Source organism: Ranitomeya imitator, chromosome 2 (assembly GCF_032444005.1).
Source record: "Ranitomeya imitator isolate aRanImi1 chromosome 2, aRanImi1.pri, whole genome shotgun sequence".
In the NCBI taxonomy this organism is placed as follows: Eukaryota; Metazoa; Chordata; class Amphibia; order Anura; family Dendrobatidae; genus Ranitomeya; species Ranitomeya imitator.
The window spans coordinates 29,546,271-29,690,449 of NC_091283.1; the positions used below are offsets into that span (position 1 = coordinate 29,546,271).

General features: G+C 46.6%; 3 protein-coding genes and 1 long non-coding RNA gene across 5 annotated transcripts; 1 reads left to right on the top strand and 3 right to left on the bottom strand.

Moving 5' to 3' along the window:
* Positions 1 to 954: 954 nt before the first annotated feature.
* Positions 955 to 19,779, bottom strand: LOC138661549 (zinc finger protein 773-like). The gene is made up of 10 exons (XM_069746348.1): positions 19,668 to 19,779; positions 12,014 to 12,186; positions 9,755 to 9,846; positions 8,753 to 8,848; positions 8,203 to 8,292; positions 6,192 to 6,281; positions 4,820 to 4,909; positions 4,224 to 4,313; positions 3,155 to 3,250; positions 955 to 2,878 (listed from the first exon to the last, which is right to left on the bottom strand). Exons 3-10 carry the CDS (start codon positions 9,786 to 9,788, stop codon positions 1,899 to 1,901), a joined length of 1,566 nt encoding a protein of 521 aa, XP_069602449.1. The 5' UTR covers positions 9,789 to 9,846; positions 12,014 to 12,186; positions 19,668 to 19,779; the 3' UTR covers positions 955 to 1,898.
* A 7,540-nt stretch (positions 19,780 to 27,319) lies between these two features.
* LOC138661550 (zinc finger protein 665-like) lies at positions 27,320 to 43,534 on the bottom strand. Of its 2 annotated transcripts, none has more exons than XM_069746349.1 (11): positions 43,419 to 43,534; positions 41,946 to 41,982; positions 39,705 to 39,837; positions 38,218 to 38,316; positions 37,274 to 37,342; positions 36,203 to 36,295; positions 35,781 to 35,879; positions 34,830 to 34,928; positions 33,718 to 33,822; positions 29,621 to 29,701; positions 27,320 to 29,531 (listed from the first exon to the last, which is right to left on the bottom strand). In XM_069746349.1, exons 2-11 carry the CDS (start codon positions 41,946 to 41,948, stop codon positions 27,577 to 27,579), a joined length of 2,736 nt encoding a protein of 911 aa, XP_069602450.1. In that variant the 5' UTR covers positions 41,949 to 41,982; positions 43,419 to 43,534; the 3' UTR covers positions 27,320 to 27,576. The 2 variants fall into 2 exon arrangements, with proteins under 2 accessions (XP_069602450.1, XP_069602451.1); XM_069746350.1 differs by lacking the exon at positions 43,419 to 43,534 and adding an exon at positions 43,135 to 43,402 and having other exon boundaries at positions 27,472 to 29,531.
* Positions 43,535 to 57,511: 13,977 nt separating this feature from the next.
* Positions 57,512 to 58,206, bottom strand: LOC138667124 (uncharacterized). The gene is made up of 3 exons (XR_011318606.1): positions 58,093 to 58,206; positions 57,754 to 57,926; positions 57,512 to 57,607 (listed from the first exon to the last, which is right to left on the bottom strand). It is a non-coding gene; the product is annotated as an uncharacterized lncRNA (long non-coding RNA).
* A 7,078-nt stretch (positions 58,207 to 65,284) lies between these two features.
* LOC138661551 (major histocompatibility complex class I-related gene protein-like) lies at positions 65,285 to 94,693 on the top strand. Its single transcript, XM_069746351.1, has 5 exons — positions 65,285 to 65,381; positions 84,994 to 85,251; positions 86,082 to 86,357; positions 93,141 to 93,416; positions 94,145 to 94,693. Exons 1-5 carry the CDS (start codon positions 65,318 to 65,320, stop codon positions 94,288 to 94,290), a joined length of 1,020 nt encoding a protein of 339 aa, XP_069602452.1. The 5' UTR covers positions 65,285 to 65,317; the 3' UTR covers positions 94,291 to 94,693.
* Positions 94,694 to 144,179: the final 49,486 nt, after the last annotated feature.

Consider the following 144,179-nt stretch of genomic DNA (forward strand, 5'->3'; position numbering starts at 1 on the left):
TGCTGAATGTGGGTGGCATCAACTCACAAGTAATTTACCTCGGTAATGAACTTAAACAAATGCGCAGAAGAATGTACCTAAAACAATTGGCTAATGAACTGGTGAGTGGAGAGCTAAGCCTAAGAAGTACAAAGACGGTTGGAATGCCCCTTGCCCTGCAACACCGGTTGAAGAGATATCGTCCCAAGGACGTTCCAGAACAAACACCGACTCTACCACCTTCTAAAAGACGCAGTTGTACTACCTGCTCATTTGTATCTGGTTTCAGAAGGCTTTCTAAATATGACTGCAAAATATGTAAAGAATCAATCTGCCTTTCCCATGCAACTTTCGTCTGCCAGCCTTGCTTTTCTAAGTGTACCTGTGCTGCTTCTGCTGCAATTGAAACCACTGAAGATGAGTAGAAAATAATTAAGTAACATCTAAGTGCAATATCCTTTAAGTTTTTTTCCATAATTTTATATTTAAGCAATAGTTAAGTAAAGTTAACTGGAGCCTATTTGGCGGTACTACCGAAAAGTTGTACTTTTAGTTTTAATAAGTTTATGGTTAATAAATGGTTTTTTTTGCATCTGATTTGGTGTAATCTCTTTTAATACATTCCTATGAAGGTCACTGACTACTTCTATAGTCCTGAAATTGAAATATGTAGCTACTATAGGTGGTTTTCTGACCTGTGCTTGTCAGGCACATTGCGCCTGAACTGACGAGAATCTATATTGCGCCTGACGGAGGGTTAGTGACTATTCGATGAGTGACTTTCTCTTAGGTTTATCGGGCCGTGTAGAAGGCTGTAATGTGTCGTATACACACGCCGGTCTGGATCTCCTTATTCTTGGAGCCCTTGCCCCAAATTTACCTTCCCGTGGTCTAATCTACATTTTATTGCATATTCATAATCAGATCTGATTCATACACCTGAATAGTGGAAGATACAAGAACGACGATATGCGATTTTATGCACTTTGCTTTTCAAAATTATTTTACTTCTGACTTTCGGTAAACTGGAAATCTAACGGCAAAGTCCTGGCTACAAGACGATGCTGATAAAGATGAAAATAGCAATACTGGTAAATACACTATTACTTACAGCGACCTTTAGAGCCTTTTCTACAGATGCCACCTAGCTGCCCGGATTAGCCGCTGCTACTAACACGATGCAATCTCTTCATTCCTTATAATGACACCTTGTAGGCTACAAGCGCCCCGACTGCATCCACTTCCATGGGGCACATTTTGCCTCCTGGATCATTATATTTAGATATATCTTTTCATTTTTGCAGACATTAGCAGCTCTGACATGAGATAACTTGAGGTTCAAGTATTACAGCAGTCGTAATGATCTAGACGACAAAGTTACACTACATACAGCGCCAACAGAGGGGCTCGACTAGTCGCCCATAATCTCAGTGGGGCGTCCCCCCTAAAGCCATCAATATATCCACCCTACAGAATAAAAAGGAGAAGAAATAAACTCCTCATTTCAGTTCCATTTCTGTTTTGCTTAAAAAAAGAAAAATTTAAAACGGATTTAGGAGCAATGTCTGATGATTATATGACGAGAACTGCAGAAAAAGCGAATGCGGAGAGATCACCGACATGATGGCCACACAAAGGTGGCGCGTTTCCAGAGAGCGTCCCATGGGGCGGATCGGCACTTCTCTACCGCATGCACCCAACGATGGTTTAGACAAGGCAGAATTAAGAAATGCCGCCTTCCCCCAGCTCCGCTCTGTCACCTTCCGGTCGCTTCCTCTTATACGGGAAGTGTCACCAGATCTGGTGGTTTTCTTACTAATCAGTAAGACATCGCGTCTCTACATATGTTAAAAGTCTACTATACAATTTGTTAAAATCCACTCATTAACACGCCGCCGACGTCAAGGTGCGCCCGCGTCTTATAGAACAATGTAAGTGGGTAAGGAGCTCTCGTTGCTTGGCGCACACTGTGCGAAGTACTGCTCTCGTCTGTGGGTCTCCCTGTGCCGGTTCATATCGGACTGATGGGTGAAACATTTGCCGCACTCCGAGCAGTCGTACGGCTTCTCACCAGAATGAGTCTTTACGTGACGATTGAGAGCCGAAGTCTGACGGAAGCATCTGCCGCACTCGGGGCACGGAAACGGCCGCTCCCCGGTGTGGACCCTGAGGTGCCTGATGAGGCAGCCGTTGTAGAGAAAGCCTTTCCCGCACTGCATACAGACGTGCGGCCGCTCCATCTTGTGCGCTCGTATGTGTCGGTCACAAGAGGCCTTGGAGTTAAACAGCTTTTCGCACTCGGTGCAGGGGAACAGCACTTCCCCGGCGTGGAGCCGCAGATGCATCTCAAAATTCAATTGCTTGGCGAAACATTTGCCGCAGTCGTGACACTTCAGGGGTTTCTCCCTTATGTGCGTTATATGGTGTCTATCCAGACTCGATTTGGTGTAATACGATTTCCCACAATCGGAGCAGATCCAGGTGCTTCCCTCCTTGTGTCCCTTCATGTGCGACTCCAGATCGGACAGTGAGGTGAAGCACATCGAGCACTCGGAGCAAACCTGGATCTTCTCTTCCATCTCATCCATCAAGCTGTCCACCATGGGCATGCCACCAGGATGAGCCCCAATCTTAGAAGCCTGCCCGTTGTGCAGCGCCTGATTTTCCAGAAAGCCGGCGGTATTGTGTGAAGACTGATGCGGAGCGGACGAGTTCAGCACGTTTACCCCAGGTTTCTTCTCCATACTTTTGTGCTCATTCTTTACGGGGTTCCCCCCAGCTTGGTTCTGGTTTTCGTTGCTAACCTTCATGCTCTTCACAAACCAGACATTGACGGGTTCCTTCTGATTCTGGGCATTTTTAGTCTGCATTGGGGTGATGACATCCTGAATGATCCAGTCTGCAAAAGAGTAACGTACGTATAGTTTATACAGGTAGAAAACAACAGTAATCACTTAAAGGAGTATTCCGACTGTACATTTCTGTATTGGAGGCGAGCAGAGCCGGTGACACTACAGATACCTGCGGGGTACACGACCGAAAGGAGGTCTGGGAACACTCCCGTCAGTAAACAGGCACGTGCCCCAGTGGTAGGACCTGTGCCTATCAGACATTTATGGCGGGACACCTCTAACAATTCAAGAAAGGTTTTATCAGTACGAGGTGTGTTCAGTACCTGCGGGATTTTTCTCTGGTTTCGGCGTCTGTTGCACATTTTCATAACAGGCTTCATCTTCATCATCATCGATATTGATTATAATAGATGCAGAGTCTGCAAAATAACACATCTATAAGACGTCCTTGAAACCCAAAACGGAGCTCAAAAAGTCCCATTACTATTGTATTCCTATACAAAATCATCTTACTCTCTGCGCTGTATTCTGCAGGGTCTGAGAATTCAAGGACACGAATACATGATGTTCTCTGCCTGTGGCCGCACTTCTATACAGGTAGACTTATAGTTCCTGTCTTTACAGGAAGAGTTTACAGGAGTTTCTTTACCATCAGAGGCAGGATTAGCATGACTGATATCTACTGTATATGCAGGTGTCAACGCAGGATCCACCATTCATAATAAGTGATATCACAGCTCACCTCCTCCTCCTGTACAATGACTGATAACACCTCTATATACAGTAGATAACACAGGGTCCACCATTCACAATAGGTGATGTCACAGCTCACCTCCTCCTCCTTCTGTACTATGACTGATAACACCTCTATATACAGTAGATAACACAGGATCCACCATTCACAATAGAGGATGTCACAGCTCACCTCCTCCTCCTGTACAATGACCTTTGCACACGCTCATTAGATGCATCAATACAAACTATAGGTGCGGGGTCTGTCTACTGATGATAATGTACAGGTGGATTTCCTGAAGGACCAGGGATTTAGGATCTAGAATAGCCCCAGTGACCATTGTGAAAAATGCAGGGTCTCTAATTTTCAAGAAATATTGTGATATGCAAACCCCCCCACAAAAAAACTGCCAAAATACGAATGAATATATATATATATATATATATATATATATATATATATATATATATATATATATATATATATATATATATATATATATATATATATATATATATATATATATATATATATATACAAAAAACTGATTTGAAACAAAAATATTTTCATTTTCTGATGACACATTCCCTGTAATGACATATTATACTTTATTACGTAGCACTGAGATGACGGATACCAAATGTTTACATGTAACAAACCTTCTGGCGGTGACTTGCTGACCGGTAAAGGGTTAATCTGAGATTCAGGTTCCTGCTTTATCGGTGAAGTATCAGGAATCACATAAACCTCTGCGGATCCAAAAGAGAAATGTAGTAATTACATCTGTGAGAAGCCATGGGGGAAAATTCACCCTTCCTGTGCTGGGCGTGGGTGACCATCGTATCTTATCAGTAGACCCACTAGAAGTTATTTCCTAGAGTTGTGTCATATATCATTTATAATCTGGTTTTATTCTTTTCCTGCACCCGTGGCTTTAAGAGAAGGGAGCGCCATCAGATGGCCACACCTCCTTACTCTTTATTGGCCAGCTGCAGAGCCCAGCCCACCAGTAGGAGTGGCTTCTGCTTTAAAAGGAAGATGCGGCCAATGCTGAGACGTCACTGCCGGTTCATTATGGACCCGATACCTTTCGGCTCTCTCTCAGCTCCTGATGGGTAGGAAACGCGTTGGGGTGGGAGCTCAGAAGAAGCTATAAGTGGGGTCAGGCCAAGGGTGGCTCTTTTCACAACGGCAGATCTGATATTTGCCAATGGCCGGGAAAGTAGCAGTGACCAGATGTAGCTCTACTACAAACCTTCAGGAGGCGACTTGCTAAGCGGTAAAGGGCGAATCTCAGATTCAGGTTCTTGCTTTATGGGTGAAGTATCGGGAATCACATAAATATCTGTGGAGGCAAAAGAAGAAGAAGTGAAGGAGATTGTAGAAATGTAATTACATCCTATAGCAACCGCTCCATCTGCCCAGATCTACATGTCCGGGTGACCAGTGGCGGCTCCTGACTACGGCTACTTCCTGAATGGGCAGGCACAGCTTGTCGAATCACCTGTATATACCCATCTCCAAGGGGAAAATTAACCCTTCCTATGCAGTGACTATCCAGGGTCTTTAATTATAGCCCCACTATAAGTCATAAATCACTAGAGACGTGTCATATACCTCATACTTTGCTTTTACTCTTCTTTTCCGGCGTAACTTTAACTTTCAGGTTCAGACTTTGTCTGTGGCTTTAAGGGAAGGGAGCGCCATCAGACGGCCACACCTCCTTCCTCCTTATTGGCCAGCTACAGAACTAAGCCCACCAGTAGGTGAAGGGAGCGCTATCAGACGGCCACACCTCCTTCCTCCTTATTGGCCAGCTACAAAACTAAGCCCACCAGTAGGTGAAGGGAGCGCTAGCAGGAGGCCACACCTCCTTCCTCCTTATTGGCCAGCTACAGAACTAAGCCCACCAGTAGGTGAAGGGAGCGCTAGCAGATGGCCACACCTCCTTCCTCCTTATTGGCCAGCTACAGAACTAAGCCCACCAGTAGGTGAAGGGAGCGCTAGCAGATGGCCACACCTCCTTCCTCCTTATTGGCCAGCTACAGAACTAAGCCCACCAGTAGGGGAAGGGAGCACCATCAGATGGCCACACCTCCTTCCTCCTTATTGGCCAGCTACAGAACTAAGCCCACCAGTAGGTGAAGGGAGCGCTATCAGATGGCCACACCTCCTTCCTCCTTATTGGCCAGCTACAGAACTAAGCCCACCAGTAGGTGAAGGGAGGGCTAGCAGATGGCCACACCTCCTTCCTCCTTATTGGCCAGCTACAGAACTAAGCCCACCAGTAGGTGAAGGGAGCGCTAGCAGATGGCCACACCTCCTTCCTCCTTATTGGTCATCTACAGAACCGAGCCCACCAGTAGGAGTAACTTTTGCTTTAAAAGGAAGATGCGGCCAATGGTGAGGCATCCCTGCTGCCTCGCTATGATCCCGACACTTCATAGCTCCACCATAGCTCCTAACAGGGCAGGAAACGCGTTGGAGCAGGAGCTCACGGTTTAATATTTGAGTCTGCACAAACTACAGTGAGATCGGGCCACGGGTCGCTCTTTTCACAGCGGTAGCCCTGATACTGGCCAATGGCTGGGAAAGTAGTAATGACCAGATATAGATCTACAACAAACCTTCAGACGGGGACTTGCTCTGCTGTAAAGGGTTAATCTCAGGCTTTGATTCTTGTTTTATTGTTGGAGTATCGGAAATCACATAAATACCTGCAGATACAAAATAAGGTAAAGTGATTAAGATAAAAGAGAGAAATGCAAGATATTCACATCCATACATGTGTACTTGAGGACGTATCCTATTTCTGGCCACTATGGGACTTGTATTCTCCATTTTACACCAGTTTCCCCCTCTATAAACTAAGTCTCTGCATTTACATGTTGCACTTGAGCTCAGACTTGCTGGTATTAAGTCTCCCATATCCAACACATGCAGACATAAGGGATTTCTGCTGTCCGGTCTCTGAAGCACATGTCCAAAAGCAGCAGCAGCATTGAGGACATTATACAGCTTTACTAGGCAATGCAGCTGCAAATCCAGTGCTGTGGTGAGAAATAACTTGCTAGAGAGCAGCATAGAGGACAATATACAGTCATACTGAGTAATGTGGCTGTGAATCCAGTGCTGGTGTGAGAAATAACTTGCTAGAAAGCAGCATAGAGGACAATATACAGAATTACTGAGCAATGCGGCTGTGAATCCAGTGCTGGTGTGAGAAATAACTTGATAGAGAGCAGCATACAAGATAATATGCAGTGCTACTGAGAAGTGTAGCTGTGAATGCAGCACTGCGGTGAGATAAATTACTTACTAGAAAGCAGCACTATCGGTGTTTCTCAACCTCTCATACACGAGTAAATGATGAGTTCGGCAGACTGGCGGTAGGGGAGGCAGTGGCTCGTAAGTAGAGAAAGAAGGAAGTTTCTCTTATAAGATTTATTACATAGCTTCTTATAGCCACTTGTGCTATTCATTTTCACAAAGATTGTAGAACCCACAGTGACCATTTAGCTTCTCTCACAAGGGTCGGTCTCTTTGTAGCTCAGGGTTAATTCGTTCAGACTTCAGCTTCCCTCGGGCACAGCCAGTGGCATCATTGCATTCTCGGAGGGGAATCTTCTTTTTTTTCCCCCCCTTTATTAAGCCACCCAATGTATAGTATAGACTGACTGATCAGGCCTTAAAGGGATCCTAACTTTGTGAGGTTTTCTAGTATTTACCTGGTGGTCCAAAACCTAAGATAAGAATTCTCTGTAAAGGAGTATTCCCGAGATGATGATGGTTGGACGAGATCTTGCTCCTTGTGACCTCACTAGGTGACATCTCCTTAGACCACAGAAATGTCTAAGGAGGAGACCTTACATGTCTTGGGTTCAAACACAACCTCCTGATGGGCACGACGTCTGCTTTATAAGGAAGATGTGAAGGCAGACCGTGCACACAGGACCCTCACACCACGGTGCTCCTCAAAAGCTTCCTAGAGGTGAAACGCGTTAGTGCAGGATTACATGTATTCAGTCTGTGGGGTCCACTAGTGAGATCAGGGCTGAGGTTCCAGTGTAGACCAGGTGGTCACTCTATTCAGATGGGTAGCCCTCACAATATAGGGGGATTACCAGCTCGGAGTCTAGGGGTCTTCTGACTCTATCCTCTTCTGTCTGATGTCCCCTAAAAAGGGTTCGCTTCTCCAGAAAGTTTAAAAATAATTTTACTAAAATATTTCTTCTACTTGTTGACTACTTTCACACATAGGCATCCTCAAAGCTTCAAGCTTTACCCATCAGTTTACCTCCCAGGTATTGTTAGCGCCGAGTTATGATCGCCCCGATTCTGTGCCCCCCAACACCCTGCAACTTTACTCACTTAGGGAAGATTCATTCATGCGCAAATCTCTGAAAAACGCGCCCCATAAACTGCACGACTATTCATACGGCTGTGCACTTGTACGGGCGACTCTGATCTATGACGCATATAAATTAGACGTTTTGGTGATTTTTTTTTTTATGATACTTAGTCCACAAAAAGACAGACATGGGCAGCCATTTATAATGGGTCTGTGTTCTATACGTGAGAAACATAGGTCTGAATGAGGCCTTAGTAGGAGCGAGGAGATGTCCGTATATAACAAACCTTGTGGCGGTGACTTGCTGCGCGGTAAAGGGTTAATCTCAGATCCAGGTTCTTGCTTTACGGCTGAAGGATCGGAAATCACATAAACGTCTGCGGATCCAAAAGGAAACGTGAAGGAGGGATGGTGGAAATGTACAGAAATACAGTATAATAGGAGCCATCAGAGGATCGGTGTGAGCAGGTCCCTATGTGTAAGGTGACCGAAGGCGGACCCCCAACTGCAGCTTCCCTCCAAAGATAATACGGGGCAGGTGAACTGAATAACTGAGGCAGGCGGGCACCCACGTCACTCCACTGAAACGCTTGGATACCCTACTGATCTGACAATGAAGGGGATGGGGAGCACGGATACCTTCACCGCTTATTCTGTGCACAGCTGCCTGAGACGGTGCTGCGTGGAGCCGTGTGAGTGAATGAGGAGGATGCCGCTTTCTGCACTGGTGCGAGCCCGAGATCAATGTCAGGAAGGGCCGCAGCACTACACAAGCATCATCTGCAGAGATCTCATATCTTATGCCTCCTTTATCTTCGGCACTATCTGGCTGCTCACCTGAGGACTTGCACTCGTCGTCCAGAGGAATCGTTATAATCACCGGCTTCCCTTCTTTTATCTTGGATTCGATGTCCGGCTTCACAATTACAGATTCTGGAAAAGGAGATCTTAATCAATAACATAAATTGTAATCATGAAATAAACATCCAGAAAGGTAAATCTGACTGATGTCACCCTGCGGGCGGCTGACGGGGGAGGTGCAAACAACCCTTCACATATAGAAAGGAAGGATCGGCCCCCTGTACAATGACGGCCGCATAAAGGGGGTCTCCGGCCTCCTTCTCTGCACGTACAGACATGGCTGACAATACTGGCACCCAAGAAACTGTTCCAGAAAATGAAGTATTTCTGCCAGAAGATCAATTAATCACAATTTTCTCTGGTCCAGTTTTGGGGGTTTTGTTTGAAATTTTGGCCAATTTGCAATTTTTTCTGTTTTTTTTTGTGTTGTTCCGATACATACAAAGGAAATAAACATTTGTATAACAAAACATTTTGCAATAATTCACTGGAACAATTTCAAGGGGGCCAAGACTGCACCTGTGCACCTCTAATGAATGGGCCAGATGCACGGTACCGGATCCTGTGTCCTTACTGGTGTGAGCACAAGGGACGTCTCCAGCATCACTGACCCCGGATATGGGAGAGACTGGTGCCAGACAATGCCGTCACAGGGGCAGTCTCCAGTCTGAAGGCCGACTCTCCGATCACCGGGCATCTAGTGATCCCAAGGACCGATGCTCAGTGTGGATGGAGCGGCATTACACATGGACGACATCTGCTCCATCCACACTTCAGAGCGCCGGTCCTCGGGATCGATGATGAGCAGAGGAGCTTCTGGTACTGACGGGATTCACCCCCCGCTCCTATGGTCGGCCATATACCTGCTGCTGCATCTTTTGCTTTTTCATCCCATCGCCAGGCACAGTCTCAGCTTCAGGATTGAACCAATCTAAAAAAAAAGCCATTACCCTCCTGTGGCTCCCTGCTGTCACTGACCTCCGTGAAGCTTCTCCTCCATTCTCTCTTCCATCTCCTCTCTTCACCTTGTTCGATTTTTGCAATGATGTCAGGACTTCTAATGATGCAACCTGGAAACAGTCAGAGAAATGTCAGGGTCACGATGGCCGACGTGTGAGCAAAAGAAAACACAATTCCAGAGTCCAGGAGGAGAAACGGAGGGACAATTACATCCATCTCCGTCACAGTTTGTGTGAGTACCATGTGTGATGGACGCGGCCATACTGCTGCACTCGGCTGGCTGGACGCTCAACTATCGGGTCATGTTTTCTCGCAGTGCAGCGAAGACAGCAAAAGTGGCAATAAATACGTGGAATTACTGTATAATGTCATTACTGACGCTGCACGGATCTGATAAGTTTATATATTTTACTTTAATGCTACTAATAAATGTCCCCAGAGGTGGAGACGAGTTCTGAAGATCCAGAAGCTCCACTGCAGCTCATACTGAGTCCTGGAGAGAGTCGGGACATGGCCGGCGCTGTGCATGGAGGGGGCTGGCTGACTGTCCCTTCTCTGTCCACACTGGGCCCAATTCCCAATTTAAAGGTACCTTCACACTGAACAACTTAACGATAACGATCCGTGACGTTGCAGCGTCCTGGATAGCGATATTGTTGTGTTCGACACGCAGCAGCGATCAGGATCCTGCTGTGACTTCGTTGGTCGGAGCAGAAAGGCCAGAACTTTATTTTGTCGCTGGATCTCCCGCTGACATCGCTGAATCGGCGTGTGTGACGCCGATTCAGCAAGGTCTTCACTGGTAACCAGGGTAAATATCGGGTTACTAAGCGCAGGGCCACGCTTAGTAACGCGATATTTATCCTGGTTACCAGCGTAAACGTAAAAAAAAACCAAACAGTACATACTTACATTCCGGTGTCTGTCCCCGGCGTTCTGCTTCCCTGCAGTCCTCCTGCATCCTGTGTCAGCGCCGGCCGACCGTAAAGCACAGCGGTGACGTCACCGCTCTGCTTTAAGGCCGGCGCTTACACAGAGCAGGGAAGCAGAACGCCGGGGGACGTGATAGACATCGGAATGTAAGTATGTAGTGTTTTTTTTTTTTTTTTTTTTTACATTTACACTGGTAACCAGGGTAAACATCAGGTTACTAAGCGCTGCCCTGCGGCATCGTTGGTCGCTGGAGAGCTGTCTGTGTGACAGCTCTCCAGCGACCCTGCAGCGATTGGCATCGTTGTCTAGATCGCAGCAGTGTCGCCAAATGTGACGGTACCTTTAGATTGGCGTCTCATACTCCAGTGTTGATGAACTCTGCGCTGCTGTAAGATACGAGTTGTGCACCTTTGTATTAGGCAGCACGGTGGCTCAGTGGTTAGCACAGCAGCCTTGCAGCGCTGGGGTCCTGGGTTCTAATCCCACCAAGGACAACATCTGCAAGTATGTTCTCCCCATGTTTGCGTGGGTTTCCTCCGGGTTCTCCGGTTTCCTCCCACACTCCAAAGACATACTGATAGGGAATCTAGATTGTGAGCCCCATCGGGGACAGTGATGATAATATGTGCAAACTGTAAAGCGCTGTGGAATATGTTAGTGCTATATAAAAATAAAGATTATTATTATTATTAATTTTTTTATTAACATGGCAGCTGAAGGACTGTATGCCACGGTTCACCAAATGTCTTATGTTGGGGCCGTTCATCAGACGTAAAAATCCTCCCAACATAAAGCTCCAGCAGATTATGAAAAGAAGAAGAGTTATAATGCATCAGATCGGCGAGCGCTGAACTGTGCTGACATGACCGGCTCCTCCACATGGTGCATGAGTTGTCGGATCGGACCACACTAGCACTGAGCCGTGCAGAAATGACTGGCTCCTCTGCCAGGTGCTCGGGTGCAGGGGCTGCCAGATCGGACCACACTAGCACTGAACCATGCAGACATGACTGGCTCCGCTGTCTCCTCCGCATGATGCTTGGGTGCAGGGGCTGCCAGATCGGACCACACTAGCACTGAGCCGTGAGGACATGACTGGCTCCTCCGCACGGTGCTCGGGGGCAGGGGCTGCCTGATCGGACCACGCTAGCACTGAGCTGTGCAGACATGACTGGCTCCGCTGGCTCCATTGCCGGTTTTTGGGTTCAGGCGCTGCCAGATTGGATCACACTACCGCACGCTGTGATTTTTCCCCACTCGGACTCTCGGTCACTGTGGGACGTAGGCCGTGTGCACTAACACATTGGATACTATTGGTCCTTTGTATTCACAAACCAAAATTACCCTTGTATGAAGTCGGCCTGCAGGACGTACACAAGTCCCCTCCCGGGTGCCGGTTGCTCACCCACGGAGCGCAGGGTCCGATACTTCTCTGCCGTCACTTCTCTATACAGACTCGTCTCTTCCTCTTTCCATAAACTCCATTCAGGATCAGAGAAAAAAAAGTCGCACAGGTCCTGAAAAAGAAGAGAGAAAGGATCCATTATCATCCCTGCAAGTCTCCGTCTATGATACAGAAAACCGATCCCTTCTCCATCCTACAGGCGGCTGCCATGTCTGATCAGACGACGCATCCACCACTGTGATCCTCTGGACTTCACAAGGAATCTGACCCGATCTGATGCATTTTATATGAGTGCCAGATCACGATCCGTTCGCACCAGCGGCAACTGGAGCAGAAAAAACAGCAGCAAAGCCCGACCCCCGATCCTACAGGACTGCAGCTGGTTTATCGCTGTTCTCTGCAGCTTTTGATTTGTGCCAGTCATTACCCTGGTTACCCATCCACTCAAGAATCCAGTACAAAACTACTACCCTCATCCACAAAGCACTCCATGGCTCAGCACCACCCTACATCTCCTCCCTGGTCTCAGTCTACCACCCTACCCGTGCCCTCCGCTCCGCTAATGACCTCAGGTTAGCATCCTCAATAATCAGAACCTCCCACTCCCGTCTCCAAGACTTTACACGTGCTGCGCCGACTCTTTGGAATGCACTACCCAGGTTAATACGATTAATCCCCACAGTTTTAAGCGTGCCCTAAAAACTAATTTGTTCAGATTGGCCTACCGCCTCAACCTAACGATCCCAGTGTGGCCTATCAAAAAAAAAAAAAACATAATCAGGTTCCTCGCATCATGTTCTCATACACTTTATGCAGTTAATAGCCCTCTGTGTCTGTACTGCTACATACTTAGGCAGTTAACTGGTTCATGCAGCTTTACATGAACACCCGAGCCTTACACTATGGCCGGTCCGAACAGCGAAAGCAATTGTTACCATCCACCTCTCGTGTCTCCCCTTTTCCTCATAGTTTGTAGCTTGCGAGCAGCAGGGCCCTCATTCCTCCTGGTATCTGTTTTGAACTGTATTCCTGTTATGCTGTAATGTCTATTGTCTGTACAAGTCCCCTCTATAATTTGTAAAGCGCTGCGGAATATGTTGCCGCTATATAAATAAAATTATTATTAAATGACACAATCTCCATCGATTTCTGGCAGATTTCATACAGAGAACTGTGACTGAGGAGGAGGAGGGAAGCAGAAACGTCTGCACCAAATCTGCCGTGTCTGAACGCTCCGTACAGATCTACATCCCGGAAAACTAACTATCTGCATAATAGAGTCATAACATGATCATCATTCATAGGTAAATCCACTGTCTCTCTGCTGCTGGGGATCGGCTCATTTAGTCTTTGGGGAAAATCTATCACCTGCTTTGCTCCAGGATTTCGGTATAAAAAAACGGCGCCTCTTATTAAATCTGTGCACTGTCCCCCGGCCATGATACCGTTATGGGGCTTCAGTGTAAATCCCAGAGGTGCAGGATCCAGGTGTGGATGTGTCGGGCCGGCTTATTGCTGCACGTCTGACCGGTCACAGCCAGGCTCCGGGTTGTATAGAGCAGTAATGCCGCCATGTTTGTAGATGCATTTCCTATAGAAATAAATTGCGCCATTCTCCATAGTGCGGTCTGTACAGGGCGCTGGATGTCGCCACTTATGGAAGTCCTGGACTTTCTGCAGATCACAAGGTGCTGGGACCTGATCGTTGCCTCAATAATGGGGAATTGGAGACCTCCAGCCTAGAGAGCAGCACGGCGTCCTAAACTGCGGCAACCATGACAGTGATAAGTATCACGGCGCCGGCTGTCATCGCTGCAGGGTTTAGTGTAAAGAACAAGTTTCCTTCTGTGCGGGCCGAGGACAGACCAGGAGAGGAGGACAGAAACAATAACTCCCGTCTTCAGATCAGGAGGGGGAAATGTATCATCCCAATGTAAAAGCCACTATGTACAGTCATGGCCAAAAGTACTGACACCCCTGCAATTCTGTCAGATAATACTCAGTTTCTTCCTGAAAATGATTGCAAACACAAATTCTTTGGTATTATTATCTTCATTTGTCTAAAATGAAAAACACAAAAGAGAATGAATTAAAAAATTGATCACTTCACACAAAACTCCAGAAATGGACCAGACAAAAGTATTGGCACCCTCAGCCCAATACTTGGTTGCACAACCTTTAGCCAAAATAACTGCGACCAACCGCTTCCGGTAACCATCAATGAGTTTCTTACAATGCTCTGCTGGAATTTTAGACCATTCTTCTTTGGCAAACTGCTCCAGGTCCCTGATATTTGAAGGGTGCCTTCACCAAACTGCCATTTTTAGATCTCTCCACAGGTGTCTATGGGATTCAGGTCTGGACTCATTGCTGGCCACCTTAGAAGTCTCCAGTGCTTTCTCTCAAACCATTTTCTAGTGCTTTTTGAAGTGTGTTTTGGGTCGTTGTCCTGCTGGAAGACCCATGACCTCTGAGGGAGACCCAGCTTTCTCACACTGGGCCCTACATTATGCTGCAAAATTTGTTGGTAGTCTTCAGACTTCATAATGCCATGCACACGGTCAAGCAGTCCATTGCCAGAGGCAGCAAAGCAACCCCAAAACATCAGGGAACCTCCGCCATGTTTGACTGTAGGGACCGTGTTCTTTTCTTTGAATGCCTCTTTTTTTCTTCTGTAAACTCTACGTTGATGCCTTTGCCCAAAAAGCTCTACTTTTGTCTCATCTGACCAGAGAACATTCTTCCAAAACGTTTTAGGCTTTCTCAGGTAAGTTTTGGCAAACTCCAGCCTGGCTTTTTTATGTCTCGGGGTAAGAAGTGGGGTCTTCCTGGGTCTCCCACCATATAGTCCCTTTTCATTCAGACGCCGACGGATAGTACGGGTTGACACTGTTGTACCCTCGGACCGCAGGGCTGCTTGAACTTGTTTGGATGTTAGTCGAGGTTCTTTATCCAACATCCGCACAATCTTGCGTTGAAATCTCTTGTCAATTTTTCTTTTCCGTCCACATCTAGGGAGGTTAGCCCCAGTGCCATGGGCTTTACACTTCTTGATGACACTGCACACGGTAGACACAGGAACATTCAGGTCTGTGGAGATGGACTTGTAGCCTTGAGATTGCTCATGCTTCCTCACAATTTGGTTTCTCAAGTCCTCAGACAGTTCTGTGGTCTTCTTTCTTTTCTCCATGCTCAATGTGGTACACACAAGGACACAGGACAGAGGTTGAGTCAACTTTAATCCATGTCAACTGGCTGCAAGTGTGATTTAGTTATTGCCAACACCTGTTAGGTGCCACAGGTAAGTTACAGGTGCTGTTAATTACACTAATTAGGGAAGCATCAAATGATTTTTCCAACAGTGGCAATACTTTTGTCGACCCCCTTTTTTATGTTTGGTGTGGAATTATATCCAATTTGGCTTTAGGACAATTCTTTTTGTGTTTTTTTCATTTAAGACAAATTAAATGAAGATAACAATACCAAATAATTTGTGATTGCAATCATTTTCAGGAAGAAACTGAGTATTATCTGACAGAACTGCAGGGGTGTCAATACTTTTGGCCATGACTATCATTGACGGGATGTTGGGATGTTTTTTGACCTTTAGTACCAGACCTCAAATTTAACAAATATGGTGGGCTCAAGAAGGGCTTCCAAAATGAGAAGGTAGCGGGGACGGAGCTCTCTGGCCGCCAGTGTGAAGTGCGTCCTCAGTGATCGGTACACCGTGATCAGACATTTGTGACGGTGGACCAGACTCTGATTCCGGCGGTGCGGACGCGGATCAGATCCTTCTCTGCACATGTGCGGCGTTCTCGGCCAGAGAATAAACCCTGCACCAGCTCTGAGCTGCCGCTCCGCTACATTTCTGGGAACGTATGACAGAACATTTCACCATTTAGGTTTTTTTTTTTTTTTTTTTAAAGCAAAGTGGCGGCCAATTTAAACAGTTACAACCTCTTTGCATGAGCGCGTCACCCACCAAATACTTCTGATTATTTTTTTAGATCACAGCAGCCGGAGAAGAGGAAAACTCCTGTTGCTGTAAGGAACAAGGTTAAACATCCAAACTGCTAATGAACGGGGCAGATCTGCGGGCGGCTCAGTGAGTAAATCACCGGCGGTCTGAGGACGTGTCCGCTGTCCTGGCTGCAGAATGTGTGACTGAACCTCTGCACCCCACAGATGGAGGAATACATAAGGCTACGTTCACACTAGCGTTATGCGGGTTTGCGTCGGGCGACGCAGCGGCGACGCATGCGTCATGCGCCCCTATATTTGACATGGGGGACGCATGCGTTTTTGTTTGTTGCGTTGTGCGGCGCATGCGTCTTTTTTGCCACAAGCGTCGGACCAAGAAAACGCAACAAGTTGCATTTTTCTTGCGTCCAAATTTCGGCAAAAAACGACGCATGCATCGCAAAACGCAGCGTTTTTGCGTGCGTTTTGGTGCATTTTTATTTGCGTTGTGCGTTGCGTCGCCGACGCAGCGGCGCACAACGCAAATGTGAACGTAGCCTAATACTGCCATCCTCCAGAGCTGCGCTCACCGCCATACAGCACACACTGAACCTCTGCGCCCCACAGATGGAGGAATACATAATACTGCCATCCTCCAGAGCAGAGCTCACAGCCATACAGCGCACAATGAACCTCTGCGCCCCACAGATGGAGGGATACATAATACTGCCATCCTCCAGAGCAGAGCTCACAGCCATACAGCGCACAATGAACCTCTGCGCCCCACAGATGGAAGGATACATAATACTGCCATCCTCCAGAGCTGCGCTCAACGCCATACAGCACACAATGAACCTCTGCGCCCCACAGATGGAGGGATACATAATACTGCCATCCTCCAGAGCTGCGCTCACCGCCATACAGCGCACAATGAACCTCTGCGCCCCACAGATGGAGGGATACATAATACTGCCATCCTCCAGAGCAGCGCTCACCGCCATACAGCGTACAATGAACCTCTGCGCCCCACAGATGGAGGAACACATAATACTGCCATCCTCCAGAGCTGCGCTCACCGCCATACAGCGCACAATGAACCTCTGCGCCCCACAGATGGAGGAACACATAATACTGCCATCCTCCAGAGCTGCGTTCACCGCCATACAGCGCACAATGAACCTCTGCGCCCCACAGATGGAGGGATACATAATACTGCCATCCTCCAGAGCAGCGCTCACCGCCATACAGCGTACAATGAACCTCTGCGCCCCACAGATGGAGGAACACATAATACTGCCATCCTCCAGAGCTGCGCTCACCGCCATACAGCGCACAATGAACCTCTGCGCCCCACAGATGGAGGAACACATAATACTGCCATCCTCCAGAGCTGCGCTCACAGCCATACAGCGCACAATGAACCTCTGCGCCCCACAGATGGAAGGATACATAATACTGCCATCCTCCAGAGCTGCGCTCAACGCCATACAGCACACAATGAACCTCTGCGCCCCACAGATGGAGGGATACATAATACTGCCATCCTCCAGAGCTGCGCTCACCGCCATACAGCGCACAATGAACCTCTGCGCCCCACAGATGGAGGGATACATAATACTGCCATCCTCCAGAGCAGCGCTCACCGCCATACAGCGTACAATGAACCTCTGCGCCCCACAGATGGAGGAACACATAATACTGCCATCCTCCAGAGCTGCGCTCACCGCCATACAGCGCACAATGAACCTCTGCGCCCCACAGATGGAGGAACACATAATACTGCCATCCTCCAGAGCTGCGTTCACCGCCATACAGCGCACAATGAACCTCTGCGCCCCACAGATGGAGGGATACATAATACTGCCATCCTCCAGAGCAGCGCTCACCGCCATACAGCGTACAATGAACCTCTGCGCCCCACAGATGGAGGAACACATAATACTGCCATCCTCCAGAGCTGCGCTCACCGCCATACAGCGCACAATGAACCTCTGCGCCCCACAGATGGAGGAACACATAATACTGCCATCCTCCAGAGCTGCGCTCACCGCCATACAGCGCACAATGAACCTCTGCACCCCACAGATGGAGGAACACATAATACTGCCATCCTCCAGAGCTGCGCTCACCGCCATACAGCGCACAATGCACCTCTGCGCCCCACAGATGGAGGAACACATAATACTGCCATCCTCCAGAGCTGCGCTCACCGCCATACAGCGCACAATGAACCTCTGCGCCCCACAGATGGAGGAACACATAACACTGCCATCCTCCAGAGCTGCGCTCACCGTCATACAGCGCACAATGCACCTCTGCGCCCCACAGATGGAGGGACACATAATACTGCCATCCTCCAGAGCTGCGCTCACCGCCATACAGCGCACAATGAACCTCTGCGCCCCACAGATGGAGGAACACATAATACTGCCATCCTCCAGAGCTGCGCTCACCGCCATACAGCGCACAATGAACCTCTGCGCCCCACAGATGGAGGAACACATAATACTGCCATCCTCCAGAGCTGCGCTCACCGCCATACAGCGCACAATGAACCTCTGCGCCCCACAGATGGAGGAACACATAATACTGCCATCCTCCAGAGCAGCGCTCACCGCCATACAGCGCACAATGAACCTCTGCGCCCCACAGATGGAGGGACACATAATACTGCCATCCTCCAGAGCTGCGCTCACCGCCATACAGCGCACAATGAACCTCTGCGCCCCACAGATGGAGGAACACATAATACTGCCATCCTCCAGAGCTGCGCTCACCGCCATACAGCGCACAATGAACCTCTGCGCCCCACAGATGGAGGAACACATAATACTGCCATCCTCCAGAGCTGCGCTCACCGCCATACAGCGCACAATGAACCTCTGCGCCCCACAGATGGAGGAACACATAATACTGCCATCCTCCAGAGCTGCGCTCACCGCCATACAGCGCACAATGAACCTCTGCGCCCCACAGATGGAGGAACACATAATACTGCCATCCTCCAGAGCTGCGCTCACCGCCATACAGCGCACAATGAACCTCTGCGCCCCACAGATGGAGGGACACATAATACTGCCATCCTCCAGAGCTGCGCTCACCGCCATACAGCGCACAATGAACCTCTGCGCCCCACAGATGGAGGAACACATAATACTGCCATCCTCCAGAGCTGCGCTCACCGCCATACAGCGCACAATGAACCTCTGCGCCCCACAGATGGAGGGACACATAATACTGCCATCCTCCAGAGCTGCGCTCACCGCCATACAGCGCACAACTACAGTCTGACACTTCAGTGTGCACGGTGCCGTACAGATGAGCACTGTGTCATGTGTTGCACTAATATTTTGCACTATTAGTAAATGCACCCGGCCGGCGGCCATAACAGACCCATGTGAGGGCATCTATCATGCACAGTCCTGATCTGTGGCCTCCTCTGACCACTGTCTGCAGGACTCAGCTGCATGCTACCCTGCACACCTAGACGGTCCCTTTAAATAAGCGCCACATAACCGCCCAGTATGGCGCACGATGACGCACAGCACCAGCACCGGGCGGCGCACACGCTGCACCCCGCGAATCTGAACACGCACGAGCCACAAAACAAGTAAAGAGGCGCTGCCATACCTGCCGCTGCCACAAATAAAGACGACGTGCAGGAAGAGCGCCCTCATTGGTCGGCTGCCGCCGCGACTTCCGGGGGTTGTAGTTCAGCGGAGTGATGAGCACGCGGAGGGAGCGCGCCTCAGGACTACAATTCCCGGAAGCACCCGCGGTGGTGTCCCTGTCATGTGACCTATAATGGCCAATGAGCGGGCGGAAGCTGGCGTCCTGCGCTCCCTGCTGTGCGCCGCAGAGTTCAGTGATGTGGAAAGTTGTGCAGAGCTTTGTTATCTGTGCTCCGGGCGCTGCAGGCTCTGCAGGGAGCGCGGGGTGTCAGGGGCTAACAGCGCCAGTGTCAGATGGACCAGCAGGCCTATACAATGTGCAGTTAATAAAACGGTCTGCGTCTTCTCCAGTGTGTACAGGGGGCAAAGGGACCACCAGGCGATGGTGCAGCCCAAGAGGGTCTGAGACCCCGGGGAAATACTGATGGGTCCACGATGTAAGCAGCGCTGTACGTGCAAGACCACATGCAGAACATAAAAATCGCACTGGCACCGCATGGCCGTGTTCACACTGCTCCATCTCATCCTTAAAGGGACTGTCCACAAACAATCACCTTTTTTTTTCTTTAATCCAGGATCACTGCTGTAAAGTGTGGCACCGATTCTGTGTCCGTCACACATTGTCTGTGGAGAGATGGCATCATGCGCTGGGCGCCGTACGAGGACCGGAGAGCATGACGCCACGACCACCTATATGACAATGGTTTCTGGGCATCATACATGTAACTCTGTCACTGGATTTCACAATACAAACTGGAAATTATTCAGTCAATCTAAACCTGATGAGGCTGGTGTACTTACATCATTAATCCAGGTTAGAATTGCTGCTTAATATAAAAGGGTTTGAGCTAAATTTTGAAATCACTGATCACTACCAGAAAGAACTTAGCGATAGCCGGGACCCCCAACCTTACCGAGAACAGGGCTGTGAGGACGTCACAATATATGAGCAGGGATTGAGCATGCCCCCCTCAGTGCCACGCGTGATCTATGGGATTGTCGGAGATACAGAAGCCCTGGATTTGGCTTTTTATGGTGGTCCCATAGAGAATGGATGAAGAGGAGGAACGTGTGCCCAAATTCTGCTCCACTCAGACAGGGCTGTTCATAGTAATAATGATGTATTCAGAGCCCCCGGGATTGGGACCCATGAAGACATCGGACCCCCACAACCCCCCTGGCACTGACAGCTCCTCAGCGTCCTCCCTGCTGCTGCGAGAATGAAACCGGTTTACACGTCCGACATACACGGTCCGAATACGGAGCGGATCCAGATCTCCTGCAGTAAACGCAACAGCCGGATATAAATACAGTGGCATGCAAAAGTCTGGGCACCCCTGGTCAAAATGACTTATTGTGAACAGTTAAGCAAAATGATCTCTAAATGGGATAAAGTTAAAGATGACACATTTCCTTTGCATTTTAGGCAAAAAAAATAATCTATAGTCACTTTTTAAATTTTAAAAATTGCAAAAAGTAAATTGGGCCGATGCTAAAGTTTGGGCACCCTGCATGGTTAGTACCGAGTAGCGCCCCCTTTTGCAAGTATCAGAGCTTGTAAACAGTTTTTGGAGCCAGACAAGTCTCCCACTTCTTGTTTGAGGAATTTCCATCGATTCTTCCTTGGAGAATTCCTCCAGTTCTGTGAGATTCCTGGGTCGTCCTCCATCCTCTGCTATTTTGAGGTCCAGATGCAGATTTTCAATTTTGTTCAGATCAGGGGACTGTGAGGGCCGTTGTAAAGCCTTCAGCTACATTTCTGCAGATTTTTGCTGTTTTTCGCCAAATTTGTCTTTTAATTGGCACCTTTTTTTACAGTCTATTTTATGTGTTTGTTTTTATCTTCACCATTGGGCACATGGTTTTTATTTTCCAGATGTTTGCAGTCAATTCATCAATTGCAACTCTTAATCATTTTTTTTTTGTGCAACTTGTATTCTAGTTCCCCCTGGAATAAGTTTTTTTGGAATTGTGGATTTTTTTTTGTCATTTAAGCGAAACATGCAACTTGTTGCTCTGAAAAGTCACAAAAAGGTTAAAGACAAAATTAAAGTGGATTTTTTATTTTATGCAAAATTCATGAACCCACGTGCATCAATATGAAGGATATTGCACAAAAAAAGTCAATGAATGTGAGAAAAAAGAAGAAAGGTGATTCAGAAAAATCCCACAAATATTAATGATTTTGCAGGGAAATTGCAGTCTCCATGCATCGCAGTGGGATCACAATCAGCCTGAAGTTTTGTGGGGGAAACAGTTCAATCAAGTGACTGCTCATAAGGCCTCTTTCACACTTCCGTCTTTACAGATCCATCGCAATGCGTTGTTTTGGGAAAAAAACGGATCCTGCAAATGTGCCTGCAGGATCCGTTTTTTTTCCATAGATTTGTATTAGCGACGGATGGCCACACGTCGCGTCCGTCGTCCAACGGATCCGTCGTGTTTTGGCGGACTGTCGTCACAAAAAAGGTCCAATCTAACTTTTTTTGTACGTCGCATCCACCATTTTCGACTGCGTGTGCGCGGCCGAAACTCTGCCCCCTCCTCCCCGGACTGCAGAATGGGCAGCGGATGCGTCTAAAAACTGCATCCGCTGCCCACATCGTGCAGTAAATTCACAACGTACGTCGGCCCGACGCACAGCGACGGACCCGTACTGACGGAAGTGTGAAAGAGGCCTAAACTACCACAACATTGCAGTTTGGCCTAACCCTTAGGCTGGCATTAGATGGGCGTATTTGAGGTGTTTATATAGGGACGAGGATGGGGTATATTTCTATTACGCCACGGTCACACGCTCAGTATTTGGTCAGTATTTTACCTCAGTATTTGCAGCCAAAACCAGGAGAGGAAAAATCAGAGGAAAAATAGAGACGTCACTACTTCTGTATTTATCACTCTCTCCTGGTTATGGCTACAAATACTGAGGTAAAATACTGACCAAATACTGAGCGTGTGAACATGGCGTAATAGAAATATACCACATCCTCGTCCCTATATAAAGCAGACATATCAGTGCAGTTGTGGGGGCCTTTATCAGGCGGCGGGGGGCCTTCTGTGCTGATTACACTGCTGGGTCTGATGAAAACCAAACAAGAGGAGCCCCCTGTCTTTGTTTATACCCAATAGGGGGCATGATTAGCATACATCGCAGCAGCCAAAGGGTTAATACAGCAGGGAGCTGTCAATCACCGCGGGTCATTACACAAGCACAGCTGCTGTGTGCCCATGTCATCGCCATGACAGATGTAATCACGGAGGGACAAGAATCATTGCCCCGCTGTTGACGTGTACACAAGCGAGACAGAAAAATGAGGAAAGCTTAGAAAGGTCCACGAATCCCAAAATGTAGGGAATATAGAATTTAAAGGAGCAACACAAAGAAAAAAAAATGCTGCAAAAATGTTGTGAAACAGAGCAGTTGCCCATAGCAACCAATTTAATTCAGGCTTTTATTTTCATTTTGAGGCCTACACTGAACGCGATTGGTTGCCGGGGGCAACGTCTCACACTGTCTATAGGGCCTGATTCTTAATACTGTCACAAGGGGCACGAAGAGGCAAAATTACACACGGAACAGTACAGATGATGAAGCAACCATACAGCATCCGGCCAGTAGGACATACATTTATAAGCCAGGCTACATGGCCTGCAGCTCTCCCGCATCGGTGTAGAGTAATCCTAATAATGCATATACATTAGATGGGAGAATAGTCGGGACCACAGAACAGGACAGCGGAGCAGCAGCACTCAATGTCAGGCAGCAGCTGCAAAAGCAAGCAAGATTTTAGGATGTATAAAAAGAGAGAAAATCCTGTGATCCCAACATATTATTACCCCTTTATAAATCACTGGTGAGGCCACATCTAGAATATGGGATCTAGTTTTGAAAATGTCCTCTCTCCTCCTGTACTAGTCGGTGATTTGTATTGTGTAAGATTATTGTACATGTTTTTTATGTATACTCCTCTATCATGTAAAGCGCCTTGGAATAAATGGCGCTATAATAATGTTAGAGTCAGCTCAAAGACAGCAACTACGGTAGATGGACGGAGGCCGCTCATATGGTGAAAGGTTGGAAAAGTTGGGCTTTTTTATCTTAGGAAAAAGACACCTCAGATCTCATTTACACGTATAACTATGTGTGGCCAGTACAGCGGACGGCACAGGACTTATTCCGACCAAAGACCATACTGAGGACCACGGGGGAAACAATGGCGATTCCGACAGCTAAACAGGAAAGGGTTCTTTACAGTTATTGCAGTCAGACTGTGGAATGCCGCCCGCGAGAGGTAGTAATGGCCGACACTATAGCAGCTTTTCTAAAATAGCGGGATGCTTTTCTCACAAATGGCATTGTGGTTATAGATAATCTGATAATAGAGAATGTAGAGCTGGTGGAGAAATTGGACCTTGATGGACCGGAGTCTTCTTTCAACCTATATAACTATATGTTGCTGCAATGCGTGGACCCAGTGTAAGGCCGAATTCATACATCCATATATCACAGTAAGGATCGGCCACCGGTCTCCTAATCTGTTCTTGACAGCCTCAGATATGCCTATGAGGGTGTCAAGTTTGATTTTGGCCTTAAGGCTGGGATCACACATGCGAGAAACACGTCTGAGTCTCGCATGTGAAATCCAAGCTCTGGCGCCGGCACTTGGGAGCGGAGCGTGCGGTTCCATGTATTGCTATGCGGCCGCCCGCTCCGCTCCGGAGTGCCGGTGCCAGAGCTTGGATTTCACATGCGAGACTCAGACGTGTTTCTCGCATGTGTGATCCCGGCCTTAGAGGTTTTCCGGTTTCTGAATACCCGTGTTCACCAGCTGTAGTGTGTTTTAAAAACAAACTGTGCTTCTCCTCCCCTCCCAGGGTCCAGCACTGAGTCTCCACCACTGCTCCCAGTGTCTGATATTGTGCTGACATCTCATGGACAACGCTGCAGCCAGTCAGGGACGTGACCTCAGTCGCAATGCCTGAGTTAATGATACGGGACGCTTAGAGATACTGATTGAACCAAAACAGAGGGGGGTCTTGCACTTCCTAATCCATGGCTATACTTCTTAGCAGCACAGTGTCAACATCTCAAAGGATGGGGGGAGGAGGCAGGGAGTGTGCAAATACCTAATAGCTTGAGGTTCTTACTACAGGCAGACGTTTTGAGTGACAGTTTGGAGGGAGGACAATTCAAAAAAATGGGTTCACATGGGTGCACTATCAAATTAATTCACAGAGTATGGGAAAAAGTCAAACTCATTAGGGAAGTGAGTGGGTTCACCAGATTCTCGCCTATTTGGGACAACATTTATCTACCGGAATTTAGGCAGAGGGAGGGTTTTCACTTTTGGTCTGCAGCAGGTATTAAATGGCTGGGGCAGCTGATAAGTCAGGGCAGACTTAAAACATTTGAGGAGTTGCAGGAAGAATTTCAGTTGCCACGGTCTGAATTGTTCCAGTATAATCGTATCTCTCATGCTTATCAGGCACAGAATAAAAGGGGAGCCATAGTGGTACAGATTGATCTCATGATCGACTATATCCTTAAGAATAGCTGCACGAAGGGGGCGATTTCAGAAATATATGGGTTTCTACTTTTTTCTTTCCTGGAAAAATATCCCATCCGAGCCAAAGGGAAATGGGAAGCTGAATTGGGAATAATTGACAATGATAGATGGGAGTCGGTCCTAGAATATGTGCCCAAGATATCAATGAGTGAACCAGGCAGGCTATCACAGTTATTCGTAATCCATAGGGCCTATAGAACCCCTGACAGGTTGTTCAAGGCTGGGCTTAGGCAGAACTCGGACTGCCCTCGGTGCTCACAATCCCAGGCGGGGATATTGCATATGATGTGGCAGTGCCCTAGACTGTCCTCCTTCTGGATAGTTGTTTTAAATCGTATTGAACTGGTGTATGGATGTTCTGTCCCTAGGGTTCCACTGACTTGCATATTGGGATATGTGGAGGAAATTGTTACGGACAACATGTTTAAAATAGCTATTGCACGATTGTTATTCATTGCTAGGAAATTGATCGCCAAATTTTGGATTAGAGAGGAACCTCCAACAAGAAGAGACTTTCTTAAGCAAGCGGAGCATATACTTACTTTGGAGAAAAGTATCTACACCAAAAGGAATAAGCTGGACATCTTCCACAAGCTGTGGCAACCGTGGATGGACTTGAATTAGGATGATAAATGAGAATATAGGGAACCTAGTATTCAATGGAAATATAACGGATGTTTATTCAAATGGTTGTATGATGATGGGAAGTGGGGTGGCTCTGGCTGAGGTCTCGGGTTGGGCAGGGTGGGGGGGCTCTGGGTCGGGGGGGAAAAAGTTATCTGTAAATGTTTAATGAAACATTGCCATGAGAAATATTCTGATTGTTTATTCTTTGCGGATAATAAAAATCTATCTGATAAAAAAAAGAGATACTGATTGAATGCAGCGCTGCAGACACTGACACAGGGAGGAGCAGGAGAGACTCACCGCTGGACCTGAGGAGGGTGAGGGAAGCTATTGTTTTTTTTTTTTTTTTTTAAACTGCAGGCGGGGTACCGGGGTTTTTCACCTTACTAGTACAACACAACAAACATGCACGTACTTACTTTCAAAAGGGATGGCGCTTTACCTTTTATTACAGATGTGTTGGGCAGATGATTTTCTTGCACTTACTAATATACAAGGATTACGGGTTCTCCTCCTCCTCCGCAGGTTGCAAATTTCTCCTGATCTCAGGATGGCCGCTGATGGAGGAGCGAATGACCCGACCTGGCTGTCCGCCTCCTCCATTTATAAGGCTGCTTCTCTATTGCCGGAGGCGGATGGACAGGTCCGGTCACGCGCTCCTCCGTCAGCTCTTACCATTATTCCTCCCCTTCTTCCAAGAGCCAGAACTACAGCTAGATACACTAGGGCTTGGGTTTTCATGGCTGTAAACGACGTATTTCATTTTAGCAAAGAATGTATTGAAAAACGGGGAAACAAATGAAAAACCAAGACAATTCGGCCATTGTTTTTTTACAGTGTACATTGCCTGGTAGAAATGATCTGAAAACTTGGATCAACTCAGTACGATTATCGGCGATATCAAAATTGGATCATTTCCTTTTTTTAGTGATTACAAAAGTTTAGAAATTCGTCAAAAGAAAAAAATATCTTTGTGTTTCGCCATTTTCTATGACCTGTCATTTTTTATTTTTTCATTACTGAAGCTGTGTTTGCTTTTCGTGTGGCAATGTGAAGTTTTTATTTCTACCTTTATGGGGTGCTTACGAGGGGCACTCAAAATGGCACACCCCCGGGAACAGCTGCTTTAAATTCATATAAGGGGTTAACAAGTGATTGCGGCTCCCATCGCTGATGTTACGGGTCAGGCATGCCCACCACGGGTATCTGCACCCCCACATGCACCGTATTTATAAGGGGGATATTTTGTATTTGGTTTTAAATCCAAATGAGAAGCCATGTAAAAAAGTTTGCTCCAATACTCCTAGAATTAGAGGATGAACAACTGTGCAGCAGGATGTCCTACCGTTCTGAGTTCACAGCAACCATGCAGAGATATGCATCACTATAGCAACAAAACTGTTTGTAGCCTGACCCTGCTCTCATATTCCCTTTTATTTATCCCATACTTTTTCCTAACTTGCATTTAGTACATTATCAAGATTAGATCACACGTTTTGTTGCCGATTACCATGGAGACACATAAATCTGCAAAATAGCTGTAGACTTAAAAAAATGCATAAAAAAACACAATCAAAACAACATTTTTTTTGTATTCATAAAAAAGTATAAAACTGCCATTGTGTTAAAATGTAAATATAATATATTCATAAAAGTCACAGCCCATCACAGTGTTTATGAGCACGACATCCTCTTCTGATGCTTTAGTAGGTAGGACCTCTGCAAAAACACTTTCCCACACCCGGTACATATAAACGACGAGGTTTTGTTGTGAATTACTTTATGTCGGGTGACTTGGGACTGACTGGTGAAGCTTTTTCCGCACTGGGGGCAGAGGTACGGCCGCTCTCCTGTGTGAGTCCTTATGTGACAGGTGAGGGTCGACGAGTGAGCAAAACACTTTCCGCACTCGTTGCAGGTGTACGGTTTCTCCCCCGTGTGAGTCCGGAGATGTGTCACCAAACATCCGTTATATGGAAAACCTTTCCCACACTCCGGGCAAGTGTGCGGTTTCTCCTCAGCTCCAGAGTTTATAGGGTTGGTGAAAAACGAGACATCTATCATGGTCTTCTCCGAGACAGTGTCGGGATCGTGGCCATATGAAGTCTGTAGGAAGGAGCCATCTCCAAAAGACTGATCACTAGAGGAAATATCTAAATATGGGTTCTCGATAAATGAGAGGTCTTCAAGAGGCCAGTCATTTAGAGGGACTTCTGTAAGAAGCTTCTTCTTAAACGGCACCTCTCCAATGGGTCTACCATTGAACAACACATCAATAAGTGGCCTACTGTTAAATGCAAAACTTTCAATTGTCCTTTCCGTAGACAGGACAACTCCATTAGGACCACCGTTGACTGGGACATCTCGGACATGAAATTCATTCAATGGGATATTTTCACATGGCTTATCTTTGAGCGAGTCATCTGTCAAAAGCCTTTTGTGAAATGGATCATCTCCAAGGGAGACGTCTACTTCAGGCCTATCTTGAAGTAGGACATCTCCATGTTGTCCGTTTTTCAGAGAGCCATCGATGAGAGGACACTCACCAGGCTTATCCATATCAGGATTTCCACTATTGTCCTTGACAGGGTCCTCGTTTTTTTGGCTGTTCACTACAAGGTTGGAGTCATTTCCGCTCTTCATTTTGGCGATTTCAGCCAGCAGCTTCTCCTTCGCGTGAATTTTAAAATGCAAATCGAATCTGACTTTCTTGGTGAAGCATTTCTTGCACTCCGGACAGACGTACGGTTTCTCATCCTCGTGAAGTTGCCGGTGAGAATTAAGGCTGGAACTTTGACCGAAACGTTTGCCACAATCCGGGCAGACGAAAGGTTTCTCTCCGGTGTGCACCCTCATGTGCTTAATCAGGCAGCCGTTATACAGAAAGCGTTTTCCGCACTCGGGGCAGCCATGGGGTCTCTCCTGGGTGTGAGCTCTTATGTGTCTATCGCAGGCCGATTTTGAGCTGAACAGTTTTTCACATTCGGTACAGGGATAAAACTCTTCTCCGGCATGGAGCCGCAGGTGCATCTCGAAGTTTGACTGCTTGATAAAACACTGTCCGCACTGAGGACATGGGACGGGCTTGTCTCTTATGTGTAATAGATGATGTCTCTCAAGTCCCGACTTTGAATACAGTAATTTACCGCAATCTAGGCACGGCCATTGCCGGTCCCATCGATGAGTCTTCAGATGGGTTTCCAGCATTGACCGGGTGGTAAAACATTGGCCGCACTCCTGACACACGTGGATCTTCTCTTCTATGTGAAGTAGTAGATGCCGCTCCAAGGCAAGGTTATCACTAAAGCGGGCGCCACATTCTTGGCACACCGGGGTCTTTGGTTCGTGGACTTTCTGATGCTCGAAGAACTTGGAAACACTGGTGAACATTTCATGACACACAGGGCACAAGAACTCCAAGTCAGTGATTTGATCATGCTCAGCATCTTTGGGACTGTCCACTTCTTTACGCTGCTCGATACGAGGAGTCCCCGGAACTATAACCTCTTGGTGTGAAGTCGGATCGGTTTCAATCCTTTTCACGTACCATACATTTAACAGTGTATTGCTTGGAGATTCCTCGATGGTGGTGTTTTTTATTGGGCCAACAGAATCTTCAATAATCCGATCTAGAAAAAAAAGGAAGAAGTAAAACGCATCAATGAAAAGCCGCACTCCATATCAGCTGTCCATATGATGGCCGCCTCTCCTTCCTTACCATGATTAGTTCCATTGAGCGTGTTGGAATCCCAGTGAGCGGACGCCAGGGAATTACTGTCCGGTATAACCTGATCTTCATCTGCAAAATGGAAGAAAAGGGCATTTGTGAAATGCAACCGTAAAGGCTTATTGAATGTGAGCACACCAAGCATATGACTGCTTATATTACATGGTCGCTGTCGTTTCAACTGAAATTTGCATGAATCAACAAGTACAAAGAAATATAAAAAACACGAATATATTTCAACTGCAAAAAACTGCTCCTTTCTCCACTTATGAGACACTACTTCAGAGCCCGATATATTATCCATTCTTAAAAATACATCTTGGTCAAAACAAGACAGACTACCAGCTCACTGAGAGATCAGATCACTGCCACGCTCCATGGGAAAACGTATGCAAATTAGCTTTCCTAAAGAAAAAGAAGAAAACGCTCTTATAAGTGTCTCATATAGCTGCACACAGGTGGCGCTAGGATCGTCTTAGTTCTAGAGATGATAATTTGCATTAAAATATCTATATATATATAATTGTCTAAGGGTTTTTCCGTCTGTCTGTCTGTCCTGGAAATCCTGGCTCTCTGATTGGTTGAGGCCGCCAGGCCTCGACCAATCAGAGACCGGCACAGCATCGACATAGAAATCCCGCGTCTCTGATTGGTCGAGGCCACTAGGCCTCGACCAATCAGCAACGAGCACAGTGACGATGATGTCATAATGGTTGCCATGGCGACAATGATGTCATAAAGGTTGCCTCGACCAATCAGCAACGGGCACAGCGACGATGATGTCATAATGGTTGCCATGGCGACGATGTCATAAAGGTTGCCTCGACCAATCAGCGACGGGCACAGTCTGCCGCGAATTCTGGAATCATCATTGTCCATATACTACGGGGACATGCATATTCTAGAATATCCGATGCGTTAGAATCGGGCCACAATCTAGTATATATATAATTGCCTAAGGGTTTTTCCGTCTGTCTGTCTGTCTGTCCTGGAAATCACACGTCTCTGATTGGTCGAGGCCGCCAGGGCCTCGACCAATCAGCAACGGGCACAGTGACGATGATGTCATAATGGCTGCCATGGCGACGATGTCATAAAGGTTGCCTCGACCAATCAGCAACGGGCACAGCGACGATGATGTCATAATGGTTGCCATGGCGACGATGATGTCATAAAGGTTGCCTTGACCAATCAGCAACGGGCACAGCGACGATGATGTCATAATGGTTGCCATGGCGACGATGATGTCATAAAGGTTGCCTCGACCAATCAGCAACGGGCACAGCGACGATGTCATAATGGTTGCCATGGCGACGATGATGTCATAAAGGTTGCCTTGACCAATCAGCGACGGGCACAGTCTGCCGCGAATTCTGGAATCGTCATTGTCCATATTCTACGGGGACATGCATATTCTAGAATACCCGATGCGTTAGAATCGGGCCACAATCTAGTTATTTATCATCATCAAGGGCCTTCAGCTCGATCTCAAGCCATGGCGACTAGATGGATGAACGATCTGTAGGGAGATCGATCTTGTGCAAGTCCAGATAGGGCCACCAGGGTCTTCTCTGCCGTTATCTGGATTGTACCAAGCCATTGAGTTACTGATCTGCCCTTTTGCCTTCTTCCTTCTATTCTTCCGACCATGATGTCCTTCGTCAGTGATTGTTCTCTTCGTATGATGTGTCCAAAGTAGGCAAGTCGTAGCTTGGTGATCCTTGCTTCCAGTGACATGTACGGCTTGATTTGTTCTGTAATTGATTTGTTTTTCTTGCCATTCATGGCATTGATAACATCCTTCATCAGCACCACAATTTGAAGATGTTAATTCTTCTATTGTCTTGTTCCTTTATCGTCCAGGTTTCGCATCTGTATATTGCCAATGAAAACGCCAAACAATATACGAGTCGTGTCTACAGTGAAATGTTCCTCGATCTGAAGACCTTGTCCAGTGACTTCATTGTTGATTTGCCCACAGCTAATGCATACCTTATATTTCAGGTGACTTTTTAGAATAGTTATGTGTGTACAGGAGAAATATCACTAATTCCGGCCAGTACATGACCTGTGTTCTACATTTTGACCAGTTTTCCCCTCTGCTGGTTCCAGCACCAATTTTCATCGGTCTTTTATCTCGTTAGTGGAGACTAGTTGCCATGATGTCTCTCATACACGGCACATACAAATGTGAGGTTCCTGCTCTCCTGTCTGTATGTAGCACTTGTCCATAAGCAGCATGGAGAATATTATGCACCAGTATTGAGCAGTGTAGCAGTGAATCCAACTCTGAAGTGAGATAAAACATTTGCTACAAACTACAAAGATCTTTTTGTATCCTTGTCTCTCTCAAAGCTGTGTGCTACTCATTCCTCCTCCCCCCTCCATAAAGTCTAATAGGCAGCTGTAATCTGATCCCTTAGGCTACTTTCACACTTCTGTCCTTTAGGGGCCGTCGCAATGCATCGTTCTGTGGAAAAAAAACGCATCCTGCAAAGTTGCCCGCAGAATGCGCTTTTTGCACATAGACTTGTATTACACACGTTCCATACGTCGTGCACTGGATGCGTCGGCACTTGGCGGGCCGTCATATCGAAAAAACGTTCAAGGGAACGGTTTTTCGTACGTTGTGTCCTGCATTTCCTACCGCGCATGCGCGGCCGGAACTACCCCCCTCTTGCCCGTGACTTTACAGTGGGCAGTGGATGCGTTGAAACACTGTCTGCTGCCCACGTTGTGCAGAATTTGCACAATGTCCGTCGGTACGTTGCGCCAACCCCGTACCGACGGAAGTGTGAAAGAAGCCTTAGTCAGCTGGCAATCTGTTTTGACCAAGATAGATAATAGATGGTAATTTCAGAAGGCAAGGAAGATGAGAGGATGTTTCTTACACTTGCTTGTACTATTAATGTGTGCAGTTTGTTTAAATTTAATGGGGACCTGTCAGCATCCCCCCCCCCCCCCCCGTGCCCTCCAACCATTCACTTATGTGTCAGTTAATTGCCTGTAGCCAGCCCTGTTTTTAGGTAAAAATTAGGTTTAAAAAAGCATTTATATTGTTCATGTATTCTATGCTAATCAGGGCTTTGACTAGTCGATGGAGGGTTTATTTCCCAGACTAGTCGGCCCTCTTTCCATGTTAGCACACCCCTGTGGGCGTGAGAACATACTTTGCAGGAGTTGTCGTCATCGCCAGCCCCTGCAAATCTCGCGCATGAGCGCCGCTAATTTCAGTCTCTGAAGCCGGGTGTACGCTTCCCGGCCTCAGAGGCGGACACTGCACATGACCGGAAGTTCAGAAGATGGCTTCTGGTCATGTGCAGTGTGTGCCTCTGAAACTGGGAAGCGTACACCCGGCTTCAGGGACATAGTGACGGTGCCGTAATGAGCGGCATGAGTGTCGATGACGCCGCTCATGTTACGTCATCACGCCCGCAGGGAAAGAGGACTGATCTGGGGCAACTAACGCCCCATCGACTAGTCAAAGGCCTAATTAGCATAGAAAACAGAGACAATATAAAGGCTTTTTTAAAGCTATTTGTTACGTAAAAACATTATACAGGACTGGTTAGGCAGTGAATTTACGGATTCATAAGTGAATGGTGTTGGGTAGGAGGCCATGACAGGTTCCCTTTATAGGAAATCTCCATCCTGACACTGAAAAGCAACATACACTTACCTTCTGCTGCGGCTGGCACAGCAGTCCACCCGTATCTGAGAACGCCCTGTGAGGAGGTGGTGTGGTAAATCTGAACCGTGCCATCTCTTCACATTAGGTAGGTGTTTAGACTTACCAGTGCCTCCATCTTGGATGCAGCAGGACTAGAGTGCCCGGTTTGAGCGAGGATGCACCAGGTAGGGCAAGTGGACAAGACAAATGTAAAGTAGCCTTCATTGCCAGGTGGAAGAGTCACTTATACGTATCAGAGTATATCTGGCGTCCGTCACAAGCGATCAGATATGCCGAGATCTGCACTAACGTCCGTTATATCCTCCCTGAATATCTACAATTATGAAGATTTCCCGCCATCTTCAGCCGTATGGAAAAGACTGAAGACCTCCCTAGGGAGAATCTTCCCGGCACTCACCCACATCCATCATTTGCTTCTTCTCACTCTGATCTTCACACTTCACCAGTGTCCTCATCTGCAGATCGGCTGTAGGGGTTGTGTCCGGTTCCACACAGAAACAATCTTCATAAATGGAAAAAAAAAATGGAAAAAGCAAAAGACTGAGAAATGAGTGCGATAATCATCAAAAATAATCACGAAAAGAAAGTAAAAATATAGTAAGATTGTGAGTTTTATGTACCTAAGGTCTCAAGTTCACACTTGATCAGTCACAAGAAGGCACCAAAGATGGCAGTCTACAAAGGAACCATGTTAAGATGCACTTACAGGAGCTCCCTCCTGGTCATCAGCCCGTGTACACAGGCTGGCAATCACAAAATGAACCAGCAAAATGCTGCTACGTCATAGGAACAAATCATTTATGCTGCAAAAAAAAAATCATTGTCATGGGCAGCAGATGGCTCCTGTGAGCAGGAGATGTGCCGCAACACCATGATATTACATGGGGACAGATTATTATATCAGTGATTGTTCTGTCGCCATGATTGCCCTTCAGCCCGTGTAATCAGGTCAGGAAACAAGTGCCGATCTATTGTAGGAGTTGGATTGCTGATCATTTAATGACCTAGAATTGGCAGTGTGAACGCACGCTTAGCCCTGTGCACATGTTCACTCCATTGAAATGAATGCGTTTCTGAAACAGTTAAAGGTTTTTTCTTGTTTTTTTTATTGCCTCCCTCCTGCTGAAGTTCAATGATAAAAGACAACCTGTAGGTTACTCTCCCTCCCCAGGTCCAGCGCTGAATCTCTGCTGCTACTCCCTGTGTCCGTTATAATCTGCAGCGCTGCAGCTAATCAGTGAGGACAGCTGCTTTGAGTGGCTCGTGCTCTCTACTCAGGCAGAGCTCAGTGATTGGCTGCAGCGCTAATGACGTTACGTCAGAGCTGCAGACAATAGCAGACACCGGGAGCAGCGGTGGAGATGGAGACAAAACACAGCTTGTTTTTTCTTTGCCTAAAGACGGAGTTTCTGAAAACTTAAAACCCCTTTAATCAACATAAAACCCCCCACATTTCTCCTGCTCAGGGTGAAGGAATCAAGACACCGACATACATCCTTCTGTACTTACCAGACGAGCCATCGTCGTGTTCATCATCTTCATCCTCCTCTTCCTCATCCTCCTCCAGCTCCTCACTCTCGTCATCGTCAGAATCCACGTATATATAATCTGTACAAAGCACACGGCGCTGCCAAGATTACTCTGCGCTCATCAATAATCTGCAGCGCAATGTGCGATCGTATAAAATATGGGCAGCGCTGTACCCTCTGAACACTCAAAGGGGTTGTACGGGATTACAAAACCACGGACCGTGTCCGATGCTGCAGCTCCAATACACAGAAGTGACCTGCAGTAGCGCTTACATGCCATCAGCAGAGGGGGCGCTGTTTTTGATCTAGTTGTCATGTATAGGGATGAGTGAATATACTCGTTACTCAAGATTTCTCGAGCACGCTCGGGGGTCCTTCGAGTATTTTTTAGTGCTCAGAGTTTTAGTTTTTACATCTGTTAGCCAGCATAAGTACATGTGGGGATTCTCTAGCAACCAGGCAACCCCCACAGGTACTTATGCTGGCTAACAGATGTAAATCATTCAGCTGCAGCAATAAAAACTAAATTTGCGAGCACTAAAAATACTGGGAGGACCTCCGAGCGTGCTCGGGAAATCTCGAGTAACGAGTAAATTCGCTTATCACTAGTCATGTATTGTACAACCCTGTAACACATCCTGGCATGGGTCATACATTTTGCACTGGAAAAAGTAAAATAAACAGCGACATCTGCAGATGAGAATATTCTCCATGGTGGGAATCTCATGCATTGCGCTTGTACCGTTACACACTGGTCCCGTGGCCCCTAGTGACCAAAGACCCAAGCGGAAGCGGGCTGGAAGCAACCAGACAGTACGGGGAGGCGAAGGAGAAGGGCAAGCGAGACGCCCCGGGTGTACTCCTACAGACAGCCGGGTATGGTCAGTGAGGTCGCAGCAGCAGGTACCGGCGGTGTTTGGTTTGTTCTTACCCAACGCGTTTCCGTCCTCCCGCGCCGCTGCCTCCCTGACATTTTCCCGTACACGCGGCTCCGGTAATGACGACACCTCGGAGCCCAAATATACACAATCTGTAAACAGAGAAATCCACAGAATATTATCCCGGACAATCATCGCTCCCAGGTCAGTATTATGTGACGCACAGTGCGGCAGATACTCAGGTCCGGGATTATTGGCCGTGGCCCGAGTGCGATCCTGGGCTCCACAATAGTTGTGTTATGTAGTTTACCAAAGTAATAACCCAACTAATAGGTGGAGTAACCTGAGAGGAGAAGTGTAAAGACGCGACACTGATCATCCGGAGCATTAGGACGCTCTCGTCTAGGTTTCCACTGTCTAAGTTGTGCGGTTTTGGTAAATCAGCCCCAATGTGTCCGCGTTCCCGTTCACCCACCTGAGAGGTCGTCATCTTCTATCTCGGAGCCGTCACTTCTAGTAGATTCTCTTTCCTGTTCCGAGTCAGAATCAATTTCCAGGTAGATGTAGTCTGTGCGAGAAGAACAAGACGTCACTGGACTTCTACCGGATCGTGGACTGGGAGGCGCTGAGACGCTGAACTTAATGGGGGCGTTTATTAAAGGCCTTCAGGGGCGCATCACCGACAGTGCACACCGATGGTTTAGCGGCTGAACCGTGCGCCCTGCTGCTTGTAGACAACTTTGCCTCCCGGCATCGGAGGAGCACAGACACTGGCCGGATCCATGGATCTGTGCAGCGCTCACAAGCTCTATAGAATAGACCTCAGAAGTGCTGCATCTTTGCCTAGGAGATCGGCCACTTCTATTAAACTGCAGAGGTGGCTGGTAACCTAGGCAACAAGCAGTATATGATTATATCCCTCCTTTCCTGAGAACAAAGAGGAATTTTAATAAGAAATAAATTGGAAAGTTTCTCGCTCTTACAAGCACTTTCACAATTTTCCAATTTTACTAGTGATGAGTGAGCGTGCTTGGGTAAGGTGTTATCTGAGCATGCTCATGTCCTAATCAAGTATTTTTGGCTTGCTCGAAAAAAAAAAATGCTCAAGTCGCCTCAGCTGCCGAATGTTTAACAGCAGCAACACATGCCGGGATTTCCTGTTTGTTAGACAATCCCCTCGTTTTGCAGCCGCAGAGACTCGGGCAGATTTTTCAAGCATGCCGAAAATACTCAATTAGGACACGAGCATGCTCAGATAACACCTTATCTGAGCACACTTGCTCATCACTAAATTGTACTCTTTTTTATTATACAGCCTATTTAAGTGCTGTGTGGTAAAAAAAAGGAAAAAAAATGTTGCAATCATTTTAGATTTTTCAATTTTTTCTAAAAAAACGGATGGGGTGCCAAATAAGGAGAATATCTTCTTTTTGCACAGATGAAAGTTATTGTTTCCTGCTAACAGCCACTTCAGACAAATCGTCCGATCCACCGGTTTTCATCCCCCCATAAAGATTTTAGCATTCAGCGCGTCTGGAAAACTGACCGGACTCGTCGTCATCAGTCGCAACCTCCGGGAGCTGAGCGAGGATGTCCGGCCTTATAATGACGTAATCTGCAGGTATAAAGAACAGATATTAATCATCTGTATGAAACGGAAGGCGGAATATTACACACCAGCACTGAGCCCCCGGCCCCATTCATCACTGCATTTCCTGCAGGTTTTTGGAGTGAATACTTCTGAATTAAAGAATTTTCATCCCCCGATTTGCGCCTTTTTTCCAGTTGTATTTGTAGTTTCGTTCATTTTTATTTTTTACGGCACTGTGACCTTTACAGAGGTTTTAGACAGTTTCACGAAACACAACTTTTTATAAAGTCATGACGTTTGTCGCAGCTCTACGCCAGCAAGTCTACGTACGTCAGCTATTGTTTGCCACACTTTACAAAATCAGATAAGGACAAAAAAAAAAAAAATTAGTAAGTTAATCAAAATATCGATCTTTCCATAAAATTCATGATTCGCGTGCGCCATTTTGATGAATTTGTCAGCGAAAACTACAAGTTAAAAAAGAAAAGGGACTTAACAAAACGCAAATAATGAATGGGGTCTTGAGGAGCAAAAAAAAAAAAATATTTTGTTTTGTCAATGTACGGAATAATATGGGGCCTCAATCATTTCTACCAACCACACGTTCATATAGGAATGTTAAAGGTGATGTGACCCAGATTTCTTTTCTGTTCTCGGTCCTCCGCTCGGACAAGTAGCAATGATTTCGGGTTAACGCCTGTGGCTGGCTGCTATGCTCAGGTCTCCAGAACGGGAAGCCGTCTTCGTAACCACAGAATGAGCAGTCATTGCTTCCTGTCCCACCGGAGAGACCCGCAGCAGAGAGAAATGTACGGGTACTGATTATGGGTGCATTACGGGCGATTCCAGGGAATGGGGACCTAAAACCAAAACGTTTCACACCCATTCATCGCACTTACTGATGGGGGTCTCCCCGTCGCACAGTCCCCGATCCTTCACACACGGCTCCTTCCCTCGTTCAATCCGGGATATTATTTCTGGCTTCAAGTAGAAACTCCCTGAAATCACAAGAGGTCAGATGAGTGACGACGCGGGCGCCATGATGGACAGATTACATGGGAGTCTGACGGCAGGAAATGAGCCCTCATCGGGTGAGCTCCGCTGGGTGACCGCTCCCGTGTAACATCTGACCATGGAAGCATCAGGTGAGCTCCACGGGGTGATCGCTCCCGTGTAACATCTGACCATGGAGGCATCGGGTGATCTCCGCTGGGTGATCGCTCCCGTGTAACATCTGACCATGGAGGCATCGGGTGAGCTCCGCCGGGTGATCGCTCCGGTGTAACATCTGACCATGGAAGCATCGGGTGAGCTCCGTTGGGTGATCGCTCCCGTGTAACATCTGACCATGGAAGCATCGGGTGAGCTCCGCTGGGTGATCGCTCCCGTGTAACATCTGACCATGGAAGCATCGGGTGAGCTCCGCTGGGTGATCGCTCCCGTGTAACATCTGACCATGGAGGCATCGGATGAGCTCCGCTGGGTGATCGCACCCGTGTAACATCTGACCATGGAGGCATCGGGTGAGCTCCGCTGGGTGATCGCTCCCGTGTAACATCTGACCATGGAGGCATCGGGTGAGCTCCGCTGGGTGATCGCTCCCGTGTATCATCTGACCATGGAGGCATCTGGTGAGCTCCGCTGGGTGATCGCTCCCGTGTAACATTTGACCATGGAAGCATTGTGTGAGCTCCGCTGGGTGATCGCTCCCATGTAACATCTGACCATGGAAGTATCGGGTGAGCTCCGCTGGGTGATCGCTCCCGTGTAACATCCGACCATGGAGGCATCGGGTGAGCTCCGCTGGGTAATCGCCCCCGTGTATCATCTGACCATGGAAGCATCGGGTGAGCTCCGCTGGGTGATCGCTCCCGTGTAACATCTAACCATGGAAGCATCGGATGATGCGCAGTCTTATAGCCACGTCATGTTCGCTCTGTAGAGGATTCGTCAAGAATTTCCACAACAGAAGGGGTTAAATGTGCAGTAAATCCGCAGTAAAGTCAGACATGTGGATTTTACTGCCAAAGCAGAGGAGGAAAAAGCTTGCACATATCGATGCAGCTTTATAGAATTACTTTTGTTACAGGGATGCTACAACCTATGCACAGGTTAAGGGATAACTCCTAGATCAGTGGAAGTCTGACTGCTGGGACCAGCGCTGCAGCCAATCAGTAGCTCCGTGCCCCTGCCTGAGCAGACAGCATGAGCTGCTGAGCTCACTGATTGTCTATAGCATCAACAGCGCTGCAGACAATAACAGACACCCGGGAGCAGCGGGGGAGACTCAGCTCAGGACCCGGGAAGGGTGAATAAAGCTCTTTAAAAAATAAAACAAAACAGATGTGGTGGAAATGGAAACCCCCTTTTAGCGCTGCTTCCTCACCTAGGGAGCAGACATCGGTGTAATTCTCCATCATCACCTCCTTGTAGAGCCTCTTCTGCTCCTCGCCCAGGCAGCCCCATTCCTCTTCAGAAAAATACACCGCGATATCCTCAAAATCGTTAACGCCTACATCCTACGACAGAGAAGACGGCAGCGATTAGTGCATAATAATTACTAATGGAGACACCGGAAACTTCTCCATTGTGGAGCCGCACGGCCATCATACACAAGGCTCTATATACTGTCGTCCATGGCCTGTAATAGCACAATCTTCACCCCGAGTCTTCACTCTCTGATCTGTTGGATTTGGCTTTTTTGGGGAAAAAAGTAAAATCAAAGCAACTACGGACACAAGAAAGATGTCTCCAGGCCTGATAATAATGAGGAGACAGGACAGAACTAGAGGAGCACGTGAGGCCTGGAAGACAGAACTAGAGGAGCACGTGAGGCCTGGAAGACAGAACTAGAGGAGCACGTGAGGCCTGGAAGACAGAACTAGAGGAGCACGTGAGGCCTGGAAGACAGAACTAGAGGAGCACGTGAGGCCTGGAAGACAGAACTAGAGGAGCACGTGAGGCCTGGAAGACAGAACTAGAGGAGCACGTGAGGCCTGGAAGACAGAACTAGAGGAGCACGTGAGGCCTGGAAGACAGAACTAGAGGAGCACGTGAGGCCTGGAAGACAGAACTAGAGGAGCACGTGAGGCCTGGAAGACAGAACTAGAGGAGCACGTGAGGCCTGGAAGACAGAACTAGAGGAGCACGTGAGGCCTGGAAGACAGAACTAGAGGAGCACGTGAGGCCTGGAAGACAGAACTAGAGGAGCACGTGAGGCCTGGAAGACAGAACTAGAGGAGCACGTGAGGCCTGGAAGACAGAACTAGAGGAGCACGTGAGGCCTGGAAGACAGAACTAGAGGAGCACGTGAGGCCTGGAAGACAGAACTAGAGGAGCACGTGAGGCCTGGAAGACAGAACTAGAGGAGCACGTGAGGCCTGGAAGACAGAACTAGAGGAGCACGTGAGGCCTGGAAGACAGAACTAGAGGAGCACGTGAGGCCTGGAAGACAGAACTAGAGGAGCACGTGAGGCCTGGAAGACAGAACTAGAGGAGCACGTGAGGCCTGGAAGACAGAACTAGAGGAGCACGTGAGGCCTGGAAGACAGAACTAGAGGAGCACGTGAGGCCTGGAAGACAGAACTAGAGGAGCACGTGAGGCCTGGAAGACAGAACTAGAGGAGCACGTGAGGCCTGGAAGACAGAACTAGAGGAGCACGTGAGGCCTGGAAGACAGAACTAGAGGAGCACGTGAGGCCTGGAAGACAGAACTAGAGGAGCACGTGAGGCCTGGAAGACAGAACTAGAGGAGCACGTGAGGCCTGGAAGACAGAACTAGAGGAGCACGTGAGGCCTGGAAGACAGAACTAGAGGAGCACGTGAGGCCTGGAAGACAGAACTAGAGGAGCACGTGAGGCCTGGAAGACAGAACTACAGGAGCACGTGAGGCCTGGAAGACAGAACTACAGGAGCACGTGAGGCCTGGAAGACAGAACTACAGGAGCACGTGAGGCCTGGAAGACAGAACTACAGGAGCACGTGAGGCCTGGAAGACAGAACTACAGGAGCACGTGAGGCCTGGAAGACAGAACTACAGGAGCACGTGAGGCCTGGAAGACAGAACTACAGGAGCACGTGAGGCCTGGATGACAGAACTACAGGAGCACGTGAGGCCTGGAAGACAGAACTACAGGAGCACGTGAGGCCTGGAAGACAGAACTACAGGAGCACGTGAGGCCTGGAAGACAGAACTACAGGAGCACGTGAGGCCTGGAAGACAGAACTACAGGAGCACGTGAGGCCTGGAAGACAGAACTACAGGAGCACGTGAGGCCTGGAAGACAGAACTACAGGAGCACGTGAGGCCTGGAAGACAGAACTACAGGAGCACGTGAGGCCTGGAAGACAGAACTACAGGAGCACGTGAGGCCTGGAAGACAGAACTACAGGAGCACGTGAGGCCTGGAAGACAGAACTACAGGAGCACGTGAGGCCTGGAAGACAGAACTACAGGAGCACGTGAGGCCTGGAAGACAGAACTACAGGAGCACGTGAGGCCTGGAAGACAGGACAGACGTACAGGAGCACGTGAGGCCTGGAAGACAGAACTACAGGAGCACGTGAGGCCTGGAAGACAGAACTACAGGAGTATGTGAGGCCTGGAAGACGGGCCCGGACTACTCACCATCACTCAGCACCGGCTCCCCTGAAACCCGGATTCTCTGAGAACAGAAGAGTTGCGATGTCAGTATTTCCAACCACTGGACAGAAACCCCACAGGACGGGTCATAGTGGCCCCAACATGTGTACTGCATGTAGTCCATTCATACCGGAATACAGGAGACCCCTGTGATAATGGTTGCTGGGGGTCCCATGGAGTATGTATGCATGTGTGCACAATTTTTAATTTTGGTGGTTTACTTATTTTCTGAAAATCCATTATTTTACAGCAGCACCTGCGCCATTTTAATCTCCACTAAGTATGAATGAATCCCAGATGAGGTGCTGAACTCTCCGCATACAGGACGGATGTTCGCTGCGTTACACATCTGGGATCGCTCGCATAGATATCACTGTCAATCACTGATGGTAGCAATTAAGGGGGTTCTTCAAGAAAGTGATGAAATGGCCCTTCACATATTTCAAACAGCAACCCGTCATAGTCACGTATCAGGACAGGCAGCAGTCCGAAGAAAAGCAGCTAAGACTTGTCTCAATGACAGAAGAGCGGCGGCGTCAACACCCGTAAAGAAGGGCTGTAACTAAAGAAGTAAATCCTCACTGAGCAGAGGATGAGGCTGGAGAAAAAAAGAATCCTGTGTGCTCAGTCAAGATTTATTTCTTCTCCTGTCACAGCCGTTCTCCTCGGCTCACTGGTCATTGCTTACGATACAGCTCCTCTGTCACTGAGACACAGGTATTGGGCGCAGCGCATCCTCAGACCGCAGACTGTCCTGATACAGGGCTATGACGGGCTACTGTTCGAAATACGTGACGGGGCCATTCTATATGGAAGTGCCCCGGTGGCCCCAGCAGAGTAGCCCCATGCGTGCGTGTGAGATATAGGGGAGCTGCTTTAGAATTCTGTGAAGACCCCCATTGCCGCCATCTCCAGAGAAGTCCAGCCCCCGTTAAGGCTTCACAAGAAAGCGTCATCGTCCCTATATCCGTCAATACGGGGGTACTGCAGTATACGGGACAAGCGATCAGATGGCGGCGGGTCCGAGTCCACTAAAATAACTGAAAATAAACAGCAAAAAATGAAAAAGATCAAAACATCAAATTTGCGGGTTTGTCGGTCGCCGCTCACGCCCCATAGCGATCAAAACGTGGTATTGGTATGTTCCCTCATCCGGTACCACTAAAAGCAGCACCTTGTCACATACAGCAAGCTCCATCAGCAAGAGAACTACAAGTCCCAGCACCGCAGCGGCAGAAAGCACTAAGTTCTGCATGTAAAGTAGGGAAAGTTTGCATAAAGTGCAATTAGTGAAGTCCCGGGGCGTCCAGTGCAGACGGTGCGGCGCTGCATGGTGCGGTCACCCAGGGACTGAGCAGAGAGCCGGCGTCCTGCACGCATGAGCGGCCATTAGCGCAGGCGTCACGTGACCCGCACACCGCACATAAATACACAATAATACCAGAAATCACATCATACCTTTCTGCAGCCGCAAATCACAACGTCACGTGACTCAGCCGCCTCCCGGTTGGTTCCCTTAGGTGTGACGGCCTTGCCGCCGCTATGATCTCTGGGAAAGGTAGTTGACCTCGCCATAGACGGCATTAATAACAGCGCGTCACGTGGACTACGATTTCCAGAAGCCCTAGAGGAGGGCGTGGTCAGATGACTTGTAGGAGCCAATGATTGTTCAGGATTCTGATTTGGGCGGTAGATTTGTTTGGGCGGGAAGTATAAAAGAACTGCCGATGTTTAGCCTCTGCCAGTGTGCACACTGCCTTTGGAAAGTCCTTCCTTCAATAATATTGTTGTGTGCTGTGCCTCACAGGGCGACCTTTATCAGTGCAGAGAAGGGAGAGGAGTCGGTTTATGTAGTGAATGGTCGTGTAGATTGATCTAATCTGTAAAATGTGATAGTGAAAAAATAGCAGTCGCTGAGTCCAGGAACTAATAGAAGACTTTAGATTTAACTTTAAAGGGTAGAAATGCATAGTTATAACATTATTTACTATTTTCCGTAATAATGAGGTAATTATAGCATTTTTTAATTCCGCAGTTTTCAACGTTTTCTGAAAAAAAAAAAGTAATTTTAATCGTTTTAACAGTTTCAGCCCATCGGCCACAAATAACCGGTGGACCGTCACAGGTCCCTGCAGACCGGCTCCTACCAGTGCGTAGTCCGATGTGACTTTATTGTGGCACAACGCACATATGATTGCTGTGTACACTACATGGCATGTGGGAGAAGGGGTCAGATGAGACCAAAGGAGAGGTTTTTAGGCTAAATACAAAACGCTACACACATCACCCTGAAAACACCATCCCCACCGTCGCACGTGGTGGCAGCATCCTGCTGTGGGGAGACTTCTCTTCAGCAGGGGCAGGGAAGCTGGTCAGAGGTGATAGGAAGATGGATGGAGCTAAATACAGGACAATCAAGGAGGAAAATCTGTTATAGGCTGCAAAAGTTTTGAGGCTGTTGTAGGTTCACCTTCCTACAGGACAACGACCCTCAACATACTGCCAGACCGAAATGCCATTGGCAATCTGTGGCAAGACTTGGAAAATTGCTGTTCACAGACATTTTCATCCAATGTCACAGAGCAAGTGTGCAAGAATGGGGCAAAAATGTCACCTCTCGATGTGCAACTCTGGTAGAGACAGACCCCAAAAGGTGGTCGTACAACGTATTGACTCGGGGATGAATACAAATGTACCTCACAGTTTTTAGATTTATATTTTTAAAATAATTAGAAAACCATGTATAATTTCCTTTACACGTCACGTACAGTATATCACATAAATACATTACATTTCTAGGTGTAACATGAAAAAATGTGGAAAAATTCACAAGGTATGAATACTTTATCAAGGCACTGTATAGCCATCTGCTGATTCTTAGCTGTCCCATTATTTATACACTTAACCAGTTCAGACTTGGGCCGTTTTGCCCTGTTCTTGACCAGACACATACTCAGGTTTTGGCCTCTATGCACTTTTACAGCTCTAAAAAATGTTCTCATTCGGAACCGTCGAATAATTTTTGCCTAATTTTTTTTTTTACAATACATGGGGCTTAATTTTTATATAATTTTTAGAGTAAATCCGAAAAATTCAGCCCTAGTAATATAAAGGCCCCTTCACATTAAGGCTACGTTCACACTAGCGTTGGGCGACACAACGCACGCAAAAACGCGGCAAAACGCACGCAAAAACGCTGCGTTTTGCGAAGCATGCGTCGGTTTTTGCCGAAAATCGGACGCAAGAAAAATGCAACTTGTTGCGTTTTCTTGGTCCGACGCTTGCGGCAAAAAAGACGCATGCGTCCCCCATGTTAAGTATAGGGGCGCATGACGCATGCGTCGCCGACGCAAACCCGACGCACATTAGCTTAACGCTAATGTGAACGTAGCCTAAGCGACGCTGCAGCGATACCGACAACGATCCGGATCGCTGCAGCGTCGCTGTTTGGTCGCTGGAGAGCTGTCACACAGACAGCTCTCCAGCGACCAACGATCCCGAAGTCCCCGGGTAACCAGGGTAAACATTGGGTTACTAAGTGCAGGACCGCGCTTAGTAACCCGATGTTTACCCTGGTTACCAGCGTAAAAGTAAAAAAAAAAAAAAAAACACTACATACTTACCTACCGCTGTCTGTCCTCCAGCGCTGTGCTCTGCACTCCTCCTGTACTGGCTGTGAGCACAGCGGCCGGAAAGCAGAGCGGTGACGTCAACGCTCTGCTTTCCGGCTGACCGACGCTCACAGCCAGTGCAGGAGGAGTGTTCTGCCCATCTTAATGTGCAAAGAGTTAATTATCATGTTATTCAAGTTGTGGCCACTGGAGGTCATCAGTTGCCTACTTTTCATGTTGTTTACCAACCTTTCCCTCCTAAGAGCAATGTCTTATGGGTTAGTTCCGCCCACATTCTTCTTGTGAAGACAAGCTTCAGTAGCCATTTTTCCTGAGATCTGCAGAGAGGCACACGTGCTCCTGTCTCGCTTACTTTCTTACCCCTGTCCTAACGGATCTCGGTACGTTTATAAAGGTTTAATGCATCTTATGTTTGTGTTAGTATTTAAGCCTTATGCAGCTCCTATAGTCAGATATAGTTAGGCAGATGTACTTTGCAGCTTGCAGTTAGGTTAATGTGTACTCTGCATTTAGATAGATGCATTCTTGTATAGAATAGGGCAGTGCTGTTAGAATTACTGTGTAATGCACTCTGTATAATTCTTGCTGTTATGTCCCAGTTATTTATGTGATTGCACCCTGTATGTGCATATACTGAAATGCTGTTATTCTTTACAGTTTTTCACCAGTCATCCACTATGATCAGTCATCCACTATGATCAGTCATCCACTATGATCAGTCATTCACTATGATTATTCACTGAACATCCACCTTGTACATCAACATCATTCACTATTTGATCATCTACTATGAATACTGTCCACCATTGTTGTTCAACGTTATAGTTTTGGTTATCATCACCCTAATAAATAAGACTTAAGCATCAACACAGTCTGTTTACTGGGATGTGGATGAAGGTTTAGCCGTATGTTGGAATCCACACAGCATCCTACGTGGAGGAAGGCAGAACAAGGAGTGCAGAGAAGCTGAGCGCCGGGGACAGACAGCGGTAGGTAAGTATGAAGTGTTTGTTTGTTTTTACTTTTACGCTGGTAACCAGGGTAAACATCGGGTTACTAAGCGCGGCCCTGCGCTTAGTTACCCGATGTTTACCCTGGTTACCAGTGAAGACATCGCTGGATCGGTGTCACACACGCCGATCCAGCGATGTCCACGGGAAGTCCAGCGACGAAATAAAGTTCTGGACTTTGTTCAGCGACCAACGATCTCCCAGCAGGGGCCTGATTGTTGGTCGCTGTCACACATAACGATTTCCTTAATGATATCGTTGCTACGTCACAAAAAGCAACGATATCGTTAACGATATCGTTATGTGTGAAGGTACCTTTAGTTATATTTATTCTAAACATATCAACCCTCCCGATTCTTTATCAAGATGTTGCATCACTGATGTGAAGAAATGCTAGACTGCTACACAGCAAAGCTTCCGCTCCAGCATTTCTTCATATCAGTGTTACGACATCTTGATTAAAACCCGAAACACTGAGAATCATTATTTGTTACAAGAAGCGCAGAATTTGATTTACTCATGAGATAACCTTGTATGATGCACCATCTACTTGAATAAATCACTTTATTTGCATTACCTGTACATGATTTGAGGGTGTCCTCCCCCCTGTATACTTAACCCTTTCTGCCTCCAATATAAGTGCGCTGTTCTTGCCAGTGCTTCCTAGTCTGTAGATGCAAAGTGCTGGTTTAGTCTTGTGTATTCATCAATCGATGAGGTAATAGCCATGTTTGACTTCAATGGAGAGGGCCTGACATCTGGTATCCTGCCAGATCTCATGCCAGCTCTTTACTCTGCATTGACACTTTCGAACGTCAGTGCAGAGTAAAGTGTGGACAATCCAGACACTTGTAGTCTATAGGTGATACAGAAGTAGTTAAATGGGACCTTTCACCAGTTTTAGCATTTTAAACTGGCCATATCATGGAATAGCTGCTACAGAGCTGAATAAAACATATGTATGCACACATGTATACGGTATGTATTGTTTATTTCTCAGCTCCGTTATGGAGAGATTCACATGTAAAGATTAGTTTCTAATTTCTAAAATGTAAATAAATAGCTAAGGGCGCAGCCCACAGTCTCACGCGTTTCTGGAGACTAAAGGTACCTTCACACATAACGATATTGTTACCGATATCGTTGCTTTTTGTGACGTAGCAACGATATCGTTAATGAAATCGTTATGTGTGACAGCGACCAACGATCAGGCCCCTGCTGGGAGATCGTTGGTCGCTGAATAAAGTCCAGAACTTTATTTCGTCGCTGGACTCCCTGGAGACATCGCTGGATCGGCGTGTGTGACACCGATCCAGCGATGTCTTCACTGGTAACCAGGGTAAACATCGGGTAACTAAGCGCAGGGCCGCGCTTAGTAACCCGATGTTTACCCTGGTTACCATGCTAAAAGTAAAAAAAAACAAACACTACATACTTACCTACCGCTGTCTGTCCCCGGCGCTGCGCTCTGCTCTCCTCCTGTAATGTCTGTGAGCCGGAAAGCAGAGCGGTGACGTCACCGCTCTGCTTTCCGGCTCCCAGACAGTACAGGAGGAGTGCAGAGAAGCAGAGCGCAGCGCTGGAGGACAGACGGCTGTAGGTAAGTATGTACTGTTTTTTTTTTTTTACTTTTAGCATGGTAACCAGGGTAAACATCGGGTTACTAAGCGCGGCCCTGCGCTTAGTTACCCGATGTTTACCCTGGTTACCGGCATCGTTGGTCGCTGGAGAGCGGTCTGTGTGACAGCTCTCCAGCGACCAAACAGCGACGCTGCAGCGATTCGGATCGTTGTCGGTATCGCTGCAGCGTCGCTAAATGTGAAGGGGCCTTAAGCTCCCTTAATTATTGTCATGATTAAGGGAGCTTAGTCTCCAGAAACGTGTTGAAGAATTCTTACCCATATGGTTTGTGCTGAAGTCTGTATCCTCCATGTTTAAGTTTGTGAATAAAGAAAACTTTTTTTCACGGATTCGGTGAAGCTGGACATTTTCTTCTTTTAGATTCTACACGCCTGGACACAGCGGGTCCGTGCTCCCGAAATTTGGCTTATGCATCACGGGTGAGCTGGTTTATATTCCTTCTTTCAAACCTTCTAACAGCTGCATGATGTATAAGCGCCCATTGTGCGAACCGGACCATCCCTGTCGAAGGAATCAGCGTATTCCGAAACTAGTTGGATTTTTGGTCCGTTGTGCGCTTCATAGCCAGTCACGAGATTCATCACGTGATCGTGACGTCACGCAAGGTCCCGCAGCTCCTCTGCGCCTTGTTGGCTTTACTATAGATCCCGTGCAAGTCTTTATTGCACGTGGCAGCTTGGTACTTCCCAGAGGGGCGTCCGTTACCGGCCGTAAAGGCGCCCCAACTCTTTGGGCATTATCTTTTTCTTGTTTTTGTCCTTCTATCCGGATTCTGGATATAAAAACCATATCGTGGTGGACACTGAACCACGCTTGAACGAGAAGTTACACACATCGTAAGAACTGCTCCTAGTTGGGACTACCATTTGCACGTTACTATCCTTCATAGAGGTAATTTGATATTTTCTCTTGATTATCTCTGAGTGTTATGGTTTTATATTGTATAGTCATATTTACCTATGAGGTTGTTTGTATAGGGCTCTCAGTTCTTAGCGCAAATATAGATTTTTCTTTTATAGTTTCTAATTTCCCTTTCAACCAATGGTGTTATCAGAGATTCTTCACTAGAGGAGGTTACTCTTTTCCCCTACATGACATTCACCCATCATAAGCTGGAGGCTTGATTCAGGGTCAAAAAAATAACAGGCTCCTAAAGAGACTTAGAGCAAAGTTTTTGCTGTGAGACAAGTAATGGCACACAACCATGGTGTCCTCCCTGATCTTTGTACCTACTATGTAGCGTAGAAAAGAGCTGTGTGTCGTTACAAGCACCTCTTGCAGCTTTCCTCTCATGGCAGTTAGTGTGGGGGCAGTAGGGGATGTATAGCAGAGCTGACAGTGCCATGAGAGGAAAGCTTATCTGTAATGACCAATAGCTCTGCTGTGCTCTACACAATAGGAACAGAGATCAGGGAGGACAGCAGGGATGTGCGCCATTACTTGCCTCACAGTAGATAACCTACTCTAAAGGTACCTTCACACTGACCAACTTAACAACGATATCGCTAGCGATCCGTGACGTTGCAGCGTCCTGGATAGCGATATCGTTGTGTTTGGCACGCAGCAGCGATCCGGATCCTGCTGTGACATCGGTGATCGGAGCAGAAAGTCCAGAACTTTATTTCGTCGCTGGATCTCCCGCAGACATCGCTGAATCGGCGTGTGTGACGCCGATTCAGCAATGTCTTCACTGGTAACTAGGGTAAACATCGGGTTACTAAGCGCAGGGCCGCGCTTAGTAACCCGATGTTTACCCTGGTTACCAGCGTAAACGTAAAAAAAACCAAACACTACATACTTACATTCCGGTGTCTGTCCCCCGGCGTTCTGCTTCCCTGCACTGTCAGCGCCGGCCAGCCGTAAAGCAGAACACAGCGGTGACGTCACCGCTCTGCTTTCCGGCCGGCGCTTACACAGTGCAGAGAAGCAGAACGCCGGGGGACAGACACCGGAATGTAAGTACGTAGTGTTTTTTTTTTTTTACGTTTACGCTGGTAACCAGGGTAAACATCGGGTTACTAAGCGCGGCCCTGCGCTTAGTAACCCGATGTTTACCCTGGTTACCAGGGGACTTCGCATAGTTGGTTGCTGGAGAGCTGTCTATGTGACAGTTCTCCAGCGACGCTGCAGCGATCGGGATCGTTGTCTAGATCGCTGCAGCGTCGCTAAATGTGATTGTACCTAGGGCATTTTCTTTATTCATCTGATTGGATCATGCAGGGGAAAAAGTAATTTCCCCCAGAGATAAATCTCTGCTTTGTTGAAGGGGAAATTATAATCTAAATTTTTACAAGTTTTATACTTTTAACATTTTTTATCCAACTTTACACATAATTTTATACAACTTCTGTAAATTGTTTTTATTGTTTCACCTTACGAAAAGGAAACAAAAAAAATCCCGGTTATAATTGGCAACTTTCCAAGCGGCAGAATTAGTTTGTTGATCTGCCCAAACCACATCACAGCAGAATCCACCCAACCGGCTGTGTAATTACTCCTCAGCTAAACCGTATCTGGCGCAGTCACATTCCTCCTGGTTACGGGAACTTGGGGCTGAAATGGGAACTAATTACACGCAGACGGCGCTCGTAAATGGTTTTTCGTTTTTAGAAATTGTGATTTCACAGATAATGTTGTAATATTGTAGATATGTTTCATGTCGTAGTATAATCTATAGTATGTTATATGATAAGATCTCCTGCAACAGGGCACAGACAACTTGTACTTTCCCTCTAATTCTCCATCTTGACCATCAAAGTGTCTTTTATGGGTTGTTTTGGGGAATCAAATTGTCTTTTTCAAGCAAAATGTTTCAATATTCTTGTTACCCAAACACAGTATCCCACTGATCCATAAAACTCATACAGGTGCTGATATTAAATGGAAAAAAAGAAAAGTAATTGAGATATGTTCAGTTTTACCTTTATAGGATGAATAAAAGTTCCCCCCTTATCTTACATTAAAAAGAATATGTCAGCAGTTTTTTCTATGTAATCTGAGAGCAGCATGATGTAGGGACAGAGACCCCGATTCCAGCAATGTGTCACTTACTGGGCTGATTGCTGCAGTTTTGATTAAAAACTGTTTTCTCTGCTGCAGAACTAACAGAGCTCAGAATACTGAGCTGTGTATAACCCTGCCCACATAATTGATTGGTAGCTTTATGCGATCACTGTGCATAGGCAGAAAGCTGCTAATCAGTGGTCGGGTCGGGGTTACAAAGAGCAGGAGGACTAGATGGCACACGACGCCTAGTCCTGTAGTGATAATCTCCAGCTGATAAAACACTGATTATATTGAAACAACAACACACAACCCAGTAAGTGACACATAGCTGGAATCAGTGTCTCTGCCTCTACATTATGCTGCCCTCAGATTACATAGGAAAACCTCCTGACAGATTCACTTTAAAGGGGATTTCATCTACTTTATAGCACCCATCTGTTCCAAGAGCTGCCAATAAGCATATTTCTAATTGTCTTTTTTTAGATGTCATGCTTGATCTGTCACTCTTTCAGGCTTTGCATTTGGATGGACGAAAAACAGAGACATTGAATCACGTGACCGACAGCAAGGTTCTATCTTAGAAACACATAATATAGTAAAAGAGAAAATTAGAAATTTGCTTGTCCTCAGCTGTTCAGTTATATGGTGGCAGGATATGAAGTAATGCACAACCGCTTTAATATGGACCATTTTACAGAACCCATGGGACGACCACTACATAGGGAGTGAAGGCTAGTAGGTGCCTCGTTATCTCACTTGCTTGAGCCCGATAGTAGTATTTCCAATCGCTGCTGCTGTGCAGGCTCCAGTGGCGCCATCTTGGAAGAGGATTTTTTTTTCTCTAGCAAAATTGCAAGATGATCACCTCTATATACACCAATAGTTGCTACTGCGCGGGCGCCATTTTCAAATGGACTTTATTAACCCCTTAACGACCACCATACGCCTTTTAACTGCGGCAGTTACTAAGGCTATGTTCACATTAGCGTCAAACGACGCTGCGTCGCCGACGCAACGCACGACGCATCAGAAACGCACGCAAAAACGCACCTTTTTTGACGCAAGCGTTGGACGGATGCGTCGTAAAACGCAGCGTTTTTGGTGCGTTTTTACAAAAAACGCTGCGTTTTACGACGCATGCGTTGTCAAACAATGATTATATCTTTAGACACAATTTAGTGTCTAGACACTAGATAACACCACCAATGAATAGAAGAGGGTGGGTCTAGTGTCTAGACAATCGATAATGCCACCAATGGGTAGATGAGGGTGGGTATTAATGTAAAAGTGGTATATATACCCCGGCATAGATTATTTCCAACCATAGAGCATCAAGATGGATTGTCCCATGGAGAGTATCTACCTCAATTTTGAGCTGGAATTAGCCCTTGCTATTGCTTATGCTATTGCCTGTCATGAACAGAGGAAAAGAGACAAACTACGGAGAAGGAGTCGTCGGCGTTTTTGGCTACACCCTATAGTGGAAGTCCGAGAGAGTCGTGGAGCCTACCATTGTCTGTTTGGCGAGTTAAATGACAACCAGGAGAAATACTTCGAGTACACCAGAATGTCTCAAACCAGCTTCCGATATCTGCTGCGTCTGGTGGAAGGAGCCATTTCCAGGCAGGACACGCAGCTCCGTAAAGCAATTTCCCCCGAGGAACGTCTGCTGGTGACTCTACGGTACGTAATGGAATGTGAAGGATTTATATGTTCTTGCCATTTTTTAAAGTAACGTGTTTTTGTTTTGTGGGGTGGGGGATTGTAATTAAAAATGAAAAATTCTTTCATAACAATTTAATTAATTATATTTATTTATTTTTCTTCTTGTCAGTTTCCTGGCTACCGGAGAGACCTTGAGATCACTGCATTTCCAGTTTCGTATTGGAGTCTCCACACTGTCTGGTATTATTGCCGACACATGCCGCGCATTGTGGGACAACCTCCGGGAGGAATTTTTACCCATCCCTACAACAGAAATATGGCAGGCCAACGCCCAAAAATTCGAACAAGTTTGTTCTTTCCCTAACTGTATTGGAGCCGTGGATGGGAAGCACATTAGGATTACCAAGCCTTCAAGAAGTGGATCTCTTTTTTTTAATTATAAAAAATACTTTTCCACCGTGCTCATGGCAATTGCAGGTGCGGACTGCAGGTTTCTCGCTGTGGACATTGGAGCGTTTGGCCGTGCAAATGATTCACGGACATTTAAGGAGTCTGATATGGGCCGAAGATTGTACAATAACAATTTTAATTTCCCCCATCCACGACCTCTTCCCAACACCGAAGGCCCGGCCCTGCCATTTGTTGTTGTTGGGGATGAGGCTTTTCAAATGAGTGGCAACCTACTTAAACCGAACTCCAGTCGTGGGTTGGACCGCACCAAAACTATATTTAATTATAGACTGTCCAGGGCCAGAAGAACTGTGGAGTGCGCCTTTGGCATCCTGGTCTCCAAATGGCGTATCTTAGGATCAGCCATAAATTTGAAAATTGAGACAGTGGATGAGGTGGTGAAGGCGTGTGTGGTTCTCCACAATTTTATTATTGATAAAGAGAGAGTCAACATGGAACTCGATGAACCCATACCAAATCCATTGCCTGATTATCAAGAACATCCTCTGCGGACAACTGTTGAGATTGCTCATATGAGGGACCAATTTGCTGCATACTTTGTTTCAGATGTTGGCCGTGTTTCATGGCAAGATCAAATGGTTTAATTCATCTTGTTATTATGATGTCATGTAAACACTGTGGAGTCCATGTCATTTTACCATCCTATGTTTGGTTATTGTTATAATGTCCCCTGATTTTCTAATGCGTTGTGTTTTGAAATAAAGTTCTTGTGCCTTTCCGTTTTCACAAAAAAATCTCCCATATGTTTTTCCATAGTAATAGAATTGTAAAATCCAATTTTATTGAAAGTAATGTGTGTCCCACAAAATTTATGTGAGCACCAGTACCCAAATGGACTGTGACAAAACAAAAAAATTTTTCAGCCGTGTGTACCATAGTTTGGACGTATAACATGATCGGCTCCCACCTTGTTAACCATTTTTAATCCTGCAGACTATTTTCATATGGAACCTGGCTTGACAAGGAGGGAGACGATCATGTTTGCAAAACTCTACAGAGTTAACACTATTGTACTCAGGATGCTAGAATACGTCCAGAGTCAAATAGTGGCGACACTGTGAACATTGCTTCCACCTCACCAATATTCTACCTCACCTGACCAATATTCTTAAGGTACATTAATAAAACTATTATCCAACGATACCGACCAGTGATACGGCTGGACCGAGATCGTTGTTTAGTTGTCGCGTGGTTGCTGGAGAGCTGTCACACAGACAGCTCTCCAGCGACCAAAAAAGAGCAAGTCCCGTGTAATCTGGGTAATGTTATGAAGCGCATGGCCGCACTCACGATGTTTACCATTGTAAATGTAATTTAAAAAATTACAAAAAAACATTATATTCCGGTGTGTGACACGTCCATCGCCGTCAGCTTCCCGTACTGTGCCAGCCCTAAAGCACAGCCCAGCGTTTATTATTAAGTCAACGGTGTGCTCAGCTTTACGGGCGGGAATCACAGTGTCAGTGCGGAAAGATGACGGCGAGGGACGTGGTTGACACCTTTTTATATTTGTGGGGTATTGTTCACTTTTTATGTGAGTGTTTAAAACACTGCGCTAGTAACCCAATATCCCTTGTTTAAAACAAAGACATCGCTGGATCGGTGTCTAACTCGCCGATCCAACAATGACAGCGTGTGATCAGTTACCCCAAAAAATTCTAAATCATTTGCTGACACCAAAAATCTCACAGCAGGTGCTCAATCGTTTTACGATTTCAGAAAAGATAACGTTGGTTACACACAAAAACCAACTTTATCTATACTGAAATCGTTGTGTGATGGTACATTTTAAACTTGACATATTGAGCAATGCTGTTTGTGTTTGTAACATCTGATAGTACAATGAGCGACAGCCCTATAAAACAATGAAAAAAAAATAGATAAAATATTGTCAGACATTGCACATCAGGTGTTACAAAGACAAGATTTGTGTATACGGCGCAAGGTGTGATTTGGTGCAAACTTTATTTGAGACAATAAAAACGAATTTTTTTAAAAAAAAATAACAGTTTTATTTAGGGAAGCACAAAAAAAAAAAGGGAAAATGTAATTAGGGGGTATCTACATCGGCAATTAAAGGGGATTGATATCCCCCACTTTTTGGTGGTGTTGAGGAGACCGAGGAGGAGGACGAGGGGGAGGAAGCAGCATACTCTATGACACTAGACGGGATGCCGACATCAATCCAGCCAGTTGATGGTGGCGAGACTGTCAAAGCAGGAGGTGAGGGAGGAGGAGGGACGACCAGTGTCCTTGGCTGGCTACTCCGGCTCCGGGTCGACCCAGGCTGTGTAGATGGTGTACTCCTTGTAGATCCAGGCTGGGTACTGGGTGTACTCCGTGTAGACCCAGCCTGGGTACTTGGTGTGCTCCGGGTCGACCCAGGCTGTGTTCTGGTGGTAGTTTTGGGAGCAGCCATAGCCAAGGTCGTAGTGCTTGTCGTCGTTGTCGTCGTCTTCTTCGTCTTTTTCTTCCTCCTCTCTCCCTCTGGGTGTGGGTCGGCTTCCCGTCTGTGTGCTCTTGAAGGCCTGTCATGCTCTGAACTTTGGGGCTCTGTTCTGTGGTGGCGGTGGCGGTGGCCCTCGGCACGCGGAGCTCTGTGGTGGTGCTCTGCAGCAGGAGTCGGAGTCATGGCAGCCAGCGATGGTACTGAGGGCACATTTGTCGCTGACTGCATGACCCGAGCCTGCTGCAGAGCAGTGACATATACATTGTTGCAGCCCTGCATGACCGAAATCTGGAGTTCCGGCGTAAGATGTTCAACCATGCCGTTGTGAATGGCAGTAAAAAAATGTTTGGCCGGCCTCGAGAGATCCGTTTCGATGTTTTCAAGACGCCGTTCGATATTGGACATTTTATCGCACAGCGCCTTGAAACCATTCTGAAATACGGTGCTCAAATGTAAAAATTCGGGCATGGGCGCCCTGTCCGAGGCCCGCTGACGCTGTCGGGAAGACCCGAAGGAAGGAGCAACAGAGGCCTCGGCCAGGGGAACATCTGATGGACCGGCTGCCGTTTCGCCAGATTGTGGTGGTGCAGACCTGCTCTCGCTGTGGGATGGCTGCGACAGTTCAGATGGCGCTTCACAAAGGACCGCTCCAGAGGGTCGGACAGTCTCGCGGGTGCTGCTGTGTCTTCTGTGAAATCATAAGGAAACCATTAGTATACTAAATATCACATTTCACATGCGTCATTAATTAACTTTACCGCCAGGTATCCATTGCCGCCATTAATATTAACTTATTTTTAATATTGACACTGCATATGCACCATCAATATTAAAAAAAAATGCATTTATTTAATTCAAAATAGTCACCCATGGTTGCGGTTTGTAACGCCAGACAATTATGCTTATGTTGGAACTGCCATGACGTCACGGTCATGTGACCGAGACGTCATCACAGGTCCTGCGAGCTGAGCAACCATGGGAACATAACCTGCTTTGCAGTGGAATGTATGCCGTATCTATTATATTTTACTTTTTTGTGTATAAAAAATCTGGGATACACCTGGATAGCCACTATACTACTCCACTATGAAAAATTGCCTGGGCATGTCCAATCTACTATCTTTCTGTGTTCTGTATACTTCAGATTTCAGGGAAATAACTAGTAAGTCAAGCTCAACATTGTAGTAATCACAGAAGGGAGCCGCTGTGTCAAGTGTGAGAAGACCCGAAATGAATAAAAAATTCGAGGTTCAACGAGGCGTGAAAAGTAAAAACAAAATACTTTATTCACTTCAATCAGAAGCAGAGGATGAAACATCTGCACAATACAATAAAAACAATATCTACGCGTTTCAGGTCTGATGTTCCCTGTCTCCTGAAACGCGTAGATAGTGTCTATTGTATTGTGCTGATGTTTCATCCTCTGCTTATGATTGAGGATAAAAGTATGTATTTTTTACGTTTCACGCCTCGGTGAACTTGCCCTTTTTTCTTCATTTCTATACTTTGTACTTGCCAAAATAAATGGCTGGGCAATAAGCTACGTGGCTGGAATGTAGTATGTGAATATGCATGTTGTGAAAACTAGGTGTGTGCATAGGTACTATACTTACTCTCTGCTTTCAAGGACCGGTCGCAAGAACTGCAGTATACGGTTGTACTTGTACACCGAGGTCCTTGAAGCCGCAGCACCACTACGGGTCTGTCCCTTCTTTTTGATGCCCCTCCTGAAACGGTCCTTCATGGAGTGCCATCTGGTCCTCAATTGTTTAACTGTGTATAAATATAAAAAATAAAAAAGGTTTTAGATAATATATTGAAAACGATTACGCAACCGTGTGCAATCCCAATAGAAGACATCACAGACGGTTGTGTAATCCTGGCATGATGGGTCACAGCAGCATTTTGGAAATACTTACGGAAACTAGCTTTGGCCTTGGGGGAAGCGCTGTCGAAGCCATCCCACAGCGATTGTGCCACCTCTAACCACAGACGCCGCAATATGCCCTGGTCCGCGTGCCGGGCCCCGTGCTTCAATGGATGCCACCATCATGTCAATGTCCAGTGGTTCATCCAGGGCCCGTTGTGAAACCTAGGATAAATGGAAAATATTAATGTTTGCAAGATAAAAAAAATAGTCCCTACCTCCTCCACCGCCACCTACCACACACAACACCACACCCTCCTACCACCCCCCATACCCGCAAAAACAAAACAAAACAAAAAAAAAAATGAATAGGTTTGAAAGAAAAACTTACTCTCCGTCCTGCAACCACAGCTTGGCCCCGTGGTCTCTGCTCCTGCTCCCTCTCTTCCTCCTGGTCCTCCTCCTCACTTGAAGAAGCCTGCAAAATAGTTTACCAAAAAGTTGAGTGACCCATCTACAAATGACAGCGAATATAGTAAGCAATAGTAGATCATGTACTCACCGGACTCCTCAGCGGTGGGGTGTTGCTCGAATCGCTGCCGCTGGCCATGACTGATGCAATTCTGAAATAAAGAACAAAATAACATTGATCCTATGCTCCTATGCACAATCCAGCAATATATATAAAAAAAAAAAAAAATATTCATTTAAACCACAAAGAACATTGCACTCCAACTGAACTAACGCTGAGCAAACAACACTGGCACATTGATTAAATTAAAGAAACAATGGCAGAGACAACCCAATGCCAGAGTACAAAAGCCTAAAGATAAGAAAACTAATCTACAACAGACCCAATGTAGTAATCCCAAAAGAGTTTTTTTTTTTTTTTTTTTTTAAAGTACAGTATGCACGGAGCAACACAAAAAACACAATAGATTTTTGAAAGGAAAAAATTAACAACCCCCAAAAATTAAGGGCAGAAACATTAATAACACACCATATTTTACAATAAAACCGACAGGGCCGGAGACAATAAAAGGGCATACAACGCCATACATCGCAACCAGAAACATACAACAATGTCTTTACACAACCACAGTGCTGAAGATAATACATAACTTGCAATAAAAAATTAATAAATGTAATAAAAGGGCGCAGAATCATTCTATACTACCATACTTTACAATAAATCCAACAGGGCCGGAGACTATTAAACGCCATCATATAACGCAAGAATAAAACATCACAACTGAATACAAAAAACACCAACAAACCAAAAAATGGAAAAGAAAAATCTATCCTTGAAAGAACAATAATCAAGGCCGCAGACTATGAAACGCCATCCTATACCACGCCATACATCACAACCAGACTAAAAATACCACAATATCTTTAACCACAGTGCAGAATATAATACACAACTTGCAAAAATAATTTTAAAAAACACGTAGAAAATGCACAGAATCATTCTATACTTACATCTCTGGACAGCGGATGAAAAGACAGTAGTAGTAGTAGATGTAGTCTCATGTGTAGCCTGCAGCAGAAGTGACAAACAATCCAACATTTTCTTTATATATGGGGGATGTTTTTCTCACTGTTTGCACGGTCTAGACACTTTTTTGTTTCATTTTATCTAACGACGCATGCGTCGCACAACGCACGCACGACGCACACCCGCGACGCAAGTGCGTTGTCAATAGGTTTCAATGGGAAATTGTAACGCATTGACGACGCACGAGCGACGCAAGTGCGACGCGTGCGTTTTTTGGACGCTACAAAAATGCTACATGTAGCGTCTCCGACGCCACCCAGGTGCGGTGAAACGACGCATGCGTCGTGCGTTTTACCGAAAACGCACGACAACGCAACGCATGCGTCCCCAATGATAAAGATAGGGGCGCATGACGCATGCGTTGTCGTGCGTCGACGACGCAGCGTCGTTTGACGCTAATGTGAACGTAGCCTAACAAGTACAGGAGGAGAACCCTACTTATACTGTATACTAGATGGTGGCCCGATTCTAACGCATCGGGTATTCTACAATATGCATGTCCACGTACCATATTGCCCAGCCACGTACCATATTGCCCAGCCACGTACTATATTGCCCAGCCACGTACTATATTGCCCAGCCACGTACTATATTGCCCAGTCGCGTAGTATATTGGCCAGCCACGTAGTATATTGCCCAGTCGCGTAGTATATTGGCCAGCCGCGTAGTATATTGGCCAGCCACGTACTATATTGCCCAGCCACGTAGAATATTGCCCAGCCACGTACTATATTGCCCAGCCACGTACTATATTGCCCAGCCACGTACTATATTGCCCAGCCACGTACTATATTGCCCAGCCACGTGCTATATTGCCCAGTCACGTAGTATATTGCCCAGCCACATAGTATATTGCCCAGTCACGTAGTATATTGTACAGTCACGTAATATACAGCACAGACACGTAGTATATTGCCCAGTCACATATGTAACAGGTTAAAAAAGAAACATACTCACCATCCGAAGAGCCCGTTGTAGTTCCGGCGCTTGTGTGCGGTGTCCGGTCCCAGGATTGGTATGAGCGCAGGACCTTCCATATGACCGTGACGTCATGGAAGGTCCTTCTCCCATAGCATCTTTGGAAGCGGAACCTGCCGCTTGCAGTGCCAAGGAGAGGACACGACGGCGGAAGGTGAGAATAAGGTTTTTTTTATTATTATTTTTAACATTAGATCGTTTTACTATTGATGCTGCATACGCAGCATTAATAGTAAAAAGTTGGGGACACACAGGGTTAATAGCGGCGGTAACGGAGTGCGTTACCCGCGGCATAACGCAGTCCGTTACCGCCGGCATTAACCCTGTGTTAGCGGTGACTGGAGGGGAGTATGCGGGCGACAGGCACTGACTGCGGGTAGTAAGGAGCGGCCATTTTCTTCCGGACTGTGCCCGTCACTGATTGGTTGCGGCAGCCATGACAGGCAGCTGCCGAGACCAATCGAAAGAATAACCGTGACAGACAGAAGGACAGACAGACAGACGGAAGTGACCCTTAGACAATTATATAGTAGACTAGATGGCAGCCCGATTCTAAAGAATCGGGAGTCTAGAATCCATATATACTTTATTTATTCAAATGTAAAAATAATACAATTAATAAATAATAGTAAGAAAGAACAAAAAATGGCTGCACTCACCAGCTCTTGACAATTCTTGTTATTTAAGGTACAGTTGCACAGGATCCATGAACATGCTTATGAGGGGAGGGATGAAAGACATCAGACGACAACTTTGCGTGTTGTGGCAAATGCCACAACAACGGTTCTTTGCTTAAGAACAATAATGTAAATAATAAATAATATGTATCAATAACTATGTATATTGGTATGTTCTATGACATTTTAAAATATTTCATTATTATGTGGAAAGGCTCTTAGTACCCATACTGGCGCATACTTGTGTGCCCATCAGGTATTTTCACAGTAATTTTACATCTGATGGGTTGGTATGAAACGTTTTTAATCATCTCTTGGGCTTAGCTAAGCCTTCATTTTAAATAATTCTAATAGGTACAACAGAAATAAAAGCCTTTTTGTGTACCCAAATTTTTTGTGTTTATTTTTACAGAAGTGTAAAATTTAAGAAATCAACGTTCATAGTACACCGATGGGCTAATATAAGCATGCCCATCAACCACATCACAGTAGCCTTTGCATCTATCCTCTGTACTCTTGTTAACACGCTGTTTGCGCTTACGTCCGGCATCGGCGGCTTTTCGCTCTGCATCATTACCATACTTTATATCAGATCTGATCTTACGTGCGCCATCAGAAGCTTTGGACTCTGTGTCATTAGTATACTTAACAGTGTCCATGCGCTTGCATCTATCCTCTGTACTCTTGTTAGCACGCTGTTTGCGCTTACATGCGGCATCGGTGTCTTTTCGCTGTGCGTCATTGGTATACTTATTATCAGACCTGATCTTACGTGCGCCATCAGCAGCTTTGGGCTCTGTGTCATTAGTATCCTTACTATTAGAGCTCATGTTGGCTAAGCTAAACAGCTTTAAGCGTGGTGGTGGCAAACAACAGGTTAATAAGAGGCAGTGTCAGGTAGTAGGAAAATAGCCAGTTAATAATAGGCAATAGTTCTTTGCAGGAATGCAGATATTAATAAATAGGCAGTTTATATTGCAGAGAAATTGCTGGGCAATAATGGACAATGTCCTTATGTGGCAAATAATAGAGCAATATACCCAATGTGGCAAAGAAGAGGTTAATAAACGGCAGTCTCTCAGTATAACAGTCAGTGAATAATAGGCAGTATATGGAGAAAACACCAAACAAAAGTTCAAAATTGGTGTGAAAATGTCACTGAACCACTTCACAACTAAATATATATAGTTTTGGTAAATGGTATTATCATTTTTTTGACGAAATTCGGCAGGAGCTTGAAGAGCAACGTCACTGGGCCCGCCTCCACGCAGTAGAAACTTGCTGTGAGGTAAAAATTCAAAAATCACACCAAAATGGCGGGCGGAGTGTGTCACAGTACGGCACGTTTCTGATTGGTCGCTCGCAGCAGGCGGCAACCAATCAGACACTGGACACTGTTGACGTCACTTATCTCCGGACATTAGCTCCGGACATTAGCTCCGGACATTAGCTCCGGACAAAGCCACGGAAGTTGGCACAAATTGCAGGAAGTAGTATTCTAGGCAATTATATATTAGATAAGTTCCACAAACTCATGTCCCCAACACGTTCGCTAACTCTCTTTAAATTAGGGATTGTAGTATAAAATGTACATATCTATTCTTATTAAAGGGTATACCACTGTCAGGACAACCCCTTCTTGAACTAAATAGTCGGCCCTGATAAAGTTAAAATACCTATACTCACCTCTTCTGCCAGCTCCGTTCCAGCTATGTCGACACTTGCCGTCCCTGAGGTGTGATGCAGTGCAATGACACATGATGTCAGCGCTGGCGTCACTGTCCCCATCTCCTGTCAAAATGAAAATGAAGAGGAAGTCCGGGATCAGCTGCAGTCCAGACTTCTTCATATTCAGTTTGTACGGGGACAGTGATTGAGAGTCGGACATCATGTGTCATTACACCGAATCACAGCCCCAGGGCCGCGAGTGCCAAGACCGCTGGAACGGAGCCGACACAGGAGCTGAGTATAGGTTTGTTTATTTTATCGGGGCAAACATTTAGTTTAAGAAGGGGATGTCCTAGTAGTGGAGAACCCCTTTAAAAATAGGGAGCACAATAATTGTAGCCCTCTTTGATTTCCAGAGTAGAGGCTCATTGACCTTTTGGGTTGAATTACTGCAATGCTTTTAGAATATATTTTTTTCATAAACCTGTGCTTTTAACGGTGTGTTAGGCTACTTTCACACTAGCGTCGGACTCGGCCCGTCGCAGTGCGTCGGGCCGAGAGTCCGACGCTAGCAGTGAATGCGCCGCACAACGGAGGCAGCGGATGCATTTTTTCAGCGCATCCGCTGCCCCATTGTAAGGTGGGGGCAGAGTTCCGGCCACGCATGCGCGGTTGGAAAAAGCGGTCCGTCGGCAGCAAAAAACGTTACATGTAACGTTTTTTGCTCCCGGCGGACCGCCACAACACGGCGCAACCGTCGCACGACGGTTGCGACGTGTGTCAATGCGTCGCCAATGTTAGTCTATGGGGCTAAAAAGGCATCCTGCAAACAACTTTGCAGGATGTGTTTTTTACCCTAAACGACGCATTGCGACATATTGAAAAAAACACTAGTGTGAAAGTAGTCTTAATTTGTATATGTGATGTGGGTATTTCTTATGAAAAGTTTAAGTATACACAGTATGTCCGATCTATGGATCATGTGAGGCCCCTGAATAGTGGCAATTATTAAATGAAATGGCTGTCTTTGTGGGACACGGAGGAAGTGCCCTGCTGTGTCATTATGTTACGACTGTCTGCACATAGATGCCGAGAAGATTTGGAGAGTGGCAAGTTATTTTTTTCTAATTTCATGGACATGTTATGAATTTTATTCCCTTTTTAAAGTGAGTGAGACTGAAATAATTATTAGGATGTCCACATATACTAAGCTACATAGTGTATAGGGTATATCCACCTATTGGGAGAACTCAAATACTGTACTTCATAACTCCTGCAAACTCTAATGATTTCAGTAAAATTGGTCTTCACTTCCCTTCATCTCCTCCTATATGTGCCCACCACTGGTGCTATTGGATTGTAGAATAGGAGACAGGACTTGATTCTCCAGAGATGTCAATTTTATGGCTCTTATTTGCCATTGCCAACTGTCTTATTCTGTACAGTGAAGAGTGTATTGCTGTTATTAGTCATTATAAGTCATTATTTCAGTAGAAAACAGCCAGAAGAGCATAACCCAATAAAATAAAACGTAACTTTTTAATGGTGAAACCGGAAGTACCGGCGCCATTTTGGATACGCCACTTCCGGTGTGCCGATAATGTGATGCGCTCCAGAGATGGAACGCATCCCTGAGGCACCTATTGATGACGAGGGTCCGCATCGTAGAAAGCACCGCTCATAACAATCAGGTCGGCGAAACCGGAAGTACCGGCACCATTTTGGATACGCCACTTACCGGCGTATCCAAAATGGCGCCGGTACTTCCGGTTTCGCCGATTTGAACGGCTGACAGCCCGGCGGCATGGGGGGACTCCGGCGTGCGCTCCAGGACTGGAGCGCAATGTGGACTCGACCTGACTCATGGCGATGTCATAGGTTGGTAGGGGTGGACTCTTATTACATCATCTGCCCGGGGGGGAGTGGTCCCTTGCTTATTAGGGGGGAGCGGGCGTCACACAGAGCTGACTCGCTTCTTGTGGCAGACACCACACAGGATTGCCGGTATCTGGAAGCTATACAGCCACTGCATATAGCTCCGGCCTATGGACTGCTAACTTTACTTATGGACTTTTAAGCTACATTTGGGCCTGTTGGCCACTGAAACTCCCCTGATGAATCTCCGGGATTGGAGAAGAAACGCGTAGGGAGGCGTTATATTACATCTTACACGGTGGAGGAGTGTGCATAGTGGGGCTGATTTGGGCCTGTCCTTGTGAAGACAGGAGTCATTGCTGGGGCACGATAGGGGTTATAGGAAAAAGGTCCCCCGTTCCTTCATTCTTACCCCACAACTATTGGACCCTCCCTGTGACCCTTTATCATTGACACGGGTACCCTTCGTCCATAATTGGTGAGACCAAACCAGTTTTTTATTAGAGCACGGTTTTCGGCATGAGCACTTTTGTTTATATGTTGTATTGTTTTGTCCACTTTTTAATATTATTAGTAAAAGTTACGTTTTATTTTATTGGGTTATGCTCTTCTGGCTGTTTTCTACTATCTACCCTAAGAGTTGTGCAACAGCTTGGTACTTCTAGCTGCAGCTGTCTCATTAGTCATTATTTCAGACAAGACAGGTTTAGCTAATCTTGATGGGTGATGAATATTATTCTAAGAAGGGACTTTTAGGTGCCAGCTGGGAACACACCCGGAAGGGTGGCAAGCATTTAAATCGTGCCAACATCTGCTAGTCCGACATATCACTGAAGAAGACAACAGGAACGTTCGCTACAATGAAGAGATGTTTCTTACTGGAAGGTCTGCTCCTCTTGGTTTCAGCTCATTTTACCTCTTCAGGTATTATGTTATTATTAGTTATTACTTTAGATAGCCTAAGTTCCGAAGCATTTGTAAGAAATTATCCTCTACAGAGAACTATGGTTGGAACTCCTCTATCCATCTGAAAACCTCCTGGATTTAAGCCTTTGTAACCCTTGGTTATATTTAATCACATTGAACACTCCTAAGCCTCCGATTTTGGTTTTCACTCTCGCGTTTCTATATACTGTTCTTCCAGATTTTAGTTTAGCTTCATCGGAAGATGATTTGTATGAAAACAGCACATAAAGAAATTTCACTCTACTTATAAGGGGTTGGTCACCCTCGAGTAAATCTGTATAATGTTATAAATAATTGTGATTTGCTGTTTTTAGTTCACTGTTTTATGTTCTAGAAGGGATTGGATACAACAGCTACAATTACATATAAATCAATACACCGATCACTCTTTTCTTCAATCACAATTATTATTTGAACGTATATTTTAAACATACAATTCAGTGAAGAGATATACAGTGCGGCAAAAAAGTATTTAGTCAGTCAGCAATAGTGCAAGTTCCACCACTTAAAAAGATGAGAGGCGTCTGTAATTTACATCATAGGTAGACCTCAACTATGGGAGACAAACTGAGAAAAAAAAATCCAGAAAATCACATTGTCTGTTTTTTTAACATTTTATTTGCATATTATGGTGGAAAATAAGCATTTGGTCAGAAACAAAATTTCATCTCAATACTTTGTAATATATCCTTTGTTGGCAATGACAGAGGTCAAACGTTTTCTGTAAGTCTTCACAAGGTTGCCACACACTGTTGTTGGTATGTTGGCCCATTCCTCCATGCAGATCTCCTCTAGAGCAGTGATGTTTTTGGCTTTTCGCTTGGCAACACGGACTTTCAACTCCCTCCAAAGGTTTTCTATAGGGTTGAGATCTGGAGACTGGCTAGGCCACTCCAGGACCTTGAAATGCTTCTTACGAAGCCACTCCTTCGTTGCCCTGGCGGTGTGCTTTGGATCATTGTCATGTTGAAAGACCCAGCCACGTTTCATCTTCAATGCCCTTGCTGATGGAAGGAGGTTTGCACTCAAAATCTCACGATACATGGCCCCATTCATTCTTTCATGTACCCGGATCAGTCGTCCTGGCCCCTTTGCAGAGAAACAGCCCCAAATCATGATGTTTCCACCACCATGCTTTACAGTAGGTATGGTGTTTGATGGATGCAACTCAGTATTCGTTTTCCTCCAAACACGACAAGTTGTGTTTCTACCAAACAGTTCCAGTTTGGTTTCATCAGACCATAGGACATTCTCCCAAAACTCCTCTGGATCATCCAAATGCTCTCTAGCAAACTTCAGACGGGCCCGGACATGTACTGGCTTAAGCAGTGGGACACGTCTGGCACTGCAGGATCTGAGTCCATGGTGGCGTAGTGTGTTACTTATGGTAGGCCTTGTTACATTGGTCCCAGCTCTCTGCAGTTCATTCACTAGGTCCCCCCGTGTGGTTCTGGGATTTTTGCTAACCGTTCTTCAGGGCTACAATTTTGTTTCTGGTGTCCTTTGACAGCTCTTTGGTCTTCACCATAGTGGAGTTTGGAGTCAGACTGTTTGAGGGTGTGCACAGGTGTCTTTTTATACTGATAACAAGTTTAAACAGGTGCCATTACTACAGGTAATGAGTGGAGGAAAGAGGAGACTCTTAAAGAAGAAGTTACAGGTCTGTGAGAGCCAGAAATCTTGATTGTTTGTTTCTGACCAAATACTTATTTTCCACCATAATATGCAAATAAAATGTTAAAAAAACAGACAATGTGATTTTCTGGATTTTTTTTTACAGTTTGTCTCCCATAGTTGAGGTCTACCTATGATGTAAATTACAGACGCCTCTCATCTTTTTAAGTGGTGGAACTTGCACTATTGCTGACTGACTAAATACTTTTTTGCCCCACTGTATATGCAAAAGTCATTCCACATAGAGTTACCTCTTTGACTCCTTATGAATATGCTGCTGTGCTCATTATAATGAGCTAGCATGTCAGTTTAGTCAATAAAGGCAGCATATTCATAAGGAGTCAATTAGGTAACTCTCGCTATATATATATATATATATAGATAGATAAAAAAGACCACAGCAGCACATGTACATGAATCGGCCATGTGAAAACACAGACAAATATACATTTCACAAAAATATTTTTTCATAAAAATGTTTTCAAAAATTTTTTTTTCATAAAACTTACAGTTAAAATGGAGATTCTTGGCGCATAAATTGGCCAATTCATGTATGCCCATCAACCACGGCAAGGTGATCTCCCCCTTATATATATATATAAAATACTCAAAAAAAAGGAAAAGCAGCACAAAATAATTGAAAAAAAGTGGACTTTAATGCCTGAACGGCGTCAAGCAAACGGCGTCAAGCAAAGCTTGACAAAGGATAACACATCCGAAACATTTCCACGCCGTTCAGGCATTAAAGTCCACTTTTTTTCAATTATTTTGTGCTGCTTTTCCTTTTTTTTGAGTTTATTACTTTTTGACCATTGGATTGCAGGTCGGAAGAGCTCTGCATGGCGCTTGTAAGGTAGTAATTTGATGCTGTTCCAATTTTTTCACTATATATATATATATATATATAGTGAATATATATCCTGCATTTAAGTGCAACTCTGCACCACAGTGTGCCTTTATTGACTAAACTGACTAAATCAGCTAGCTCATTATATTGAGAAATCACTGAAAACTACAACTACGTCCCCTAGTACTAAAACCACGGTTTCTGGTGCATGTTCTTTTCCCCTTGCCTAATTGTGAAAGTGGACCCTAGTGCAAATAAGCACATTTACACTTTACAATTGAGACCCCTGTGATTGTGGTCCTATTTTGCAGCTGGTCCTTTGCTCTTATATCAGCGCCACTGTAAAAAATGTATTTTATATTTTTGTCTATTCTTTTTTTATGTTTGCCATTGTGGGCTAAGTTTGGGGTTTCCCAATTTTTTTTCCAGCTGATTCATCAATTGCAACTTTTTTAAAAGTAAAAAATGCTCAAATATATTCCAGTAAATTTTTGCTCAAAACTACTCTGTTCTACTAAGGCTAAGTACACATTTGCGTAAACACGTGCCAAAACGCATTCAAATGCATGGTTACACTGCATTTTTTATCAGCATCAGCTTACGCATGATGCCAAAAAAACGCTGCATGTGCATGCGTTTGCATTGTTTCTTCGCATGCATTAGAAATTTCCATAAATTTTGTTATGCGGTAAATGCTGTTCCAGAATTTCTTTGACAAAAGCCATACCCAATGGGCGTGTCTCATGGAGATTCTGTATATAGACTCTACACAGATAAAATACTCATCTTTTGCTGCTGTATCCAGCTGCAAGATGGATCTTGGCATGGAGAGCTTCTATTGTAATCTGGATTTGGAGTTAAAATTGGCTTTTGCCTTTGCTGTGGCTTGTGAAGAAGAAAGAAGAAGAGAAAGATGGAGAAGACGTCCTCGTCACTACTGGCAACACCCCATTGTTGAAGTCCAAGAGAGCCGTGGAGCCTACCACTCGTTGTACAGCGAGCCGAGTGAAAACCCGGAGAAGTTTTTTGACTACACGAGGATGTCAGAACAGAGTTTCGATGACTTGCTGCAATGTGTCCGAGGATCCATCACCAGGCAGGACACAACTACGTTGAGCAATTCCTGCTGAGGAACGTCTGTTGGTGACCCTGAGGTACGTAATTTTGAAAAATAAACACATGTCGTTTGTATTATTGTTATAATAGCCATTTACTGATTTTTTTTTTCCATTTTCTGTTCGGCAGATTCCTGGCTACCGGAGAGACACTATCGTCTCTACATTTTCAATTCCGGATTGGAGTGCCCACCCTTTCTGGGATTGTTGGAGTCACTTGCCATGCTTTATCTGACATTCTGTATGCCGAATTCTCCCCCCAACCCACCACTGAACTCTGGCTGAAAAATGCTGCAAAATTACATGAAATGTGTAATTTTCCAAACTGTGTGGGGGCTGTGGACGGCAAACACATTCGGATTATGAAACCTGCTGTAAGTGGATCCGAGTATTTCAATTACAAAAATTACTTTTCGATTGTTCTCATGGCGATTGCAGATGCTGAGTGTCGATTTGTCGCCGTTGACGTTGGCTCATTTGGACGAGAAAATTATCAAGAGCCCTGCTGCAGACTTACAGCAGGAGTCTGTGCACGTATTACAGAAGGACAGAGTGAGAGTAAGGAGCGCTGCGGTTAGCTTACCTGCCAGAGCACATTACCTGAAACACGTGAAACAGTGGACGGAGGCAGAGCCAGACGCTGAGTGGTGGTAGTCTGAACGTGCTAAAGTCAAGCCGGGAGATTGATGAAGTGCCAAAAGTTTGAGACGTAAGCGAGGTCGGGATGTAGCAAAAGGTTGGGGAGACGAAGATAGCGGTGCAGTACAAACAGAGCAGGCAGGAGGGAAGTTAAGAGTACCAAGCCGAAGGTCAGAGCCAGAAACAGACAATTAGCACAGAGTCACAAGGCAAAGCACAGAACGAGAAAACAGACCGAGTTATACACAAAAAAGCAAACGGACTAAACAGTATGCAAGCATACCAGGGGGTCAGACACACTGCCAAGACAGATGTATCACTGACAAGGATCTCCAAATGAAGGCGGGTAAATATAGCCCTCCTCAAATAAGAAAGAGGCTATACAAATTAACCCCGAGAGGACAGGGAAGGAACCCTGTGCACAACCATGAGAGAAATTACTCACAGTCTTTCAAACACTCTGACATGGGCCAACGTTTGTATGGTAATAATTTAAATTTTCAACCTCCACAACCTCTTCCAAACACTGAAGGACCGCTAATGCCATTTGTTGTGGTTGGGAATGAGGCTTTTAAAATGTGTGCCAACCTCATAAAACCGTACTCGAGTCGGGACGTGAATCACACCAAAAGGATTTTTAACTACCGACTGACAAGGGCACGAACTGTGGAGTGTGCATTTTGGGACCAACAATCAATCTAAAAACTGAGACAATTGATGATGTGGTCAAAGCATGTGTTGGTATGCACAATTACATCCTGGCAAAAGAGCGACAACAATTAGAACTTGACAAACCTGTTGCTAGCACTTTGCAGGATTACCATGATCACCCTCTGAGGACTATAGTGGAAGTTGCCCAGATGAGGGATCAGTTTGCTGCTTACTTTGTTTCTGATATTGGACATCTTGCATGGCAAGACAATATGGTTTAACACACTTTAAGTAAATGTGGAGCGCCCCCAGACGCAGGGCCGCGGGTTACTCGGTACCGGTCCTCTGCTGGCTCAGTTCTGGGGATGTCACGGTGGCTGGACCCGGTCCGTGACCCAGCTAAGGGGCGTCCAATGAAGGGTGATCCGAGTCTATCAAGGTTTAGTGACGCCACCTGTGGCACTCGGTCAGGGTGACCGACGCTGCTTGGGGTCCACTGGGGTGATGTGATGGCAGCTAGATGGTGAACCTTCCCACAGGTGAAGTATGTCCCCAGGGCTTCCCAGTAAGGTGGATGGTGATGGTGTGAGATGCAGACAATAACGAGGACACAGGGTTGCAGTCTCTTTACCTCTTTACTGAAGACTTCAGGATCCGCAATCCAGAGCACAATTAACAGGGCTGTCTGAGGCCGGTCGGTCCGAAGGCACATCCAGAGTTCCCTTTGCAGGTGGAAATCGTTGCCTACCACTAGCGCCTGTGTGTTGTAGTGCTTCCCTGCTGAGCATTCGGGATAGTCCTCACAACTTCTATTCTCGTTCTTTCTAATTCATTCCAGTTCTTTCTAGTTCTCCGTCCCCCAGGTATGTTATGGCTAGGATGCACCCGTTTGACGGGTAGGCTCGGAGTTCTTCCGGGACCCTAGAGACGCCCCTCTCCACGCGTTGCCCCTATGTCTGCTTAGGTGATGTAAGGTAGACAGCCAACCTATAGTTAACTGTCCTGCGGAGTTTGAAGTAAGGCATAGAGTCAGTTACTTCCTCGGTGTTCCGGCCACCGGCTACGCGCCTCAGTAGGATGCTGCCGTTCTTCGGGCACGACTCCTACTGGCTCTCCTTTGTGCTTGATCTCGTTTCTCACTGTCCACAATATCCTTCGCTTCGTGTCTCTTTCTTAGGATACCGCCGCGGGTAGTGCAGGCGCGTTTCCGTAACGTTCTGTTCTTGTCGCTAGGTACCTGCCAGGTTCCCACGCCTGACAGGGACCCCCTGAATCTTCTCCCCGCAACACCCCCTGCCACGGGATGTTGCCTAAATCCAACCCAGTCAGCTTCTCCCTAACTTCCTATCCAACCCCTAGTTTTACCAGTGTGAGGAGTGGCCTAATAAATAAAACCTTTTGCTCCCCCTAGTGGCCGGAGTGTGAAGTGTAATGTGTGCTGGTGATACCTGGTCAGAAGAACTCCTTTAGTGCCATCAGACGTACCATCACTCCCCTTAGTGGCAGAGCGACGTTACTGCAATGACCAGATCTCTGGGGCGCTGCAAATGTACCTGTAATCTTTGCTGACTTTACTACTAATAAAACACCTCCGGTTAAGCACCTGTTACAACTACACTCAACAATACAACACACATGTGTGTGTGTTTTTACATAAAGAGACAAAGAAAACACAGGGATTGTGCAAACAAAATAAAATTTTTATTTAACAACAACAAACAACTGTTTATTTTGCATTGAACAACAATTAGGTTTATGTACGGGGTCTGTCTGACGGTGGTATATTGTGGACCTTGGGGGTGTTGAGCTGTGATCATTGGGTAGCATTCGATAATGAAGGGGTTACAGGGGAAGGGGCAATAAATTGTAGGATTGGCTCCTGGATGGGACTGGACACATTGGGAGTAGACGATATATTAGGAATTGGTTCGTAGGAATGGATAGACAAATTGGAAAGAAGAGAACCAAGGGAAGGTACTGACAGATTTGACAACATAGACACATTGGGAGGTGAGGGTGGAGGTGGTGGGTCCACTTTTGTCTGACATTTTTGGCTCTGTGTCGTCTTTTTCCTGTGCGGAGTAGAGGCACTAGTGGTAGTCTGTTTTTTGTAGGTACCTCTGCGTTTCTTGTTTGACTGAGTGGGAGTGGTGGCCTCTGTAGCAGTGTGCTGATGTGGTGCTGGACTGGGCAGCGTTGTGGATGCTGCTTGCTGCAGGGGTGCTGCACTCTGGAGCGTGGTGGATGCTGCTTGCTGCAGGGGTGCTGCACTCTGGAGCGTGGTGTAGCTGTGACCTGGGGTTACAGCCGTAATGCCCAGCGGTGGTGGTGTAGGATAGTTTGGCGCTGGCGTCTTCGCCCACTGATGCTGTGCTTGGCCTTGTTGCTGTGTCTGAAAAGAAATGTTCGCCTGCTGGTAAAATCCGGCCTACGGACGATAGCTTCAGGACTTCAGCAATGTCTGGTTGTAAGCAGCCTGGCAGGCCTGCATGACGTTCAGCTGGAGTTCAGGCATAAGGTTTTCCGACATGCCCCGCTCTATTGCGGAAACAAAGTGTTGTGTCGGTCTCTGAAGGCCAGCTTCCAGGTGGTCAAGGCATCTGTTGATATCCTGGAGTGAACCCACTGTCCAGTCTATCTCCAATCACCTTCATCCCATCCCGGAAGATCGAGCTTAAGTGAATAAACTGTGGCAAAACCAGTGGCAGAGGGCTGGGAGAGGAGAAAACCTGATGGACCAGCTGCCTGTTCCCCAGCCTGTGAAGCCTGCCTGGTTGCTACATCGTTGGTGGATGATTGGGACAGTTCGTTGGCTGGTCGATGAGGGGCCACTTCAACAGAAGAAGATCCAGGTTGCGTTGTGCTGCACCAGGTTCTGTGTGGAAAATAAAAGAAAAACATTTTTACAAAAAAGTTTATAGTTTATATAAAAGTAAGACAACAGAAAAGATAATCACATTTGCTGAGCAACTGCAGGCCTCAGAAAAGACAGCATACAGTTGTATTTATATTTGGAGAGCTTTGGAGCAGCACCACTTCTAACCCGAATCTCCTCTCTTTATATCTTTGTTGACGCAATCCTTCATCGAACGCCAATGAACTTTTACTCTCTTTACTGTGAAGGGGGAAGAAAAAAAATTAATTGTAAAAAAGACACCAACATTTAGAGCAAAACAGACGCATCAGACCACATTGCAATACTTACGGAAATCCTTTCTGACTTGAGGCATTGCATGGTCCCAATCATCCATCAGCTATCTGGCCACCTCTTCCCAGAGTCGTGGAATCAGTTTTAGAGATACAAAACTGAAAAAAGACAATTTCAAGTCTGATACTGAAAGGAATACTTACCCCCCTAGTAATTGAAAAGTACACACATTCATACTTACACAGGGCCACAGGAGCAATCCACGACAGGTAATCCAGGACAGGCAGGAGCAATCCAGACAAAAAAGAGTTCAGTACAGGAACACGTCAGTCTAGAAGGAACAGAAAGCAAAGCATAAGTACAGATTACAGAATGCAGTGAGATAGACATTACAGACATTTTCAAAACTTCTATGCTTACATCCAGAGTCTTGTGCTCGCATGCAGAGTCTTGAGAGTAATGGACTTCCAGTGTACACTCCCCTTTTATACATCAGGGATTTTGCAGGTGGTGAAATAATTTCCTGGACATGATTAGTCTGAAGTACAGATGCGTACACATGTCCTTGTGTATCAATGCGCTCCCATAGACAGTAACGCGCTGTTTACACACACTCATCTGCATGCGTATGCCTGCGCATATTTGAAGCCTCAAAAAATGCAACATGCTACGTTCGCCGCACACCGTGAAATGACGCATGCGTACGCACTTCGCATCCGCATGTGATCTGATGCAAATGCATGTCCCTGCGTACACAATGTTAAATATATGTACGCAAGACGCATGCACATCGGAACACAGGTATATGCTGCGCACACATACGCAAATGTGAACCCAGCCTAAGAGCTCCCTTCGTGCCATCTTGCTACTCCTTTGAACCCCAGCATCAAGCTGGACTTCAAAATAGACAGTGCAATAATAAAGAATTACAGTACATAGAACAGTGGACGCAGGTTAAAGTCTCCTGTGGGAATTGAAAAATAAAGTGTTGTCACTCTTTCTAGTTGGCATTAGGCTTTAGGTAGCGTTCACACAGGCAATGCAGTTTTGGTCCAAACACATGTATCTAATCAAGACTCTGCAGAGCTGGAATTTAACCTTGTCCTTCCCAACTATATGACATACTTGCTGAAGAGCCCGGCATTGCCCTGGCATAGTAAACTAACTGTGGTTAGTTATAACAAATTATAATGATTATCCTCCATCCCATAGTCCCATGCCCATATACGCATCATACATTGTTAGGGTTTGGAGGAACGCACCAAATATTTATTTATAAAGTAATAGGTGCGTTCGCAACCCGGGGTCCACCGTGCAGGAGTAAAACCCGCTGCTAGTAAGTGACGGTATTATATGGCGGTATAAGTGAACTCTGTTACTTCACAGAGACACTTAAGACAAAAGAACACTGTGCCCTGCTAACCTCACAGAGGAACACAGCTACCAAATAGAGCGAACAGTGGTCATACAGTCAGAATAGCACACACAAAACTCCTCACCGGAGGTGCCGGTATTCTAGGGGCTTATTTCAGCCGAACCCTGAAACCACATACATAAGACCACACTGGCGCTGAACACACAACTTAGTTGATACTAGCACATGGGCGTGCGGCCATGCGAACCTTTTATAGCTGCAGCAACTTTAGGACCTTCCTAGAGGACCAATGGGAGCTGCTACAGTATCTGAGCAACTTCATGACCTTCCTAGAGGACCAATGGGAGCTGCTGCAGTACCTGAGCATGTGACCCCCGACCTCCAATGAGAGATCTTACCCTGGGCATGCACAGAAGGGGAAAATCAGGACTTAGTCCCAGACACATCTGCTCGCCCCTGACCAGTACTGGCTACAATGGCTGAGCCTGGAGAGGCAGCAGTAACCAAGCGCACCGTCTCAGGCTGAGCCAGACACTGAGACCGACGTCTCCGCTGAGCAGACTCCACTGCCGCTGGAGAAGAATGGGAGACCGCAGTGGAGATGGCTCGAGATTCCCCCAGTGCAGAGGCAGGAATGCAGCGCCCCAGAGTCCTGGTCGTTGCAGTAATGTTATTCTTCCACCAGGGGGAGTGATGTTACGTCTGATGGCACTAAAGGAGTTCACCTTGCCAGGTATCACACAACACACTTCACACTCCAGTCCACCAGGGGGAGCCTTGCTCCTATCTACTAGGGCACTCCTCACATTAGGGTAAAACTGGTGGATTGGATAGAAAGTTAGGCAGAAGCTGACTGGAGGGAGTAGGGGGAGAAGCTGACTGGGCTTTGCCCAGACAACACCTGTCAGGCAGACAGAGGGAAAAGGAGGAACATCGAAGCTGTAGACAGGTGTCCTAGACAGAGGTCCCTGTCAGGCGTGAGATCCTGACAGAGGTCTAGCAAGACAGAAAGACACGGAGCTGCGCCTGCCCCACATGCGGCAGCATCCTAAGAAAGGACATGGAGAGAATTGTATTGTATGGAGTGAGAAACGAAGTCATAGCACAAGGAGATGAAAACCATAAGGAGTCCTGTCCTGTGAGAGGCTGCCTCCTTCTGGAGTGCGGACCAGTAGCCAGAACACCGAGGGAGTAATAGACTATGCTCTACTTCAGAGACTGGCAGGACAGTCAACTCCAAGTTGGCTGCCCGACCATACACCCAGGAGGCACGTTGGCAATTGTGGGGGTCGGGGCGTCTCTAGGGTCCCTATAAACAAGCCTCAGGCCATCAGTCATACGGGTTTGTCCTATCCATACCAACTGGGGGATAGAGAGGAAGACATAACACCTACAACAGCTGTGAGGACCTTACCGAGTTGCTCAGCAGGGAGGTACTACAACGCACGAGCGCTATAGGAAGGCTATTGAATTCCACCTGTATAAGGGAACTCTGGACTTGCCTTCAGACCGGCCGGACTCTGCCTATCCTGTCATCCGGTACTCTGGACTGTGGATGCTGAAGACATCAGTAAAGGTAAAGAGACTGCATCCTTTGTGTCCTCGTTATTAACTGCGCCTCACACCATCCACCATCTACCACCTACTCTTCTGGGAAGCCCTGGGAATACACTTCACCTGTAGGAAGGAATACCATCTAGCTGCCATCACATCACCCCAGCGGACCCCTAAGCAGCATTGGTCACCCTGACCGAATACCACAGGTGGCGTCACGAACACTATCAATCCATCCAAACTCTGCCTTTTATTGGGCGCCCCTCTTAGGGCCACGGGCCAGGTCGGGCCACCGTGACATCCCCACTGAAGAACCGAGGGACCCGGTACTGAGTACCCCATTGCCCTTACGTGGGGGCGATCCAGGAACTCGACCCCTAACATACATATCCTCAATCTCATAGTCTCGTGTCCATATACTCATCATACACATCCTCCATCCCATAGTTCCATGCCCATATACCCGTTATGACATCATCTTCGTCATGGCAACCTATTATGACATCATCGTCACCATGGCAACCATTATGATATAATCGTCACCATTGCAACCTATTATGACATCGTCACCATGGCAACCATTATGACATAACCGTCACCATTGCAACCTATTATGACATCATTGTCGCCATTGCAACCATTATTACATAATCTTCACCATGGCAACCTTTATGACATCTTCGTCGCTATGGCAACCATTATGACATCATCATCGATGCACACATAGATACGCACATACACGCATTTTTATATACAGTATGTAGATTTCCCCCCTCTGCCTAAAGCCAAGGGCTGGACAACATCTGCCAACCCACAGTGCTATCAGGGGGTCAACTGTTGACAGCTCTTGGGGAACACCACACATTTCACACAGGGCTCTGAATTTTTACAGATTACACACAGAGCTCTGCTATCTACAGACTACATGCAATGCCCTGCCACCTACAGACTAAACAGTGTTCTGCTACATACAGACTACATCACACACACAGGCTCTGCTGCCTGCACATCACCATTTTGCTCTGCAGACACATAGCCTTACACATAGTGTACATTGCAATAGCGATGCTGACACATCATAAGGCTGCAAACTCATTTCACACAATCCTACACTGCTGTACACAGTCCTGCACACCCTGTGTACATCGCCACACATCATTTGGCCTTGTCATCACACATCATATGTACACCACCACACATCATGTCCCTACACATTATGATGTGTACATCATCATACATCATGTGATCTTGTAATCACAGCCAACTCCTGGCGGCATATCGGACTGCTGGGCGCTACCACTCCATCCCACAAATCCCATAGCATACAACACGTCCATGACCACTCCCACTTCATGGGACACGGAACCACAGTCTGTGCATATGTCGATCTGGGCCAAGGAATATTCTTGGCCTCACCATCGATACACCTAACCTTTCTGCCCAAGAGACTAGCAAATAAGGAAGTGTGGCCCTTTCCAGGGTCACCAAACTCCTAAAGTTCCGTCACTTGGACACCGTTCCACAATCACCTAGCATGCCTGAGGTCTCTCGCCAGGATGATGAATAGCACTGGAGGCAGGGTAGGCGAAGTAGGCATTGTGCCGGCCAATGTTGCAGTCCACTGGGCCCCGGCATTGTGGAGCCCAGTTCTCCTTCGCACAAATCCACTTAAAGAGAAGGCTCCCATCTCTCAGCGCTCCCCTGTGCTACACCAACTGCGCCATAACGCCTAGGCAATGTCACCTTCTGCCCAGATAGCTCTTCCTTGCTTTCAGACTGCATCTGCAGTGCTGTAGCCGCCTTTATTCAGGACATCCAATCCATACACTGCAATTGCCCATGCTCTTTGGGATTTCACACCCACATTTCATGCACCAATTGTAGGGATTCACCCTGTCCTGTAGGCATTAGGCTTTAGGTAGCGTTCACACAGGCAATACAGTTTTGGTCCAAACACGTGCAGTATTTATTGCTTTACACAGAAATTGACAAATATAAGCATATTATGTATTGCTGCATCTGTAAGAATGCAATACAAGACAATTATTTAACCAATATAATAAATGTCAGAAGAGCGAAATATTCAAAATGCCAATAATTGGTTTTTCCGCTGTCTGTCTGAAAAAGATACCAAAATGTTCTACTGTTTGTGCCCCAAATTGGCACAATTATAACAACAGTTTGCAATGCAGAAAAAAAGAAACCCTCAATGGAAAAGTAAAAAAGTTACGGGTCTTAGAAAATTACGACACACACAAATATTTTTTTTTTATACAACCAACATGATAACCCATAAATATGTAAGGCCGAAAAAGTATATTTACCTTGCGAGAATGGCGTCCCCTCACCCTGAAGCGTGTTTTGCCTCCTACTTCTTACAGGGACGCCCCCGGAAGAAGCATGAGGCGAAACGCACGTCGGGGTGAGGGGACGCCATTCTCGCAAGGTAAATATACTTTTTTCGGCCTTATATATTTATGGGTTATCACGCTGGTTGTATAATGATGGATGGTTCTGGTCACATATATCCTTACTAAATGTCACTGCCTAGCTTTAAGCCACTGTGCTAGGTACTCTGTTGTATAGACAGTGAATATATTACATTTTCATGCTTCGGCTTTTGCTGTTATATTGCCAATTGTTGGTGTATGTTGTAACATTCCTCCATTGTATCAGCCTGGAGATGTACTCATTTTGTTTGGCGACTATTCAGTATTTATTATTCTAGTTACAGCCTTGTAATATGGTGTCCCCTACGGTTTATTTTGCTTTTTTATTGTGTTATTTAAAAAAAAATTTTTAATAAACATTAGTTTTAATTCTATGGGATCTCTTCTTCTTCCCACGTGTAAGGATGTGGGATTAGTAATATATAACAAGAAAATTTGCCAAGTTTGGTATCACTAATCATACTGACCTGGAGAATCATATTGCTATGTCATTTTTATGTCACAGTGAAACTGAAAACAAAAAATGATTGATGGATTTGCATTGTTTTCACTTTTCAGTTCATTGTATGGTAAAATGAATGGTGCCATTTAAAGATATAACTTGTTGGCATTTGCTATCTCCTTATCAAACCCGACAGGACATGAGACATGATTACATTTAGTAAACCATTTTATATCCTTTATTTTTTTACATATTCCTCACTAATAATGTTAGTAGAGTGTGTGTGCAAAATTTGGGGGCTCTACCTGTCAAAATAAAGGGTTAATCACGGAAAAAACTGATGTGGGCTCCCGCGCAATTTTCTCTGCCAGAGTGGGAAAGCCAGTGATTGAGGGCAGATATTAATAGCCTAGAGAGGGACCATGGTTATTGCCCCCCTGGCTAAAAACATCTGCCCCCAACCACCCCAGAAAAGGCACATCTGTAAGATGCGCCTATTCTGGCACTTAGCCTCTCTCTTCCCACTCCCGAGTAGTGGTGGGATATGGGGTAATAAAGGGTTAATGTCACCTTGCTAATGTAAGGTGACATTAAGCCTGGTTAATAATGGAGAGATGTCAATAAGACACCTATCCATTATTAATTCAATAGTGGTAAAGGGTTAATAATACACAGACACATTATGAATAAAGTATTTAATGAAATAAATGCACACATGGGGTTGTAAAATCTTTATTGTACGCTTAATCCACCTGAAGACACTAGCCTGAGAACATATTCAGAAAAATTCCCACGCTACAGTTCATATGAGTTTATGCCAGCAGGGGGTGCAGCACTGCAAGTCTATGATGCTACATTCCCCTGCTTCCATTCATTCCCCAGCTTTTACAACCAGGAGCAACAGCTGCATTAGCAGGCTCCTGGTTGTACATTTATTTAACCCCTTCAGATGGATTTACAGCGTGGGACATGACTGCACGCTGGAGAGGTATGGGATATTGTTGCTGTTTTCTTTTTTTTTCTTTTACAGAACGAGGGTCTTCAGGTGGATTAAGCGTACAATAATGATTTTTCTGGGGTGGCTGGGGGCAGATGTTTTTAGCCGGGGGGGGGGGAGCACTAACCATGGTCCCTCTCTAGGCTATTAATATCTGCCCTCAGTCACTGGCTTTCCCACTCTGGTGAAGAAAATTGCGCGGGAGCCCACGCCAGTTTTTTCCATGATTTAACGCTTTAGTTTAACAGCTAGAGCCCCCAAATTTTGCACACACACTCTACTAACATTATTAGTGAGGAATATGTAAAACAAAAATAAGGAATATGAAATGGTTTACTGTATGTAACCATGTCTCATATCCTGTCGGGTTTGATAAGGAGATAGCAAAAGCCGGCAAATGAATTACCAGCTTTTATACTATCTAGCTCTGTATTAAATATAAATATATATATTTATATATGTGTCTCAATGACATATATATATATATACATATATCCCTATACTATGTGTAGACATTTATTTGATCTATTCTATTCTAACCTGTCAGTGTGATTTTACTGTACACCGCACTGAGTTACCGGCTTTTCTATAGAACACCGGTGCGTATTTCTTGCAAGTCACACTGCTGGTCCGTGTGTTATCCGTATTTTCCTCGCCCCATAGACTTTCATTGGCGGATTTTTTGCGCAATACGCTGACAAACGCAGCATGCTGCGATTTTTTACGCCCGTAAAATACAGCTGCAAAATATACGGTAGATAGGAGCTGCCCCATAGAGAATCATTGGTCCGTGTGCAATGCATAGTTTTTGCGCCTCTTATACGTCCGTAAAACTCTCTAGTGTGACGCCGGCCTAAGAGTGTGGAAAGAAAAACACTGTCCCTGTGATTAAGGCTATGTGCACACGTTGCTGATTTCCTGCGGATCCACAGCGTAATTTTCCGCGCGGAAATGCTGCAGATCTGCAAGTGATTTACAGTACAATGTAAATCAATGTAAAAAAAAATGCTATGCTAATGGTGTGGAAAATTTCACACTGAAAACGCAGAAGATTCAAAAAAGGACCATGTCAATTATTTTTGTGGATCAGCAGCATTTCTGCACCCATTGACTTGCATTGATTCTGTCAAATCTGCAGCAAAACCGCAGGATCTGTGGTTTTGCTGCTTAGTTGGGTGCGAGAAACGCTGCAGATCAAGAGGGGGAAGAGTGTGTAGGCGGAGACTGTGTGTGCGGAGAAGATGTGCTTGTCTGTGTGCAGGTGTTTGTGTGTGTCTGCGGGGCTGTGCGGCGATCGTGTGGGTCTGCGGGGATCGCTGGGCTGTGCGGGGTTTGTGGGGCTGTGCGGCGATTGCAGGGCTGTGCGGGGATCGCGTGGCTGTGCGGCGATCACGGGGCTGTGCGGGGATCTCGGGACTGTGTGGCGATCACGGGGCTGTGCGGGGATCGCGGGGCTGTGCGGCGATCGCGAGGGTCTGCAGGGATCACGGGGCTGTGCGTGGGTGTGTTCAGGGCTGTGTGTGTGCAGGTCTGTATGTAGGCAGGCATCGTCCGATGGGACTCCTAGTCCCATCCGGCTATACCTGCTACAGTGACAGGTAGCCGGATGATGGGACAGTATAGTCCCTTCATCCGGCTACTGTGTTCAAGTGTCCAAAAAAAAAAACATACACACATGCAAAGTACAGAACATACAACATACAGTACATTCATACAGTACATACAACATACAGTGCATACAACATATGACATACAGTACATACAACAGTACATACAACATACAATACATACAACATATGACATACAGTACATACAACAGTACATACATACTGTACATACAACAGAACATATAACATACAGTACATACAACATACAACAGTACATACAACATATGACATACAGTACATACAACAGTACATATAACATACAACATATGACATACAGTACATACACAGTACATACAACATATGACATACAGTACATACAACAGTACATACAACATTCAACAGTACATACAACAGTACATACAACAGTACATACATACTGTACATACAACAGAACATGCAACATATAACATACAGTACATACAATATACAACAGTACATACAACATGCAGTACATACAACATACAACAGTACATGCAACATACAACAGTACATACAACAGTACATACAACATACAACAGTACATACAACATACAGTACATACAACATACAACAGTACATGCAGCATACAACAGTACATACAGCATACAACAGTACATATAACATACAACAGTGCATACAATACACAGCAGTACATTCAACATACAGTACATACAACATACAACACATACAGTACATACATATAGACATACAGCACATACATATGACATACAGTACATACAACATAGAGTACATACTCACCATCACCTTGATCCCCGAAGCCCTTGATCACATGTAAAAATATTAAAATAATAAACAAACAAGATACTCCCTGATCCGCAGATATCCAATTAATGCGAGTGTCACACGACGATCTCCCGTGGAGAGCAGGCACATCAGCTGATGCGACCGCTCTCCAGGGGCTCTGGGATACAATGACGGAAGGTATCCTTCTGCACTGTATCCCTCCGCCGCTGTGAGTATAGTTCATAATCTCACTTTATGGCACTGCTGCGTGGGAAAATTCCCACGCAGCATTGCCATAAAGTGAGACCAATGAACTCAGGTAACCTCTTCAGTGATGCACTGAAGGAGCCATTGTCTTCTGTCAGTGTGTCACTGAAGTCCTTATAGAGCAGTGGCAACATCCGATGTCACTGTTCTATAGGGGAGATCATCATGGGACACTTGTTATTAATTGGACTGCGTCGGACAGGCTATGGCTTTTTTTTTTTAACTCTTTCACTACTATAGGATTAGTAATGGAAAGGCGTCTTATTGACGCCTCTCCATTATTAACCAGGCTTAATGTCACCTTACATTAGCAAGGTGACATTAACGCCTTATTACCCCATATCCCACCGCTACACGGGTGTGGGAAGAGAGGGACTAAGTGCCAGAATTGGTGCATCTTAGAGATGCGCCATTTCTGGGGTGGGTGCGGGCTGGTATTTGTAGCCGGGGGGGGGGGGGGGGCGGCAATAACCATGGCTCCTCTCTAGGCTATGAATATCAGCCCGCAGCTGTCTCCATAGCCTTTCTGTCTATAAAATATAGGGGGACCCCACGCCATTTTTTTGGGGGGGTCCCCCTATTTTAATAGCCAGTAAAGGCTATGCGGACAGCTGCGGGCTGATATTCATAGCCTGGGAAGGGGCCATGGGTATTACCCCCTTCCCAGGCTACAAATATAAGGCCCCCGGCCGTCGGCTTTCCCCCTCTGATGCAGAAAATTGTGCAGGAGCCCACGTAATTTTTTTTCCGCTTTTTGTAAACAATAAAACATATTGTTCTTTAATAAACATCGGCCTTGCTATTATATATCTATGGATAGATGTAGATAGATAGATATATGGATAGATAGATATATTGATAGATAGACAGATATATCTATAGATACTTAGATATATCTATCCATAGATCTATCCATAGATCTATCTATCTATCTCATTCCTTCTATCTATCTATCTGTCTATCTATGTGTTTAATGGAGTGTGGGTTGGACAAATGTAAAAGAGGAGGTTGGACAAGAAATGACATCACAAATCTTTTTTTTTTTTTCAATAACACATCTTTATTTAGCTTTCAAAAACACATACAAATCCGCATGGAAAAAACGCATCAAAAACGCAGCAAATCCACACCTGCGTTTTCTGGCAAGAGAGGGAAGAATCTGCACAGGAAATTCCACAGGCAAATCTGCAACGTGTGCACATACCCTAATGCTTCTCTATGTACTTGGGTTGGGAGAGTGAAAGTAACCGTGTAGAGGAGTGTTTAGGAATAAGAGGAGAGCTGCTTCCTGGTTACATGGAGTCAGCAGTTAGTAGTGAAGTGAAGCCAGGCACAAAGACTGTGATAGAGGAGGCCCATAGTATTATTATAGCAAGATTCTATAACTGAATCCAGGGGCTCAGCGTTAGTGAGTAGGGCCTGAAGCCAGAAATAGAGCTGTCGGTTGTGGGCCCAAGGCAGCTAGTAGAGGAGTGGGGCTCAAGAGGCAACTTGTAGGCCAGACCTGGGAGTTTTAGTAAGTAAATACTGGACTTGTCAGGCTTGGGCACCGATTGTAGAGGGCTGTGATCAGTGAAGGTGACACAAAAAGAATGGAGTGGTCAAGAAAGATAGGCATCGCGTATTGCTAAACTGTTGCTTACAAGTGAAGTGCTGCCACGTGTAACCCGAGTGTCTGTGCCTCTGAAAAACAGATGAAGATGTGACTAATAAGTTTTGTGCCTGCTCTCTTGTATGTACGTTACCCCAGTTTCATCAGTAAAGAATGTTTTCTTTTTCTAAAATGGACTACCTTTTTCCTTGTGATCGTGATACCCTGGGGTTTCCTTCACCATCTGAGGGTGTGCGGCCTGAATAAAGAATATCTGAAGGGAATAACTGCACACTTCTACAGAGAAAACCGTTTCACCTGTGTCTGGGGTCGCAGTGCCACTTCTATCTTGACCCATGCGACCCTTACACTCATACATAATGTGATTTCAGTATAACTACAGCCCCGGCGCGTTTCATGTCTCACACAGGCGATCACTCTCATTATTTCTTTGACACTGCAACCAAAGATTTGACATCAAATATGACTTCATACACGATGAGACGGACGCTGGACGACATCACTCTTCTGTGGTACAACGGCGACGATGAAGTGGTGGAACGTCGCGTTCCCTGGTATAAAAGTCCATATGCAACTTTACTGGATGCAAGTGAAGAATTTTATTCAATGCAGATAAATATGCTAAACATCCTACACGATTATATACATTATGCAAATCACATGCAGGGTAAGTGGCCTTCGTACCTTCACAGCATTTCATTTCCATGTTGCACTATGGGCACCTATGTTTATTCTACACTTTTTGTCTTCTCTAACATGAGCATTTGGGTGTCTGATAATTTAAAGTGACCCTCCACACTGCTCTCATATAGTTGCCCCACCTGGTGCCTTCTGCTGTCAGAATGTTCCAATCTCTTTGCTTTCAAAATGGTCCTATAGTAACATATGGGAGTTCAGTGATGAGTGTAGACCCTGCCTTCCTCGTGTTATAGCATACTAGATGGTGGCCCGATTCTAACGCATCGGGTATTCTAGAATATGCATGTCCACGTAGTATATTGCCCAACCACGTAGTATATTGCCCAGTCACATATTGCCCAGCCACATAGTATATTGCCCAGTCACGTACTATATTGCCCAGCCACATAGTATATTGCCCAGTCACGTAGTATATTGCCCAGTCACGTAGTATATTGCCCAGCCATGTAGTATATTGCCCAGCCACATAGTATATTGCCCAGTCACGTAGTATATTGCCCAGCCACATAGTATATTGCCCAGTCACGTAGTATATTGCCCAGTCACGTAGTATATTGCCCAGTGTGTGTAGTATATTACCCAGCGACCAAACAGCGACGCTGCAGCGATCGACATCGTTGTCTATATCGCTGCAGCGTCGCTAAATGTGACGGTACCTTTAGTGTTCATTTTACATTGTGAGCAGCAGATATTAGTTCATAGATATTATATTAGATTATACAGTAAATGGACTGGACATAAATTCATGGACTAATTTATTAATCTGATGAATTTTTCTTGTGTGTTTCCTGTTAATAGTATTCCACATTGTGCAGAAATTACAAGGATGCACGCTGTATGATAACGGCACGGTCCGGGCTTCATTCAGTTATCGTTATAATGGAAAACCATTTATGTCTTTGAATGTGGAGTCAGCGAGGTGGACAGCGGAGACGCCGGAAGCCGAGATGTTTGCACAAATTTCTAATTCTGATGAATCTGTACTACAACGAATTCGATTTATTTTGGTGAATACGTGTATCCAGCACATCAACGAACTGCTGTCACTGGGAAACTGCACATTTAGTAGAAAAGGTAAGGATGGCGGTGGGGGCTCGGCCTATCCAGAAGACTGTGTATGACACCAACAGAGAGAGGATGGGATGAGGAGGTAGTGGGGGAGTAGGAAACGCTAAATGTGCGGTTGGTGAGGTACGAGGAGATCCAGGATAGGGCGAGGTCTTTGACGCCAAAGGAGGAGAGGATCCGCAGTAGGAGGCAGTGGTCAACTCAAAGGAAGAGGACAGGTCTAGAAGGAGGAGTATAGAGTATTAAATGAACACCGACAAGAAAAGGAGAAAGATGGATAAGTAAGTAACGTGCAGCCAAAAATAATAATTAGCTCATAGTATTACCACGTAAAAAATCCATACAAATTAGAGGTTTATTAGATAAGTACAATATATTTTATTTCAAAAAAGATAATGTAAACATATATACTTTCATACAGACAAGATGAGAGGTGGTACATAAAAATGACAGCTAAATCACAGTTTGGATAGATAAAAAAACAAACAAAACAAACGAAGCCAAGGCGGTGAAACGCGCGTCGAGGCTCTCCCCTGTCCTGCTGACACACCTGCATCTTGTTATTACCATGTCTCAAGGTATGATTTCAAAGCCACTATTGATGTAGGTTTATTATTGTTTCACCTAGGACTTATTAATGTTTATGATAACTTGCGATCATGATGCTTAGAGGACTTTTTTGCCCGGCTGTTATACCTATTTAATCATTTGACACAGCCCTCCTAGCACTCTGACTATAGCATTGATTATTCTACTGCTTTACATGCGGCAGGTGTAGCTTCTAAGACAGGGGTGTTTCTCACCAGTGTGGGTTTTTTTTATCTATCCACAGCGTGTTTTATCTGTAATTTTTTTGTATGAATTTATATATGTTTATATTATCTTTTTTAATCAAATATTTTGTACTTATCTAATAAACCTCTAACTTGTATGGATTTTTTTACATGGTGATACTGTGAGCTAATTATTATTTTTTGCTGCACGTTACTTACTTATCCATCTTTCTCCTTTTTTGTCGGTGCTCATTGTCTTGGCTTAGGGGTATGTCCCCTTTGGCCTTGGTAACATTTTTGTAGGTTTTCGAGTATAGAGTATTGTTTGTTAGCTTTGGCTGTAAGTCGTTAGTAAATTTGGTCAGGACAGTCTCAGTGGAATGGTGGAGATGCAAGCCAGATTGTAGGTTGTTGAAGAAAGAGTTAGGGAGAACATACAAATTCCTTGCAGAAGTTATCATTGGTGGAATTTGAACCCAGTATCCCAGCGCTGCAAGGCTGCAGTGTTAACCACTGAGCCACCGTTAAGCCCATGAAGCTACCATTTGCTGCTGATCTCATGGCCATAACTCTGTCCGTTGGCAACACACCAATAGACATACAATTGTGAGCAGAGTAACAATCTGAGAGGGTCATTAACATGGATTGTGGTGATTAAGCAGCACTAACTTGTGGGTTTGTTTGTGTTTTCCTTAGTATGGCACATTGATATCAAGAAGGGGTTTACTTGCCCATCACCCCCTCTATGGACCCGAGTAGCTTGAAAAGACAGGGGCTGTCCGCCGTGTTGTGGCGGACCGCCGGGAGCAAAAAACGTTACATTTTTTTTGCTCCTGACGGACTGCTTTTTCTGACCGCGCATGCGCGGCCGGAACTCCGCCCCCACCTCCCCGGACTTCACAATGGGGCAGCGGATGCGCCGGAGAAATGCATCCACTGCACCCGTTGTGCAGTGCGTCAAACGCTAGCGTCGGAATCTCTGCCCGACGCATTGCGACGGGAAGATTCCGACGCTAGTGTGAAAGTAACCTTACTACCCAAGAAAACACACCACCACGTTAATTTCTTTTGGATAATTTGGCCACAGCGGCCATTTTATTAACAAACAAATACATAAATAACAACATGTAAACATTGTAAATGTAAAAACCTCGAGGGGAGGGTTCTTGGAGCTAAAAAATCTGGCTCATAATAGGCAGAGAGCCTACCCAAAAATGTAACCAAAAACACGTATTTACCCTCAGCCGTAACCACCAGATCGAGGGCACCATGTAACCCATTTCGGGCAAACCAACCACAAAGCTCCCGAGGTAAACACCCCGTCCAGAGCCCGTAACAAAAGCCAGATCAACCCTATAGGCATCATCACCAACTCCAAGAACCCCACCCCCCGCCACACACGAACAGCCCTGACCACCTCAGGCTCGTGAGTGCCCCACCATCGCCAAAGCTCTTTCTACTCCTTCCTGTAGACCGAGCGCCCATAAATCCATACCTATCTCATTAAGATGCACTCCATCATCCCTCCAGAAATTACCGACCCTGGCCTCTAGCTCAAAATGTCTCACGGCAATACCCCCGTTCCGAGACACAAAACTCGCCACCATCCTATTCAATTTCACCCTGGCTCTGTTAATCCCTTTATGAGAACGGGCCTCCCGCCACGTCCGCCGTGGCACAATGTCCGACCACACCGTCAGTATACCGGGAAAAGATACCCACAGTCTCAACAAGTCAAAATGGATATCCCGAATCAGTTCCCTCACTGGTTTTGCCCCCAAATCGTTACCTCCCAGGTGAACCACCAAGATGTCCGGGGGCGATCCACACGGGCGGCGCGGGAGAATTCCGTCAAGAAGCTACGGCACAACATACCACGAAGACCCATCCAACGAATGATCACTGCCTCCCGACCAAAACCCAGTTGCCTACCATTCGACCTAGCATCAGCCCAGAGGGCACCCCAGTAAACGAAAGAGTGTCCAACAATCCAAGCCAAGAAGGGGGTACGACCTGGAAAACATAACCACAATTAATAATACGCAAAACACACCCCCCCAGCATCGCCGGCTTAATGCCGCACATAAGACAGGTAACGATTAGAACTCCATCTGCCTATTTTCTTAATCACATCCGGCCCCAGGCCCAAACCATCGGCCTCGGACGCGGCCCCAATCCTAAAAGAGTGCGAACCGAAATTATCACCCAGCAACCCCAAGCCTTTCTTCAAAATGGCTACAAACTGGAAACGTGACAGAAAATCCCCTTCTTGGTGTTGTAACAAAGGACCTGACCTGACCAGGCACAAATTCCAATATGCTTCCAAACAGTGTTGCGGACACATCCCGCTACCAGCCACCCTTCCTAACACTACCTTCTTTCCCCTGCCCAGCTGATCCGTCTTTGAACGCGATACCACCATCCCAAAAAAACACATCTTCCGCCAAAAGACCACCCGACCTGTCCTTGCTCGGGGAAACCAATTCTCCCAAACGCAAAGCACCAAAAAATGCTAAAGAAAAGGCCAACCGAAACAGTACCACCTCAAACTGAGAAGAACAAATGACACCTAAGGCCTCACCTAACCGCTGCAACATCCCAAAAGAAATGGGCCTACGCTTATCAAAAGTCGCGTTACCTTTGCAAAAACCCTTCAACGCCTGCCGTATCACAAAGTCCTTTGTAACGTCCCTCAAGCCTTGCAGCTGAAAACCGAAAGCTAAACCTGCTATAAACTTGTTTAACCTAGACACAGACCAACCCCACTCCACCACCTTACCCATCAGAGCCAATAACGCCATTGTCCTATCGCTATCGGACTCAGCCGAGCCACATTGGGCCAACCAACTTTCCCACATGGCCCATGACGCCGTATAATCTGACCATGTCCTGTTTGACACTGAAGCTTGGATCAATCGGCCTCCCCTTCCGTGACAACCTGCCACAGATGCAAAGGACATGCTGCTCCTGCCGCCTCCGAATCTGGAGCCCTCCGTTTTATCCTGTGCCAAAGGAATACCAAACTGTTCGGCCACCCATTCCATGGTAGCAAGTAGATGACCACACACCGCAGAATCCGGTGGACCAACAAACAAAAAGTCATCCAAGTAGTGAATGACCGAAGGAACAGCCGAAACGTCTCTCACTACCCATTCCAAAAAGGTACTGAAAGTCTCAAACAATGCACAAGAAATCGAACATCCCATAGGCAAACACCTATCCAAGTAAAAACCCCCCTCCCACCAACAACCTAACAAAGGAATGCTCTGAGGGTGCACCGGCAAAAGCCTAAAAGCCGACTCGATGTCTGTTTTTGACAACAAGGCCCCAGGCCCGTACTTTCGCACCCACTGGACAGCCGCATCGAACGAGGTGTAAACAACGGAGCACAACTCTTCCGCAATCCCATCATTAACTGATGATCCATTGGGATATGACAGGTGCTGAATTAGCCGGAACTTGTTCGGCTCCTTCTTGGGCACCACCCCAAGCGGGGAAACAATTACGTCAGCCATGGGCAGCGAACTAAACGGCCCCGCCATTCTTCCCAATTTGACCTCTTTTGCCAACTTAGCCGAAACAACCTCCGAATGCAAACTAGCCGATCTCAAGTTTTTTGTAGAAAAAGGGACAACATGCGTCGGGTGAGGGATCTTAAACCCCTCAAGAAAACCATCCCTAATAACCTCCACCTTTTGATGATCCAGGTATCTATTTAGATAGGGGGCCATCTTTTGAAGCCTCACCGGAGTCACCCCCTTGACCGCCACCCACTGATGGCTTACCCCGCGATTTCTTGAAACACTTAGCAGCCCCATGTGAGGCCCCGTTAGAGTGGGAGCACACGTGTTTAAACTTACAGGTGGCGCCATACTTACACTGGCAGTCGTTAAACTGTCAGCATGTCCCCGTTCTTTCCTTTGCCCCCTGTGACCCCTGTCCTCCACCTTGTCCTGACTACTGACTGCTACCACCCCCACCCCCCCTTGAAAGGACTGCTCGTATCGCACCGGAGCCATCACCTTCAACCACAATCCAATGTCCTTTTGATCCCATCTTATCTCAGGCCTCACCGCTTTCCGCTGCCTGAACTGTTCATCGTATCGCAGCCAGGCCTGGCCCCCGTAGGTACGATGTGCTTCTCCAATAGCATCCAAATAACAAAACAGGCCTGAGCAATTCTCAGGGAATTTCTCCCCTATAACACTAGCCAGAATGGCAAAGGCCTGCTGCCAGTTAACGAACGTCTGAGGAATAAGGCGCCAACGCCTCTTTTCTTCCTCCTCCTTTTTGCTATCGTCTTTCTTCCCTTTATCCAAATTAAATTTTTCTAAAGGAAGGAGAGAGAAAATCTCTACGTATTCGTCTTTCCAAATCTTTTCCTTCACCCCCTTCTTCAAATGGGCCCCCAGCGGGCCCTCAAAACACACGTAGACCTTGCCTTTTGCCCTATCGTCTAACTTAACGGTATCACCCTTCCCTGTTTCCATTTGCACCGACACCGACACCCCAGCCGCTGAAGACGGCGGCCCGCTACCAGAGCTCGCAATCTCGCTCGGACCCCCTACTCCACAACCAGCAACTGACACCCAAGCCCCAGCGGGCGACGATCCCACACTATCCGCAACCGCATTACTCCCGCCGCCATCCAATCTCCTCAAAATCTGCGACATACCCGCCAAAAGCTCTCTAACACCCGGAACCTCACTACCACCCCCACCCCGCTCAACTAACCCTGAAACATCTGGCACCGGAAAAAAACTGGACATATACTCACGGGGCTGCGCAGGTGCTGTGTCCCCACCAGCCGTGCTTCCTGAATCCTGCCGGTCCCTTTCGTCACGATGCTCGTTCCCGGAATCGTCGCTGCCACTCATCTGCCCCAGGGCCGCGCCCCTGGCCTCCACGTCACCAGGGGGGACCGAGACTGGCGAAGGCGACCAGTCCCTCGACCTCCTGCTGAATCTGGATCTGGCAGCCTCCGTGGGTCCTCTGTGTGCTGCAGCCGGACTGTCCCCTCTGGACGCCGCTCCCGCGGCGCGACCGTGACCGTGACCCGCTCCCTGCCGCAATGCTGCCACCGGCCTGCCCGACATCCTGCACTGTCGTCCTGTCCCCGAGGCAAGTGCACCGAGCGGCTGAGATCCTGGTGCACCCGCCGCAGTACTTCCCGGCTCCTGGCTCCTAGATGATGCCGCCGCCGCTGGGCTCCTCCCTCGCCCCGTCGCTGGTGCCGCCGCTGGAGATGTTCCCTGGCGGGTAGAAGCTGCAGATCCCGGCGCTGCGGCGCCCCCGCGCCCACTGCTAGGCCGAACCAGAAGTGCGGCCCTGACATCCTGTGCAGTGCCGGCATCCTGCCGCGCCTGCACCGCTCTCCCAGCACCTCGTCGCCTCGCGCCTACAGGGCCGCCTGGTGGATTCCTGCCGGAGGGGGGGGCGGGCAAGGTGGCTGCGCCGCGTCCCCCAGCCCCCGCAGGGTCCCGGGAGGGGCTCCGCGGCCTGCTCCTGCCGCGCGGGTGTTACGTCAGGGGACAGCCTCTCGGGTGGCCTCATCCTCCTGGTCCTACTGCCCCGGCTCCCGCTGTCCTGGCTCCTGCTGTCACCTAGCAGCCTGGTGAGCTGCTCCTCAAGCCATCCGGCCCTCCTGGATCGTGCTTCCCTGCGAAGCTGAGCGACCAAGCTGTCCACGGTGGCCATGGTGAGTAGCTGTGGCAGCAGGTCCACTCACTTCGCCTGTCTCTGAGGAACTGATCCCCCTTTCCCGCATTTTTCCAAGCCCCCCTCCCCTTTCCACAAAATCCCCACCCCCAATCCTATCCTACCAATCCCGGGACCCCCTTGTTTAATTTTAAAACATACTGCACTGCTCCCCATGGCAACGCAGTCATGTGCGGGCTTCCTTTTAGCTGCGCCCCATACAGCCCCCCCCTCTTGAACATCACCGCTTGTTTTTTCTCTTATAGAAGCTCCAGTTGTAAAAATGACACCTCTCGTCTTTTTTCTTAATACTTAATAGAAGCTCCGGTTGTGAAGGTGACCCAGTATCCTGTAGACAATGGCACACTTATGGTGCGCTGCCGGGCGTATGGACATTACCCCAAAAACATCTCCATAATGTGGTACAAGAATGGACAACAGATATCGGAGGGGAAGTTGGAAAGGACGACGCTGCCATTACTGGACCTGACGTATCTGACCTCTTTATCGTTCAATGTCACGTCCATGGCCGATGATGTGTATACCTGTAGGGTCAACCACAGTAGTATGCTGCGGGACTTCACCCAGGACTGGAGTAAGTGGAGTAAACTGCTATAAGTAGAGTAGAAATTGACTTTATAATAATGATTTCCTGTCGCTGAAACCCAGAGTCATGATGTCACATCTACCACGAGCTCCAGCACTGACTTTGCCCCCAAGAGTGCATCCCCCAGAGCTGCTCCCCAGGTGGCCACTGCGTCCCACCAATTTTCTACTATAGGTAATAAATGTTTCATCACTGGGGCTGGTGAAACTTGGATTGGAGCAGATAGAATAGCACACATTCATGATGACTATTCATGGTGAAGAGGTCGGCATGATCCAGAAACGTTGACATTTTATCCATGAAATAACAAATATTGCTAAAAATAACACAACAAACGGTGATTACTGACGGGAGCAGCGCGGTGTGTCACAACGCTCCTTATGGAAGGGGAAATTATTAAGTGACTTTCCCTTATATCTCCCCGAGCAATAACCCCACAGGAGGCTCCTCTCTCTGTCGTCCACTTCCACTAAGACAAGGTATTATCTATAGACGGCACATCAGTAATAATGCCTGTCTTGTTCTATGTAGGAAAAAGACATAGCCAGAAATGAGACCTTTGCTTTTCTTGTCTTTCCTGTCCTACGACGCCTTTTCTTTCCCTTTTTACATTGAGATGCCAAAAGCTTTTCCCCAATCTCTCAACTTTATGTGTAGACATAGGAATTCTCATTGATGGATGTGATCATAAAACTTTCTTTTTTTTAACTAAACAGGGATTTCTGGTGATTTTGGAGATCTCAGCAGCGCCCCCTCTGGCCCCTCTGTTGGGTCAGTGATTGCGATCTGCCTGGCTGTCGGCCTCATCATTGTTATCATTGTGTTTGGTTCTGTTTATTTCACAATAACAGAGCGGGAATAAAGACGAAGTCACAAAGACCCGAACACTACAGACACAAAGATCAATATCAGCTCCCAAAACTAATGCTGCACATGGTGGTGCGGCAGAATGGCGGCATCTGAAGGTGCAGGAAGCACACACTGCCTTCAGTTATTGTGACCACAGCGACCATCTACACGACATTACTGCCCGCTCTCAGCCGCTTGTGTCTGCTCCATTGGGACACTGACTTTTCTCTGTCTCAGGAATGGAAAGGTCTGTATACACAGAAGAGAGATTTTACCAATGAATTGAGATTTTTGACAGTGAAAGATCAGTCCAATAGGAAAAGAAGCAAATTTAGCTCATAAGATTCATTACAAAGTTTCTTATTTTCATGTGTATTATTGATTTATTAAAAAATAATAAACTGAATTTGACTTTTAACCCCTTCACACTTGGGCATGTTTTCACCTCCATGACCAGGCCAAATTTTACAATTCTGACCACTGTCCCTTTAAGAGGTAATAACTCTGGAACGCTTCAACGGATCCCACTGATTCTGAGAATGTTATTTCATGACATGTTGTACTTCATGATAGTGGTAACATTTCTACACTGTGACTTGCATTTATTTGTGAAAAAAAAAGGAAATTTGTCGAAAATTTTGCAAAGTTTAAACTTTTAATTTTTATTTTATGCTCTTAAATCAGAGAGTTATGTTACACAAAATAGTTAGTCAGTTAGCCAGGATGGCCGAGTGGTCTAAGGCGCCAGACTCAAGAGTGATCTCTTTCCCCAAAAGATGGGTGTTCTGGTCGGAGTACTGTGTCCAGTTTTGGGCACCGGTGCTCAGGAAGGATATAATGGAACTAGAGAGAGTACAAAGGAGGGCAACAAAATTAATAAAGGGGATGGGAGAACTACAATACCCAGATAGATTAGCGAAATTAGGATTATTTAGTCTAGAAAAAAGATGACTGAGGGGCGATCTAATAACCATGTATAAGTATATAAGGGGACAATACAAATATCTCGCTGAGGATCTGTTTATACCAAGGAAGGTGACGGGCACAAGGGGGCATTCTTTGCGTCTGGAGGAGAGAAGGTTTTTCCACCAACATAGAAGAGGATTCTTTACTGTTAGGGCAGTGAGAATCTGGAATTGCTTGCCTGAGGAGGTGGTGATGGCGAACTCAGTCGAGGGGTTCAAGAGAGGCCTGGATGTCTTCCTGGAGCAGAACAATATTGTATCATACAATTAGGTTCTGTAGAAGGACGTAGATCTGGGGATTTATTATGATAGAATATAGGCTGAACTGGATGGACAAATGTCTTTTTTCGGCCTTACTATGTTACTATGTTACTAAAATAGTTAATAAATGACATTTCGCACATGTCTGCTGTACATCAGCACAATTTTTGGAGCATGATTTTTTTTTGTTACGAAGTTAAGGGTTAAGAGTTGACCAGCAATTTCTCATTTTTCCAACAAAATGAACCATGCATATTTACCGCTTCTAATGAATGGTTATGTGTGAAACTATGCAGCGGAGTAAACTAGTGTCTCCGGTGCAGATTATTGACATGCTGCGACTCTTAAACTGCATTACAGGCGAGTTTATGCAGCGTCAAATAGAAGCACAATGGGCATGGGATTTCTATAAATCCTATCCACTGTGCTTGTAACCTACACTGCAGCGATTTAGATCCAGCACAGGTGAGCTGCGTCCAAAACTCTGTTATCCTGGATCGTGGGCACATACCCTAAAGTTACTCTGGACTCCGTCTTGCGCCTATTCATCAGTGTCGTTTTTCTCAGTGGTGCACAAAACTGTGGCCAAAAGCACACGCTGCATCATAGACGAGAGAGTGTCCACAGTGCCTCCATCTGTCTCATTATTGGGAATCTTCTGCCAGGGGTTCACATATTTCAGATACTTACATGGAAACCCCTGTGTAAGTGCTCAGCTCAGAGTGCAGGATAAATTTGAGCCGAGCCTTACTGCGATCTTTCGGAGGCAGATTGAACAATTCAACAGCAGGTGAAGAATTGGTTTTATTTATTTTTTACGTCATTCCTTGTGTGGTATAACGAGGATTAGGCAACTTTATTCTTCGAGTCGGTGTGATTACAGCGATACCAGATTTATATCGGGTTTTTATGTTTGGCTGCAGTCACACAATAAAAGACGCTTTTTTTGCAAAAAAATAGTTTTTGTGGATCGCCCCCAGACACAGGGCCACAGGTCACTCGGTACCGGTCCTTTCTGTCTCAGTTCTGGGGTTGTCACGGTGGCTGGACCCGGTCCGTGACCATGCTAAGGGGCGTCCAAGAAAAGGTGATAGGAGTCTGTCAAGGTTTTGTGACGCCACCTGTGGTGTTCGGTCAGGATGACCGACGCTGCTTGGGGTCCGCTGGGGTGATGGAATGGCAGCTAGATGGTATAACTTCCCACAGGTGAAGTATGTCCCCAGGGCTTCCCAGTAAGGTGGATGGCGATGGTGTGAGGTGCAGACAATAACGAGGACACAAGGTTGCAGTCTCTTTACCTCTTTACTGAAGACTTCAGGATCCGCAATCCAGAGCACGGTTAACAGGGCTTTCTGAGACCGGCCGGTCCGATGGGCACATCCAGAGTTCCCTTTGCAGGTGGAAATCGTTGCCTACCAATAGCGCCTGTGTGTTGTAGTGCTACCCTGCTGAGCATTCGGAATAGTCCTCACAACTTCTGTTTTCGTTCGTTCGTTCTTTCTAGTTCTTTCTAATTCTTTCTCTCTCTCTTGTTCCAGATGTTACTAGTTTCTCGTCCCCCAGATATGTTATGGCTAGGACGCACCCGTATGACAGGAAGGCTCGGAGCTCTTCCGGGACCCTAGAGACGCCCCTCTCCACGCGTTGCCCCCTATGTCTTCGTAGGAAATTTAAGGTAGACAGCCAACCTATAATTAACTGTCCTGCAGAGTTTGAAGTAAGGCATAGAGTCAGTTACTTCCGCGGTGTTCCGGCCACCGGCTATGCGCCTCAGTAGGATGTTGCCTCGGTCTCACGGCACGACTCCTACTGGCTCTCCTTTGTGCTTGATCTCGTTTCTCACTGTTCCACAATACCCTTAGCTTCGTATCTCGTCCTTAGGATACCGTCGCAAGGTAGTGCAGGCGCGGTTCCGTAACGTTCTGCTCTGTTCGCTAGGTACCTGCCAGGTTCCCACGCCCGACAGGGACCCCCCTGTGTCTTCTCCCTGCAACACCCCCTGCCACGGGATGTTGCCTGAATCCAACCCAGTCAGCTTCTGACTAACTTCCTACCCAACCCCTAGTTTTACCAGTGTGAGGAGTGGCCCAATAAATAAAGCCTTTTTCTCCCCCTAGTGGCCGGAGTGTGAAGTGTAATGTGTGCTGGTGATACCTGGTCAGTAGAATTCCTTCAGTGCCATCAGACGTACCATCACTCCCCTTAGTGGCAGAGTGTCATACTGCAACGACCAGATCTCTGGGGCGCTGCATTTGCATCACCACATTTTGAGAGCTATAATTTTTCCATATTTCTGCTGACATAGCTTTGCTATGCTTGTTACTTAGTCCCTCTATAAGACTTTCACTTTTTGCTTATAAAGCTGACAGACAAACTTGCTACACCATTCTCTGAGCATGTTGTACCAAGTTTGCTAGCTCTGCGGACCGGATGTCGTCATGACAACATCAAGTCACCATGGCAATGATCGTCCCCTCTCGATGATGTTGCGGGGCCACCGATCGCAGAGGGGGCCCTTCTCCCTCTGCTTGCCTGCTAAATACTGCTATCGATATCAATCACATTTTTAGAGGGTAAAAGTGCTAGGAGACACCCGAGTGCCAGGTGTCAGCTGACACCCGGTGGCGATTGCCCGCGCACAGATCCTGAGCGCGGGAGATCGCCATGACATGTCCATATGTCAAAGGTCTGTAAGTACCAACTAACCCTGATGTATGGATACGTCCAATGTCGGGAAGGGGTTAAGTAAGTCACCAACTATTTTTTAACATTAAATTTCTGTTAGTGTATAACATCCAGCCCCATTGCCCAGCAGGTTCTCCTTGTAATAGACTTCATGTGCGCAAAGCATTTGATATCCCATATCAGTAAGAAGATTTCACATTGATAAATTTCACTCTTACATAGGGGTGGTCGCCTTTTGGTAAATGGGTACAAAACTATAAACAATTGTGATTTGTTTTTTTGTTTTTTTCAAATTCAAAGTTTTCTTTATTTTATAGAATGGATTGGACACAGCAGCTATAAGAGACAAGCGACTGACATAAAGGTAGATATATGGCTGACAAGGGAGAGGAGCTGGATCTTCAAAATCATAATCAAGTAAGGGTAACAATAATCTACAATGTGGATTTAGTGATTCTAGGGACCTAAACCATAAAAGAAACAAGAGAGGGAGGAAGAGAGGGAGATAGAAAAAGGGAGAGAAAGAGACAAAGAGGGAGGGGAATAAATAGGGAGAGAAAGAGATAAGGAGGGAGAAAAACAGAGAAAGAGATAAAGAGGGCGAGAAAGACAAAGAGGTAGGGAGAGATAAATAGGGAGAGAGATAAAGAGGGAAACAAAGCTAAAGAGGTAGGGAGAGATAAAGTGGTAGAGCAATAAAATGGGAGAGAGATAAAAAGCGAGCGGAAGACAAAGAGGTAGAGAAAAAGAGGGAGAGAAAGATAAAGAGGTAGAGAGCGATAAAAAGAAAAAGAGATAAAGAGGGAGAGAAAGAGTGGAGAGGAAGATAAAGAGGCAGAGAGATAGAGGGTTAGAGATAAAAGGAGACAAAAAGATAAAGAGTGAGAGAGATAAAGAGGGAGAGAAATAAATAGAGAAAGAGAGAGGGAGAGAAAGAAAAAGAGGGAGAGAAAGAGAGAGAGAAAGAAAGAGTGGGAGAGACAAAAAGGCAGAGAGATAGAGGGGCAGAGGTAAAGAGGGAGAGAAAGAGTGAGAGAGATAAAGAGGAAGAGAAATAAATAGAGAAAGAGAGAGGGAGAGAAAAATAAACAGGGAGAGAAGGAGATAAAGACGGTAAGCGATAAAGAGGGAGAGAGATAAAGAGGGAGAAAAAGACAAAGATAGAGAGCGATAAAGAGGGAGAGAAACAGATGAAGAGGGAGAGAAAAAGATAAAGAGGGAGAGAGAAAGACAAAGAGGTAGAGAGATAAAGAAGGAAAGAAAGACAAAGAGGTAGAGAGATAAAGAGGGACAGAGATAAAGAGGGAGGGAGAGAGATAAAGAGGGAGAGACAAAGAGGTAGAGAGATAAATAGGGAGATAGATAAAAAGGAAGAGAAAGATAAAGAGGGAGAAAAAGAGATAAGGAGGCAGAGAGGTAAAGAGCGAGAGAAAGAGATAAAGAGGGAGAAAAAGATAACGAGGAAGAGAAAGAGATACAGAGGAACAGAGATAAGGAGGGAGAGAGATAAAGAGAGAGAGAAATAAGTAAAGAGGGCGAGAGATAAAGAGGGAGACAAAGAGGTAGAGATAAAGAAGAGAGAGACAAAGAGGGAGAGAGATAAAGAGGGAGGGAAATAAGTAGGGAAATAAAGAGATAAAAAGGAGAGAGATAAAGAGAGGGAGAAAGAGATGAAGAGAGAGAGAGATAAAGAGGGAGAGAAAGACAAAGAGGTAGAGAGAGATAAAGAGGGAGAGAGATAAAGAAGGGCAGAGATAAGGAGGGAGAGAAAGCGATAAACAAGGAGATATATTTTTATATTCTCTCCTCGCTACACTCCTGCTTCACCTCTTTGCAAATCCCTTCACTGGCTTCCAATTTCCCAGCGTATCCAGTTTAAATTACTAACACTGACCTACAAAGCCATCCATAACCTTTCTCCTCCGTATATTTCCACACTAATCTCTCCCTCACGTAATCTCCGGTCCTCCCAAGACCTCCTCCTTTCCTCCACGCTTATTCGCTCCTCACTCAATCGCCTCCAAGACTTCTTCCGAATATCCCCCATCCTCTGGAATTCTGTGCCCCAACACATCCGGTTATCCACTACTTTTGGATCCTTCAAAAGAAACCTTAAAACCCACCTCTTCAAGGAAGCTTACAGACTGTAAAGATCACACGGCCACCTCAACACCATTGGAGCTACTGCCACCCTCGACCTACTGTCTCCTTCCCCATAATCCTGTAGAATGTAAGCCCGCAAGGGCAGGGTCCTCTTCCCTCTGTACCAGTCTGTCATTGTTAGTTTTGTTTACTGTAAGTGATATTTTTATTTTGATGTAACCCCTTCTCATGTTCAGCACCATGGAATTAATGGTGCTATATAAATAAATAACAATAATAATAATAAATAATAATAATAATATTCTCAGATCTCAGCAGCGCCCCCTCTGTTGGGTCAGTGATTGCGATCTGCCTGGCTGTCGGCCTCATCATTGTTATCATTGTGTTTGGTTCTGTTTATTTCACAATAACAGAGCGGGAATAAAGAAGAAGTCACAAAGACCCGAACACTACAGACACAAAGATCAATATCAGCTCCCAAAACTAATGCTGCACATGGTGGTGCGGCAGAATGGCGGCATCTGAAGGTGCAGGAAGCACACACTGCCTTCAGTTATTGTGACCACAGCGACCATCTGCACGACATTACTGCCCGGTCTCAGCCGCTTGTGTCTGCTCCATTGGGACACTGACTTTTCTCTGTCTCAGGAATGGAAAGGTCATTAATTATACATGGAAGAGAGATTTTACCAATTAATTGATATTTTTGAGAATGAAAGATCCGTCTAAGGAGGAAAAGAAGCAGATTTAGCTGATGAAATTTATTACAAAGTTTCTTATTTTCATGTGTATTATTGATTTATGAAAAAATAATAATCTGAATTTGACTTTTAACCCCTTCACATTCGGTCATGTTTTCACCTCCATGACCAGGCCAAATTTTACAATTCTGACCACTGTCCTTTTATGAGGTAATAGCTCTGGAACGCTTCAACGGATCCCAGTTATTCTGAGAATGTTATTTCGTGACTAGTGTTGAGCGATACCTTCCGATATCGGAAAGTATCGGAATCGGATTGGATCGGCCGATATTCAAAAAATATCGGATATCGCCGATACCCAATCCCAATGCAAGTCAATGGGACCAAAATATCGGAATTAAAATAAACCCTTTCTTTCCTTGTAGGTTCATTCTACATGAAGGAAAACAACTAAGAATAATGCAGGATGTATTTGGGGAGTTGGCAGAGACATTAAAGTCATAGAGGTTTAGCCCAATCAAATAGAATAGCATAATTTTTTTTTTTTTAAAGAAGTTCGGAGTGACAAAGATATTGACTATGTAAATTTTTTTTTAATTTTGTCAGATATTGATGTTTCACTATTCCACGCCCTTCCCCTTCTTTTTTTTTACTTTTCCCACACTTTCATCTTCTTCATCATCAGCATCTTTGACATCAACTTCTTCACCTTATTCATCTTCTTCTTCATCTTCTACCTATTTTTTTTTTTATTACATTCTTCATATTCATTTTATTCAACTATTATTATTCTTCCTATTCTACTTCTTCATCATATTCTCATTTGTGACAGGCATTCCCGTAGTTGTTATCTATAAAATTTTGAAGATTACACCTTCCGTTCTGCCTGTCACAAAAGTTACATTTGTCCGCGTTCAGTTTGGCCTGCATCATCAGGCTTTATCCAGGGGCACCACGAGGAGGAACGGACTCACCCCCATACACTGCTTAGTCTTCTTCTGCATATAATTTAGATAATATCTTTTGCTCTGATATTAAGTGTTATGCTTAATGTTCTTCTGCTCTTTGTTCTGCAGCCTCTTGTTCTTCTGCTTCTCGGTCTTCCATGTCGTCGTCTCCAGGGTCGTCGTCTCCAGGGTCGTCGTCTCCGCCGTCGTCGTCTCCGCCGTTGTCGTCGTCATCGGGGTGGTCTTCAGGGTCGTCATCTCCAGGGTCCTCGTCATCTCAGTGGTTGTCGTCTCTGGTGTCGTCGTCATCTTAGGGGTGGTCTTCCGGGTCGTCGTCTTTAGGGTCTTCAACTTGGAAATGTAGCAGAAGGTACAAGAAGGCTGAGAAAATGCCGAGAACCAGCTGATGGAACTGGAACTCGGATGGCTACCCGAAGATCCAAGAGCCAATGGAACTACCGAGGACCAGCTGACGTTACTGGAACCCAGTTACTAAACAGGAGGTACCCGTGCTAAAAAGCACTACCAAGGACCACCTGACGTTGGCGGAACTCGGATACCCATAAGGAGGCACCTAAGCCAAAGGCTCTGCCCGGAACCAGCTGACGTTACTGGAACCAGGATGGGGAGCAGAAGGTACAAGAGCAAAAGACACTGCCGAGAACCAGCTGATGGTACTGGAACCCGGATGGGTAGCCGAAGGTCCAAGAGCCAATGGAACTACCGGGGACCAGCTGACGTTACTGGAACCCGGTTACTAAGCAGGAGGTACCCGTGCCTGAAAGCACTACCAAGGACCACCTGACGTTGGTGGAACTCAGATACCCAGAAGGAGGCACCTAAGCCAAATGCTCTGCCCGGAACCAGCTGACGGTACTGGAACCAGGATGGGGAGCAGAAGGTCCACAGGAGAGGAGAGAACAGCTAGGCCGCGAGGCTGCCGCAGTTACCGAACCCCAACAGTCCTACAGGGGGAGCTTGGCCTACAGGCACTACAGAACCAGCCTTGATTGCCAATTCCCGCAGCCCACATAGGAAGCTCCTAAACTGGAGGCACCATGGAGTTGGCTAACCCGACCGCAACACGACGGGGCAACACATAGGCGTCTCAGTGAGCTTGACACTACCCGGAACCAGCTGACGGTGCTGGAACCAGGCTGGGCACCAGGGGGTGCCCGTGACAAAAACACTGCCGAGAACCAGTTGACGGTACTGGAACCCGGATGCGTTGCCCAAGTGTGCAAGAGCCAGTGGCACCGAGGACCAGCTGATGGTGCTGGAACCCGGTTACTAAGCTGTAGGTGCCCGCGCTTAAAAGCACTACCAAGGACCGCCTGGCGTTGGCGGAACTCGGATACCCAGAAGGAGGCACCTAAGCCAAAGGCTCTGCCCGGAACCAGCTGACGGTGCTGGAACCAGGATGTGGACCAGAAGGTCCATGTGACGTGCTAAGAAGCGAGGAGAGTGGACCCTCTGGACCGTGGGAGAGACGAACCTCCGGGCGAGCTAACCTAATGGAACCGACCCCTATACAGGGACCGTCAGGCGCAGACCTAGAGGAGTCAAACCCACAGTGGCCGTACCAAGAGGGGCGGCTCAAGAGCGGAGAAAAACAAGAACTAAAGAGCAAGGGAGGAAGGTGAGAGGGGAACTAAAGGACAAACAGGGAAGACTGGAGTGGAGCACTTGACCAGGGAGATGGAGGTCAGAACGAGGAGCCAGGACAGGGAATACCTGCAGGAGAAAAGGAAACAGTGAGGAGCTAAATAACGGAAAGACAAACGACACAGGGGAAGGCAGGCAGGGAGATGAAAACGGGCACAGACCAAGAGGAACGCGAGAGACAGCGAGCACTGACAGAGCGAACGGGCCGGAAGCACTTAGCAAAAGCCAAATGACAATCAGGCACAGCTAAGCAGGAAGACCGACCTTAAATACAGGAAGTCCTACTCGGATTGGCTGTCACGGGGAAGGAGGAGAAGCAGAGGAACGCATGCGTCCCTTGATGATTCCAGAGCGCCTGCGCCAGCATCGGACGCCCTTGGCAGAGCGAGGAACCGGAAGTGAAGGAACCATCCAGACACGAGTGCGCCGTGACCAGGAAGAGGAGCGGCGGGGACGCGCAGCAGGAGGAGGACGAGACGCCGCGCTGAGAGAGGGACCGGCACGCTGAAGCCTGGAGGAGGAGCGACGGCGGCGTGCAGGGACGACGGGAGCGGTAACAGTACCCCCTCCCTTACTACTCCCCTTACCCTGACTAGAAAGAAATTTGTTTAAAATACAAGGAGCATTGATATTTTCGATAGGTTCCCAGGACCTCTCCTCTGGACCAAAACCCTTCCAATCAATCAGGAAAAAATCTCTACCACGAATCTTTTTTTGAGCAACAATGTCCCTAACCTCAAAGATGTTGTTATCAACACTGACGGGTGGAGAAGAGGTACAAGAGGAAGGATGATAGCGGTTGAAAACAGCGGGTTTAAGTAGAGACACATGGAAGGTATTGGGAATACGGAGCGCGGCAGGCAACCTCAGCTTGTACGCAACTTCGTTGACCCGACTCAGAATCTCAAAGGGACCAATGTAGCGAGGACCAAGCTTGTAGGACGGTATTTTGAGTCTGATGAATCTTGACGAAAGCCAGACTTTGTCACCAGGCTTAAAAGGAGGAGAATCCAAACGCCTCTTGTCGGCGTGGCTCTTCATTTTCAAAGCTGCTTTATTGAGTGCTTCTCACTTCAGCCCAAATTGTGGAAAAACTCAAAGACAGCGAGTCGGCTGCTGGCACGCCAGAGACGGGAGAGACCGGAAGAGGAATACCTGGGTGTTGTCCAAAGACAATGAAGAATGGAGATTTTGTAGATGCCTCACTGGAGTGATTAGTATAAGCGAACTCCGCCCACGGAAGCAGAGAGACCCAGTCGTCCTGATGGGCATTGATGAAGTGTCGTAGATAAGCAGCCAAAATTTGATTAGTCCTCTCAGCTTGCCCATTAGTTTGCGGATGATACGCGGAAGAAAAATCCAAAGAGACCTTCAAGAGTTTGCATAAAGCTCTTCAAAAGCGGGATGTAAACTGGACTCCTCTGTCGGATACGATGTGCTGAGGGAAGCCATGGAGTTTGAAGATGTTAGAGATAAAAACTGCTGCCAACTCAAATGCTGAAGGTAAGCCGGGTAGAGGTATGAAATGAGCCATTTTGGAGTACCGGTCAACCACCACAAGGACGACTGTACATCCAGAAGAACTTGGTAGGTCGGTAATGAAATCCATGGCAATATGCTGCCACGGCGTAGAGGGAACTGGAAGAGGAAGCAGAGTTCCAAAAGGAAACTGTCTAGGAACTTTGTTCTTCGCGCAGGAAGGACAAGATGCAACAAAGTCTTTGACGTCCAGACGTAGCTTAGGCCACCAATAATGGCGAGAGATGAGAAGAAAAGTCTTATTGAATCCCGCGTGACCAGCCAACTTAGAAGAATGGCCCCAACGTAACACCTTCTCTCTGTTACACTCTGGTACAAGGGTTTTACCAGGTGGGGGACAAATCATCCTTACGGGAGCCACGGCAATAACTTTGGAAGGATCCAAGATGTATGCAGATTCCTCCTCTAAATCCAAAGGCTGAAAAGACCTTGACAGCGCGTCTGCTTTGACATTCTTCTTACCCGGTCGGAAACGTAACTCAAACTCAAAACGGGCAAAAAACAGACCATCTGGCTTGCCGAGGATTAAGTCTTTGTGCTGTTTGAAGATAGGCTAGGTTCTTATGGTCGGAGTATATTACAAATGGATGTACAGAACCCTCTAGCAGATACCTCCATTCCTCTAAAGCCAATTTAATGGCTAGCAATTCTCGATCTCCGATAGTGTAGTTACGTTCGGATGTAGAAAACGCTTTGGAGAAGAAGCCACAGGGAACCATTCGACCAACAGCAGACCGTTGAGAGAGCACAGCTCCAGCCTCCGCAGAGGATGCGTCCACCTCCAAAATGAAAGGTTTGTTAATCTCTGGATGATGTAAGACTGGAGCGGAGGAAAAAGACTGCTAAAGAGATTCGAAGGCTCTCTCCGCCTCTGGAGTCCACTTCTTCGAGTCGGAACCTTTTCGGGTGAGAGAGGACAGAGGCTGGATCAGGGAGGAGAAATGGGATATAAATTGCCTATAATAATTGGTGAATCCAAGAAATCGTTGGATGGCCTTCACTCCGCAAGGTTGTGGCCAATTGACGATAGCATTCACCTTCTCGGGATCCATCTTGAGGCCAGAATCAGAGACAATGTATCCGAGAAAAGGCAAAGAGGTCTGCTCAAAAAGACATTTTTCATATTTGGCGTAGAGGTGATTCTCTCTTAGACGTTGTAGAACCATGCGGACACTTCTTCGATGGGACGGTAGATCAGTCGAGAATACCAGGATATCATCCAGGTATACCACTACGCAGGAGTAGAGGAGGTCTCGAAAGATATTGTTAATGAATTCCTGGAATACTGCGGGAGCATTGCAGAGGCCGAAAGGCATGACCAAGTATTCATAATGACCATCCCGGGTATTGAAAGCGGTCTTCCACTCGTCACCCGGGCGGATACGAACCAAGTTGTAGGCACCTCGCAGGTCAAGTTTGGTGAAAATACGAGCTCCTCTAAGTCAATCAAAAAGCTCAGGGATGAGAGGAAGAGGATATTTGTTCTTGACTGTAATGTTATTCAACCCACGATAATCAATACAAGGGCGAAGGGTACCGTCTTTCTTCTTAACAAAGAAAAATCCTGCTCCAGCAGGAGAAGATTTCCGAATGAATCCCTTGGCAAGATTTTCTTGGATGTAGTCGGACATCGCCTGTGTCTCAGCAGGAGAAAGTGGGTAAATTCTACCTCTAGGTGGTGTACTGCCAAGAAGAAGCTCAATCGGGTAGTCGTAAGGACGATGAGGAGGAAGGTTCTCTGCCTCTTGTTTGTTGAAGACGTCAGAAAAAGACCAATAAGGAGGAGGTAATCCTGCGGGAACAGTGGCCGGCAGAGAAGGAACGACTGGACAAACGGAAATTAAACACTGTTCCTGGCAAGTAGATCCCCAGCGAAGAACGTCACCCGAACGCCAATCTAGAGTAGGCTCATGTGTACGGAGCCACGGCAACCCGAGTAATAGAGCATGGGATAGGTGAGGTAGGACATAGAAAGCAATCTTCTCATGATGAAGAGCTCCGACTTGTAACTCAACCTCCTCTGTAACCAAGGTGATGGCCTCTTGCAATGGTCTGCCGTCCACCGATGCAATAAGACGAGGAGTAGCCAGAGTGAGAACTGGAATGCGAAGCCTCCAAACCGCTTCAAGACTGACAAAATTACCTGCCGCGCCCGAATCCACATACGCGACCTCGGAAAAACGTTTGTGATTGAGGATTAATAAAACAGAAAGGGTTAAAGGTAGAGAGGAAACAGGAACACCTAGGGAGGCCTCTCTTACCTGTCCTAGGCTGAGGAGTTTTCCGGCCTTTCAGGGTAAGCACGCAGCAAATGGGAAGCACCGCAGTAGAAGCAGAGACCCTGGGTACGTCTCTCCTTATGACGCTGCTCCGCCATCTTAACGCGATCCACTTGCATGGATTCAGGTGGTGGAGGAGTAGGAGAGGCAGAGAGTCGAGGACTACTGGACTGACGAAAAGGATGCATAGAAATATTAGGTTTCTTCTCCCTAGCGGCTTCACGAGATCGCTCTTGAAAGCGAAGGTCGATGCGTGTGGCTAAGGAAATAAGATCCTCCAAGGTAGAGGGGGTATCATGACCTGCAAGCTCATCTTTGATTCGACTCGACAGACCTCGCCAGAAAGCGCCAACCAGAGCCTCGTTGTTCCACCCTAGTTCAGAGGCTAAAGTACGGAACCGAATGGCGTATTGGCCTACCGACAGAGACCCCTGATGAAGGTTAAAGAGGGATTCTGTTGTAGAGGCCAGACGTCCAGGTTCGTCAAAGATCTTACGAAAAGTCCCAAGAAAATCCTCTAAGTGGGAGATTAAAGGATCGTCACGCTCCCACAAGGGATTAATCCAAGCCAAAGCCTCCCCCTCGAGATGAGACACAAGAAAAGCCACCTTAGCCCGATCAGTGGGGTACTGTTGGGGAAGAAGCTCAAAGTGGAGACGGCACTGATTTAAGAAGCCTCTACAGAGTTTGGGATCCCCACTAAACCTGGGAGGCTTTCCAAGGCGAGTAGGAGGGTGAGGAATGGGAGATGGACTAGAATCGAGAGAAGGGACCTGAACGGAAGCTGAGGACTGCAAACTAAATAGGCGATCATCGATGGAGGCCATATAACTCAGCATGCGAGCCTGAGTATCTCGCTGTTGAGTAAGCTCCTGCTGAAGGTTAGCTAATTGAGCGGCGTTAACTGGATCAGCGGCCTGTAATGAAGACAAACGAGACTCCATAGTCTTCATAAAGGACATAATGCGCTGCTGATTCTCGCGCAAGATAGCCAACTCCTTCTGGGCCGAGAATGGGGTACCAGCGGGGTCCATGGCCTGATTGTACTGTGACGTGCTAAGAAGCGAGGAGAGTGGACCCTCTGGACCGTGGGAGAGACGAACCTCCGGGCGAGCTAACCTAATGGAACCGACCCCTATACAGGGACCGTCAGGCGCAGACCTAGAGGAGTCAAACCCACAGTGGCCGTACCAAGAGGGGCGGCTCAAGAGCGGAGAAAAACAAGAACTAAAGAGCAAGGGAGGAAGGTGAGAGGGGAACTAAAGGACAAACAGGGAAGACTGGAGCGGAGCACTTGACCAGGGAGATGGAGGTCAGAACGAGGAGCCAGGACAGGGAATACCTGCAGGAGAAAAGGAAACAGTGAGGAGCTAAATAACGGAAAGACAAACGACACAGGGGAAGGCAGGCAGGGAGATGAAAACGGGCACAGACCAAGAGGAACGCGAGAGACAGCGAGCACTGACAGAGCGAACGGGCCGGAAGCACTTAGCAAAAGCCAAATGACAATCAGGCACAGCTAAGCAGGAAGACCGACCTTAAATACAGGAAGTCCTACTCGGATTGGCTGTCACGGGGAAGGAGGAGAAGCAGAGGAACGCATGCGTCCCTTGATGATTCCAGAGCGCCTGCGCCAGCACCGGACGCCCTTGGCAGAGCGAGGAACCGGAAGTGAAGGAACCATCCAGACACGAGCGCGCCGTGACCAGGAAGAGGAGCGGCGGGGACGCGCAGCAGGAGGAGGATGAGACGCCGCGCTGAGAGAGGGACCGGCACGCTGAAGCCTGGAGGAGGAGCGACGGCGGCGTGCAGGGACGACGGGAGCGGTAACAGTCCACAGGAGAGGAGAGAACAGCTAGGCCGCGAGGCTACCGCAGTTACCGAACACCAACAGTCCTACAGGGGGAGCTTGGCCTACTGGCACTACAGAACCAGCCTTGATTGCCAATTCCCGCAGCCCACATAGGAAGCTCCTAAACTGGAGGCACCATGGAGTTGGCTAACCCGACCGCAACACGACGGGACAACGTATAGGCGTGTAAGTGACCTTGACACTACCCGGAACCAGCTGACGTAGCTGGACCCAGGCTGGGCACGAGGGAGTACCCGTGACAAAGACACTGCCGAGAACCAGCTGACGGTACTGGAACCCGGATGCGTTGCCCAAGTGTGCAAAAGCCAATGGCACCGAGGACCAGCTGACGGTGCTGGAACACAGTTACAAAGCTGTAGGTACCCGCGCTTAAAAGCACTACCAAGGACCGCCTGGCGTTGGCGGAACTCGGATACCCAGAAGGAGGCACCTAAGCCAAAGGCTCTGCCCGGAACCAGCTGACGGTGCTGGAACCAGGATGTGGACCAGAAGGACCACAGGAGAAGAGAGAACAGCTAGGCCGCGAGGCTGCTGCAGTTACCGAACACCAACAGTCCTACAGGGGGAGCTTGCCCTACTGGCACTACAGAACCAGCCTTGATTGCCAATTCCCGCAGCCCACATAGGAAGCTCCTAAACTGGAGGCACCATGGAGTTGGCTAACCCGACCGCAACACGACGGGACAACGTATAGGCGTGTAAGTGACCTTGACACTACCTGGAACCAGCTGACGGTGCTGGACCCAGGCTGGGCACGAGGGAGTACCCGTGACAAAATCGCTGCCGAGAACCAGCTGACGGTGCTGGAACCCGGATGCGTTGCCTATTTAAGATTGTCTTCCTAGAGCCCCAACTAGCGGTGTTGGAGCAAAGGGTAAGCAGGGGGAGCAGAGTGTAGGCTGAAGCCTGCACTGGAGGCAGCTTTGTGTCTGCGTTGCGTTTGCAGGACACGTTGCAGGCTACACAGCGGGGGAACAGCTGGCGTTGCTGAACCCCACTGACACATTGGCTGGTGTTTTTCTCTGTGCAGCTAGCACTTCCGGGCAAAAACTGGCGGTGTTAGAGCCCAGGGTCTGAAGGAGGAGCAGAGTGTAGGCCGAAGCCTAATTGAACCAATTTCAAAGGTAACCTTTAACCCACCCTCAGGTGTTACAATGTAGAAGAGCCACACCTTGTGCAGCAGTAATGCTACACAAGTGAAAGGTTGCTCTTTAAATTTTGCTCATTGCACACGCAGAATGAAAGACGTACACAATTTTGCCCATTGTACAGTAAAACTGTATTGGAGGCGTCACTTGTCTTTTTAAGGAGACGCAGCACAGGTGTCCAAAAATAACGCCTTGGTGCTGGGCGCAGCCTCCTGAGCGTTGTTATTTGCTGTACAGGAGTCTGCGCTCTTGTTATCCCTTGGCCATGCCCAGTTAGCGCTGCCCGTCTTATGACCTCATTTCATGTTGGCTGGTGCGGTTGCCATGAATCCCAGACCCACAGTGTCTTTTCATAAAGTCACACTGCGGGACTGGGATTTGTGGCCTTGCGCAGTAAATATCTTCGCCGCTCACACATGTCCTTACATCTGCTTCAGACTGGGCGGCCTCAGCTGATCCCTTATCGCATGCCACGGCCATGAGGCCGCACAGTCTGAAGAAGGCGGAAGGAGGGGAGTGAAGACAGGCGAAGATATGCACTGCTCGTGCCCATCAATCACACCCTCGCAGTCAAAATATATCAGACAACGAGGAGCGTTGTGTCGGGCAGGGCGGACGCACAGGCACTGGCAGCCAACCAATGATGTCAGAAGACGGGCAGCGCTACCAAGGGGGGTGCTGCGTGTCATTAAAAAGGAAAGTCACACCTCAGTAACACTGTAATGGTCTCTAATGAGACACATTTTGTACGTGTTTGTTGAGTTTGACGTGGGCAAGGAGAAAAAGTCAGCCACCTTGTACAAATGCAGCAGTACTGCTGTACAAGGTGGCTGTTATACATAGAAACACCTGGAGGGGGGGCAGGTTCCCTTTAATTTCAGTTCAGGTGCCTGCATGGCGTTTGCAGGACACGTTGCTGGCTACACAGCAGGGGAACAGCTGGCGGTGCTGAACCCCACTGACACATCAGCGAGTGTTTTTTCTGTGTAGACAACACTTCCAGGTGACAACTGACAGTGTTGAAACCCAGGGAATCAAAGAGGAGCAGAGTGTAGGCCGAAGCCTGCACTGGTGGCAGCTTTTGGTCTGTTGTGCCAGCGTGGCTTGTGCTGGACACGTTGCCGGCTACACAGCAGGGGAACAGCTGGCGGTGCTGAACCCCACTGACACAATGGCGGGTGTTTTTCTCTGTGCAGCCAGCACTTCCGGGCCCCAACTGGCGTAGTTAGAGCCCAGGGACAGCAGGAGGAGGAGAGGAGCAGAGTGTAGGCCGAAGCCTGCACTGGTGGCAGCTTTTGTTCTGTTGTGCCAGCGTGGCTTGTGCTGGACACGTTGCCGACTACACAGCAGGGGAACAGCTGGCGGTGCTGAACCCCACTGACACATCAGCGAGTGTTTTTTCTGTGTAGACAACACTTCCAGGTGACAACTGACAGTCTTGAAACCCAGGGAATCAAAGAGGAGCAGAGTGTAGGCCGAAGCTTGCACTGGTGGCAGCTTTTGGTCTGTTGTGCCAGCGTGGCTTGTGCTGGACACGTTGCCGGCTACACAGCAGGGAAACAGCTGGCGGTGCTGAACCCCACTGACACAATGGCGGGTGTTTTTCTCTGTGCAGCCAGCACTTCCGGGACCCAACTGGCGTAGTTAGAGCCCAGGGTCTGCAGGAGGAGCAGAGTGTAGGCCGAAGCCTAGTAGAACCAATTTCAAAGGTAACCTTTAACCCCCCCCTCAGGTGTTGCAAAGTACAAGAGCCACACCTTGTGCAGCACTAATGCTGCACAAGTCAGAGGTTGCTCTATGAATTTTGCTCATTGCACACGCAGAATGAAAGACGTACACAATTTTGTCCATTATACAGTCAAACTGTATTGGAGGCGTGACTGACTTGCCTTTCTAAGGAGACGCAGCACAGGTGTCCAAAATAACGCCTTGGTGCTGGGCGCAGCCTCCTGAGCATTGTTATTTGCTGTACAGGAGTCTGCGCTATTGTTATCCCTTGGCCATGCGCTGTGAGCGCTGCCTGTCTTCTCACCTCATTTCATGTCGGCTGGTGTGGTTAGCGATGGCCATGAATCCCAGACCCGCAGTGTCTTTTAATAAAGTCACACTGCAGAGCTGGGATTCATGGCCTTGCGCAGTATATATTTTCGCCGCTCACTCATGTCCTTACACCTGCTTCAGACTGGGCGGCCTCCGCTGATCCCTTATCGCATGCCGCGGCCATGAGGCCACACAGTCTGAAGAAGGCGGAAGGAGATGAGTGAAGACAGGAGAACATATGCACTGCACATGCTCATCAATCACACCCTCGCAGTCAAAATAGATCAGACAACGAGGGGCGTTGTGTCAGGCAGGGAGGACGCACAGCCACAGCCAGCCAACCAATGATGTCAGAAGACAGGCAGCGCTACCAAGGGGGGTGCTGCGTGTCATTAAAAAGGAAAGTCACACCTCAGGGACACTGTAATGGTCTCCAATGAGACACATTTTGTATGTTTGTTGAGTTCGACGTGGGCAAGGAGAAAAAGTAAGCCACCTTGTACAAATGCAGCAGTACTGCTGTACAAGGTGGCTGTTATACATAGAAACACCTGGGGGGGGCAGGTTCCCTTTAATTTCAGTTCAGGTGCCTGCATGGCGTTTGCAGGACACGTTGCCAGCTACACAGCAGGGGAACAGCTGGCGGTGCTGAACCCCACTGACACATTGGCTGGTGTTTTTCTCTGTGCAGCTAGCACGTCCGGGCAAAAACTGGCGGTGTTAGAGCCCAGGGACAGCAGGAGGAGGAGAGGAGCAGAGTGTAGGCCGAAGCCTGCACTGGTGGCAGCTTTTGTTCTGTTGTGCCAGCGTGGCTTGTGCTGGACACGTTGCCGACTACACAGCAGAGGAACAGCTGGCGGTGCTGAACCCCACTGACACATCAGCGATTGTTTTTTCTGTGTAAACAACACTTTCAGGTGGCAACTGAGAGTGTTGAAACCCAGGGAATCAAAGAGGAGCAGAGTGTAGGCCGAAGCCTGCAGTGGAGCAAGTTGAAAGGGAACCTTTAACACCCCCCCCCCCCCCAGGCATTTGTTGCTGAAAGAGCCATCTTGTACAGCAGTAATACTGCACATGGAAAATGGTGGCTCTTAAAATTATGCTCCTTGCAAACGCTGAAGTACACACTCTTATAATGTGTCCCCTCACACCGTTAAACCGTCCCGGAGGTGGGACTTTCCTTTGTAATGTGACACAGCACAGCCGTCATTCCAACCCCCTTGGTGCCGTGCGCCACCTCCTCAACGTTGTTTGGTTCTGTCATGGAGCCCGCGCTGTAATGTTATCCCTTGGCCATGCACAGTTAGCGGTGCCCGTCTTTTGACATCATTTAGGTGTCAGGCTGGCAGTGCCTGTGCGTCCAAGCTGCCCGAGATCCAACCTCGCAGTGTCATCTAATGTAATCCCACTGCGGGCCTGGGATTCATGGGTGTTGTGAATTCTGTTGTCGGGCTCCCTCCTGTGGTCATGAATGGTACTTCGGCTGGTTCTGTCCATGGACTTCCTCTGGTGGGTGTTTCTGAGTTTCCTTTCACAGGTGACGAGGTTAATTCGTTAGCTGCTGCTCTATTTAACTCCACTTAGATCTTTGCTCCACGCCACCTGTCAATGTTCCAGTATTGGTCTAGTTCACTCCTGGATCGTTCTTGTGACCTGTATTCCCATCAGAAGCTAAGTTCCAGCTTGTATTTCTTTGGTTTGCTATTTTTCTGTCCAGCTTGCTATTTAATTTGTTGTCTTGCTTGCTGGAAGCTCTGGGACGCAGAGGGAGCGCCTCCACACCGTGAGTCGGTGCGGAGGGTCTTTTTGCGCCCTCTGCGTGGTCTTTTTGTAGGTTTTTGTGCTGACCGCAAAGTAACCTTTCCTATCCTCGGTCTGTTCAGTAAGTCGGGCCTCACTTTGCTTAACCTATTTAATCTCTGTGTTTGTATTTTCATCTTTACTCACAGTCATTATTTGTGGGGGGCTGCCTTTTCCTTTGGGGAATTTCTCTGAGGCAAGGTAGGCTTTATTTTTCTATCTTCAGGGCTAGGTAGTTTCTTAGGCTGTGCCGAGTTGCATAGGGAGCGTTAGGCGCAATCCACGGCTATTTCTAGTGTGGTTGATAGGTTTAGGGATTGCGGTCAGCAGAGTTCCCACGTCCCAGAGCTCGTCCTTTATTATCAGTAACTATCAGGTCATTCCGTGCGCTCTTAACCACCAGGTCCATTATTGTCCTGACCACCAGGTCATAACAGTACAGGTGGCCCAAAGTACTAATGCATCTCAATAGAGGGATAAGAGAAGTTCTGAGACCATTTTTTTTTCTTTGCAGTGTGTTTTGTCTCAATTTTCCCCTTTACCTCTGGGTGGTTCAGGACACTGGTGTAAACATGGACATTCAAGGTCTGTCCTCTTGGATGGATAATCTCACTACGAGGATACAAAACATTCAAGATTTTGTGGTTCAGAATCCGATGTCAGAGCCTAAGATTCCTATTCCTGATTTGTTTTTTGGTGATAGATCTAAGTTCTTGAATTTCAAAAATAATTGTAAATTGTTTCTTGCCTTGAAACCTCGCTCCTCAGGTGACCCTGTTCAACAAGTAAAGATCATTATTTCTTTGTTACGTGGGGACCCTCAAGACTGGGCATTTTCCCTTGCGCCAGGAGATCCGGCATTGCGTGATGTTGATGCGTTTTTCCTGGCACTTGGATTGCTTTATGACGAACCTAATTCAGTGGATCAGGCAGAGAAAATCTTGCTGGCTCTGTGTCAGGGTCAGGATGAAGCAGAGATATATTGTCAGAAGTTTAGAAAGTGGTCTGTGCTCACTCAGTGGAATGAATGTGCTCTGGCAGCAATCTTCAGAAAGGGTCTCTCTGAAGCCCTTAAGGATGTCATGGTGGGGTTTTCCATGCCTGCTGGTCTGAATGAGTCTATGTCCTTGGCCATTCAGATCGATCGACGCTTGCGTGAGCGTAAAGCTGTGCACCATTTGGCGGTACTATCTGAGCATGGGCCTGAGCCTATGCAATGTGATAGGACTTTGACCACAGCTGAACGGCAAGAACACAGACGTCGGAATGGGCTGTGTTTTTACTGTGGTGAATCCACTCATGCTATCTCCGATTGTCGTAAGCGCACTAAGCGGTTTGCTAGGTCTGCCACCATTGGTACGGTACAGTCTAAATTTCTATTGTCTGTTACTCTGATTTGCTCTTTGTCATCCTATTCTGTTATGGCATTTGTGGATTCAGGCACTGCCCTGAATTTGATGGACTTGGAGTATGCTAGGCGCTGTGGTTTTTTCTTGGAGCCCTTGCAGTATCCTATTCCATTGAGAGGAATTGATGCTACGCCTTTGGCCAAGAATAAGCCTCAGTATTGGACCCAATTGACCATGTGCATGGCTCCTGCACATCAGGAGGATATCCGCTTTCTGGTGTTGCATAATCTGCATGATGTGGTCGTTTTGGGGTTGCCATGGCTACAGGTTCATAATCCAGTATTGGACTGGAAATCTATGTCTGTGTCCAGCTGGGGTTGCCAGGGGGTACATGGTGATGTTCCATTTTTGACTATTTCGTCTTCCACTCCTTCTGAAGTTCCAGAGATTTTGTCAGATTATCGGGATGTATTTGATGAGCCCAAAGCCAGTGCCCTACCTCCTCATAGGGATTGCGATTGTGCAATTAATTTGATTCCTGGTAGTAAGTTTCCTAAGGGCCAATTGTTCAATTTATCTGTGCCAGAACACGCCGCTATGCGAGTTATATAAAGGAATCCTTGGAGAAAGGCCATATTCGCCCGTCGTCATCACCGTTAGGAGCAGGGTTCTTTTTTGTGGCCAAGAAGGATGGTTCTTTGAGACCTTGCATTGATTACCGCCTTCTTAATAAAATTACAGTCAAATTTCAGTATCCTTTGCCGTTGCTGTCTGATTTGTTTGCTCGTATTAACGGGGCTAGTTGGTTCACCAAGATAGATCTTCGAGTGGCGTATAATCTTGTGCGTATTAAACAAGGCGATGAATGGAAAACAGCATTTAATACGCCCGAGGGCCATTTTGAGTACCTGGTTATGCCATTCGGGCTTTCCAATGCTCCATCAGTATTTCAGTCCTTTATGCATGACATCTTCCGAGAGTACCTGGATAAATTCCTGATTGTGTATTTGGATGATGTTTTGGTCTTTTCGGATGATTGGGAGTCTCATGTGAAGCAGGTCAGAATGGTGTTCCAGGTCCTTTGTGCGAAATCCTTGTTTGTGAAGGTGTCAAAGTGTCTCTTTGGAGTTCAGAAGGTTTCATTTTTGTGGTTCATTTTTTCCCCTTCTACTATCGAGATGGACCCTGTTAAAGTCCAGGCCATTTACGATTGGACTCAGCCGACATCTGTGAAGAGCCTGCAAAAGTTCCTGGGCTTTGCTAATTTTTATCGGCGCTTCATCGCTAATTTTTCTACTGTTGCTAAACCGTTGACTGATTTGACCAAGAAGGGTGCTGATGTGGTCAATTGGTCTTCTGCGGCTGTAGAGGCTTTTCAGGAGTTGAAGCGTCGTTTTTCTTCTGCCCCTGTGTTGTGCCAGCCAGATGTTTCGCTTCCGTTTCAGGTTGAGGTTGATGCTTCTGAGATTGGAGCAGGGGCTGTTTTGTCGCAAAGAAGTTCTGATGGCTCGGTGATGAAACCCTGTGCTTTCTTTTCTAGAAAGTTTTCGCCTGCTGAGCGTAACTATGATGTTGGTAATCGTGAATTGTTGGCCATGAAGTGGGCATTCGAGGAGTGGCGTCATTGGCTGGAAGGAGCCAAGCATCGCGTGGTGGTATTGACAGATCACAAGAATTTGACTTATCTTGAGTCTGCCAAACGGTTGAATCCGAGACAGGCTCGATGGTCGTTATTTTTCTCCCGTTTTGATTTTGTGGTTTCGTACCTTCCAGGCTCTAAGAATGTGAAGGCTGATGCCCTGTCAAGGAGTTTTGTGCCTGACTCTCCGGGTGTTCCTGAGCCGGCGGGTATTCTCAAAGAGGGGGTAATTTTGTCTGCCATCTCCCCTGATTTGCGGCGGGTGCTGCAAAAATTTCAGGCTGATAGACCTGACCGTTGCCCAGCGGAGAAACTGTTTGTCCCTGATAGATGGACTAGTAGAGTTATCTCTGAGATTCATTGTTCAGTGTTGGCTGGGCATCCTGGAATCTTTGGTACCAGAGATTTGGTGGCTAGATCCTTCTGGTGGCCGTCTTTGTCGCGGGATGTGCGTTCTTTTGTGCAGTCCTGTGGGACTTGTGCTCGGGCTAAGCCCTGCTGTTCTCGTGCCAGTGGGTTGCTTTAGCCCTTACCGGTCCCGAAGAGGCCCTGGACGCACATTTCTATGGATTTTATTTCGGATCTCCCCGTCTCTCAAAAGATGTCGGTCATTTGGGTGGTTTGTGATCGCTTTTCTAAGATGGTCCATTTGGTACCTTTGTCTAAATTGCCTTCCTCCTCTGATTTGGTGCCATTATTTTTCCAGCATGTGGTTCGTTTACATGGTATCCCGGAGAACATTGTTTCTGACAGAGGTTCCCAGTTTGTTTCAAGGTTTTGGCGATCCTTTTATGCTAGGATGGGCATTGATTTGTCTTTTTCCTCGGCTTTCCATCCTCAGACAAATGGCCAAACCGAACGAACTAATCAAATTTTGGAAACATATCTGAGATGCTTTGTTTCTGCTGATCAGGATTGGGTGTCCTTTTTGCCGTTGGCTGAGTTCGCCCTTAATAATCGGGCCAGCTCTGCTGCTTTGGTTTCGCCGTTTTTCTGCAATTCTGGTTTCCATCCTCGTTTCTCTTCAGGGCAGGTTGAGTCTTCAGACTGTCCTGGTGTAGATACTGTGGTGGATAGGTTGCAGCAGATTTGGACTCATGTGGTGGACAATTTGACATTGTCCCAGGAGAAGGCTCAACGTTTCGCTAACCGCCGGCGCTGTGTGGGTCCCCGACTTCGTGTTGGGGATTTGGTTTGGTTGTCGTCTCGTTTTGTTCCTATGAAGGTTTCCTCTCCTAAGTTTAAGCCTCGTTTCATTGGTCCGTATAAGATTTCTGAGGTTATCAATCCTGTGTCATTTCGTTTGTCCCTTCCTGCTTCTTTTGCCATCCATAATGTGTTCCATAGGTCGTTATTGCGGAGATACGTGGCGCCTGTGGTTCCATCCGTTGATCCTCCTGCCCCGGTGTTACTTGAGGGGGAGTTGGAGTATGTGGTGGAGAAGATTTTGGATTCTCGTGTTTCGAGACGGAAACTCCAGTACCTGGTCAAGTGGAAGGGTTATGGTCAGGAAGATAATTCCTGGGTTTTTGCCTCTGATGTTCATGCTGCCGATCTGGTTCGTGCCTTTCATTTGGCTCATCCTGGTCGGCCTGGGGGCTCTGGTGAGGGTTCGGTGACCCCTCCTCAAGGGGGGGGTACTGTTGTGAATTCTGTTGTCGGGCTCCCTCCTGTGGTCATGAATGGTACTTCGGCTGGTTCTGTCCATGGACTTCCTCTGGTGGGTGTTTCTGAGTTTCCTTTCACAGGTGACGAGGTTAATTCGTTAGCTGCTGCTCTATTTAACTCCACTTAGATCTTTGCTCCACGCCACCTGTCAATGTTCCAGTATTGGTCTAGTTCACTCCTGGATCGTTCTTGTGACCTGTCTTCCCATCAGAAGCTAAGTTCCAGCTTGTATTTCTTTGGTTTGCTATTTTTCTGTCCAGCTTGCTATTTAATTTGTTGTCTTGCTTGCTGGAAGCTCTGGGACGCAGAGGGAGCGCCTCCGCACCATGAGTCGGTGCGGAGGGTCTTTTTGCGCCCTCTGCGTGGTCTTTTTGTAGGTTTTTGTGCTGACCGCAAAGTAACCTTTCCTATCCTCGGTCTGTTCAGTAAGTCGGGCCTCACTTTGCTTAACCTATTTCATCTCTGTGTTTGTATTTTCATCTTTACTCACAGTCATTATTTGTGGGGGGCTGCCTTTTCCTTTGGGGAATTTCTCTGAGGCAAGGTAGGCTTTAATTTCCTATATTCAGGGCTAGCTAGTTTCTTAGGCTGTGCCGAGTTGCATAGGGAGCGTTAGGCGCAATCCACGGCTATTTCTAGTGTGGTTGATAGGTTTAGGGATTGCGGTCAGCAGAGTTCCCACGTCCCAGAGCTCGTCCTTTATTATCAGTAACTATCAGGTCATTCCGTGCGCTCTTAACCACCAGGTCCATTATTGTCCTGACCACCAGGTCATAACACATGGGCATGCGCAGTGCATATCATCGCCTCTCACTCCCCTCCTTCCTGCTTCTTCAGACTGTGCGGCGTCACGGCCGTGGCATGCTATTAGGGATCAGCTAATGCCGCCTAGTCTGAAGAAGCATGAAGAAGGGGAGTGAGAGGCTAGTATATGCACTGCGCATGGCCATGGATACCAGGCCCACTGTGGGATCACATTAGACGACACTGCGAGGTGGGATTTCGGGCAGCGTGGACGCACAGGCGCAGCCAGGACGACAACAAATGATGTCAGAGGAGGGGCAGCGCAAACTGTGCATGGCCAAGGGATAACATAACAGCGCAGGGTCCATGACAGAATCAAACAACGCTAAGGAGGCAGCGCACGGAGCCAAGGGGGTAGGAATGACGGCTGTGCTGCGTCACATTACAAAGGAAAGTCCCACCTCCGGGACGGTTTGACGGTGTGAGGGGACACATTACATGAGTGTGTAGTTCAGCGCTTCCAAGGAGCATAATTTAAAGAGTGACCTTTTCCTTGTGCAGTATTAGTGCTGCACAAGGTGGCTCTTTCAGTAACAAATGCCTAGGGTGGGGGGGACAGGTTCCCTTACATTTTTGTTGTGCCAGCGTGGCGGTCGCATGACACGTTGCCGGATACACAGCTGGGGATCAGCTGACGTTACTGAACCCCAATAACAGAGGAGCGACTGTTGACTGTGCAGACAGCACTTCCAGGCACCAACTGGCGGTGTTAGAGCCCAGGGACAGCAGGAGGAGAAGATTGGAGGTATTGCCGCACACACAGCTGGGGATCAGCTGACGTTACTGAACCCCAATAACAGAGGAGCGACTGTTGACTGTGCAGACAGCACTTCCAGGCACCAACTGGCGGTGTTAGAGCCCAGGGACAGCAGGATGAGAAGATTGGAGGTATTGCCGCACACACAGCTGGGGATCAGCTGACGTTACTGAACCCCAATAACAGAGGAGCGACTGTTGACTGTGCAGACAGCACTTCCAGGCACCAACTGGCGGTGTAAGAGCCCAGGGACAGCAGGAGGAGCAGATTGGAGGTATTGCCGCACACACAGCTGGGGATCAGCTGATGTTACTGAACCCCAATAACAGAGGAGCGACTGTTGACTGTGCAGACAGCACTTCCAGGCACCAACTGGCGGTGTTAGAGCCCAGGGACAGCAGGAGGAGCAGATTGGAGGTATTGCCGCACACACAGCTGGGGATCAGCTGACGTTACTGAACCCCAATAATAGAGGAGCGATTGTTGACTGTGCAGACAGCACTTCCAGGCACCAACTGGCGGTGTTAGAGCCCAGGGACAGCACGAGTAGCAGAGGAACAGAGTGTAGGCCGAAGCTTGATTGGAGGAAGTTGAAAGGGAACCTTTAACCCCCCCAAGACGTTTCTAGCTGAAAGAGCCATCTTGTGCAGCACTAAGGATGCAAAAGGAAAAGGTTGCTCTTTTAATTATGCTCCTTGCAAACACAGAAGTAAACACTAATAATGTGTCCCTTTATACCGTAAAACCGTCCCGGAGTTGGGAATTTCCTTCATAATGGGACGCAGCACAGCTGTCATTCCTATCCCCTTGGTGCCGTGCGCTGCCTCCTCAGCGTTGTTTTAAGCTGTCACGGAGCCTGCGCTGTTCTGTTATCCCTTGGCCATGCCCAATTTGCGCTGCCTGTCTTCTGACATAATTTGGTGTCAGGCTGTCAGTGCCTGTGCGTCCACGCTGCTCCAGATCCCACCTCGCAGTGTCGTCTAATGTAATCCCACTGCGGGTCTTGGATCCATGGGCATGCACAGTGCATATCCTCGACTCTCACTCCCCTCCTTCCCTCTTCTTCAGACTGTGCGGCGTCGCGGCCGTGGCATGCTATTAGGGATCAGCTGACGGCGCACAGTCTAAAGAAGGCGGAGGGAGATGAGCGAGAGCCCGAGGGGAAGATATGCACTGCGCATGCCCATGGATCCCAGGATCGCAGTGTGATTCAATTAGAAGACACTGCGAGGCGGGATCTTGGGCAGCGCGGGCGCACAGGCGCAGCCAGCCTGACACCAAACTATGTCAGAAGACAGGCAGCGCAAATTGGGCATGGCCAAGGGATAACAGAACAGCGCAGGCTCCGTGACAGCTTAAAACAACGCTGAGGAGGCAGCGCATGACACCAAGGGGGTAGGAATGACGGCTGTGCTGCGTCACATTACGAAGGAAAGTCCCAGCTCCGGGACGGTATCAGTGAACACATTTTATAAGTGTTAAGTTCTGCGTGTGCAAGGAGCTAAACTAAAAGAGCTACCTTTTCCTTTTCCTTGTGCAGCATTACTGCTGCACAAGGTGGCTCTTTCAGTAACAAACGCCGGGGGGGGGGGGGGGGGACAGGTTTCCTTACATTTAGGTTGTTGTGCCAGCGTGGCGGTCGCAGGACACATTGCCGGCTACACAGCTGGGGATCAGCTGACGTTACTGAAACCCAATAACACTGGGTCGTATGTTTTGACTGTGCAGCCTGCACTTCTGAGCCGCAACTGGCGGTGTTGGAGCCCAGGAATAGCAGTTCAGGTGGTAGAAAGATGAACACATCAGGAGACCTGGATGACACCCAATTACTTAATCAGGCAGAGGAGTGGCAAATTCCTGCGAGATCCAGGCCTGGTTCATTTTCAGGAAAGTAAGCCGGTCAACGTTATCGGAGGATAGTCGCATGCGACGGTCTGTTAGTACACCACCTGCGGCACTAAAGACACGTTCCGATAAGACACTAGCCGCAGGGCAAGCCAGCACCTCCAATGCATACTGGCTTAGCTCTGGCCATGTATCCAGCTTAGAGACCCAAAACTTGAACGGGGAAGAGCCGTCTGGGAGTACAGTAAGAGGGCAAGCCATGTAGTCTGTCACCATCTGACGGAACCGTTGCCTCCTGCTGACTGGAGCCGCCGGTGATGGTGTAGACATTTGGGGCGGGCACACAAAAGTTTGCCACAGTTGTGCCATACTGGTCTTGCCTTGGGCAGAGGCACTGCTTCTGCTCCCTCTTTGTGCAGAGCCTCCCCCACTGCCTCGACGCACTGAGCTGCTTTGTAAAGCACTAGCAGCACTCCTCTCAGTTGGACTGGAGAAGATGATGGAATTCACCAGTGTGTCGTGGTACTCCCGCATTTTACGCTCCCGGGTCAACGCTGGGATGAGGTTTTGGACGTTGTCCCGGTAGCGAGGATCGAGGAGGGTGAACACCCAATAATCAGGCATGTTGAGAATGTGGTCGATGCAGCGGTCGTTTCTCAGGCACTGCAGCATGAAATCCACCATGTTCTGCAGATTGCCAACTACCCCAGAAACGCTGTCCCCTGCTTGAGACATGATCTCTGCCCGCTAGTCATCACCCCACCCTCGCTGTACACACTGACCACTGGACAATTGTGTCACTCCCTCCTCTGGACGGAGCTCTTCCTCCTCCATTGACTCCTCCTCATCCTCCTCACAAAGTGGCCCCTGCGTACCCCTTTGTGAGGAACCACGTGGCGCTGACTCTCCAGAAGCTGATGGAAAAAGGTGACTCCTCATCCTCCACCTCTTCCACAACATCATCCCTTAACGCTTGCAAAGTTTGTTGAAGCAGTCAGATAAGGGGGACAGTCATGCTGACTAGTGCATCATCTGCACTTGCCATCCGCGTGGAATAATCGAAAGGACGCAAAACCTGGCAGACGTCCTTCATAGTGGTCCACTCTGTGGTTGTGAAGTCTGATCGGCGCTGACTGCGACTTCTTTGCGCCTGATGCAGCTGGTACTCCATTACTGCTTGCTGCTGCTCACACAACCGCTCCAACATATGTAATGTGGAATTCCACCTGGTAGGTAGGTCACATATGATGCGGTGTTCCGGAAGGCGGAATCGGCGCTGCAGAGCAGCAATGCGGGATCTTGCCAAGCTGGAACGCCGCAAGTGAGCACACTCTAGGCGGACCTTGTGCAGCAGTGCATCAAGATCCGGATAGTCCCTCAGAAAACTCTGCACATGTGCCAGACATGGGATGTGAGTGAGGTTGCCAAGGGCCAAAGCTGCCACCAGATTTCGGCCATTGTCACACACTACCATGCCTGGCTGGAGATTCGCTGGCACTAACCACACATCGCTCTCCTGCTTGATGGCATTCCAGAGCTCCTGCGCTGTGTGGCTTCGATTCCCCAAAGAAACTAGTTTCAAGACGGCCTGTTGACGTTTGGCCACGGCTGTGCTCATGTCGGTCATAGGTAAACGTTCATGGGTCCATGTGGAGGTGGACTGTGACGGCTCCTGCAGCGTTGATTCTGAGGAACTTGTTTATGAGGAGGAGTCAATGCGTACAGACTGGATTCCTGCAATCCTTGGAGTGGGCAGGACACGTCCTGCGCCACTCGCACGATCTGTACCTGGCTCAACAACATTAACCCAATGGGCAGTGAGGGAAATGTATCGCCCCTGTCCATGTTGACCGGTCCACGCATCGGTGGTGAGGTGGACCTTGCTACTGACGGCGTTCAGTAGCGCGTGTTTTATGTGTCCCTCCACATGCTTGTGCAGGGCAGGGACAGCTTGCCTGCTGAAGTAAAAGCGGCTGGGCACCTTGTACTGTGGGACTGCCAATGCCATCAAGTCACGGAAGCTGTCAGTCTCCACCAGCCTGAATGAGAGCATTTCCAGTGACAGAAGTTTGGCAGTGCCTGCATTCAGAGCCTGTGCTCGGGGGTGGTTGGCCGAGAATGCCCGCCTTTTCTCCCATGCCTGTACTACCGATGGCTGTAGAGTAGACTGGGAGTGTGAGGATGACTGGGAATGTGGTGCTGTGGGTGGAATTACACTAGGACTCTGGACAACAGTGCCAGAGGTTCTTCCATGGCGATCCTGGGAGGAAGCCGAACCAGCTGTGCGTGAGCTGGAGGAAGAGGCAACACGAGCTGAAGAGGTGGTAGCTGCCGCTGTTGGTTGGCCTAGGTCTTCAGTGTGTTTTTGTAACTCCATCGCGTGCCTGGTCCGCACATGTTTCCACATATTTGTGGTATTGAGGTTGCTGACACTTTTACCTCTTTTGACTTTCTGATGACACAGCTTGCATTTGACAAAACAAATGTCATCTGCAACTGTGTCAAAAAAGGACCAGGCACTGCAAGTCTTGGGAGCGCCCTTTTTGGCTTTTGAAAGAAACAGGCTCCTAATGGGTGCCAAAGTGGAGGCTACAGGCTCCGCAGTCTTCCCCCTCCCTCTCCCTCTTTGGCCCGTTAGGGGAATCTCTTCCTCAGAGCTGCTCCCACCACCTTCCTGTTCCTCACGCCACGATGGGTCAAGGATCTCATCATCTCCACTACCCTCTGCCACCAACTGCTCCTCCTGGGTAGTCTCGGCAGCACAGTACGCACCAGAAAGCGGCACCTGAGTTTCATCATCAGATGCGTACTGCGCTGTGGTCACCGCAGGCACTGGCCCACCCGCCTCTTCAGAGTCAGACAGACAAAGCTGTTGGGCATCACTGCACACTGCCTCTTCTTCCATTTCTCCAATGCTGCTTGGCTGGCCCCCTGTTTCCAAGCCAAGAGATTCAGAGAACAGAAGTAAAGACGGCTCCTGTCCTGGGCTCTCTGACTGCCTGGCCAATTTGGCAGGTGGTGAAGAGACAGATGGCTGCTCTCCAGTGGTCTGTGCCTGAGAGGATGTGGCACTAATTGAAGTCGATGCCGATGCGTTAGCTGCCATCCATCCGACAACGGCTTCAATTTGATCTTCACGCAGCAGCGGTGCACGGCGCTCTCCGACAAAGCTGCGCATGAAGGACTGTTCCCTGCTGAAACTGAGTGATGATGAGTCACCGGTGCCCGCAGCAGGCACAGAATCACCACATCCTCTCCCTGCTCCTCTCCCTGCTCCGCGCCCACGCCCACGTGCCTTACTCCCTGCCCTCTTCATCTTGGTTGACAGATAAAGATAAGCAGAAAAGTACTAAGGCCTTAGTGTGCTTATTCCTGAAATGCTCCTCCTAACAGGTGTAAGAAACACTAATGTTGTAAAGTGTGGACTAGACTTTATTATTGATAAAATGTGGCCTACACAAGTGTTAAGTGGTGTTTAGTGAACTTTACTTTTTTTTTTTCTGCAGATCGGGCTACAGAGCGACTTTAACTCACACGGGGACCGTGCAGACAGCCGTAAACGGCGCTGCAAGGCCCAAAAACACTCCTCTAGGTTATCCTATGTAGTGTTTTTCCACAATTTAGCTGGAGGTGGGTGGAAAGACACTAATAGGAAATTTTTGGAAAAATTTTCAACAGGCTGCACTATTTGAAAAAAAGGACAAGTTATTCAACGGTATGAGGCAGTGACGCACCCTGAGCTTAATACAACCGGCTGTGGCTGCACACAGACTACAGGGCGAGCTGCACTCACACGGAGACTGTGCAGACAGCCGTAAACGGCGCTGCAAAGCCCAAAAACACTCCTCTAGGTTATCCTATGTAGTGTTTTTCCACTATTTAGCTGGAGACGGGTGGAAAGACACTAATAGGAAATTTAAAAAAAAAATTTCAACAGGCTGCACTATTTCAAAAAAAGGACAAGTTATTTAATGGTATGAGGCAGTAACGCACCCTGAGCTGAATACAACCGGCTGTGGCTGCACACAGACTACAGGGCGAGCTGCGCTCACACGGAGACCGTGCAGACAGCCGTAAACGGCGCTGCAAGGCCCAAAACCCCACTCTAGGTTATCCTATGTAGTGTTTTTCCACTATTTAGCTGGAGACGGGTGGAAAGACACTAATAGGAAATTTTTGGAAAAATTTTCAGCAGGCTGCACTATTTGAAAAAAAGGAAAAGTTTTTTCACGGTATGAGGCAGTGACGCACCCTGAGCTGAATACAACCGGCTGTGGCTGCACACAGACTACAGGGCGAGCTGTGCTCACACGGAGACCGTGCAGACAGCCGTAAACGGCACTGCAAGGCCCAAAAACCCCCCTCTAGGTTATCCTATGTAGTGTTTTTCCACAATTTAGCTGGAGACGGGTGGAAAAACACTAAAAGGAAATGTTAGAAAAAATGTGCAGCAGGCTGCACTATGAGCAAAAAAGGACAATGGATAGAACTGTATGAGGCAGTGTGAACCCCCCCTGAGCTGAATACAACCGGGTATATGGCTGCACACAGACTACAGAGTGAGCTGCACACACACACACACACACACAGAGACCTTGCAGAACGCTGTTAAAACAGCGCTGCAAGGCAAGAGCAAGGTGAACAGTAACACACAGCGTTTGCTAAATTAGCCTTGGAAAAGCGCAATGAAGCAATTCGCTATCTCAACTGGCCCTCAGTTAGAACACAGCGTCCTGTCCCTAACTGAAATCACAGCAGAGTGAGCGCAAAATGGCAGCAGCATTTTTTATAGTGCATAGTGACATCAGTTCAGCAGCCAATCACAGCCTTGCCAGTAGTTACATGCCCACCATGCTAAACAGGATGTGCCCACACTTCCATTCATTCCTCATTGGCTGCTGCGTGCAGTTTGAATTCTGGGAACTTCCGATTCCGGTATCCGATACGAGGGAAGTATCGGAATTCGGTATCGGAATTCCGATACCGCAAGTATCGGCCGATACCCGATACTTGCGGTATCGGAATGCTCAACACTATTCGTGACATGTTATACTTCATGATAGTGGTAACATTTCTTCACTGTGACTTGCATTTATTTGTGAAAAAAAAAAGGAAATTTGTCGAAAATTTTGCAAAGTTTAAACTTTTAATTTTCATTTTATGTTCTTTAATCAGAGAGTTATGTTACACAAAATAGTTAATAAATGACATTTCGCACATACATCTGCTTTACATCAGCATAATTTTTGGAGCATGATTTTTTTTGTTACGAAGTTAAGGGTTAAGAGTTGACCAGCAATTTCTCATTTTTCCAACAAAATGAACCATGCATATTTACCGCTTCTAATGAATGGTTATGTGTGAAACTATGCAGCGGAGTAAACTAGTGTCTCTGGTGCAGATAATTGACATGCTGCGGCTCTTAAACCACATTACGGGCGAGTTTACGCAGCGTCAAATAGAAGCACAATGGGCATGGGATTTCTATAAATCCTATCCACTGTGCTTGTAACCTACACTGCAGCGATTTAGATCCAGCGCAGGTGAGCTTCGTCCAAAACGCTGTTATCCTGGATCGTAGGCACATACCCTAAAGTTACTCTGGACTCCGTCTTGCGCCTATTCATCAGTGTCGTTTTTCTCAGTGGTGCACAGAACTGTGGCCAAAAGCACACGCTGCATCATAGGCCAGACAGTGTCTACAGTGCCTCCATCTGTCTCATTATTCGGAATCTTCTGCCAGGGGTTCACATATTTCAGATATTTACATGGAAACCCCTGTGTAAGTGCTCAGCTCAAGAGTGCAGGATAAATGTGAGCCGAGCCTTACTACGATCTTTCGGAGGCAGATTGAACAATTCAACAGCAGGTGAAGAATTGGTTTTATTTATTTTTTACGCCATTCCTTGTGTGGTATAACGATGATTAGGCAACTTTATTCTTCGAGTCGTTGTGATTACAGTGATACCAGATTTATATTGGGTTTTTATGTTTGGCTGCAGTCACACAATAAAAGACGCTTTTTTTTGCAAAAAAATAGTTTTTGCATCAACACATTTTGAGAACTATACTTTTTCCATATTTCTGCTGACATAGCTTTGCTATGCTTGTTACTTAGTCCCCCTATAAGACTTTCACTTTTTGCTTATTAAGCATAGCAAAGCTATGCACTGACAAACTTGCTACACCATGCTCTGAGCATGTTGTACCAAGTTTGCTAGCTCTGCGAACCTGGATGTCGTCATGGCAACATCAGGTCACCATGGCAATGATCGTCCCCTCTCGATGATGTTGCGGGGCCACCGATCGGATAGCAGAGGGGGCCCTTCTCTCTCTGCTTGCCTGCTAAATACTGCTATCGATATCAATCACAGGATTTAGAGGGTAAAAGTGCCGGGAGACACCCGAGTGCCAGGTGTCAGCTGACACCCGGCGGCGATTGCCCGTGCACAGATCCTGAGCGCGGGAGATCGCCATGACATGTCCATATGTCAAAGGTCTGTGAGTACCATCTAACTATGGCATACGGATATGTCCAATGTTGGGAAGGGGTTAAGCAAGTCACCAGCTATTTTTTAACATTAAATTTCTGTTAGTGTATAACATCCAGCCCCATTGCCCAGCAGGTTCTCCTTGTAAAAGACTTCATGTACGCAAAGCATTTGATATCCCATATTAGTAAGAAGATTTAAATGAAGTTATCACATTGATAAATTTCACTCTTACATAGGGGTGGTCGCCTTCTGGTAAATGGGTACAGAACTATAAACAATTGTGATTTGTTGGTTTTTTTTCAAATTCAAAATTTTCTTTATTTTATAGAATGGATTGGACACAGCAGCTATAAGAGACGAGCGACTGACATAGAGGTAGATATATGGCTGAAAAGGGAGAGGAGCTAGATCTTCAAAATCATAATCAAATAAGGGTAACAATATACAATGTGGATTTAGTGATTCTAGGGACCTAAACCATAAAAGAGACAAGAGAGGGAGATAGGAAAAGGGAGAGAAAGAGACAAAGAGGGAAGGGAATAAGTAGAGAGAAAAAGAGATAAGGAGGGAGAGAAACAGATAGAGAAAGAGATAAAGAGGGAGAGAAAGACAAAGAGGTAGGGAGAGATAAATAGGGAGAGAGATAAAGAGGGAAACAAAGGTAAAGAGGTAGGGAGAGATAAAGAGGGAGATCAATAAAGAGGGAGAGAGATAAAGAGCGAGCGAAAGACAAAGGTAGAGAAAAAGAGGGAGAGAAAAATAAAGAGGTAGAGAGAGATAAAGAGGGAAAGAGATAAAGAGGGAGAGAAAGAGATAAAGAGGAAGAGAAAGAGATAAAGAGTGGGAGAGATAAAGAGGGAGAGAAAGATAAAGAGACAGAGAAATAGAGGGGCAGGGATAAAAAGGGAGACAAAGAGATGAAGAGTGAGAGAGATAAAGAGGGAGAGAAATAAATAGAAAAAGAGAGAGGGAGAGAAAGAGGGAGAAAAAGAGATAAAGAGGGGGAGAAAGAGATAAAGAATGTGAGAGATAAAGAGGCAGATATATAGAGGGGCAGTGATAAAGAGGGAGATAAAAAGTGAGAGAGATAAAGAGGGAGAGAAATAAATAGAGAGGGACAGAAAAATAAATAGGGAGAGAAGAAGATAAAGAGGGTAAGCGATAAAGAGGGAGAGAAAGATAAAAAGGCAGAGAGATAGAGGGGCAGAGATAAAAAGGGAGACAAAAAGATGAAGAGTGAGAGAGATAAAGAGGGAGAGAAATAAATAGAAAAAGAGAGAGGGAGAGAAATAAATAGAAAAAGAGAGAGGGAGAGAAAGAGAAAGGGAGAAAAAGAGATAAAGAGGGAGAGAAAGAGATAAAGAATGGGAGAGATAAAGAGGGAGAAAAAGATAAAGAGGCAGATAGATAGAGGGGCAGAGATAAAGAGGGAGATAAAGAGTGAGGAGAAAGATAAAGAGGGAGAGAAAAATAAATAGGGAGAGAAGGAGATAAAGAGGGTAAGCGATAAAGAGGGAGAGAAAGACAAAGATAGAGAGAGATAAAGAGGGAGAGAGATAAAGAGGAGGTGAGAAACAGATAAAGAGGGAGAGAGAGAAAGAGAGAGAGAAAGACTGAGGTAGAGAGAGATAAAGAGGGAAAGAAAGACAAAGAGGTAGAGAGATAAAGAGGGAGAGAGATAAAGAGGGACAGAGATAAAGAGGGAGAGATAAAGAGCTAGAGAAATAAATCGGGAGATAGATAAAGAGGGAGAGAAAGAGATAAAGAGGGAGAAAAAGATAGCGAGGAAGAGAAAAGGTACTGTCACATTTAGCTACGCTCCAGCGATATAGACAACGATCCGACCTAAACTAGATCGCTGGAGCGTCGCTGTGAGGTCGCTGTAAAGATGTCAAACACGGCAATACCAGAACGATGCAGGAGCGATCCAGTGATGTACTTTGTTGTGAGTTCTGTTTTTGGGCTCCCTCTGGTGGTTACTGATGGTACTGGGTGACTTGTCTTTCCTGGGTCTCTGGGTTCCACCTGTTCCATCAGGATATGGGAGTTTCCTATTTAACCTGGCTTTGCTGGCATTTCCTCGCCGGTTATCAATGTATCCAGTGTGTCTTGTTACCTCTGCTCCCTGCTCCTAGAACCTTCTGGTCAAGCTAAGTTTGGATTTTCCTGTTTTGGTGTTTTGCTTTATTTGGTTTTAGTCCAGCCTGCAGATATGTGATTCTTTGCTGCTGGTTGCTCTAGTGGGCTGAAATTGCTCCTCATGTACCATGAGTTGGCACATGAGTTCAAGTAATTTCAGGATGGTTTTTTGAAGGGTTTTTCGCTGACCGCGCAGTTCACTTTAGTATCCTCTGCTATCTAGCTTTAGCGGGCCTCATTTTGCTGAAACTGTTTTCATACTGCGTATGTGCTTTCCTCTCATTTCACCGTCATTATATGTGGGGGGCTGCTATTTCTGTGGGGAATTTCTCTGGAGGCAAGAGAGGTCTGTGTTTCTTCTAATAGGGGAAGATCTTCGGCTGGAGCGAGACGTCTAGGATCATCGTAGGCACGTTCCCCGGCTACTTTTATTTGTGTGTTAGGTTCAGGGTCGCGGTCAGCTCAGGTTCCATCGCCCTAGAGCTTGTTTGTATCTGTGCTTGTCCTTAAGTGATCCCCTGCCATTGGGATCATGACAGTACTTATCGTTCTCGCTGGTTGTTAGCTCTGTGAAAAAACATTGCAGGCATCGTTGCTTTTGCTGTCAAACATGACGAATCACGCCGACCTGACGACCAAATAAAGTTCTGGACTTTCAGCTACGACCAGCTATGGCACAGCGGGATCCAGATCGCTGCTGCGTGTCAAACACAACGAGATCGCTATCCAGGACGCTGCAACGTCACGGATCGTTGTCGTTCTCGTTGTAAAGTTGCTCAGTGTGAAGGTACCTAAAGAGATAAAGAGGAACAGAGATTAGGAGGGAGAGAGATAAAGAGGGAGAGAAATAAGTAAAGAGGGAGAGAGATAAAGAGGGGGAGAAAGACAAAGAGGTAGAGATAAAGAAGAGAGAGACAAAGGGAGAGAGATAAAGAGGGAGGGAAATAAGTAGGGAAATAAACAGATAAAAAGGAGAGAGATAAGGAGGGAGAGAAAGAGATGAAGAGGGAGAGAGATAAAGAGGGAGAGAAAGACAAAGAGGTAGAGAGAGATAAAGAGGGAGAGAGATAAAGAGGGGCAGAGATAAGGAGGGAGAGAAAGCGATAAACAAGGAGATATATTTTTATATTCTATTCTTTTTTCATATTTTCATCCTTTTTTCTTTAGAAAGATAGACTAACCCACACAGTCTATTCTACTTATTTACTATATGAATTGCACCACCTCACAGGAAGTTCTAGGTGTACTTGGTCAGCCTTGTAACCAATAGGGTTATTGGTTGTTCACTTTGCTTGGTTTGTTAGAATCCTACACATCTCTGCGGAGATGGACATGTGGTGCGTCTTTCTAGACCACAGCACGTCAATTTATCTTGTGGAGACGATCAGTCTCCGCAAGACAAATGTTCCTGTACAATGTATTGGGTGCTGTGATTCTGCACGGTTCAATGAACCCATGCGGAATCACCTGCGTTCAAAAGCCGGCAGCGCTTTGGATGGAGCGGACATGTGCTGCGTCCAAAGCGCTGCCGATTCCTGACCGTGGGAACATACCCTAAAAAAAAATTATGTGGACTCCCACGTAATTTTCTTTAGGGAAAGCCGATGGCTGAAGGCTGATGTTAACATTCTGGAAAGGAGCCAATAGCCATATAGGTACCCAGGCTATTAATATCATATCTTCCCACTTGCCCTGTAGCGGAGGCAAGTGGGGTAATATTTTTGGGGTTGACGTCACCTTTGTGTTGTCAGGTGACATCAAGCCCACAGATTAGTAACGGAGAAGCATCTATAAGACACCTAATAATAATCTTTATTTTTATATAACGCTAACATATTCCGCAGCGCTTTACAGTTTTGTACACATTATCATCACTGTCCCCGATGGGGCTCACAATCTAAATTCCCTATCAGTATGTCTTTGGAATGTGGGAGGAAACCGGAGTACCTGGAGGAAACCCACGCAAACACGGGGAGAACATACTGTACAAACTCCTTGCAGATGTTGTCCAAGGTGGGATTAGAACCCAGGACTCCAGCGCTGCAAGGCTCCAGTGCTATCCACTGAGTCACTGTGCTGCCCACCTATCCATTACTAATCCTATAGCTATACAGTCAATAAACACACAGACAGAATAAAGTCCTTTATTATTCTTAATTGACCATACATACTGCATCGCCTAATCCCTGACTCCCTCGATCTCCTGCAACAAAAATAAAATAATAAACCAACAAATACTCCCTGTCCGCTGTAGTCCATTTAATAATGAGTGTCCCACGACGATCTCCCATGTAGAACAGTCAATGGCCAAGCGGCGTCACTGATAACCAGGAAGTGACGTTACACAAATCTCGATCACCAGCTCACGTGATGGCACACCATGACAACGGCGTTGCCAAGATACATGACGACGCAGGGTAACAATGGCATTGCCATGGTATCAGGGTTACCTGATTAAACAACCTAATGCGGTGATGACACAGGAACCTGAAGCAAGGTACTTTTCGTATATGCCGCCATAACAGAGGCGTAATCATTCACAGTGTACCATGCGGCAGCAGTAAGCAATAATTAGGCACATATGTGATTCCTCCTACGCATGAATTGATTGGGTGTTGACATTTTAAATATTCTACCTGGTCAGTACCAAACCACCCTTTGGACGCGCGTCGGGTGTGGTGGGTCCCCAGTAACTACTCCTGAGGTAAATACCTTTCACCATGTACTAATTCACCGTCTGGTTTGTTCACTATATGTCTGGTTTAACTACATGTGTCTAACTGTCAGCATTACACACTTGGACTACTTTGTTTTAATGTGGCAATTTTGCCTTTGTTGTACTACCGCAAATTTTCCTGCTGTGCTGCCAGGTCTCCACAAGTATACACACATCTATCGTCCAGCTATTTGTTATTTTTAGACTACTAATATATATTATATCTACTTATTTTTCCCTGTATATTATTGGTTACCCCAAGTACTGGGGACCACTTACATACATATTTTGTGCCTACATAGATTGTATTATTATGTGATACTCTGAGTAAGGCTGCCGTCACACTAGCAGTATTTTGTCAGTATTTTACATCAGTATTTGTAAGCCAAAACCAGGAGTGGGTGATAAATGCAGAAGTGGCGCATATGTTTCTATTACGCTTTTCCTCTATTTGTTCCACTCCTGGTTTTGGCTTACAAATACTGATGTAAAATACTGACCAAATACTGCTAGTGTGACGGCAGCCTTACCGTAATATCTACAGTATGTTTATACACTATCTGGGTGTACCCACTCTGTACCAGTGTGGTCTATCTTTTTTATGTGAATCTACTATATGTCTAATAAACTTGATATATTTTTAAAAAAACGTATACTCTGGCTACTCTTTTTGGATTTTCTTGATGCTCAATGTATCAGCGTGGCTCTTCTGTGCTCGTATTTGGATTTTACCATTTAATTTGGAATGGGCACAACATCTAAGAAGGTCCCACACTAAGTGGCGATGACAATGCACATATTATTTTGAGGCCCTCTGCCACCTATATAAACATATGATATCCATAGAAATAAAAAAGTCAGTGGTCATACAATGTGCCCACATTACCGCTTTTTGAAGACACAAAAGAGTACAGTGAGGTCAAAAATACTCTGTTGTAAAATAAATCACAGTAATAGGCAAGTGTCAGTCAAAAGATGGAAAAATACAAAGTATTTAGTTGATACTTTTTTTGCAAAAAAATGTATACTTAAGCTGCTCCACCAATCATCAAGGTATACCCTTATAGAGCAGTCCTATCTAATGTATATAATCCCTATCTGATGTATTTAAAACCTGATCAACTGCATAGTACCTGTATAAGCAGGGTTCAGAGAAGGAATACTCCATGTGGACATGCAGGATGGAACAGCTTTAATGCAAATGACCCACAGAGGAGTGATGGACTCCCCAGTCTTGTAGAAACAAGAGAACAATTATAGAACCAGATAATCTGAATTATCTGAACCCTGCTTATACAGGTACTGTACAGATGATCAGGTTTTAAATACATCAGATAGGGATTATATACATTAGATAGAATGCTCTATAAGGGTATACATTGACGATTGGTGGAGCAGCTTAAGTATACATTTTTTTGCAAAAAAAGTATCAACTAAATACCCTGTTTTTTCCATCTTTTGACTGGCACTTGCCTATTACTGTGATTTATTTTACAACAGAGTATTTTTGACCTCACTGTGCTCTTTTGTGTCTTCAAGTTTCTTGATGGTGTGAACAGGTTCTTACAGACTTGTTCAATGTGCAAGTAGCCCATGTGTTTCTGGTTCTATAATTGTTCTCTTGTTTCTACAAGACTGGGGAGTCCATCACTCCTCTGTGGGTCATTTGCATTAAAGCTGTTCCATCCTGCATGTCCACATGGAGTATTCCTTCTCTGAACCCTGCTTATACAGGTACTATACAGTTGATCAGGTTTTAAATACATCAGATAGGGATTATATACATTAGATAGGACTGCTCTATAAGGGTATACCTTGATGATTGGTGGAGCAGCTTAAGTATACATTTTTTTGCAAAAAAAGTATCAACTAAATACCCTGTTTTTTCCATCTTTTGACTGGCACTTGCCTATTACTGTGATTTATTTTACAACAGAGTATTTTTGACCTCACTGTGCTCTTTTGTGTCTTCAAGTTTCTTGATGGTGTGAACAGGTTCTTACAGACTTGTTCAATGTGCAAGTAGCCCATGTGTTTCTGGTTCTATAATTGTTCTCTTGTTTCTACAAGACTGGGGAGTCCATCACTCCTCTGTGGGTCATTTGCATTAAAGCTGTTCCATCCTGCATGTCCACATGGAGTATTCCTTCTCTGAACCCTGCTTATACAGGTACTATACAGTTGATCAGGTTTTAAATACATCAGATAGGGATTATATACATTAGATAGGACTGCTCTATAAGGGTATACCTTGACGATTGGTGGAGCAGCTTAAGTATACATTTTTTTGCAAAAAAAGTATCAACTAAATACCCTGTTTTTTCCATCTTTTGACTGGCACTTGCCTATTACTGTGATTTATTTTACAACAGAGTATTTTTGACCTCACTGTGCTCTTTTGTGTCTTCAAGTTTCTTGATGGTGTGAACAGGTTCTTACAGACTTGTTCAATGTGCAAGTAGCCCATGTGTTTCTGGTTCCACATTACCGCTTTTATAGCTTTTTTTTAATCTCTGTACTAATGTTCAGACACTAAACTTTTTAAGCATATACGCAGGCACAGTCTCCTATTTCTGCTCCTGTGCAGAATTGGACAAATCGGGGGACACCGTCGTGGAAGTTTATCATGTGTCCCCACTTCATCATCATTCATATGATGTTTGCACAGGCAGCACGGGACCATAAAATAAAGAGATTGGGTGCAGTTATGATATAGTACAAATGTTAAAGGTGGTAAGATATAAACTTTAAGTTTGTTTACCGACTTCCTGATTTTCAGAAACCAGAAAACTGACTGGCACCTCCGAACAAATTAAAACAAGTGTGAACAGGTGCAAGCTGTTATCACTACATAATATACAAACAAGAGAATACAGCTACCTTGTAGGTGCCAATATATATGCATACATTGAATATATGAAAATTGGACATCAACCACAAGGTGACCATCATTTGATGGGACCCTAAACCTAATATTTATCAAACATGCCTCTCCTGGTCATCGTTTTGATTTCTGTAGTATACAGTGGTATGAAAAAGTGTTTGCCCCCTTACTGATTTCCTATTCTTTTGCATGTTTGTCACAATTAAATGTTTCAGATCACAAAACAAATGTAAATAATAGACAAAGATAAAACAAGTATTCACGGAATTCAGTTTTTAAATGAAGGTCTTTATTATTAAAGGAAAAAGAAATCCAAACCTACAGGGCTCTGTGTGAAAAAGTGATTGCCCCCCCCCACCGCCCCTTGAAACATAAATTAACTGTGGTTTATCACATCTTTGAGAAGCTGAGTTCAAACTCCCTAGCCCCACCCAGGCCTGATTACTGCTATACTAAATCAAGAAATCACTTAAATAGGACCTGCCTGACAAGGTTAAGTAGACCACTGTACTTCGGAGGTCTTGACTTCATCCTTATCTGACTGTGCACTCCCCCCATCAGGATGCTTTCATATTGTGCTTTTCACCATGTTTGTGGGTCCTGTAGGGGGTTGTGTTCGAACCCCCAGCAAAACGAGATTTGGATGTAGGCGTCAACAGAGTCATAGACTATAATGGTGCTGGCAGAGTGAATGTGCAGACTGGAGGTGGACACTCAGATGTAGTAGCCCTGACAGGGCCAACAAATGTGCAAAAAAGCTCAATGTGAAAGCACCTTAAAGGGAACCTGTCAACCCCAAAATCGAAGATGAGCTAAGCCCACCGGCATCAGGGGCTTATCTACAGCATTCTGTAATGCATTCTGTAATGCTGTAGATAAACCCCCAATGTATCCTGAAAGATGATAAAAAGGTTAGATTATACTCACCTGGGTGGGCGGTCCGATCCGATGGGCGTCGCGGTCCGGTGCGGGGCCTCCCATCTTCTTACGATGACGTCCTCTTGTCTGCACGCTGCGGCTCCGGCGCAGGCGTACTTTGTCTGCCCTGTTGAAGGCAGAGCAAAGTACTGCAGTGTGCAGGTGTTGGGCCTCTCTGACCTTTCCCGGCGCCTGCGCACTGCAGTACTTTGCTCTGGCCTCAACAGGGCAGACATAGTACGCCTGCGCCGGAGCCGCAGCGTGAAGACAAGAAGAGGACGACATCGTAAGAAGATGGGAGGCGCTGGACCGGACCACGACGCCCATCGGACCGGACCGCAGTGGGACCGCCCCTGGGTGAGTATAATCTAACCTCTTTTTCTCATCTTTCAGGATACATCAGGGGCTTATCTACTGCATTACAGAATGCTGTAGATAAGCCCCTGATGAGGGTGGGCTTAGCTCACCTTCGACTTTGGGGCTGACAGGTTCCCTTTAAGGCTGTTTTTAATTAAGGCTGGATCCAACATGATCTTTATATGTTTAACTTATAGCCCAGGAGAGGCATATGTGACGAATATTAGGTGTAGGGTCCCATTGTAGAAGGGTCGCGTTGTCATCACTGATGGGCTTTCATGAATTGGCCAATTTATGCTCAAAGTGCCTTCATTTTTGCAAGTATATTCCATATAGCAGTAATTCAGTTCAAATTTCATCTATTCAATGTTTGCTGACATCTTAGCACTTAGTGTGCTGCTCTATTCCTTTGTTTGTATATTATGCAACGTTCTGATTTTCGTCAGGATCCCTTGTACCATATTACCTTTAGATGCTCAATTGCTTTTCTTATATCCCTAAATTAAAACCTCAGATATGATTTCTTAGTAATACGTTAACAGTATTCATTACAAAGATGGAAATATGCCCTCTGCTTTACTTAGTCTATAGAGTATATTACTGATCATATGGGTATAATAGGCGTTTACATGGGTGATGGTGACACACCTTAGAGCTCTTGGGTTACTATATAACGAGTGTGGCAATAGTGTGAACTGCGCCAGTCTCAGGTTATATCAGAGACGGAGAAGACACAAGGAGGCTGCGCCAACATGGGCAGAAGCAGATTAGCTGAAGTTTTTCTCCTTATGGTCTCCATTCATAGTAACATAGTAACATAGTAACATAGTTAGTAAGGCCGAAAAAAGACATTTGTCCATCCAGTTCAGCCTATATTCCATCATAATAAATCCCCAGATCTACGTCCTTCTACAGAACCTAATAATTGTATGATACAATATTGTTCTGCTCCAGGAAGACATCCAGGCCTCTCTTGAACCCCTCGACTGAGTTCGCCATCACCACCTCCTCAGGCAAGCAATTCCAGATTCTCACTGCCCTAACAGTAAAGAATCCTCTTCTATGTTGGTGGAAAAACCTTCTCTCCTCCAGACGCAAAGAATGCCCCCTTGTGCCCGTCACCTTCCTTGGTATAAACACATCCTCAGCGAGATATTTGTATTGTCCCCTTATATACTTATACATGGTTATTAGATCGCCCCTCAGTCGTCTTTTTTCTAGACTAAATAATCCTAATTTCGCTAATCTATCTGGGTATTGTAGTTCTCCCATCCCCTTTATTAATTTTGTTGCCCTCCTTTGTACTCTCTCTAGTTCCATTATATCCTTCCTGAGCACCGGTGCCCAAAACTGGACACAGTACTCCATGTGCGGTCTAACTAGGGATTTGTACAGAGGCAGTATAATGCTCTCATCATGTGTATCCAGACCTCTTTTAATGCACCCCATGATCCTGTTTGCCTTGGCAGCTGCTGCCTGGCACTGGCTGCTCCAGGTAAGTTTATCATTAACTAGGATCCCCAAGTCCTTCTCCCTGTCAGATTTACCCAGTGGTTTCCCGTTCAGTGTGTAATGGTGATATTGATTCCCTCTTCCCATGTGTATAACCTTACATTTATCATTGTTAAACCTCATCTGCCACCTTTCAGCCCAAGTTTCCAACTTATCCAGATCCATCTGTAGCAGAATACTATCTTCTCTTGTATTAACTGCTTTACATAGTTTTGTATCATCTGCAAATATCGATATTTTACTGTGTAAACCTTCTACCAGATCATTAATGAATATGTTGAAGAGAACAGGTCCCAATACTGACCCCTGCGGTACCCCACTGGTCACAGCGACCCAGTTAGAGACTATACCATTTATAACCACCCTCTGCTTTCTATCACTAAGCCAGTTACTAACCCATTTACACACATTTTCCCCCAGACCAAGCATTCTCATTTTGTGTACCAACCTCTTGTGCGGCACGGTATCAAACGCTTTGGAAAAATCGAGATATACCACGTCCAATGACTCACCGTGGTCCAGTCTATAGCTTACCTCTTCATAAAAACTTGCACTTGACTTGTGCAGGTAACGTTACTTATTATTCTATACCATACATGGAGGATTGGGCTAATAAAGCTAGCTTTGATTCTCAGCTTGATACATTGAGAACTTTTCTATAAACTCTCTCATTTCTGGACAATATTATGTGATATTTTAAATGATTGATTATGTAGTTTGGCTGCAGTAGAAGTTTTAGGTCCCAAGTAGTAATGAACAAATACATTCGGTACTATTCGTTACTCCCACGAATAGTACGCTATTCGGGCTATTCGTTATTTGGCGAGTAATTTGGTATTCGCCTCAGTATATTCGAGTGACCCACGCAGCATGTTTGGCGCTTTATTTACAGCTAATGAGCATCCTGGGCTGGCTTGCCAAACACAGTAATGCTGGCGCCATCTTTGTTGTGGGATTACTGTGAATGGCTGGCCTTATAGCGTCATAGAAGATATTTCATGGCTGCCGGCAATATCTTGCGCACATTGCAGCCGGAAACAGCGTAGGGAGAGCATAGTGTGAGCATAGGGAGAGCATAGTGTGAGCATAGGGAGAGTGATAAGAGTGTATAGGAAGAGTTATTAATTCCAAAAAGCTCTTTTAAGAGCTGAAGATTGTAAAGATTAGTTGTTTGTTAGGGTACCGTCACACAGTGGCATTTTGATCGCTACGACGGCACGATTCGTGACGTTCCAGCGATATATCCGTGACGTTCCAGCGATCTCGCTGTGTCTGACACGCTCCTGCGATCAGGGACCCCGCTGAGAATCGTACGTCGTAGCAGATCGTTTGAAACTTTCTTTCGTCGTCTAGTGTCCCGCTGTGGCGGCACGATCGCATGGTGTAACAAAGGTGTGCACGATATTGTATACGATGTGCGCATAGTAACCAACGGCTTCTACATCGCACATACGTCATGAAATTATCGCTCCAGCGTCGTACATTGCAAAGTGTGACAGCAGTCTACGACGCTGGAGCGATATTGTTACGATGCTGGAGCGTCACCGATCGTGCCGTCGTAGCGATCAAAATGCCACTGTGTGACGGTACCCTTAGGTGGAGATAGTGTAGGGAGAGATTTAATAGGAGGGACAGTAAAAGGCAAGCACCTGGGTGTTAGCATCATTGCAAGTACATGCTGCAGATCTCTGCTATTTTCTAATATGTTGTATAGTAATTAGTATTAGGAACAGACTGTGGGACTAGGGGGAAATAGGGAGATTTTCAACCACTACCATAATATACAGTACAAATCAGCTCTTGTTAGAGGCAAATAATATTAGGTAGCACCAGCATATACAAGACAAAACCAATTTTTTTGGAGCTACATAATATTCCTGTGTAGCAGCCTATAAAAAAGTATTTTTTACAGCTAAATAATATTCCTCAGTACTAACATATAGTAACATCCATTTTAAAAGCTAATTGCTAAATAATATTCCTCATCTATTGCTTAAGTAACTAATATTTATCTAGCAGTTGTGCGACTGGCGCACAACCTGCTGAGCTACGGAAACATCACTATTTACAAGTAATTTTCCTGAGTCTGCTGTTCGCGTGTCTCATAAAGGCCATCTAAAAAATAAAAAATAAATTCTATTGGTTAAATAAATAGCTTGTTTTTATCTAGCAGTTGTGCGACTGGTGCATTCTGTGCAGAGATAAGCAAACATCACAATTTTCCAGTGGCAATAATTTTCATTAGTCTGCTGTTGTACTGTGTCATCAAGGCGATCTAAACATAAAAATGATTTTCTATTGGTTTAATAAATAGTGTATCTTTTATCTAGCAGTTGTGCGACTGGCGCAATCTGGGCAGAGATAAACAAATGTCACAATTTAGCAGTGGCAATAATTTTCATTAATCCGCTGTTGAAGTGTGTCAGCAAGGCAATCTAAAAATAAAAATAATTTTCTATTACCATAGTTTAATAAATAGCACATCTTTATCTAGCAGTTGTGCGACTGGCACAAAACCTGTTGTGATACGCAAATGTGACTATTTAACTCTAATTTTCGTGAGTCTGCTGTTGCCATGTGTAATAAAACTGATATCTTAACCCCTTAGCGACCGCCGATACGCCTTTTAACGGCGGCCGTTAAGGGTACTTAAACCACAGCGCCGTTAATTAAAAAGTTAATGGAAAAAGTAAATAGCGCCCCCCAGAGTTGGATTTTATCCGGGGTCTCGGCTGCCAGGGGTAGCCGAGACCCCAGAGAACATGATTTGGGGGGTTTTGTACCGACCCCGCATTTGCGATCGCCGGTAATTAACCGTTTACCGGCGATCGCAAAAAAAAATTTCTCTGTCCTCCGATGTGATCGCACATCAGAGGACAGAGAAAAGGGGTCCCCGATCGCCCCCCGATACTTACCTGTCTCCCCCGATGCTCCTCGTGGCTCCCGATGGGCGCCGCCATCTTCAAAATGGCGGGCGCATGCGCAGTGCGCCCGCCGGCCCCGGGAGAATCTTTGGGGTCTCGGCTACCGGGGGTTGCAGAGACCCCAAAGAGCATGATCGGGGTCGGTTTTACCGACCCCTGTTTTGCGATCGCCGGTAATTAACTGTTTACCGGCGACCGCAAAAAAAAAAAAAAAAAGAAGCAAAGTGTAATTCTCTGTCCTCTGATGTGATCGCACATCAGAGGACAGAGAAATAGGGGGATTCGGGGACCCTATCATACTCACCGGTGTCCCTGGGTCCTCCTGCTGCTCCTCCTGGCCGCCGGGGAAAAGAAAATGGCGGCGCATGCGCAGTGCGCCCGCCATCTGTCTCCATCTGCTGGCCGGCAGGAGAGGAGCAGTTGGGGCTAAAATTAGGGTTAGGGCTAGGGTTAGGGTTAGGGTTAGGACTAGGGCTAGGGTTAGGGCTAGGGTTAGGGCTAGGGTTGGGGCTAGGGTTAGGGCTAGGGTTAGGGCTAGGATTAGGGCTAGGGTTAGGGTTAGGGCTAAATTTAGGGTTAGGGTTGGAGCTAAATTTAGGGTTAGGGTTGGGGCTAAATTTAGGGTTAGGGTTGGCGCTAAATTTAGGGTTAGGCTTCTTTCACACTTACGTCGGTACGGGGCCGTCGCAAAGCATCGGCCCGACATACCGACGCACGTTGTGAAAATTGTGCACAACGTGGGCAGCGGATGTAGTTTTTTAACGCATCCGCTGCCCAATCTATGTCCTGGGGAGGAGGGGGCGGAGTTACGGCCACGGATGCGCGGTCAGAAATGGCGGATGCGACGTACAAGAAAACGTTCCATTAAACGTTTTTTTGTGCTGACGGTCCGCCAAAACACTGATCCAGTGCACGACGGACGCGACGTGTGGCCATCCGTCACGATCCGTCGGCAATACAAGTCTATGGGCAAAAAACGCATCCTGCGGGTACATTTGCAGGATCCGTTTCTTGTCCAAAACGACGGATTGCGACGGATGCCAAACGACGGAAGTGTGAAAGTAGCCTTAGGGCTAGGGTTAGGGTTGGAGCTAAAGTTAGGGCTAGGGTTGGGGCTAAAGTTAGGGTTAGAGTTGGGATTAGCGTTGGTATTAGAGTTAGGGTTGGCATTAGGGTTACGCTTGGGATTAGGGTTAGGTTTGGGATTAGGGTTAAGGTTAGGGTTGTGATTAGGGGTGTATTGGGATTAGGGTTAGGTTTGAGGTTAGGGTTGAGATTAGGATTAGGGGTGTGTTGGATTTAGGGTTTTGATTAGGGTTATGGTTAGGGTTGACATTAGGGTTGTTTTGGGGTAAGGGTTGTGATTATCGTTAGGGTTAGTGATTAGGATTATGGATCGGGTTGGGATTAGGGTTAGGGGTGTGTTGGGGTTACGGTTGGAGCTAGAATTGGGGGGTTTCCACTGTTTAGGTACATCAGGGGGTCTCCAAACACGACAGCCAATTTTGCGCTCAAAAAGTCAAATGGTGCTCCCTCCCTTCTGAGCTCTGCCGTGCGCCCAAACAGTGGGTTACCCCCACATATGGGGTGTTGGTGTATTCAGGAGAAATTGCATAACAAAATTTATGGTTACATTTCTGTTTTTACACATGTGAAAATAATTTTTTTTTTTCTGAATTAAGATGTTTGCAAAAAAAAGTTAAATGTTCATTTTTTCCTTCCACATTGTTTCAGTTCCTGTGAAGCACGTAAAGGGTTAATAAACTTCTTGAATGTGGTTTTGAGAACCTTGAGGGGTGTAGTTTTTAGAATGGTGTCACACTTCGCTATTTTCTATCATATAGACCCCTCAAAATGACTTCAAATGTGATGTGGTCCCTAAAAAAAAAT

Bases quoted from the DNA above. Each gene is read 5' to 3' on its own strand.
- LOC138661549 (XM_069746348.1), bottom strand. From the start codon at position 9,788: ATGGAAGAGAGAATGGAGGAGAAGCTTCACGGAG. The intron at 3,251-4,223 runs GTTTGTTACATG...GTTATTTTGCAG, and splicing joins CAGCAAGTCACCGCCAGAAG to ACTCTGCATCTATTATAATC. The intron at 2,879-3,154 runs GTACTGAACACA...ACTCTTTTGCAG, and splicing joins ACCAGAGAAAAATCCCGCAG to ACTGGATCATTCAGGATGTC.
- LOC138661550 (XM_069746349.1), bottom strand. The intron at 35,880-36,202 runs GTGGGTGAACGG...CTCTGTTTACAG, and splicing joins AGAAGATGACGACCTCTCAG to ATTGTGTATATTTGGGCTCC. The intron at 33,823-34,829 runs GTAAGTACAGAA...CCATTTATGAAG, and splicing joins ACACGACGATGGCTCGTCTG to ATTGTTTCTGTGTGGAACCG.
- LOC138661551 (XM_069746351.1), top strand. From the start codon at position 65,318: ATGAAGAGATGTTTCTTACTGGAAGGTCTGCTCCTCTTGGTTTCAGCT. The intron at 65,382-84,993 runs GTATTATGTTAT...TGTCTCACACAG, and splicing joins AGCTCATTTTACCTCTTCAG to GCGATCACTCTCATTATTTC. The intron at 85,252-86,081 runs GTAAGTGGCCTT...TCCTGTTAATAG, and splicing joins TTATGCAAATCACATGCAGG to TATTCCACATTGTGCAGAAA.